This window comes from Oncorhynchus keta, chromosome 14 (assembly GCF_023373465.1).
Source record: "Oncorhynchus keta strain PuntledgeMale-10-30-2019 chromosome 14, Oket_V2, whole genome shotgun sequence".
Taxonomy (NCBI): domain Eukaryota; kingdom Metazoa; phylum Chordata; class Actinopteri; order Salmoniformes; family Salmonidae; genus Oncorhynchus; species Oncorhynchus keta.
Genome location: NC_068434.1, coordinates 20,390,316 through 20,513,954, shown reverse-complemented (window position 1 = coordinate 20,513,954; position 123,639 = coordinate 20,390,316). Strand labels below are relative to the sequence as shown.

The following is a 123,639-nucleotide window of genomic DNA, read 5'->3' as shown; positions in this document are numbered from 1 at the left end:
GGCTTCATCATATTCTTCATGCATATTTTCACATGTATGCCAGCTTTTACAGATGATGCAGCATCATCCATAACAAAACTGAGAAGACAAAATAGCCAGAGACAGCAGGAAATACTGTATTTTCTGCATAGGCCTAATCATATGCATTGGATATGCTTGGGCATTGGATATGCTTGGACATTTGTCCTACACGTGTGTCTAGTTGTTTAGACACAGAATTCTAGGCCTACCATTTTCAAATGTCTCGTGTATCCATCCTCACCATATCCTGCAGAGAAGTAGACATCCAGAGCCCTGGCCTAGAGCACATTTTGTTACAAAATACACAAAAGCCTTCCCTCACCAATAAGATGTGTTGCTAAGCAACCCCCTGAAACATATTAGCAGAGCTAATTGAGCAGATCCAGTAGATTTGGTGTCCTGGTCTTACAGCCTCTTTCCCTGGGGTAAATGACACTATCATATACTGAGAAATCAATATTCCTGTTTAAAGACATTGATCTGGACTCACTGGGAATTAAACACTGCAATAAAAATCATCCTATCCATGTTGTTTATTCTAGACTTGAATAAAGCCGTGGTGGTCAGGAGGAGTTAAAAAAGCTGTGGACAATAGTAGTGTGAATGGAATCTTGTGTGTTGGGGATATCATATCTAAACTCACATATCCCATATGCCTTCAGGTTGCAGAGTGGGGACACAACATTCTTTCATATAGATTATAATTAATTAAATATGCCACAGGGATATAGTCTTGGTGAATCAAAATTATGTCACTTGAGGTGTGTGTATAGGAACAACTTGCTAATATTGAGTTGGACCCCCCTCAGTACAACCTCAATTCATCGGGGCTTGGACTCTACAAGGTGTCGAAAGCATTCCACTGGAATGCTGGCCCATGTTGACTCCAATGCTTTCCACAGTTGTGTCAATTTGGTGGATGTCTTTTGGGTGGTAGATCATTCTTAATACACACAGAAAACTGTTAAGCATGAAAAACCAGTTCTTGACACAAATCAGTGCGCCTGGCACCTACTACCATACCCTGTTCAAAGGCACTTACATCTTTTGTCTTGCCCATTCACCCTCTGAATGGCTCACATACACAATCCATGTCTCAAATGTCTCAAGACTTAAAAATCCATCGTTACCTGTCTTCTTCCCTCCATCCATTTAACAAGTGACATCCATAAGGGATCATAGCTTTCAGCTGGATTCACCTGGTCAGTCTAAATCATGGAAAGAGCAGGTATTCTTAGTGTTTTGTGTACTCAGAGTATATTTAAGCAATAAGGCCTGAGGGGGTGTAGTATATGGCCAATATACCACGGCTAAGAGCTGTTTTTAGCACGACACCATGCGGAGTGCCTGGACACAGCCCTTAGCCATGTTATATTTCCCATATATCACAAAACCCTGAGGTGCCTTATTGCTATTATAAACTGTTTACCAACTTAATTACAGCAGTAAAAATAACTGTTTTGTCATACCTTTGGTATACGGTCTGACATACCACTGCTGTCAGCCAATCAGCATTCAGGGCTCGAACCACCCAGTTTATAATAAGGTATTTCAGACCATATACCATGGGTTTGACAAAACATTTATTTTTACTAATTACATTTGTAACCAGTTTATAATAGCAATAAGGCACCTTGGGGGTTTGCTTCGTACCTAAGAACAATTATTACTTAATTATACTGTGCGGTTTCCACATGTATTTTGTTTTAGACACTCAGTGGCATCTCCTTTTATTATTACTCCGTCTTGTGGTGAAATGTTGTACCGTGATTCTGGTAGACGTAGATGCAGGGGTTCCCAAACTTTTTCACTCAGGCTGCCCTTTCAGTTTTGGGCAACCTCCCCACCTTTCCCTGTGCGCACCACATATATTTCTATGGGCACAAGCACTGTTCATGACACAAACTGTTCACACCCCTCTTGTTGGCAGATTTTTGGTTGTTGTAAGTTTAAAGCTTATTTCCTGAAATTCTACACATTTTATCATGGGGCAGAGAAAATGTTGCCATTTTAAAGCTAATTTGCTTGCACTTCTATACATTTTGCCATGTTTAAAGTGTATTCATGTGATATTCGAGTGACTCAAACACAACAAAATCTATGGGCTAAAAAAATAAGCTAAAAAACATTAGCTGGCATGGGCTTGTTGATTTCTAACAAGTTAATATCTCTCTAAGGTATGCAATGACTGACATGACAAGAGGAAAACTGATGATGCACTACCCAATTTTGAAATTGTTGTCTGTGCATTCTACTATTACAACTTTCAATAGTTTTTTTTTTTTAGGGGGGGACCCCGCACCTCCCCGGCCGATCCCTCAGTTTGGAAACCACTGTTCTAGAGTACATGGATATTCCATTCCAGTCTTTACAATGAGCCCGTCCTCCTTTGGCTCCACCCACCAGCCTCCTCTGAACTGCACTTGATCAGGAATACAGTGTAGACATTGTTAATGTTGTAAATGACTATTGTAGTTGGAAACGGCATATTTTCTTATGGAATATCTACATAGGCGTACAGAGGCCCATTATCAGCAACCATCACTCACTCCTGTGTTCCAGTGGCATGTTGTGTTAGCTAACCCAAGTTTATAATTTAAAAGGCTAATCGATCATTAGAAAACCCTTTAGCAATTATGTTAGCACAGCTGAAAACTGTGGTCCTGATTAAAGAAGCAATAAAACTGTCCTTCTTTCGACGAGTTGAGCATCTGGAGCATCAGCATGTCACGACCGTGTGTAGAGAAGGACCAAGACGCAGCGGAGGTTGAGTTCCAAATCTTTATTTCTAAGTGAAACTTAAGCAAAACAATAAAGAAAGAAAGAAACGTGAAACTCAAAACAATATCCCACAAACAACAGGTGAGAAAAACAGCTACTTAAATATCCCCAATTAGAGACAATGATTACCAGCTGCCTCTAATCAAATCACCAACATTGAAAATAAACTTAGAACACCACATAGAAAAATATCATCTACATCACTCCCAGTCACGCCCCGAACTACTCCACCATAGAGAAACAATGGCTCCCTATAGTCAGGGCGTGACAGTACCCCCACCCCCCCCAAAGGTGCGGACTCCGGCCTCAAAACCTGAAACCAATTAGGGAGGGTAGGGGGGGTGATTAGTGTCGGTAGCAGCTCTGGTGCGGGACGAAGTACCCGCTCATCCACCAGCATCAGGGGAGGCTCTGGTGCGGGACGAAGTACCCGCTCATCCATCAGCATCAGGGGAGGCTCTGGTGCGGGACGAAGTACCCGCTCATCCACCAGCATCAGGGGAGGCTCTGGTGCGGGACGAAGAACCCGCTCATCCACCAGCATCAGGGGAGTCTCTGGTGCGGGACGAAGAACCCGCTCATCCACCAGCATCAGGGGAGGCTCTGGTGCGGGACGAAGAACCCGCTCAGCTTGCGGATCCAATATCTTTGGTGGTGGCTCTGGTGCGGCCCGAAGAACCCGCTCATCCAGCCATGTACCCAGGCTGAACACTGTGCCTGGACTGGATCTCAATGCCGAGGAAGGCTCCTGCCATGGAGCGGGACTGGACACCAGCCCTGGCCTGGACATCGGTGCAGAGGAAGACTCCTGCCATGGAGCGGGACGAGACGCCGTGTCTGGACTGGGCATTGGCGCAGAGGAGAGCTCCTGCCATGGACAGGGCGTGACACAACATTTGTGAGTTTGATTACAGGCGCAAAATGGCCAGAAACAAATTACTTTTTTTCTGAAACTCGTCAGTCTATTCTTGTTCTGAGAAATGAAGAGAAATTGCCAAGAAACTGAAGTTCTCATATGTCCTGTCTCTCTGTAGCGCTGTCTTAGGCGTCTCACAGTACGGACATTGCATTTTATTGCCCTGGCCACATCTGCAGTCCTCGTGCCTCCTTGCAGCATGCCTAAGGCACATTCCTGCAGATGAACAGGGACCCTGGGCATCTTTCTTTTGGTGTTTTTCAGTCAGTAGAAAGGCTCTTTAGTGTCCTAAGTTTTCATAACTGTGACCTTCATTGCCTACCGTCTGTAAGCTGTTAGTGTCTTAACAACCTTTCCACAGGTGCATGTTCATTAATTGTTTATGGTTCATGGAACAAGCATGGGAAACAGTGTTTAAACCCTATACAATGAAAATCTGTGAAGTTATTTGGATATTTACCGATTACCTTTGAAAGACAGGGTCCTGAAAAAGGGACGTTTCTTTTTTTGCTGAGTTTAGCACCCGCACAACACCAGTCTCAACGTCAACACTAAACAGGCGACTCCAGGATGCTGGCCTTCTAGGCAGAATTCTAAGAGCGTGATAAGCTGTCATCAAGGCAAAGGGTGGCTATTTGAAGAATCTCAAATACAAAATATATTTTGATATGTTTAACACTTTTTGGTTACTGCATGATTCCATGTGTTATTATTCGACAATGTAGAAAATAGTACAAATAAAGAAAAACCCTTAAACCCTCATTCAAGGGTTTTTCTTTATTTTTATAAAGAAATATATATATAATTCTATTTTTTTTACATTTATGTTTTGATTGGTGAAATCCTTAAACATTTTATGGACGTTTTTGAGAAATAAATTGCAGAGTTGGCATTGTCCAGTAGATGGTGACAGTGTCATTGGAAATAATTTCTTCAGTAACGAAAGTGAGAATTTTTCTAGACCAAAATAGATCATGAATGCATAAATTTCATCCTAGAGTCATTCTTAAGTCATTAACGTTACAATGATTTCCTACTGCATAATTTTAGATTGCACCAAACAGTAGTTTCTTCTGTTTGGTGGGCCCATAATTACACTGAGTATACAAAACATTAAGAACACCTGCTCTTTCCATGACATAGGCTGACCAGGTGAATCAAGGTGGAAGCTATGATCCCTAAATCCACTTCAATCCATGTAGATGAAAGGGAGGAAATAGGTTAAAGAATGATTTTTAAGTCTTGAGACAATTGAGACATGAATTGTGTTTGTGTGTCATTCAGATGGTGAATGGGCAAGCCAAAGATCGAAGATCTTATAGAGTACATTCTCCGATGAATTGAGGTTGTTCTGAGGGCAAGGGGGGTTCCTAAGGAACTCAGTGTGTATCATTTACTGACAGCATGGTAAGTGAAACTCTGTGTTTGTGCTTGTCTAAGGATGAGGACAGGTAGTACAGTAGATGTGATTGTTGTGGACTTGACTAAACCCTTGGTGGTGCAGCCCATTGGAGTGTAAACAGCATGAGTTCCCTCTGGCCCCTGGCTGCAGGTGGGGGGCCCTGGGGGGCCAACCTGTCAGCTAGATCAGGTGGTGAAAGGGCAGGCAGGTAATGTAGGATGACAGAGGAAGATGTGGACATTGCTTAGCTAGGCCATACACAGGCCTCCTTCTCTGTGGGCCTGGACCATTCTCTCTCATTGCCTTCCTGTCCTCTGAGGATGTTTGATTTCCCCACTAAAGCTTGGGCTTTCTACTCTCTGATGCCTGTCAAAATACCAAAGAGGAGACACATGCTTTACATCATGACATGTAGACATGTTCACATACTCGTTTTGAAGAGGGTCAAGGTGTGGTCACTTGAGTTTGAAATGAACACTGAGCTGGAATAAAGCCAGGGGAAAGCAATACTGTCTCAGATTTTGCAACCCTCTTCACTGGTAAGCCTGACACTATTTGCCAACTCTTCCTAGTTATCTTTATTAAATAACTAGGAAACTAAGAGTGTGAAATAGCCATACTTCTAGGTACTCTAATTTCACAATTCCAATAGACATTGAATGGCTCCTGTCAAAGTGGCTATGCTGGCGGTGAAATGTAATACCTCTTCTTACCCTATTATTATTATCATTATTATTATTATTATTATTATACATCTTCACAGCCTCAAAAGGACAGCGTTGTTCTTCCACTAAATTCTGGCTAATGAGATATTAATGAGAGTTATTATCATGTTGTAAACATCAATTACTTATTGTGTGATTGCTTTTTTCTACCGACAGCATACAATCTGTAGTGTGCCTTTAAAACTGGGATTGCCATCCTGGGTTGACTCACTCATTACTGTTGCTTTAGATCATGTAGTAGCCTTAATGCCATGCCAGAACTTCTGCCTGACTACACATTGTACCAGCTCCCATTCGCTTACTCATGGATGGGAGGCCAATCAATTATCACGCCATCACAGGGCTCACACCAGCACAATACACAAAGCACAACAGGGTTGTATTCGTTTAGGCACACAAGGGAAAATGTTTTAAATCTTTTAGCAATGTTTCAGTCTGTTTTCTTTTGTTTGGTACCTAATGCCCTTAAACCTCATAGGAATGCATCCAAATGATGCCTTCACCTGTCTGTAATCCCCTGTAAACCCAGGCTGACTACAGAACCAGTAGATGGCTGGAAATCTCTGCTCAGATTGATAACAACACATAGGGCATTCCTCTGAATCAGAAAGGATGAGTTCACAGAAGACAATTAAAAAGATCTGGGCTTCTGATGCATCGGAGAAAAACAATGTGGACACCAATGAGGATAGGAACAGAAAAGAACAAGAAGAAGAACAAGAAGAAGAACAAGAAGAACAAGAAGAAAAAGAAGTAATACATGTATAAGAGTACCAAGACCAACAAGACCAGCAACCACAAATGCAAAAAATAGTAAGAAAGAAACAACAATGGTGCATATCCATATCGCTCCAAATGTGGGAGTGGCGATGTCAGTGACAGCTCCCCTGAGATATGAGTGTAAGGCCGCCATCATGCACACGTCCATGTGTGATCAGAGTCGACAGTCTCTAATGGGCACCAGGGCATGTGCAGGGAGGCCCTGTCAGTCCGATGTTCTTTTGACCATGTGCCAACGCAGATTGACAGGCCTGTATGTGGAAGATGGCCTGTGCCATGTAGTGCAGGATCTGTGACTGTAGTGGTTTGACCCTCAGGGCCCCGCAGTCTTTGCCTGAATAGCCATGACGTTTCCCCTTGACTAGCTCCTTACCCTATCCCCAGTCTCCAGTCACAGCGTTGGTAGCGAGTTGACGTTTGAAATATAATGAGGTTTGAGCTACAGGAGCCGTTGACAAGGTCCTCATCATGAGATATGAATGATTATAAAAAAACAAGACAGCTTTTGACACATACAGTGCGGCAAAAAAGTATTTAGTCAGCCACCAATTGTGCAAGTTCTCCCACTTAAAAAGATGAGAGAGGCCTGTAATTTTCATCATAGGTACACTTCAACTATGACAGACAAAATGAGAAAAAAAATCCAGAAAATCCCATTGTAGGATTTTTCATGAATTTATTTCCAAATGATGGTGGAAAATAAGTATTTGGTCACCTACAAACAAGCAAGATTTCTGGCTCTCACAGACTTGTAACTTCTTCTTTAAGAGATTCCTCTGTCCTCCACCCGTTACCTGTATTAATGGCACCTGTTTGAACTTGTTATCAGTGTAAAAGACACCTGTCCACAACCTCAAACAGTCACACTCCAAACTCCACTATGGCCAAGACCAAAGAGCTGTCAAAGGACACCAGAAACAAAATTGTAGACCTGCACCAGGCTGGGAAGACTGAATCTGCAAAAGGTAAGCAGCTTGGTTTGAAGAAATCAACTGTGGGAGCAATTATTAGGAAATGGAAGATATACAAGACCACTGATAATCTCCCTCGATCTGGGGCTCCACGCAAGATCTCACCCCGTGGGGTCAAAATGATCACAAGAACGGTGAGCAAAAATCCCAGAACCACACAGGGGGACCTAGTGAATGACCTGCAGAGAGCTGGGCCCAAAGTAACAAAGCCTACCATCAGCAAGGGCATTGAAGATGAAACGTGGCTGGGTCTTTCAGCATGACAATGATCCCAAACACACCGCCCGGGCAACGAAGGAGTGGCGTCGTAAGAAGCATTTCAAGGTCCTGGAGTGGCCTAGCCAGTCTCCAGATCTCAACCCCATAGAACATCTTTGGAGGGAGTTGAAGGTCTGTGTTGCCCAGCAACAGCCCCAAACATCACTGCTCTAGAGGAGATCTGCATGGAGGAATGGGCCAAAATACCAGTAACAGTGTGTGAAAACCTCGTGAAGACTTACAGAAAACATTTGACCTCTGTCATTGCCAACAAAGGGTATATAACAAACTTTTGTTTTTGACCAAATACTTATTTTCCACCATAATTTGCAAATAAATTCATACAAAATCCTACAATGTGATTTTCTGGATTTTTTGTCTCTCATTTTGTCTGTCATAGTTGAAGTGTACCTATGATGAAAATTACAGGCCTCATCTTTTTAAGTGGGAGAACTTGCACAATTGGTGGCTGACTAAATACTTTTTTGCCCCACTGTACAGTAGGCTGCTGTAAATATTTGTGTTACCTTGGAATTATTATTGTATTTTCAGCTCTAAAAGGTGATTTACAAAATGTTCTAATTAAATAATTTTCTTTATAAATGGTATAAAACAATAGTGTAGCATCAGAAGCCTACATTAGAACTCTTCACGACAGGTCAGACCGCATTAAGTGTAAAGTTCATGATGTCTTTAAATGCTGCGGGTCCTATCTCGTTGTCATATCCATTTTCCAAACTAACCTCATTTGGTGCACGCTCGACTCAATGACCTGCAAGATTACAACAGTATATATATTTGGTTTAGGACTCTTTAGGACTTTTGAAATTGGCCTGTGCTAAAAGCGGTGGATTCCCTAACTAGGTTCAGTTAAGCTGTTGTCTCCTCACCAAAAGCATTTCCCTATACTCAAGAAGCAAAGACCCTTTTGAGACTTTGTCTACTTAAAGAGGTCAAAATGGTCAAGGTTTATTTCTCACACACATGCACGCACACACACACACACACACACACGCACACACACACACACACAACCTTCTTTAGCCATTTTTATTCATATTTTGTTAGGGGACATTGCATGGGCAAACACACTACCACCTGAACCATAACATCAAAACCTCTTCAAAGATGTTTTAGATTAGAACATTTGCTTACATTGAGTTTGAGTAGCCAGCTAGTTTCTCCTTCCCTCCATAGCCAGTTACCATTTAGACCCACAGCCAGTCAAATTCATTCTCAATTTAATCTTGGCAAGATACATCATGACACTTGTTGTGACCTAACAATGATATTGGTAACCTAAAACAAAACATCAATTCAACATAACTGCTTATCAAATAACCTAGTAGGCCTACTCTTGAATAGGCTGTAAGCCTTCCAATTCAACATTAAAACGGCAGGGTGTCTAAAATGTTACCTATTAAAAAGTCGGGAACCTAAAACTCGTCGACGTTGGAGAGGAGCTCATTTTGTTGATTAGTGTGCGCAGAGGGAGTTTTACTCCACTAGCCTAGTGATTGGCAATTTACTCCTCCCAGTCTGACCTATCATCGCCCACAATACGAGAATCTTCAGTGCCTCTGAAGCTTGTCAGTTTTTTTAAACTTACCTGCTCAGACGGCGGACTGAGTTTTGATAGTCCGCCAACCATGACCCGCCAAGACTCAGCGGCCCCAGCGGGAAGCTTGAGCGTCCAGGGCCCCTCAAACCCCGGTTACAACACCAACCCTGTGCCGGTACCTGTGATCACACAGACGGACACACGAGACAAATGGAGCAAGAAGATGGATTTTCTTTTATCAGTCATTGGCTTCGCGGTAGACTTGGGAAATGTGTGGAGATTTCCATACATTTGTTACCAAAACGGAGGCGGTAAGAGTTTTTCTAATTACTGATTTATTTGCTTTATATTTTAGTGGGCTAATCTATGCCCTGAGTTACATTTATGTGGTCTCCTCTTTCTTGATAGTAGATATGATAGTAGGCTGCCATTAATAAATATTATTCTTTACACAACCTGTTTGTAATAAAGATTTTGAAAATGATAGTTGCTCTTATGCGCGCACCAGGGTAGTCAGGCTATACCTTGTGCTGTCCATGGTGCTGAAATAAGCCTCACAGGCTGTATAGCCTGCAACCCACAATAATAAACTCACTGAAACACACTTAAATATATTTTTTAGTTCATCTTCAAATTAAAACATTGAACTACAGTACCATAGTTTTCACTGTTTATGATTGAAATATAGCCTAGAGTATTAGCTAGCAGAGTTCACCCGCCAAGATTAGTTTGAAAGAGACGAGTTTCGATGTCCCAAATGTTGTTGGACGCTGAATGAGGCTACAAAGCATAGGCCTACCTCTAATCTAATCACTATTATGGAAAACGGAAATTGGAAAATGTATATCCTATCGAGGTTATAGGCTATAAACGAATTAAAGTCTGTGATTAAATGTATTTTTTTGTGTTATTTTGTCTGTCATCTGTATTTACCGTTATATTTACACCACATTTGTAGAAGGCTATCGTTTGCAATTTAACTCGAGGGAGTATTTCTTGATGCACTGATTTTATCCACCATAGTGACAGAACTGCTTCTCTAAAAGTAGCGCATGTAGCCATTTGCATGTATAACTGTTCTGAATAAATATTTATTTAAAGTTATAACATGTGTAGGGATATACAGTTTATATATATATATTTAATATATATATATTTAAACTACCAATCATTTAACGGATGGTCAGTTTGAAAAGTAAAGATATTTCACATCTTTTAATAATGTAATTCCTTTCAATTAAAATAACTGTCACCAAAACGTAGACGCTATAACGTTACCCAAACATGTGCGCAATAAGATTTCCTTTCGAATAAAATAAAAGTCGATTAAGTGTATCTAAAGATAAATAATGCTTTATAACCTGTTTAATAAAAATGTATGAGCCTTTATAATGTCTTATAGCAAGGCTTATAAATAATATGTTAAGTATCTCTATGCATAACATCTTAACTGTGTCAAACTGGCTGTTATTTAGTCTAGATCATTACTAAATTATTATAATACATAATATAGGGCCTCATATACGACTTAAAAGTCTTACAATGCATTATAATTGCATCATAATGCATGACATGGATGTTTTTCTTACTCAGATATTAAACTATGAAGTAGTAGAAGTAACTATTTGTAAAGGGCCTGTCCTTCCTAATATGTCTCACATCTTAGCTTGCACACCAGACACTTTATGCGCTGTGGCAATAGCCCGAGGAGGAGGTTAGGCCTACATCTTCATCTACACAATGTGATCCTCTTAAAGTGATGAGTCAGACCTGTGATTTTGCCTCTCTACATCTGTGTACAGGGGCTTTCCTAATCCCCTACATTGTCATGGCAATTTTTGGAGGGGTGCCACTCTTTTACATGGAACTGGCACTGGGACAGTTCCACAGAACTGGTGCCATATCCATATGGAAACACATATGCCCCATCTTCAAAGGTAGGACTGGAATCATCTACCTTCATACACAACCCACCTCACAACTCACTGACCCCACACTAGTGCACATCTTTACATTACCTGCATACTACACATCTTCTTATCACGTTCACGTCGTGACCCTTACTGTTGACAATTCAACAGTGTATTTACAGCACAAGGTGACTGTGGAATAATTTGTACAGTGGGTCAATTGAAGTACAGTGCAATTAAATTTACACTAGGCCTACTACAAATTAATTGGTCATTTCAAAATGGCATAATAGGCATATTTACACTGAGGCACACACCTCTACTCTCTGATGACATTGATCCATCTGTCCATGGTTTCAGGCATTGGGTATGCGATCTGTGTCATCTCGCTCTACGTCTCATTCTACTACAACACCATCATCGCCTGGGCACTCTTCTACTTCTACTCGTCCTTCGCCAGCGTCCTGCCCTGGACCAACTGTGACAATGCCTGGAACACTGAAAACTGCACCAACTACTTCCTGAAAGACAACGTGACCTGGAATAACTACTCCAGGTCACCTGCTGAGGAATTTTACACGTAAGTGCATGTAAGTGGCAGACAGCACAGTGAAATACTGTTACCATCATCTCGTAAAACCACGTCAATGGGTTGACATCATTTTGATCATTTCATTGCATTAAAATATTTAGACATCTTTTACATTTCACAATAGTGCATTGTCATTTTCGTTTTTTAATCAAACACTTGCTTACAAGTGTTGAAACATGCTGTGATTATAGAAAACAGGAAATTAACTTAGCACACTGCAAGAAGAACTGGTGCTCTATTTAGCTAACCAATGATAGTTCAATGGCTCGCTTACACAGATGTAGCATCTTAATTTGAGCCAATTTGCTACAGCAGGAAAATAATCCTGCAGCAATAGGATGTGAATTATTATGTGGATTATAATTCATTGATATTTTTGTAGGGTTTGGTAAATTAAGTCTGAAATTTCAAAGTGGAAAGTGGAAAACCTCAAATACACTACAAATGTTACATTTCCTCCTGCAACAGGGTGATCAAATTAAGATCCTACATCTGTATTATATGGCCTTCAAAAAGGATCTATATCGAACCACAAAGCATTCTTAGTTTTAGCAGTGTATGTAGGCCGAGGCTTACAGACAAAGGAAGTACATGTAAACAACTCATATATTGTTCCACCTTAGGAGGAATGTTCTGGAAATCCACAAGTCCGATGGGCTGAGTAATGTGGGGGGCGTTCGCTGGCAGCTGATGCTCTGCCTCTTCCTCATCTTCACTATCGTTTACTTCAGTCTCTGGAAGGGAGTGAAGACATCAGGGAAGGTAACAAGTCCAAGCCACTCTTGCAGGAAAGGGGTGTCAGTGTGTGGGGGAAATTACCTGAGCATATTATAGCAAAATCGCGGTGGTTAGTACCAGGTCATTCGACCCAAAGGCAAACACACTGGCCACAGAGAGATTTTTCAGTTGGGGACGTTCCTAGACTAGGGTCATTACAATACCTTGTCCAGTGTGATTCACAAGACTATAATCTCAATTTCTCTTCCCTTCTCATTTCTCTCTCTCTCTGTCTGCTGCTTTTCCCGTCCCGTGCCAGGTAGTGTGGGTGACAGCCACCTTGCCCTATGTGGTGCTCTTCATCCTGTTGATCCGTGGTGCCACCCTACCAGGTGCATGGAAGGGAGTGGTCTTCTACCTCCAGCCCAAGTGGGAGAAACTCTTCGAGACCAGTGTGAGTTATGATAAGATTCCACATGATCACATCAATTCCATATGATCATCTGTTTGGAGCAGGAAACACTGTCAAATTGCTTGAAGAATTTTGCGTAATTGTCTGATAATTTTGGTACCAAATGGGAGTTGGTATAGTAGACTGAGCGGGCAAAAACTTGGCATGGGATGTTAGAATGATGTCATTATTTGGTTGTACAGACGCGGTAGTTTTTTTTGCACAGCACAGCACAGCATTCTGCACCCGCCTGTGTCAAAATCCATCAAAGAAAGGAAGTGCACAGCAGTGGTCAAACACAGTCAATCCTATACAAAATAATGTTATTTCCCTGGTGATGAAGAGGATGTGTGGCATTTGTTATTTCAATTCAATGCAGTAAAATGTTTTTCTCCAGGCGATTTTGACCCAGGCGAGTGCAGTATGCTGTGCTGTGATGCGCAGCACAAAAAATACTGCATCTGTAAACTTGCCTTTCTGGTGATGGGGATGGCAGCCTGAGTTCATTGCAACCAGTATATTGGGAACAGTCTATCATATGTCCTTTACTTTCTAGTGTCTGATGGTCCAGTGCTGTGTTGTTGGCTCAGTATGAGTGAGTGCTTTGGTTCAAGGGAATAATGATGAGATGAGATGCATAAATAAGCCACAGCATGCGATAATGAGATGCGTAATTGGTTTAGATGTTTTTTACATTAACAAAGCCCCCCACTCCATTCTCTCGCAATCACACATATACTTTCTCTTTTCGTCCTCCTCTCCCTCTCCAAATGCACGCTCCTCTTCAGATCACTCAGTACAGCTGTGAAATAGGATCTGTATGAGGCTATCATTCAGCACAACTGTCATTGGACACAACAGGTCACAGAAATCCATCGGAAAATACAGAAAATTACAATTTTGGAATTCAATTCAATGAACACCCTTTAATTTGTGCTTACGCTGCAGGCATAATGCATTATGATGTGCAATGCATTACAAGACTTGACATCAGCATGTATGACACCCTTTATAATAGCTTACTATTATCATGACTACAAAACAGCAAAATGTGCATAGACATAAAGGTGCATACATGCTAATAAAAAGTAATATATTATTATGTGCAGACTTTAATTTGAAGTGTTACATGGTATTTATTATGTATTCAGCAAGAAACACTGTGCTTGATTTGATTTGATATGATTTGATGCTTGGATGGAATCAGCTGTCCGAAATTGAACAATTTTAAAATGAGAACATACATTGCATAGCATTTAAATCTCTAGAATAGCAGAGGATTATCACAGATAGACAGGCAGGTAGACAGACCAGCCTGGTGTCAAAGACATAACCTTAACCCCTAACCCTAACCCTAAACCCTAGCCGAGCTAATGTTAGCCACCTAGCCACCTAGCCAAGCACGTGCACAGATAGAGCCATAGGGATGCTGGAGCACCTGCCCTCCTGTGAAAAAAGTGCCCTTTTGATTGGTGGCCTTGTAACTTTAAATGCAACAAATTGCCATCAAATTAGATAATTTCTCATAAACTCATAAATCCCCCCCCCCCCCCCCAAGCATCCCATTGGTGTCTTCATGAACAACCCCTTCGAGCATCCCATTGGTGACTTCATGAACACCCCCTTCGAGCACGACAGCCTCATGCTTGTGTGACACATTTGATCATCTGGATTTCCCCTGATTCTCTATGCAATTAAAATGGGGGGCAAAAGGGAAATAAAAGTGTTATCTACATTTACATCTACAACTACATATCTCACTCTACAATAAAGACCAGATTGGTGGAGGGCTGCACAGATGGTTGTCCTTCTGGAAGATTCTCTCAGCTCCACAGAGGAACTCTGTAGCCCTGTCAGAGTGACCTTTGGGTTCTTGGGCACCTCCCTGACCAAGGCCCTTCTCCCCCGTTTGCTCAGTTTGGTTGGGCGGTCAGCTCTAGGAAGAGTCTTGGTGGTTCCAAACTTCTTCCAATCCTGTCTTGAAGCACTACGGACAATTCCTTCAACCTCATGGCTTGGTTTTTGCTCTGACATGCACTGTCAACTGTAGGACTTTATATAGACAGGTGTGTGCCCTTCCAAATCATGTCCAATCAATAGAATTCACCACAGCAGGACTCCAATCAAGTTGTAGAAACATCTCAAGGATGATCAATGGAAACAGGATGCACCGAGCTCAATTTCGAGTCTCATAACAAAGAGTCTGAATACTTAAATGAATAAGGTATTTAAGTTTTTTTTTAATGATACATTTACAAACATTTCTAACAACTTGTTTTCACGTTGTCATTATGGGGTATTGTGTGTAGAATGATGGGATTTTTTTATTTAATCAGTTTTAGAATAAGGCAGTAACGTAACAAAATGTGGAAAAAGTGAAGGGGTCTGAATACTTTCCTAATGCACTGTTTATACACTACTGGTCAAACGTTTTTGAACTCCTACTCATTCAAGAGTTTTTCTTTATTTTTTACTATTTTCTACATTGTAGAATAATATTGAAGACATCAAAACTATGAAATAACACATATGGAATCATGTAGTAACCAGAAAAGTGATAATAAAATCAAAATATATTTTATATTTGAGATTTTTCAAATAGCCACACTTTGCCTTGATGACAGCTTTGCACACACTTGACATTCTCTCAAGCAGCTTCATGAGGTAGTCACCTGGAATGCATTTCAATTAATAGGTGTTCCTTCTTAAAAGTTAATTTGTGGAATTTCTTTCCTTCTGAATGCGTTTGAGCCAATCAGTTGTGTTGTGAAAAGGTAGGGGGGTAAACAGAAGATAGCCCTATTTGGTAAAATAACAAGTACATATTATGGCAAGAACAGCTCAAATAAGCAATGAGAAACGACAGTCCATCGTTACTTTAAGACATGAAGGTCAGTCAATAAGGAACATTTCAAGAACTTTTAAAGTTTCTTCAAGTGCAGTCGCAAAAACCATCAAGCGCTATGATGAAACTGGCTCTCATGAGGACCGCCACAGGAATGGAAGACCCAGAGTTACCTCTGCTGCAGAGGATGAGTTCATTAGAGTTACCAGCCTCAGAAATTTCAGCCCAAATAAAAGCTTCAGAGTTCAAGTAACAGACACATCTGAACATAAACTTTTCAGAGGAGACTGTGTGAATCAGGCCTTCATGGTCGAATTGCTGTAAAGGAACCACTACTAAAGGACACCAATCATACCAAGAGACTTACTTGGGAAAAGAAACACGACCAATGGACATTAGACTGGTGGAAATGTGTTGTTTGGTCTGAAGTCCAAATTGGAGTGTGAGTGAACGGATGATCTCCGCATGTGTGGTTCCCACCGTAAAGCATGCAGGAGGAGATGTTATGGCGTGTGGGTGCTTTGCTGGTGACATTGTCTGGGATTTATTTAGAACTCTATCCCATCTGGTTTGGGTTTAGTGGGACTATCATTTGTTTTTCAACAGGACAATGACCCAACACACCTCCAGGCTGTGTAAGGGCTATTTTACCAAGAAGAAGAGTGACGGAGTGCTGCATCAGATGACCTGGCCTCCACAATCCCCTGACCTCAACCAAATGGAGATGGTTTGGGATGAGTTGGACCGCAGAGTGAAGGAAAAGTAGGCAACAAGTGCTCAGCGTATGTGGGAACTCCTTCAAGACTGTTGGAAAATCATTCCAGGTTAATCTGGTTGAGAGAATGCGAAGAGCGTCCAAAGCTGTCATCAAGGCAAAAGGTGGCTATTTGAAGAATCGCAAATATAACACATATTTAGATTTGTTGAACACTTTTTTTGGTTACTACATGATTCCATATGTATTATTTCATAGTTTGGATTATTCTGCAATATAGAAAATAGTAAAAATAAAGAAAAACCCATGAATGAGTTTGACTGGTACTGTATAGATAGATATATGCTGAACATAAAAAGTAATGTCACATGTAAAGTTCTGGTCCCATGTTTCATGAGCTGAAATAAAAGATTCCAGAAGTGTTCCATATGCACAAAAATATAATTTATGTCAATTTTGTTTACATCCCTGTTCGTGAGCATGTCTCCTTTGCCAAGATAATCCATCCACCTCACTGGTGTGGCATATCAAGAAGCTGATTCAACAACATGGTCATTACACAGGTGCACCTTGTGCTGGGGACAATAAAAGGCCACTCTAAAATGTGCAGTTTTGTCACACAACACAATACCACAGATGTCTCAAGTTTTGAGGGAGCATGCAAATGGCATGCTGACTACAGGTATGTCTACCAGAGCTGTTGAATGATTGAATGTTAATTTCTCTACCATAAGCCATCTCCAACACCGTTTTAGAGAAATTGGCAGTACGTCAACCAGCCTCACAACCACATGTATAGCGTCATGTGGGCGAGCGGTTTGCTGATGTCAACATTGTGAACAGAGCGCCCCATGGTGGCGGTGGGTTTATGGTATGGGCAGGCGAACACAATTGCATTTTATCCATGGCAATTTTAATGCACAGAGATGCCGTGACAAGATCTTGAGGTCCATTGTCATACCATTCATCCACCGCCATTCATCTGATGTTTCAGCATGATAATGCACTGCCCCATGTCACAAGGATCTGTACACAATTCCTTGAAGCTGTTCTTACATGGCCTGCAAATTAACCAGACATGTCACCCATTGAGGATATCCCGCCAATATCCAGCAACTTTGCACAGCCATTGAACATTGAAGAGGATTGGGACAACATTCCACAGGCCACAATCAACAACCTGATCAACACTATGCGACGGAGATATGTCGCGCTGCATCGATTCTGGCCAATGCTAGCTTCAATGTTTCCCACACTTGTGTCAAGTTGGCTGAATGTCCTTTGGGTGGTGGACCATTCTTGATACACACAGGAAACTCTTGAGTGTGGAAAACCCAGCAGCTCTTGACACAAACCGGTGCGCCTGGCACCTGCTACCATACCCAATTCAAAGGCACCTAAGTATTTTGTCTTGCCCATTCACCCTCTGAATGGTACACATACACAATCCATGTCTCAATTGTCTCAAGGCTTAAAAAGCATTCTTTAACCTGTCTCCTCCCCTTCATATGCACTGATTGAAGTGGATTTAACAAGTGACATCAATAAGGGATCATAGCTTTCACCTGGATTCACCTGGTCGGTCTATGACATGGAAAGAGAAGGTGTCCTTAATGTTTTTACACTCAGTGTATTTGGGGGTGTGCCCTTTTTTCACTCTAAGCACCTACTCCAGCAAAGGTCTGTGCATGGGCCTGCACCGAGCTAATGTTAGCCACAACAAATTGGAATTAGTTATATATCATGCATATTGCAAATTCGGAACATATTGTATGAAATTTAGTACTTAACATATCATACGAAATGGATGATGGATGTCCACAAATGAATACATACCATATGAAAAGTAACATATCATACTAAATGGAGGGATACAAATGTTCATTTACTATGTTTAGTCGATCCCTGAGTCGAGGTTGGACAGACAGACAGGTAAGAGAGACAAACAGAAAGACAGACAGACAGGAACAGTTAGGCTTCAGTAGCTTAATATAGGACTTTATTCTGTTGAGTAATGCATGGAGACAATACAGGTCAAAGCACCAAGTCTGACATTATGAGAGTTCAGGTAAATTTCCTAAGTGCTTATTTAGTGAATATGGTGAGATAGAATTCCACAGGTTCGGTCATGTGAGTGTAATTCATCTCCATGTGTTTTGTAGGTGTGGGTAGATGCTGCGGCTCAGATCTTCTTCTCCCTGGGGCCAGGCTTTGGGGTACTCCTTGCCCTCTCCAGCTACAACCCCTTCACCAACAACTGTTATCGGTAAGAGCTGATACTAAAACTCCTTTGAATAATAGTAAATACACACTTCTGATTATCCATTTTTACAGAAGTAACTTTTTTTAAAGGTATGCAATTTGGCAGAAGTTTTATCCCAAATGATTTGGCTCAATTATGCCTAACTCTTTGTGATAACCTTCATGAAAAAGCATTAAATTAACTATTTATAAACTATTATTAAATAACTTTAATTATTTGGTTGGTAGCATTTAGAAACATATAGCCTAAGCCTTATTAACATTCATACGCATTTGAAATATATAAACCACTTATAAACATGTATAATGGATTATTCATTAAATGTATTATAAAGTGTTACTCAATCTTTTGGGTCACTTGCACACAACACACCTGGAGAAATGGGAGACTTTGATCAATTAAGCTACAGTATATCTGCCTGTATTCACATATGCCATTATGTAGACGCTTATATTCGAAGCGACTTACACTAAGGGTGGCCCCAGTGGGAATCAAACCCACAAACCTTCCATTGCTGAAACTGTGAACCGCATCAATCAATCAATCACTTCCAAACAATTAAAAAGTAAAACCCAGTATGACTTAGAGGAGGTAAGCTTGTCCAGGGTGGAAAGGAAGTTGCTCCTCGTCCTGAATGACCCACACACCAGTGAGGTAGGTAGAAGTGAGGCTGGATCTCCACAATAGCGTTTCCAATCTCTCTCACAAAAAGCCATCATGCATTGACATCCAGTGGCAGAAACATGTGTCTCGGGCAGGCTAACTATAGCTCTCACTTTCATACACATCAGCCCCATGTAGGAGGAGAGGGAGGAAGCACCGGCCAATCACAGGGATTTATTTACCATGTGTTGAATAGATAGGCTTAAACGGATGTCCCACAGCAACTCTTTAAGACAATGTAATTATAATGAGAAAGAGGGAGTGGTGAGTCCAGCGTCGTGGGAGATGAATGGGTGACGGGGCTCACCTGAAGGACAAATTGAATTGTAAGCTCCCTGTAAGACGGCTGGCGTGGACATGGTTAATGTGGTTAGTAGTGTAACAGTGGTACAGGTGAGGAAACAGTGGCACTGCTGCTTCTCGGAGACATTCATGAATCACACAGAATGTGAATGGACTTACTCTTACTGACAGGGTTATCCTAATGAAAAGAAAGTGAATGCCCACCCCATAGAAATGAAAAATGGCATTTAGAATACTGTGTATGTCAATGGTCCACTGTCTATGTTTGCTTGCTGGCTAGCGAGCTTGGAGAACATGTCTTACAAGGGTAATCCATTTTGGGGGGCAGTTGCCACATTTACAAAATCCCAATGTAACAACTGTTCACAACCAAACCAGAGTAAGGTATATGAATGACAATACTTGAGATGATCAGACAGGCACCATGTTTGCCTCTGTGTTGTGACGCTGTAGTGACGCCATAGTGACCAGCCTGGTGAACTGCCTGACCAGCTTCATGTCTGGGTTTGTGATCTTCACTATGCTGGGTTACATGGCAGAGAAGAGAAATGTGAATGTGGAGGATGTGGCCAGAGACAAAGGTAAGTGGCCAAAACTCTCTAACTCTCTAAAACCACTTAAAAAGTTTCTCCAATACCTGTTTTTGGTGTATTTATATGTTTTTGATACACTGCTGTAACTGACTGTACTTGTTCAATAAGAATGTATTTCTATATCTACAATAAGAATAGGACATTGTAGCTTTGAGATTGTTCTCAGCCTGGGATTTACCCCCCAGGTCCAAGCCTACTCTTCATCACATATCCAGAGGCCATAGCCAACATGACAGGATCAACGTTCTTCGCCATTATCTTCTTCGTGATGATGATCACTCTTGGGCTTGACAGCACGGTATGAAGACTTGCCTAATTTGATGTATCAGATTATCTCTAAATTAAGTGATCTTTAATTGTTGTATGTAATCACTCTCATTGACGTAGCCCACTCTAATTTCTGTCTAAGTTCGGAGGACTGGAGGCTATCATTACTGCTGTGATGGATGAATACCCTGAATACCTGGCACACAGACGGGAGCTGTTTGTACTGGGCTTGGTCGTTGTGTGCTTTTTGGGCTCCCTCAGCACTCTTACCAATGTAAATAAGAATTTAGCACTTTGAAGACAGACTACAACAGGTTAACAAAATATTTTTTTAGAGCACTTGAGGACTAGAATGTGGAAGCGGCTGATGCTAGAGTTGTCATTTCAAAATGGCACTGTAGACAGGCTAAATAATATAGAATATAAATGAATAGTAAATGAACAATCTGTTCTATTTTGAGTAACTTGATTAGAATGATACATTTGCCACACGAGTGACAAGCATTTGTTTCTCTCAGGGTGGGGCCTATGTGGTGAAACTGCTGGAGGAATTTGGGGTGGGTTCCTCCATCATTGCTGTTGGTTTTCTTGAGGCCATCGCTGTTTCCTGGTTCTATGGTAAGAATGGTGAACTAATGGTGATATTACAGTTTACGCTTCCTATACTCCTAGTAGTATCTTGCATTAGAAAGACATTTTAATTCATACTGCCTCATTTATACTGCAGGTATCCCAGCGTTTAAAAGCGCTGGGTCAGTAACCAAACGGTTGCTGGTTTGAATACCCGATCAGATGAAAAATCGGATGATGTGCCCTTGAGCAAGGCACTTAACCCTAATTACTACTGTAAATTGCTCTGGATAAGAGTGTCTGCTAAAATGACTAACATGTAATTCCATATTTTGTTGTGGTTGTAAAAGCTGAAGAAGTGCATTATGCATCCTGTTAACAATACATTTTTCAGATTGCACATGACAAAGTTATTTTTAGAATATTTTTTTTCAAGTTGTTGTCATAGTGTTGTTTAACCCTCTCTCTTCAATTTTCATTTGTTTCAGGTATCACAAGATTCAGCAATGACATTAAATCCATGTTAGGCTATTATCCTGGATTATTCTGGAAGGTGTGCTGGGTGGCTATTAGTCCTGCATTTCTAGCGGTAAGCACAACCGTAGGGCAACCAACCGATAAGATTTGAAATTATGGAATATATTGTACAATGAACTACTGGTTTCACATTCAAGCAAGCATTGTCCTCATACTGTAACAATTAAAACAGATTTAACATTGTTAGCCATCCATTAGTTCACAAATCTGACTCGATCTGATTGACCTACAGCGCCCCATCAGTTTTTTGTAAACCTCCCAAAGATCTCAAACGTCAAATCTTCCACATGGCCCTTTTGGGTAACTTGCCCTAACATGCCAATCGTCATGGCAGGTTAAATGGCATGGGTGGATGGTTAGTGTAGGATCAGATGTGCTAACATTTCATTTGGACTTTGCCAGAGACTGTATGGTTACACTGCTTAAACCCTACAGGTATAATGCTTTATAACTTGTAGTAGGCATGTATAAGTCTTTAAAGTGGCTTAAAATACCGTTTGTAAAATGCTATGTATCTAAAAACGATACTAATTTCAACTGACTCAAAATGGTTGTTATTTAATCAGGCTCATTATGAGTTGATTATAAGACATTATAAAAGGGTCATAAATGCACATGGCAAAAATTACAATGTATTATAACTGCACCATTATGGGTTATACCTGCAGAATTGAAGCATTTCAGCACAGAACCCTTCTCCACCTTCAATTATTCAATCTGAAGTAGGGGACACATATTTCCCTCCTGCATCAATGTCTTATCCAAATCTTGTTTTCTCCTGTTTATATTCTACAATATTTTCCCCGTAAATGTACATTTCATTCACCTGCATAACTTAATATCCCTGCCTTCACTTTGCATACATCTCCTTTAATCTCTCTTAGCCTTCCACTGCTGAAAGAGCTGACATTTACATCGAGCTAGCTTTCTTTATTATTCTCCCTTTTTTGTATGGGTTAAAGTGTTTCTGCCCTCATCTCCCTAGATTGTCTGTGATCATCTCACAAAATAAAGAGAAACATTGGTAGAGGCACAACGGGCATCTATTAGAGTGCATGCCATTGTCACATGTAAATTTGAATTGAGAAAAATATGAGTGTGGCGTGTGAGACTTTACTGTTTGTTTTTGTCGCTCTGCTTTCACAGTATATAATAGTGAGCTCCCTGCTCAAGCCAGCGCCCCTCCAACTCTTTGACTACAAGTACCCAGACTGGAGCATTACGGTGGGCTACATCATCGGTGCCTCGTCCTTCATGTGGATCCCCATCTATATGGTCTACAAGCTGGTGTGGACCCCCGGATCACTGAAACAGGTCAGGCCCTCTAATGCAGCGATTCTCAACTGGTGGGTCACAACTTGGGACTCCAGTCTGAACTTAAACGGCTTAAACCAGGTAGAACGTGTGTAGAAATGACTGGAGGCTGTTGAGGGGAGGACGGCTCATAATAAAGGCTGGAATGGAGTAAATGAAATGGCATCAAACAAATGGAAACCATGTGTTTGATGTATTTGATACCATTCCACTGATACCGCTCCAGTTAAGGTGCCACCAACCTCCTGTGGTAGACTTAAATTTTTAAACATCTCTGAAATGTTTTTCTTCAATCACAGTATTTTCAATATAGAGCTATTAGCAGCGCTATTTTGGTTTGTGTCTCAAACCAGTGAGTTTATTAACATTCTTCATCAAGAATATGGACAAAATGTTATTATTGACGTCGAAAGAAGTTGGAATGCTGTCTGTCCCCTTGTCATATAATTGCTACATTTACTACATTACAAGTAGTTTCCCAAATTGTATTTTGGCAATTATTTTTCGCAATTCCAATATTGGGTCGCGACTAAGACAACCTGGTTCAGTTTGGGTGCCAGGAGTAAACCAGCTGAGAAGTCCTGCTCCAATGTAATCTACAAAACTTGATATAGCCTGGTGTTGTACAGTTGAAGTTTACATACACCTTAGCCAAATACATTTAAACTCAGTTTTTCACAATTCCTGACAGTTAATCATAGTAAAAATTCCCTGTCTTAGGTCAGTTAGGATCACCACTTTATTTTAAGAATGTGAAATGTCAGAAGGATAGTAGAGAGAATGATTTATTTCAGCTTTTATTTCTTTCATCACATTCCCAGTGGGTCAGAAGTTTGCATACACTCAATTAGTATTTGGTAGCATTGTCTTTAAATGTTTTAACTTGGGTCAAACGTTTCGGGTAGCCTTCCACATGCTTCCCACAATAAGTTGGGTGAATTTTGGCCCATTCCTCCTGACAGAGCTGGTGTAACTGAGTCAGGTTTGTAGGCAACCTTGCTCGCACACGCTTTTTCAGTTCTGCCCACAAATTCTCTATAGGATTGAGGTCAGGGCTTTGTGATGGCCACTCCAATACCTTGACTTTGTTGTCCTTAAGCCATTTTGCCACAACTTTGGAAGTATGCTTGGGGTCATTGTCCCTTTGGAAGACCCATTTGCGACCAAGCTTTAACTTCCTGACTGATGTCTTGAGATGTTGCGTCAATATATCCACATAATTTTCCTACCTCATGATGCCATCTATTTTGTGAAGTGCACCAGTCCCTCCTGCAGCAACGTACCCTCACAACATGATGCTGCCACCCCTGTGATTCACGGTTGGGATGGTGTTCTTCAGCTTGCAAGCCTCCGTGTAATGGTTTTCTTCATCTGAACGAGAGGCGGACCAAAGCGCAGCGTGGTTGTTTTGATTCATGCTTTAATAAATCACTACACATGAACAAACTAACAAAAACAAGAAATGTGAAAACTCAAAACAGTCCTATCTGGTGCACACACAGAGACAGGAACAATCACCCACAAACACACAGTGAAACCCAGGCTACCTAAGTATGATTCTCAATCAGAGACAACTAATGACACCTGCCTCTGATTGAGAACCATACTAGGCCGAAACATAGAAATACCCAAAACATAGAAAAACAAACATAGACTGCCCACCCAACTCACGCCCTGACCATACTAACTAAATACAAAACACAGGAAATAAAGGTCAGAACGTGACACTCTGCCTTTTTCCTCCAAACTTAACAACGGTCATTATGGCCAAACAGTTCTATTTTTGTTTCATCAGACCAGAGGACATTTCTCCAAAAAGTACGAGCTTTGTCCCCATGTGCAGTTGCAAACCGTTGTATGGCGGTTTTGGAGCAGTGGCTTTTTCCTTGCTGAGCGGCCTTTCAGGTTATGTCGATATAGGACTTGTTTTACTGTGGATATAGATACTTTTGTACCTGTTTCCTCCAACATCTTCACAAGGTTCTTTGCTGTTGTTCTGGGATTGATTTGCACTTTTCGCACCAAAGTACGTTCATCTCAAGGAGACAGAACGCGTCTCCTTCCTGAGTGGTATGATGGCTGCGTGGTCCTGTGGTGTTTATAGTTGCATACTATTTTTTGTACAGATGAATGTGGTAACTTTAGGCATTTGGAAATTGCTCCCAAGATTTAACCAGATTTGTGGAGGTCTACAAATTTTTGTCTGAGTGCTTGGCTGATTTATTTAGATTTTCCTGTGATGTCAAGCAAAGAGGCACTGAGTTTGAAGATAGGCCTTAAAATACATCCACAGGTACACCTCCAATTGACTCAAATGATGTCAATTAGCCGATCAGAAGTTTCTAAAGCCATGACATCATTTTCTGGAATTGTCCAAGCTCTTTAAAGGCACAGTCAACTTAGTGTATGTCAACTTCTGACCCACTAGAATTGTGATACAGTGAATTATAAGTGAAATAATGTGTCTGTAAACAATTGTTGGAAAAATGACTTGTGTCCTGCACAAAGTAGATGTCCTAACCGACTTGCCAAAACGATTGTTTGTTAACAAGAAATTTGTGGAGTCGTTGAAAAAAGAGTTTTACTGACTCCAAAGTGTATGTAAACTTCCGACTTCAACTGTATGTACAGTCATGCACTGTGCTGGCTATTGACAAGACATAGATGAGTAGTGTGGTCTAAAAGAAGCATATATATTATATACTGTATACCGTATCAATATGTGATAAGTGGATGACACATGGTTTAACTATCTCTTGTTCCACATCCTTTGTGTCTACATGTTGTTGTTCCCAGCGCCTAGCTGTGTGTCTGAGACCTGAGAGGACCATTATGCCAGAGATCCACACAGACTCCCTCAACATGAGTACTGTTCCATAGAAGCAACCACGTTGCCAAGAACCCAGCCAGGCACATTATGTTGCTACCAACAGACTCCTGAATGAGAGCCAAATCAGCAGACACAGATCAATCTCATGGAGCATTCGACAAATCTTTTTTTCTGTAGCTCAATGAGTACAATAAACACAAATAGTCTGTTAGTACACCTGTAGATGCTCTACAGAATATCTACAGACTATCGGTAACATTTCAACTAACTATCTACTAATCCTAACCCTAACCTTAACCCTTATCCTAATCCTAGCTCTAACTCTAACCTTCACCCTTCCCCTAACCCTTATCCTAACCCTAACTCTAACCTTAGCAAGCAGTTGCTTATCAACAGATAGTTTGTTGATAGTATGACTATCCAAGTAAAGTGTAACAGGGGACTTTAATGTAAAGATAAAATGAAATATTAATTAATATTCAGTCTGAAAGCATCCTTAAAATACATTTTTATTTTGGACAGAAAATATATGGCTGATCCCAAGACAGGTTTCTACTGCTTGAGAGAACCACACAATCACAAAGAGCATCTTGCTAAGACTGTCATAATAAGATAAGGTTGTAAGACTGAAGGACACAATGCAGTCACTTCTCATCAATGACTTATTTTTGCTAGGTTATTATTAAGAGTTCAAAAACATGACCCAGTCACATTAAATTACCATTGTATTTTTTTTTTGTGGCGTACCTTTTAAGCAACCACAGTGAGAAGCAGTTCTGGAAAAAATCTCATCAACATCCCAAAACATAAAATGCAAGGGATATTTTTTAAGAGTATTAGTTCAATAAGATGAATAACCAATATGTATTAATATACATGTCAATAACTGTTTTTCATACAGATAATGTAATTTGTTATGTGTGATAAGTAAAACAAGTTATACTGTGTGGCTGACAAATGGTTGATGTCTTAAACGTTTTTTCAATGGATTTTTACTAACAATAGTTCCTCACCAACATGCAAGTTAAAAGGATTAGGCCTACCTCAAAGAATGCAGTTAGCAGATGAGACCAAATAAGCTGCTAAAAGTATTTCATTTTTGGTTATGCTTTATTTCATAGTCCTTTATTTACCTGGAATTTACTTGGAAATGTAGGTGAAATGATAATAACATAATTATTGTTATGCATTTGGTTTCTGGGCCTTTCCCAATTGTTTTGAACCAGTTGGTACCCATTTGACCAGTTTCTTAGTAAATACCAGTTGCAAAGGGACTACAAAATATTTTCTCCCAAGTGTTTGTTGTTGGGATAAACAACTTCGTGTTTTCTGCCTTAAATCTGCCTAAATGTTGTAGATAGGTCAAAGCTTTATATAATATGTATTGATATTTCGCCTCTCCAGACAAAAAACAAAAACTTGTATTGTCTCTCTATTTGATAAGACTGTACTCAAATCTGGTACTCAAATCAAAGCCTATCAGAGATTGTTACATGTTTCCATTTATTCTCGACCTTCGTTTCATTTATCTTCAGAGAATAATGTGTTGAGCTGTTTTAATTATGCTATATAATATTTGAAATGTTTTGTGATTTCGGTCTTTCTAAATAGAAAAGGAAGCATGGAGGTCCCTGTATTTGTAGGATGTGGCAGCAAATGTTATCGTATACATGTAATGAGAAGTAAAAAAAAATAAAAAAAATAAAAAAAATATATATAAACATATGTATTACATCCTTGTGTTTTGTACACTTTCTTCTTCTTTGTCTTCTTCTTCTTCTTACCATTACTATATATTGTATTGTTTTTATAACAACAAAACCATGATTTGATCGCTTGCTGCTGTTCATCTTGACAGAAACAGTAAACGTAAGTAAATGTTCAGAGCTGAACGTGTGCAGAGGCAGGGGTGTCCATTATAGATAGCTGTCCCTCTCATGTCTTTGTGGTTGCCGTCGCTGTACACCCTAATGAGCGATTCTAATTAAAAGCCTGATTTGCAATATCCAGAAATCATCAACATACAACGCAATAGAACAGCCTCAAATGGTTTTAATTAAAGGTTTTATTAAACAGAACAACTCCTCCCTGCCCCAGAAGACCTTGATTGCGTCAAGGTCCTCTGGTATGAGGAGAACAGAATATCAATGGGTTTGTTTACACAATTCCTCATTTGGGTATTTCTACATAGGGGAGCTGAGCGCCACACATCAAAGCCCCTTTGTGTGGGCCGTTGCAGTAGAGTTGTATCTCAAACAGACCTGCAGAAGAGACATGAAAGCACTGGCTCAATGGCTGCTCCTATATTACCATCTGCTTATTACTTCACTGTGTGAAGAAACGCTGCAGAGAAATTTAAGGACTACACTGTCACCAAAGGAACTACACAGCTTGCCACAATGTTAGACAAAAGGCAGACACCCTCAGTGTATAATGTATAACATGACGAAAAAGAAAGGGAATATTTTGTCTTGTCATTTTCAGATCAGGGATTTGATTTTGCTATTTGAAGTAGCAACCCTCAAATTGCAGGCCTGCCTTTCTAACCTCTAGGCTACCACTATGCAATCTGTCTTGTTTCATTTCAAGGGTGTCAATCAATATGAGGCGCAAATACAGAGTAGATGAACCATCTGGTGTTTAGGGAAGAAGAGAGATACAACGTTAATTAACCTGGGATCTAAATTCATGTTCCAAAGATAGAAGAATAACAACATTAAAAACAAAAACAGAGTTCGGTCAATTGATGGAACCTACTACATGTGCCCGTGATTGCTTAGAAATGGATCATTTGGTCCAGAGCCTGATTGCATGTCTTCTCATCGGTCAAACCTCCTAAGCAACAATGAACAACATAGAGAGGGAGGGAGAGAGAGCGAGCATAATGTATAATTGCCACAATCACCCATCCTTGCAAAATGAAACATCAACCCACCAACTCGTTGGCCTCTGAACAATACCTTCTCCCTCCTATCTTACCCCAAGCACAAAATCACCGCTGGAGAAGTCTAGTTCCACAGTGCTTCGTTTTCTGTTTCCCTACAGGTTCCTTGTTGCAGTGATGATTTATGGGGCCAGGAAGACACCAAATGTATTTCCATCCCCATTTGGTAGAGAGACACTTTCCAGAAACAATTATGCTTCTGGGGCTCATTACAAGAAAATAGTGTTTGTATTGGTACTGGTACATGTGCTTTACTCGTGGCAACAGATGATGTGATAAAGGCCAAATACATCAGTCATGCACAGTAATGATGTAAGTCTCTATAACCCCAAGCATCTTAACCTTTATAACTTTACCCCATTGCTCTTTGACATTTCAGGAATGTAGGGAAAGTTATGACTTATATATGCAATATAAGAACTGAATTGTTTTCTTTCCTTACCAGATGTTTATTAGGCTATAGAATTCCTAATATAAGAGAACCGAGAACAAAATACCGAAAGAGTAACACATCCTTTATATTCTATCCGATAACCCACCACTACATAATTCCCTATTCAGTTCCAGTTAAAATCACAATGAAGTTAAAAAATACATTATCCGCAAATCACACTGTAGGCCCATTTAAATAAGTAACCGAGTACAATCACTAGACTAGATGACATTGAGCGATAGACTGGATATGAAACTGAAATACTGCGGCGTAGAGACGTTTAATTTTTAGTACTACCTGGCAGCTTTAGGACCCAGTGTAGTCTAATGTGATATCACGAGGGTGCCGCGAAACTTCCGGGAACGCTTGCGAATCAAACTTGGCCACTGGGTCTCTGCAGACAGACTCAGCTCAATGGGCAGACCAGTCTGGAGTATGGGGTTTGAGAAGCTAATGAGAGAAGTGAACAATAATTCCTTGGTTGTTAATTTTCTCAAAATCTAAAGGCACAACCGAGATTCCAGACAATTTCTTAAGTAGCTGAACATGTTTTTACTGCAACCTCGTGAAAAACAACTTTATATCAAAGGATTGCCTTCGATTTTGTCGGTCTGCACATAAGCAGTTCTGCGCGAGACGATCGTTCGACCCGATGACGAGATTCTGCGCATGATCTTAGCTAGCCAACGTTACCATGACGTCACCTACAAGCGTGATCGGGGATGTTGTATTGGAGAAGCACTTTCTGTCTATCCTCATACTGTATCGTCTTTGCTATTATTATGCTGGGAAAGTGGAAGCTTATTTTCCCTCTCGCATAATCATGTTGTATCCTAGTCGACAAAGCCTAATTCTGTATTTTCTATCCTTTGGCGCGTTTGTGAACGGGAACGGACAACTAGGTGACTCTAAACTAAATGAAAGGCCGTATGTAGTCCTACAGAATCAAAATTTGGGTAAGGTTTTATGCGGGTTAATGTGTAGCCTATTGCAGGCCCGTGTTCCTAGACAACAGGGGCGCACCTGTTGGCAATAAAATAAGAATGTAGGCTTATCTTCTAAATAACGTGTGTAGACGTATGCAACCTTGATTTTGTTATTTTCATGTTAATTGAAGGCTATTAGTGCCATGTTTTTTCAGCAAAGTCCTCCTAACCTGTAGTTCTTTATTTGCGATGTGTTCTCGTGAGAGGGCGGAGCCGCGACGAATGGTCTAACATCTCTTTCATGTATGTGCTTGTAACATTGTATTTTTTTCTATTGCAGTTGTACTTATTAGCGTCTTATCTATCCTGCTGGTGGTGATGATTGTCATGGCAGTTTGTGTGTATAAACCATTGCATCGCCGGTGAAGCAGTATACAGCAACGTCATGCCTACTGTCCGACTGGATCCAAGGGAATCAACAATCAAGGGAATCAACAATCAAAAAACCATAGTCTACACATATCTGTCTGATAAACTGGAATGTTAGACAATAGGCACTGGGTCCCTCATTTTTATATAAACCTTATTCATCTTAGTTTTTTCCCCTCCAGTATAGACTACACTGGTTGAATTAATGTTGTTTCCACGTGAAATAGATGTTGATGTCTGTGCCCAGTGGGATGTTATTGTGTTTAAAAAAAAAAAAACTTTATTTAACTAGACAAGTCAATTAAGAACAAATTCTTATTTTCAATGACGCCTAGGAATAGAACGACAGATTTTCTTTACCTTGTCAGCTCGGGGATTCGAGCTTGCAACCTTTCGGTTACTAGTCCAACACTCTAACCACTAGGCTACCTGCCACCCTGTGTGTCTTGATTAGGCCATATAAAATGTTAATTGATATGATTATTTTATATTTTTTGTGAAGGTAACTTAATATTCCTGCTGCTTTCATTGTTTACTGGAATTTTAATGTATTGTTTATATTTGTCTTATATTATTTATATTTTTGCTTATTTACCCTGATATATTGGAGTATTATTAAAATGCCCCACCACAAGGTACTACTGAAGTTTAAAAAAAAACATGATAAAAAAAACTAACATGCATTGGGTTGACTGTGTGTGTTGAGTGACATGAATAATATACTACGTTGACATTTTAGTCATTAAGCAGACGCTCTTATCCAAAGCGACAGTGAATGCATACATGTTTTATTCTTACTACTCCCCTGTGGGAATCAAACCCACAACCCTGGCATTGCAAGTGCCATGCTCTACCAACTGAGCCATACGTAACCAAAGCTATGTGGACAACTGCTTGTCGAACATCTCATCCCAAAATCCTGGGCATTAATAATGAGTTGGTCCCCCTTTGCCGCTACAACAGCCTCCAATCTTTGGGAAGGCTTTCCACTAGATGTTGGAACATTGCCTCCATTCAGCCACAAGAGTATTAGTGAGGTTGGGCGATTAGACCTAGCTCCCTGTTGGCGTTACAATTCATCCCAAAGGTGTTCGATGGAGTTGAGGTAAGAGTTAGGGAGATGTCAGCCTATCCCCTCAATAGTCCTGCCTCCTGAATCCAAGTGTTTGACATGGGGAGGGGACCAGTAACTTTATTATCAATCTTTATCAGTGTAGAAGCAACAGTAATTCTTCATGCTTTGGTTATCATACCTTGATCTGGGGAGTAGATCCCTCCACAGCGTAAGGTACAAGCCCAAGTTGATTGGGGCATGATCTTAGATCCTACTCTGACAAGCATTATAAATATGGGCCCAGATCCAGCAGAGCACTCTGTTTCCATGACTATAGATTAAAGGGATAAGTTCAATCAGCCTCTTTTAAACTGTTGTTTAGTGAATGTAATGACAAATATAAGTCTGATGCTCATTGATGAGTGTTCCCATCAAGAGTGCTAATGCACAACACACACATTCGTGTGGTGATCAAATGCATGAAGAGGCTGTTTTGAGTGGCTTGCCCCCAAGCTGTTTGTCTGCCCTCTCTCAATCACATTTACACTCATTTCAGTGCACATTTCTCAAACCTTAAACCATTTGTTTGTACAGAATTTACTTTTTTTTAAAGTATGTAATTTAGCAGATGCTTTTATCCCAAATGCTTTGGCTCAATCTATAAACTAACTATAAACTATTATTAAATAACTTGAATTATTTGTTAACATTTAGATACTTATAGCTTAAGCATTATTAATATTCATAAGCATTTAAAATATATAAACATGTATAATGGATTATTCATGTATTATAAAGTGTTAATCATTTGGGTCATTTGCACACAACAAACCTGAAGAAATGGGAGACTGATAAATTAAGCTACACTATATATACACAAAAGTATGTGGACACCCCTTCAAATGAGTGGATTCGGCTATTTCAGCCACACCTGTTGCTGACAGGTATATAAAATCGAGCACACAGCCATACAATCTCCATTGACAAACATTGGCAGTAGAATGGCCATACTGAAGAGCTCAGTGACTTTCAATGTGGCACCACCATAGGATGCCACCTTTCCAACAAATCAGTTCGTCAAATTTCTGCCCTGCTATAGCTGCCCCGATCAACTGTAAGTAATGTTATTCTGAAGTGGAAAGGTCTAGGAGCAACAACGGCTCAGCCGCAAAGTGGTAGGCCACACAAACTCACACAACAGGAACGCAGAGTGCTGAAATGTGTAAAAATAGTTGGGACTCGGTTGCAACATTCACTGCCGAGTTCCAAACTGCCTCTGCAAGCAACGTCAGCACAAGAACTGTTCGTCGGGAGTTTCCTGAAATGGGTTTCCATGGCCGAGCAACCGCACACAAGCCTAACCTCACCATGCACAATGCCAAGCGTCAGCTGGAGTGGTGTAAAGCCTGACGCCATTGGAATCTGGAACAGTGGAAAAGCCTTCTGTGGAGTGATGAATCATGCTTCATCATCTGGCATTCCGTCGGACGTATCTGGGTTTGTCGGATGCCAGGAGAACCCTACCTGCCCGAATTTATTGTGCCAACTGTAAAGTTTGGTGGATGAGGAATAATGGTCTGGGGCTATTTTTCATGGTTCGGGCTAGACCCTTTAGTTCAAGTGAAAGGAAATCGTAACACTACAGCATACAATTACATTCTAGATGATTATGTGCTTCCAACTTTGTGGCAATAGTTTGGGGAAGGCCCTTTCCTGTTTCAGAATGATAATGCCCCTGTACACAAAGTGAGGTCCATACAGAAATGGTTTGTCGAGATCGATGTGGAAGAACTTGACTGGCCTGCACAAAGCCCTGACCTCAACCCCATCGAACATCTTTTGGATTAATTGGAACCCTAATTGCGAGCCAGGCCTAATCGCCCAACATCAGTGCCCGACATCACTAATGCTCGTGGCTGAATGGAAGTAAGTCCCCACAGCAATGTTCCAACATCTAGTGGAAAGCCTTCACAGAAGAGTGAAGGCTGTAATAGCAGCAAAGGCAGGACCAACTCCATAATAATGCTAATGATTTTGGAAGGAGATGTACGACGAGCAGGTGTCCACATAACATACTTTTAGTCATGTAGTGTATGTACTGCCAAAAATCATTATAAATCAAATTCATACAATATGTTACGATTTTTTTTGTGCTTAAGATCCTGGACGAGATCTTTAAGTGTTGCAGCAGACAATAGTGAGACCGGTTGCATAATGCTGAAAACACGTAAGACGTCCTGATGTAGCTGTTGGTTTCAAAGAGATTCTCAAATGGCACTCACTCACATGCCAGTCAAAATTAGAAGGGATCAATAACACATTACGTGACAGAAAAGGTGACAGCATTTTTCTATAAGCATCTAAAATGAAAATCTGCCCCAAACCATAAATCCCTCGCTTGAAATGTCAAATTGTACTAAAATCCACAATGAATAAGAATATTTGGAAAATACACCCAAAACGATTGGAAAATTTGTTTATCCCTTGTTGCTAATTTGTTTGTGTCTATAATTTTGGTTTTTCATGTGAAATCTGGAAAGATGACAGATGTTTGATTATGAAATCACTCTTAGTTCATGAAGAGGGCTAATATAATTTTCAATCCCATTTCAGAGTTGATTCCTTCTACACAATATAGTGCTCATGTACTGTACTGTGTATCCGCCATAATATTCTTATGGCATCCAATTTAATTACTGTAAACAGTTCAGACGCTCTAATTTGTCGGTGTGGATACATGGAGCAGATGTCAGGATTTGAATGAAGCCAGTTACTATATTTAGCCCAACAAAACATACCATTAATTCATAGATCTATAGGGTAATCCAACCATAAAGTATATACCAATGATTATTGATGAAACAATGCACAGGAAATTGCTGTGACATATTAATCCAGTGTTTAAAATCTGTGAAATGGAGTCATTGAATGGTTAATGATCAGAGCAGGCATTTGTCTGAAAAACAAATGAAGGATTGTGCTTTTGTGATCTGAACAATGAATAGGTTTGTGCCATCTGCTGTTAATCTTAGCAAAAAGCAGACTTACTTGTAACAGAATCAGCCGCAGTTCACCCGAATTGAAATAAAGTGCATTTATTGAAGAAATGTTTTTTAATCCAACATCACAGTTTTCAAATGTTTTCACAAATTCTTATTAACATGTTAAAAAATAAGCTTACCTGCTAGCAAATAAAGCAGTACAAAGACATTTCCCAATAAATCTAATCAAAGCGAACCCTGGTACATTAGAGACTGTCCTACGGTTTGGCAATTTGATCATTATTCGAGCTGTAGCCCCCAGAAAACAGAACAGACGAAGCGATGCATCAGAAACATGTCCAAAGTGCTGTTGGTTATCACTGTAATTAACTACATTGGTTAATTCCTTTTTTATCCACCAACACCACTGGAGCCCCTTGATCACAGCTTTAAAGATGAGACCTTTCAAATGTTCTCCGGTGTCTTTAGTAGGTCTGGCCTGAGTGGCATTATAACACTAACACTGACTCCCCCTCCCAAAACCAATCATATCTGTGGCCTAAGCCAAAATGGATCCCTAGACCCTACTATGCCCTATTGGGGAGATCTGCAATATGGTGAAAATGGCCCATCAGAGGAAAAGGTATCATTACCATATTACCATATCGCATACACCTGTCAAATCTTATCAGATCTGTACAAGAGCATAGGGCATAGGTAGGGTCTAGGGATCCATTTAGAATTGGACATGTGAGAGGGGAATGCTTAGCCTGGTTACCAGTCTCTGTTTAGCTAACATTCCACTCTTTGTACTCTATGTCATGTGCCAAAGACATTGACTGGTACCCAGACTAGGAAATGCTCCCTTCAGTACAAAATAATGATGCTAAACTGAGCTGGCATCCATGTTTGATCTCAGATCTCTTGCACGTCACTCAGCCCACAGGTCGGTCTGTAGTTACAAGATAAAAAAAAAGAGACAGCAGTCCTTAAAACCCTGTTGTGTTTGAGGTCTGATGGCCATATTCTTCTACATTTAAGGGACGAAAAATGTAATCGCCAATAGATAGCCTACAATGATCCATGTTTGGACCCTGGTTGCTTGCGAGCGCCTCTGAACCATGTGTATGCTACTTTATCATCCACCACAGGTAGGCACAGTGGCTTCTGCTATTGCTTTGTTGAGTTGTGGTGCTGATGCTTAACGGTGCTCAGGGACCATTGGTGATGGCCAACAAGACGGACCACCTCCAAAATAACAACCAATTTAATAACACCTGGTTTCTGGTGCAAGTCAAGAACCTCCGTCTTCTTGTGCATGTTTGAATTACCATGTTCATTTTCACACTGTGTCAATTACAACACGAATACAAAACATGAATTCCTGCAGCACAAGAAGAATCTTACTTTTGTCTTTTCCCATGAATGACAGGTTTTGACTGAAAGTTATACAGTGTCAGGCAAACAAGAAAAAGGGACGGCAGCACCACCAAGTCATACTGTTAGATGCCATCCTGTTCAAAGTAGAGCAAATCCTAATCGATGACCAGAAAACTGCATTCGATGTGTCTACAATAAACTAATATACTGCACTTTCACTATAGTTTCAACGAAAAGGAACTGTAGAACAATGGAACCCTGAGATATTCAATCTTTCAGTCTGGCTGTGAACCTCTGTCAAATGGCTGTGTGAACACTGGAGTTCCATTCCCAGAGTCATATTCATAATAGGGCAGGTAGACCCTACCGGTTTCAGTCAGCTTGCTTCTGTTTGGTGCCTCGTGGACATGACCCAGAGCTCTGAAAGAACAACCTTCCAGAGCTCTGAAAGCCACAACTAAAGCAGCTAACAGCCACAAGCGACTGGTGGCACCTTAATTGGGGAGGACGGTCTCATAGAAATGGCTGGAATGGAATCAATGGAACGGTATTAACCACATCAAACATGGTTTCCTTGTCTTTGATTCCATTCCCCCATTATTGTCATCTGTCCTACCCTCACCAGCCTCCTGTGCTACCTGCCACAGGTTTAATCGGCTCTTGGCAACACCCAACTAATTCAAATCACAGGTTGTAACCCTGACATTCCAGTGAAATGAAACAGTTCCCAAAATAATCTCAAAGAATACATGGATTCCTCTTCGGGAGAGGAGTGGCTGACTCTTAAAAGGACAGGAGGAATCAAGGATTTGACAGCGTGTACACTTTCGAGACAGAGCCTAAGTGTTATATAGAAATACGAATATAGCAACATATTTGTTGATGTTTTTAAACAAAAATAGGTATCAAAGTATTAAATACAGATGGTTATGTTAATGACAATGTTGTTACATGGAGGTTTTGCCGGTGTCATGGTGGATTGCATTGGAGAAGGGGGGGTGTGGGGGTTGGATTGGGAGGGAGTGTGATGGTGGCTGCTTCTTGATTTATAAATAGTTCATGCAGGTATGGCAAGGCATGGTCTTAATAACCATTTCCCCCCCTCATATTTTCCTCTTTTTACTTCTCTGTGAGCGAGAGCTGCAATATCCTCTCCAGCTCTCCCACTTCCTCTTTCCTCCTCCTCTCCTCCTCGGCTTGGGCCCGGGCCGACAGCTCCATGGCCATGCGGAGGTCCATGTCAGGGCTGGAGGTCGAGGTGCTTGAGCTGGCCAGACTCGATGTGGTGTCTCCCAAGTCCACCAGCGCCCCCTCTGTGATGCTTCTGGAACAACAGGTGTTGGTATCAGAAAGAGAAGAAAGGCTTGGAATGTTTCTTTCCTGGACGACAATTGTCCATTGTGAATAACTACCAACTTCCTTTTAAAAGCACCAATCCACATACTGCACACCCGACCATACCTAAGCAAAGCTGAGAAAATTGTGCTTTTAATGCTAAGTTGTTTGGACACTTGCTTGCAATACCAGGTCTGTGGGTTTTGTGCTAATTGAAAGTCACTTTGGGCAAAAGTGAATAGTGTAGCCAGTGATGTGCAGGAATACTTTGTGAATACCTGCCCTGAACTTAGTCACTGTTACTACCTGGCGACAACCCGGTACTCTACCCTGCACCTTAGAGACTGCTGCCCTATGTACAGAGTCATGGAACACTGGTCACTTTAATAATGTTTACATACTGTTTTACCCACTTTATATGTATATATTGTATTCTAGTGATGGCTCATCCTATATAACTACTGCTGTACAAACCTTTTCTATTCATATACTGTCCATACTTTCTCTCATATATATTATTATATATATCACACACATACACACGCACACACACACGCACACACCTCGTTCTGATATTTCTTAATTTCTTTTTCTTCATTTTGTGGATTTGTGTGTATTGTTTTATATTGTTAGGTATACGGCACTGTTGGAGCTAGAAACATAAGCATTTCGCTGCACCAGCAACAACTTTGGAAAAATATGTGTACACACCCAATACAATTTGATTTACCTGTCACTCTGGCTACTGAGAATAGGGTCCGTGAGGTCCCCATTAGCATCTTCCCAGGTCACTTCCTAGAGGACAAAATTAAGGGTGGAGTAGGTAAGGTAAAATGCTTGGCACGTCGCAGATAGAACTGGTATAAATGTAACGGACATAATTCCCTATAATATCAGTTCTACACAATCTGTTTTGTAATATTGTGGCCTCCTGAACAGACACAGATCCCAGGTAAAAAAAGATGAGAAGTGAGGCGGAGGAGTCCGTGAGAGCAAGAGGACCTGACGAGGAGTGTGTGTGGCGTGTGTGTGTGTGGCGTCTCAGACCTGTTCCGGGTCTCCACCACCGGACTCCAGCAAACTCTGGTGGATGGCGTACTGCAGTAGCTCCTCGTCGTGGTTGGATACGGGCATGTGGCGGCTGCTGCCCCCTCCTCCTCTGTGGCGGTAGTGTGCAGGCACCTTAAATACAGAGGGACACACCTGGAATAGAGGGGGAACTGGAGGGAACAGAAATAGAGAATGTTGTTATTATTGGTAAGCTGTCAATATCGACATTTCTAATGAAATTGATATGGATACATTTACATACACTTAGCAGACACTTTTATCCAGAGCGACTTGCAGAAGCAATTAGGGTTAAGTGCATTGCACAAGGACACATCAACAAAGTTTTCACCAAGTCGGCTTTGGGATTCGAACCAGCAAACTTTCGGTTACTGGCCCAACGCTCTTAACCGCTAGGCTACCAGCCGCCAAACATTCCTATTTGTTGTTCAGCTGTCAGAAGCAACTGAAGAAATTAATTTGAGAAATCTGTTCATAATAACCCATGGGAATGAATGCCGTGGTCACTTCACCCAGGTCAGCGGAATGAGTGTGCCTACCTGCAGCTTCACCGCCGTCCTCCTCCGAGGGTGTGGGCGTGGCAGCCGAGGGTGGCGTGTCCAGGGGTTCGCACGTACTGCATTTGTTGACACCACCAAATGAAATGCGAGCATTGAGCACGTGGAACAGGGGAATCTCTGTGTGAGAGGAAACAAAGACGTATAACCTTTATGCATCCCGTTATTTAAAAGCAAATGCCTCTATGGTGAGCCTTTCATAGTGGTACTTGGTGAGTATGTGTGTGTGCAGTTTTTCTCAATCAGGGGCCGTATTTATCAAGCGTGTCAGAGTATGAGTGCTGATTTAGGGTCAGTTTTGCTTTATAGTTCACATAGAATAAGATTACATGAAAAGGGGTACCTGATCCTAGATCAGCACTCCTCTGAGATGCTCAATTCAGTCTGCCCCAGATCTTTAGTGTTTGAATGAGCTAAGTCGCACAAGCATTTTGTGTAAACATTCTCATTTCTTCACTCTTCCACAGAGGATTAACTGTACCTATTTTTACAGGGAACCCCGGAGGGAACTTGAGGGTGACAAAATCCCGTAGCCGTGCGAAGTGGCTGCTGGTCCGGGCCATGAGATCGATGATAGGGGTGACCTGCTCCACCAGGGAGAGAGGGTGTTCCTCGCTCATCCACAATGTGCCCTTGAACCTGGACATATCAGGGTCATATTCATTAGTGCACACCGTAGCAATACTTTTTTCAACGGAAAACAAAAACATGTGTTTCTTATTGGACAAGTTCAGGTCGTCTCTCCCTGTTTCAGTCCATTTTTTTTGTTTTGGTGCCTAAGAATCCGTTTGCGCAAGGGGAGGTGAAGAATGACTAATCTTAAATCACATCATGAGTAGTTATTTGGGATGCAGGGTGATTTGTAGATCTGATGATTTGTATTTCAACTGAACTGCAATGTAGTCCCATCTCAATACAACCACTCTTATGCTAAAATCTAGACACCAACACCTTCATATGAACTGAGGGAAACCATTATAAAAACAATCAAGACTTCTGATGACATGAATATTAATGAAAAAGTCTTGCTTAGCAGCAACATTTTCTTACTTCTGGGTTCGGATGGTGAGTTCAATGGGCCGGCCAATGTCTCTGTCTTCAAGGTCAAACTCAGGGTCAAAGTACTCCTCTGGTGTGATAGCGGTGGGGTTGGTGGGTGTTGCGTACTCCAGAGTGAGGTCCTATCCACAATACGAACAGAGTTGAGTGTTTTTATTGAATCCATTACAAACCAAGTTGAGTGTTCTCATTGAAGCCAACATGAACCAAGACGAAACATTCTTATGGAAGTCAAAAAGGCAAGTAAAATTCTGTTTATGTAGCTAAGTAATAAAACAATTAGATGAGATAATCCTCCATAACCTTAAATCCTGGTCTACTGATCTCTTACCCCTTGAGCGCTGATCTGCTGCTCCACAGTCCCAAGAAGAGACTCCAGAACATTCCTCTCACCTAGAAGACAAAATAAAAGAAGAGACAATGCGTTGTGTCAGACACAGCGCTGGTCTCCAACAGTCTGCTCCTAAACTGAGCCAGGCCATTTAGGGTCTGTGTACTATCTCTGGGTTATTATAACTGTGACAGTGTAGCTGACTAAAGGGACTAAAGACACAGCTTATTAAACATTGAGATGAGGACCATCTCTCGTAGACCAGAAGTAGTGCATTATATAGGGATAGGGGGCCATTTCAGACACAATCTAACTGTTGTTATGTCTCTCTACCTCCACCTAGAGGAATTATAGAGTGTTTACTTTTTATTCTAGCTTTCTCCTCATCGGTGAGATGCTCTGTCCTTGTCCGGATCACCACATTTACATTGTTCACAGTGAAAACCTGCAATGAAAAGAAAAACAACTCATGCAATATACAGCATACTATTCTTCCCTTTACTGCTACAAGGAAATAACACTACTGAGCCTTTAAAAAAAGCTGTCAATCTACTATAGATATTGTCAAATTAAAGGGGCAATCAGCAGTTGCTACAGCAATTTTGGGATTTGTAAATTAATGATATGTACCCATTGATTCTTGAAGAATATAACTTTAAAATGACTAATGAGCATAGTTCAACTGTCGTACCCCATCAGAACCCAAAGTATAAGCTTGTTTTACACAAATGTTTATATGTATAAACTATAATTTTGATATCATGGATGGTCAGTCCAACACATCTATAGCTTGGTCTATGAATATGAGATCCGGTTACATTTCTCCAGCACCATCCCTCAGCTTTTTAGCAAAACAGGGGTGGGGAGTATGCTTTGTTATTGTTTCTACTGCTGATCAACAGCATCCTCCCGGACATCCTAGACCCACTCCAATTCGCATACCGCCCCAACAGATCCACAGATGATGCAATCCCAATCGCACTCCACACTGCCCTTTCTCACCTGGAAAAAAGGAACACCTATGTGAGAATGCTGTTCATTGACTACAGCTTAGCGTTCAACACCATAGTGCCCACGAAGCTCATCACTAAGCTAAGGACTCTGGGACTAAACACCTCCCTCTGCATCTGGATCCTGGACTTCCTGATGGGCTTCCCCCAGGTGGTAAGAGTAGGCAAAAACACATCTGCCACACTGATCCTTAACACTGGGGCCCCTCAGGGGTGTGTACTTAATCCCCTCCTGTATTCCCTGTTCACCCACGACTGTGTGGCCAAACACGACTCCAACACCATCATTAAGTTTGCTGATGACACAACAGTGGAAGGACTGATCACCGACAAAGATGAGATGGCCCTATATGGAGGAGGTCAGTGTGGTGCCAGTACAACAACCTCTCCTTCAATGTGAGCAAGACAAAGGAGCTGATCGTGTACTACAGGAAAAGGCAGGCCGAACAGGCCGCCATTAACATCGACAGGGCTGTAGTGGAGTGGGTCAAGAGTTTCAAGTTCCTTGATGTCCACATCACCAACGAGTTATCATGGTCCAAACATACCAAGACAATCATGAAGAGGGTACAACAAAACCTTCTCCCCCTCAGGAGACTGAAAAGATTTGTCATGGGTTCCCAGATCCTCAAAAGTTTCAACAGCTGCACCATTGAGAGCATCCTGTCTGGTTGCATCACCGCCTGGTATGGCAACTGCTCGGCATCTGACCGTAAAGCACTACAGAGGGTAGTGCGAACAGCCCAGTACATCACTGGGGCCAAGCTTCCTACCATCCAGGACCTATACAATAGGCGGTGTTAGAGGAAAGCCCATAAAATTGTCAGAGACTCCAGTCACCCAAGTTATAGACTGTTTTTTTCTGCTACCGCACGGCAAGTGGTACCAGAGCGCCAAGTCTAGGACAAAAAAGCTCCTCAACAGCTTCTATCCCCAAGCCATAAGACTGCTGAACAATTAATAAAAATCCCACTGGACAATTTACATTGACCCCCCTCCCTTTTGTACACTCCTGCTACTCGCTGTTCATTATCTATGCATAGTCCCTTCACACCCACCTACATGTACAAATTACCTAAACTAACCGGTACACCCGCACACTGACTCGATACCGGTGTCCCCTGTATATAGCCTTGTTATTGTTTTTCTTATTGTGTTACTTTTTATTATTACTTTTTATTTTAGTCTATTTGTTAAATCATTTAACTCTTCTTGAACTGCACTGTTGGTTAAGGGCTTGTAAGTAAGCATTTCACGTTAAAGTCTACACTTGTTGTATTCGGCGCATGTGACAAATAGTTTGATTTGATTTTATTGCAGCTTTAAAGAAAGAAACTTGTGTAAGGTCAGTAAACCTAGACAAGCAACAAAATAATTCAACATTAACAGGGCAAGAATGTTATAATAAATGCACGAACCTTAGCCTCGAAACCACTGACAACTTCTGTTTTGTCACTCCTCCAACCCCAAATCCCAGATTTATTTCTGTGGAAAACAATTTGGAGTCCTGTTACTATAAAACCCTGTACAAGTTTACTTGTCCTTCAACGAAGACTTACAGTTGAAGTCAAAAGTTTACATACACCTTAGCCAAATACACTTAAACTCAGTTTTTCACAATTCCTGACATTTAATCCTTAGGTCAGTTAGGATCACCACTTTATTTTAAAATGTCAGAATACTAGCAGAGAGATTAATTAATTTCAGCTTTTATTTCTTTCATCACATTCCCAGTGGGTCAGAAGTTTACATACACTCAATTAGTATTTGGTAGCAATGCCTTTAAATTGTTTAACTTGGGTCAGACGTTTCGGGTAGCCTTCCACAAGCTTCCCACAATAAGTTGGGTAAATTTTGTCCCATTCCTACTGACAGAGCTGGTGTAACTGAGTTAGGCTTGTAGGCCTCCTTGCACGCACACACTTTTTCATTTCCGCCCACACATCTTCTATGAGATTGAGGTCAGAGCTCAAAATGATGCTGCCACCCCCGTGCTTCACGGTTGGGATGGTGTTCTTCGGCTTGCAAGCCTCCCCCTTTTTCCTACAAACATAAGGATGGTCATTATGGCCAAACAGTTCTATTTTTGTTTCATCAGACCAGAGGACATTTCTCCAAAAAGTACGATCTTTGTCCCCATGTGCAGTTGCAAACCGTAGCCTGGCTTTTTAATGGCGGTTTTGGAGCAGTGGCTTCTTCCTTGCTGAACAGCCTTTCAGGTTATGTCGATATAGGACTCGTTTTTACTGTGGATATAGTATTTTGTACCGGTTTCCTCCAGCATCTTCACAAGGTCCTTTACTGTTGTTCTGCGCTTGATTTGCACTTTTCGCACCAAAGTACGTTCTTCTCTAGGAGACAGAATGCGTCTCCTTCCTGAGTGGTATGACGGCTGCGTGATCCCATGGTGTTTATACTTGTTCATCTGTACAAACAATAGTACACGTGGTACCTTTAGGCGTTTGGAAATTGCTCCCAAGGATGAACCAGACTTGTGGAGGTCTACAATTGACACCTCCAATTGACTCAAATTATGTCAATTTCCTATCAGAAGCTTCTAAAGCGATGACATCCTTTCTGTAATTTTCCAAGCTGTTTGGAGGCACGGCCAACTTAGTGTATGTCAACTTCTGACCCGCTGGAATTGTAATAAAGTGAATTATAAGTGAAATAATCTGTCTGTAAACAATTGTTGGAAAAATGACTTGTGTTATGCACAAAGTAGATGTCTTAACCGACTTGCCAGAACTATAGTTTGTTAAACCTCTCTTGGGTAGGGGGCAGTATTTTGACCTCCGGATGAAAAGCGTGCCCAAAGTAAACTGCCTGTTACACAGGCCCAGAAGCTAGGATATGCATATAATTAGTAGATTTGGATAGAAAACACTCTAAAACTGTTAAAATAAAACCAGAGGACAAAAAAATGTCAGCTTATCACTTTTTTCAATGGCTATTACTTTAATTATAAGGCCAAGTCCTCCCAGATTGCAGTTTCTAGGGCTTCCACTAGATGTCAACAGTCTTTAGAAAGAGTTTCAGGCTGGGTTTTGGAAAAATTACCCAGAAATTGTAGTTTTTCTAGGTGGCTTCCATTTTGGCTATATTGTTTCCAAGCGCGTGGAAGAAAGCGCGTTCTTTGGTATTTTTCTCCGGTGAAGACAATAACGATTCTCCGTCTTAAATTTGATAGTTTATTTGCGTATTAGGATACCTAAGGTTTGATTATCATCGTTGTTTGACTTGTTTGGAAAAGTTTATTAGTAATGTTTGGGATTCAGTTTGTATGCATTTTGATGGAGGGAAATTGGGTGGATTATTGACTGAAGCGTGCCAGCTAAACAGTTTTTATGGATATAAAGAAGGACATTATCGAACAAATGGACCATTTGTGATGTAATTGGGACCTTTTGGAGTGCCTTGAAAATAAAAGAGAGCCGCCAACTCTAGGAGCTCAGATGCAAAAATTTCATTACCAACGTTTTGACAGCCAAGCTGTCTTCATCAGGGTATAATCACAAACACTGCGGGATGACTTGTTTATATAGTGTCAAAAGACACAGCTGTCTGTAATCATGGCCAAGAGTGGCCTAATATCATTGGTTAATAATCAAATATTAAAATGTCATACAAAGAACAGCATACAAACAACAAATGGATAGCATACGATCATAGATTAATTTGACTACACAAGTTTACAAACAATTACAATGGCAAAGTCACAATAATCACAAGAATGGCTTCAGATCAAAGTCTACGTTGAGACCGAAGGGCGCAAGGGTCTTTAAATTAAAGATCCAGGCAGCCTCTCGTTTTAACTATAAATTATCAAGGTCACCCCCTCTCCTAGGGAGGGTGACATGTTCGATGCCAATATAACGCAGAGACGAAATCGAGTGGCCTGCCTCCAAGAAGTGGGCCGCAACTGGATAAGTAAAGTTTTTACACCTAATGGTGCTACGATGCTCTGAGATACGTACTTTTAATTCGCGCTTTGTTTTACCTACATCATTTTTTACCACAAGGACAAATAAGATAAATAACTGCCTTAGTGGAGCACGTAATAACACCTTTTATTGGGATCGATTTCCTTGTTTGTGGGTTTTTGAAGGATCTACATTTATAAGTGCCATTGCATTGAGCACAGCTATTACATTTGTAATTTCCTTCCAGTAGGGGCGCAAATAGACGTTGTTCAGGAATATCTTGGGGTGGTAAATCAGAGTTTACCAATTGGTCTCTGAGATTTCTGCCCGGCGAGAATACGACCAAGGGAAGGTTCGAAAACACATTACCGAGACTATCATAGGATTTTAGGATGTGCCAATGTTTGTGAACAATTCCCTTAATTTGTTCAGAGCACTTTGAATAGCGGGTAGTTAGAACGCAAGAATGCGTCTTTTTGCGAGACTGACCTTGAAAAAGGTCATGTCTCGTTTTGTTTTGAATTTTCTCAATGGCAATATTAATCTGATCATTCTTGTAGCCCCTCTCCTTGAACTTTTTTTGCGTCTCAGCCATATTTCTGTCGAAATCTGATTGTTTTTTGCAACTGCTTTTGATTCGACAGAATTGGCTGTAGGGCAAACTATTTTTCAAGGGAAGTGGATGACAACTATCAGCCCTCAACAAACTGTTACGATCAGCAGGCTTCCTGTAAAGATCAGTGTATAGAACATTATCTTCACACAAGATCAGAAGATCAAGAAAACTGATTTGACGTGTATCAGATTGCATAGTAAATCTCAGATGCTCAGAACAGGAGTTAAGAAAAGCATGGAACGCCTGGAGCTGTTTTGCCTCACCCCTCCATAGAACAAAAATATCATCAATATATCGTTTCCAAATAATGATGTGAGGCAAGAAAACATTTTTGAGATGATTGAAAATAGTCTGTTTCTCCATGTAACCCACATACAAATTAGCATAGTTAGGAGCCATGGGGGATCCCATAGCAGTACCTTTCGTCTGAATAAAGAAATCATTTAGAAACATGAAATAATTATGCGTGAGTACTATTTCAGCCAATGTTACAATGCAGGCACTGGAAGGCAGTTCATTAGGGTCACGTTGCAGAAGAAAATGTTCCATAGCTTCAATTACCGCCCTCGAGTGGAATATTAGTGTATAATGACTCAACATCAAAAGTAACTAACAAGGTATTCTCAGGGAGAGGATCAAGAGATTCAATGATAGAGATCATACTGCTGGTGTCCTTTACAAAGGAGGGTAGCTTTTCTGCGAGTGGTCTAATAAAAAAGTCAACAAAAGTAGATAGAGGGGCCGTGACTGCATCAATGCCCGCTACAATAGGGCGCCCTGGAGGTTGTTTAACATTCTTGTGTAATTTCGGCAATGTATAGAAAGTGGCAATTTTAGGGTGTTGAATGGCCAAAAAAGCATGTTCTTTTTTGGTTATCTGACCAGAACTTAAATACCCATCTTGGACAGTCAAGATAGTATTCTGAAATTGGGAAGTTGGGTCACTTCTGAGTTTCTTGTAAAAGGTGTTGTCAAGCAGCTGTCTATGACACTCATGTACATAAGCTATCCTATCCATGAGTACAACCGACCCACCCTTATCAGCGGGACAAATAAGGACTGACGTATCAGATTGTAAATCAAGTAAAGCTTGTTTTTAATTCTTAGGTAAATTATGGGAAGATTTGGATCCCTGTTTATTCTTAAGGAGAAGTCCAACATCATTTTCCACAAGTCTGCAATATGTCTCGATAGAGTGATTGCGATTGGCTGGAGGTATAAAATAACTCTTGCTTCTAAAAGGAGTCCGAGTATGTGCAGGAGAGCAACCTACTGGTTCAATAGATGTGTCAGGATTAGGGGAGCTAAAGTATTCCCTTAAACGGATGTTTCTAAAAAAACTTAAACATGTCTACCTTAACATCAAAATCGTTGCACTGGGTTGTAGGCACAAAAGATAACCCTTTATTAAGCAAAGAGACATGGGCAGGGCTCAATATCTTGCTTGATAAATTAAAGACACTCAGCCCCGTGGGTTCTGGGACCGTGTGAACGGTCTCCTCTGCCTCCGATAGTCGTTTCTTCTTACCCCGTCGGATGCGACATCTCGTAGATGCGCGTGCCTGCGGCCTCCTCCGCCCTTCCGTCTGTCCAGTCTCTCGTTGAATAAAAAACTACCACTGGAAGCCGATGAGGCGCTGGTTGCGGAGCGTTGATCAGACGGGGTGGATAGAAGTAAGCGGCATCCCTCCTGCGTCTGCCATGGAGAGGAGGAGCAGGACCTCTTTTGTCAGGGTTTCTCCAGAAGTAGACTTTACCATCGGCCTTGTCTTTTTTGTCTTGGTTGAATTTATTGATTTTAAGTTCCTTTATTTCTGTAGACAACTTGTCCTGGAGCGCTTGGTTAGTTTTCATCAGTTCATTGAATATTCCATCATCATTAACAGCTGTTTGTAGAGCTGTCAGTTTGTATTTAATCGTGTTATCCATTTCAATAAAATCCTTCTTCAACTGGTCAACAATTAATGTTATTAAATCAATAGAGCATTTGTTCAGGATGGCACACCAGCGCTCACAGTAATCATCTGTGTGCTGTCCCAATGATGGTTATCTTTGCCACCTGAGTCCCCGTGGAATAATGTCTTGACGCACATAATCATTAAGAGTGACTATATGTAGATGCGTTCTCGTCTGGCGCTTAGATAAATGTAACAGTTCTTTAGAGAGGTCAGAATTACCTCCCGGCATGTCAAAAAGGGACTCCGAAATAATGATCTCATCACGCTCCCTTTGGCTATATTCAAAGTAATCTTGTATGGGTCTATGACCAGTGTCAGGAAAAAAAATATAATTTGGCATCGTTTAAGGGCTTTTTTTGTCGGTAGGGTGCTGTTTACTGGGTAACAGAAAGATCTAGAAGAAAATGAAACGCACACCTATTAAGACGAGGTGCTGGCTAGCGGAGTAGAAAACTTGAAAATAAAAGAGAGCCGCACACTCTAGGAGCTCAGATGCAAACATTTCATTACCAACTTTTCGACAGCCAAGCTGTCTTCATCAGTGTATAATCACAAACACTGCGGGATGACTCGTTTATATACGTTGAGACCGAAGGGCGCAAGGGTCTTTAAATTAAAGATCCAGGCAGCCTCTCGTTTTAACTATAAATTATCATGGTGGCTGGATTAACAAGAAGTTAAGCTGTATTTGGATGTATAACACATATATTTTCAAGAACGTTAAATATTTGAATTTCTCACTCTGCAATTTCACTGGATGTTGGCCAGGTGGGACGCTACCGTTCCACCTCTACCCTAGAAAGGTTAACAAGAAATTTGTGGAATGGTTGAAAAACGGGTTTTAATGACTCCAACCTAAGTGTATGTAAACTTCCAACTTCAACTGTATATGACACAATAGAAAAACAAGATAAGTGTAGTACGGTTTGGATCTTACCTCTCAAAAGCAATGTGCCTGGTGTCCAGAAAAGTGTTGACGATGGGCGTGGTTAGCCGCTTGGCCACATCCTGTACGGCAGGTTGCATGGAGTTCAGTGTTACATCCTCTATTTCCCGGGAGATGTCAAAGCGGTCCGTGTCCACCACCTCTTCGTCATGGTTCACCTCCAACAACTCAGTCCAGGTATCTGCCAATGGGCACAAGCACACACTGTGAAACATACGCCAACAGAGTAAAATACGAGGTAAAAGATGAGACGGCCTGCTGAAATAGTGGTCAGTAGAACGCAGTTGTGGGAAAGCCTTACTCAGGGAAAAGGGGACTCACCATCTCCTCTGAAGATGTAGCTCCGACGACCTCTGATCCAAGTCATGTTCTCGAAGCCCAGCAGGGTGGCGTCAACTCGTAGGCTGGCTCCGCTCTTCCAGATCCGACACACATCACTGGGACAAACCCGGGATACGAGGGGGACTGGGAACAGATGGGAAAGCAACATAAACAACAAAGTCTCAAACATCCACACATGGCACATTCAAATGGGGGGGGGGGTTTATCAACTAGAACTTACTCCAACTTGTGAACTCCCATTTCATTTCCATGTAGAAATCTGGGGACTGGGGGATTGGAAAGAGGCATGAGTTCACAGCTTTACATGTTTTTATTTAAATGCATGAGTGAAAAACATTTCAGAGAGGGGAGCAAACAGAGAGAGAGAGAACACCTCACGGATCTTGCTCAGAAGCTCAGGTACTCCTCCCAGGGCTGTAGAGGCTTTGAGGTAGTCTCTCCTCTGGAGCACAAGCTGAACCATCTCTGGGTCACCAGTGCTGACCGCCTCCTGCAGCACTACACACAAACATGTTTATGATGAGAAGTTCATTTAAACATATACCACACTTCTGTGATGACAAATGTATTCAAAACAAATAATTGTTTTGGCCAAGTGAGTGTGGAAGAGGTGAAATAATTATTGTTGTCTATCAACAATGACAAGCCACCTGGGTCTATCAACTTAGATGAAAAATTACTGAGGATGATAGCGGACGATATTGCCACTCCTATTCGCCATCTCGTCAATTTAAGCCTATAGGAAAGTGTGTGCCCTCAGGCCTGGATGGAAGCAAGTTATTCCGCTACCCAAGAATAGCAAAGAACCCTTTACAGGTTCAAAATGCCGACCAATCGGACTATTACCAACCCTTAGTAAACTGTGTTTGACCAGATACAATGCTATTTCACAGTAAACTAATTAATAACAGAAGATTTTAGCACGCTTATGGGGAAGGGCATTCAACATGTACGACACTTACACAAATGACTGATTGGCTGAGAGAAATTGATAATAAAAAATATTGTGGGAGCTGTTTTGTTAGACATCAGTGCAGCTTTTGACATTATCAATCATAATCTGCTGCTGGAAAAACATAGGTGTTATGGCTTTACATTTCCTGCTATATTTTGGATCGAGAGTTACCTGTCTAACAGAACATAGAGGTTCTTTAATGGAAGCTTCTCTAACATAATCCAGGTAGAGTCAGGCATTCCCCAGGGAAGCCGTCTAGGCCCCTGACTTTTTTCAATCTTTACTAATGACCTGCCACTAGCACAGAGTAAAGTCTGTCTGTCCATGTATGCTGATGACACAACACTATATACGTCAGCTACCACAGCAAGTGAAATCACTTAAAAGAGCTTCAGTCAGTTTCAGGATGGATGGCAATAAATAAATAAATCCTACATTTTTCAAAAACTAAAAGCATTGTATTTCGGACAAATCATTCATTAATCCTCAACTAAATCTTGTCATGAATAATGTAGAAATTGAACAAGTTGAGGCAATTAAACTACTTGGAGTAACCCTGGATTGTAAACTGTCCTGGTCAAAACATGATGATACAACAGTAACTAAAATGGGGAGAGGTCTGTCCATAATAAAGCGCTGCTCTATCTTCTTAACAACGCTATCAACAAGGCAGGTCCTACAGGCCTGGACCTGGATTACGGTCTAATTGTGAGGTCAGATGCCACAAAGAGGGACTTAAGAAAATTACAATTGGCCCAGAACAGGCAGCACGGCGGACCCTTACATGTACACGGAGCGCTAACATAAATTATATGTATGTCAATCTCTCCTGGCTCAAAGTAGATGAGAGATTGACTTAATCACTACTTGTATTTGTGAGAAGTATTGACATATTGAATGCACTGAGCTGTCTGTTCAAACTACTAGCCCACAGCTCAGACACCCATGCATACACCACAAGACATGCCACCAGAGGTCTCTTCACAATCCTCAAGTCCAGAACAGACTATGGGAGGTGCACAGTACCACATAGAGCCATGACTACATGGAACTCTATTCCACATAAAGTAACTCATGCAAGCAGTAAAATCAGATTTAAAAAGCAGATAAAAAAAAATACGCCTTCTGGAACAGCGGAGACTGTGAAAGACACACACACACACGCACACGCACACGCACAATAGCATACGCACTATACACAGACGTGCACATGGACTTTGTGTTGTAGAGTAGTGGTAGTAGAGTCGTGGCCTGAGGGCCCACACTTAATGTGTTGTGAAATGTAATGTAATGTTTTAAATTTAGCTGGACCTCAGGAAGAGTAGCTGCTCCCTTGGCTAATGGGGACCCACAATAAATGCAAATACACCTCGATTGTACAATATTTGCACATTATTCTTTAAAAACATCTCTATAGGCTTCCTTCTTTTCACTCTGTCATTTAGGTTAGTATTATTGAGTAACTACAATGTTGTTGATACTCCTATCAGAGCCATTAAACTCTAACTGTTTTAAAGTCATTGGCCTCTGTGAAATCCCAGAGTGGTTTCATTCCTCTCTGGCAGCTGAGTTAGGAATCACGCCTGTATCTTTGTAGTGAATGGGTGTATTGATAAACCATCCAAAGTGTAATTAATAACTTCACCATGCTCAAAGGGATATTCAATGTCTGTTTTAATTTTTTTGTTTGTTTTACCCATCTACCAATAGGTATCCTTCTTTGCGAGGCACTAGAAAGCCCCCTTGCCTTTGTGGTTGAATCTGTGTTTGAAATTCACTACTCGACTGAGCAGGGGAAGGGATCTTAAAGGGACCAAATTCAGTCTCAATGACCAATTTCTAAGGGAGATAAACGAACGTCGTAAGAGACTGTATCCGGTACAAAGACAACAAAGGGAGGATGGTAGGCGTGCCTTTATTATTGTGGACAAACTCTTTATAGATGGACAGCTATTCCGGGGCAGCTCCATAACACTGTGGCTGTACTAAATTCTACAGGGACTTCAGGTTACGAAAAGAAGGTATGGGAAGTGTAAAAATATCTGAACATTATGAAGTGGATATGAACACACACACTCAATTACATGCTTGCTTACACATACAGACTTATACATACACACACACACACACCTAATCTCGCTCTCTTCTCTCACTCTCGCTTTCTCTCTCTTCTCTCCCTCCATTGTCGAGAGCTGTTTGATAATTTAACGTGTTTATTGTCTGTCTGTCTATCTTTTTTATGTATTTGTCTTCAAGTTTCTATATGTTTACAACAAGCAAGGGGAAGATATCAGAATAGGGGCATTGGGGAATAATAACATATTGTACGGAATATATTTGTACTGTAGTGAGGCTATCTCTAGAGTAATGCAAGGTCTCTTTCATGATCATGTGAAACGTCAATTGCTATGGAAATGCTGGGATGTTTTTTCAATTATGTTAAAGGTAATTATGATGTAACTATGATTGTAATACGATATGGATTACAATTATCATTATGAATATTAAGGCTATATGCACTACATGTTACACACAGACACTCAACCATGCAAATTGGCAGAGTTATTATTTATTTGGCCATCACACATTATGGTCTTACTCTTATACAGACATCGTATAAACTCTCACTATATCACATCCAATACCATACACGTCAACCTACTCCGATTGGCTACACACATAATATCTTGTCTCAATTTTCTAACATCTGTGGCATTGGCTCACAGTCAAACAGGCAAGGGAATAAAACAAAGAACCTAGAACCTATTTCTTGAATTCTAAATATCAGATATTTGAAAGCTCTAGTTTAACCTTCATAATACCTCTGATGGCAGTAACTTTACAAGCACTAATTATGGTCCATTTAGACTGAGAATAGTATCTAGTTATGGTAAGGGGTGAAATAAGTATAGCCAGTTATAATTGTAATGGTTTAGCAGATTATAAAAAAAGAAGATCAGTCTTTACATGGCTAAAAGAAAAGGAATATAACATATACTGTTTACAGGAAACTCACTCTACATCCTTAGATGAAGTAGCGTGGAAAAAGGAATGGGGTGGTGAAATAATGTTCTGTCATTGGACAAATTAACTCGAAGGGTGTGATGATATTCATGAACAAAAATGTTGATCTGAATGTGCAAATAGTCAGGAATGATTCGCAAGGAAGGTGGATCCTTTTGAATATGAAAGTGAACAAAAAAAGAGATTTATCTCATTAATCTATATGGTCCAAATCAGGATGATCCACACTTCTTTCAAAAACATTTATAACAATTTATTGAACTTATAGGCAACAAATGATCTACTCATTATGGTAGGAGACTATAACACAGTGTTAAGTACCTCAATGGACCGTAAAGGTCATCACTCTACAAACTATCATCACCGTGCCCTTAAACTTCTTAAGGCTAGGGGGCACTATTTCCCCATCCAGATGCCCGAAGTAAACTGCCTGCTACTCAGGCCCAGAAACTAGGATATGCATATTATATTAGATTTTGATAGAAAACACTTTGAAGTTTCTCAAACTGTTTGAATGATGTCTGTGAGTATAACATAACTTATTTTGCAAGCGAAAACCCGAGGACAAACCATCCAGGAATCTTTTTTTTCAATGGAAATCTAGAATTCTAAGGCAGTTGCTTGCAATTCCTATCGCTTCCACAAGATGTCAACAGTCTTTAGAAATTGGTTGATGTTTTTCCTTTGAGAAATGAAGAAGTAGGGCTGTCCAGAACGAGGGTCGGGTGAAGTGTACTGTTGCGGTTGAGGCGCACGACCTGAAAGCACGCTCCACTTTGTTTTCCTCTGGTATTGAACACAGTTTATTCCGTCTTAAATTTTATCGATTACTTACGTTTAAAAATACCTAAAGTTGGATTAGGAAAGTTGTTTGAAATGTTTGGATCAAGTTTACAGGTAACTAATTAGATAATGTGTAGTCATGTTGCGGGAGTTGGAACCGGTGTATTTTCTGAATCATACGCGCCAAATAAATAGACATTTTGGATATATAAAACGCCAGAATTTATCAAACAAAAGGACAAATCTTCTTGAAGATCTTCAAAGGTAAGGCATGCATTTTATGTTATTTCTGACTTTTGTGTTGTGCCTGGCGGGTTGAATTACGATATTCATGTGTATATGTTTGATGGGGTGCTATCCTCAGATAATAGCATGGTTTGATTTCACCGTAAAGCCTTTTTGAAATCTGACACTGTGGCTGGATTAAGGAAAACACAAATATTATGGACACATTAGAAATAGTGGATATTTGGAGACAAAAAAATCTGACCTATTGAGATATACATGGAGGAGACTTAATCAAGCTAGTCATCTTGACTACTTTCTTGTCTCTTTCGCTCATGCATCAAAGGTTTTAATAGGAGACAGAATGTGATCTGATCATCATCATCATCTAATTGGCATTCACATAACTCTTATAAATTTTCCACATGGACGGGGATATTGAAAATTTAATCAAAGTTTACTGGAGGACAACTTATTTTTAACTAAGACAAAATAATTTATAACTGAATTTTTCCAGTATAATATAGGTTCTGCAAATCCCCTTATTGTTTGGGATACCTTTAAATGTACCTTCAGGCGTCATTCAATTGAATATTCATCAATAATAAACAAGCAGTTTCTGGCTAAAGAGGGAGGGAAATTCATGAACTAATAGTACAGGTAGATAGCAATAAAAACAATATTACAGAGATACTGTCGTGGAAGGATCAGAATTTGTTGGTAACATTTGTAAGATGTTTAATATTCATCAAATGTGTGTAAGTTACTTCTCATCAGAATGGTATTTTTGATAATACTGTGGTGAGGTTGCAGTTATCTGTTCTATGTCAAAACTAAGTTGCATGGGCCACTGAGAGGGGAGAGGTCAAAGTGTCATCATGTGTAAACATATCTTTTACTCCCTACCTTTTTCTAGTGGGGGAAAGAAGGGTGGCAGTGTCTGGAATCATTCTATGCTCCCTCTAATGTTGCTTTTATCTTAACCTATAGCCTCACCCTCCTCTCCGTGAGTTTGTCCAGGAGGTTGTATTTTGAGTTGGTTGTATCTAAATGACAATTTGATATATGCCTGTTGATATGGAGGATTTGGTTTATGGTTCTGGGGTTTGGGAAAGGAGACAAAGCTGAACGATGAATTATGTCTATGCTGTCTGACTATGTGTGTCTTTGCTATTAAAAGGAACTCAGTTGCATTGTAAGGGGGCTCTCAGATAATTCACTGAGAGACACTGAATTTATCTGAGAGTCACAGGATTGTGATAGAGCTCATATAATTAAAGATGGACTTTTATAACTAACTCTGACGTGTGTGTGTGTGTGTGGTTTGCTCCCATGATTTGGTAAATAGAGGAAATTTCCACGACAATACAAAATAAGTTAGAGGAAAAACAAAAAGAACTTGAGGAACTTATTCAAGAACGATCTAATGTAATATATTACAAAAATAAAGCAAACTGGATGGAATGTGGAGATAAATGCAAAATTCTTCCTGAATCTCCAATACAGGAACGCAAAAAGAATTTGCAGAAACTCGTTACTGAAGACGGAGTCATCTATGATTCTCTGAATGATATTTTAAAAGAGGAAGCCAATTATTTTAGGCAGATGTTGTAACGGTTTTCTGTATGTGAAAGAGAGTCAGACCAAAATGCGGCGTGGCTATTGCGATCCATGTTTAATGAAACAAAGTAAACACGAATCAAATACAAAAACAATAAACGTAACACGAAAACCGAAACAGCCTAATACTGGTGCAAAGTAACACAGAGACAGTAACAAGGACAATCACCCACAAAACCCAACACCAAACAGGCTACCTAAATATGGTTCCCAATCAGAGACAATGACGAACACCTGCCTCTGATTGAGAACCATATCAGGCCAAACATAGAACTAGACATGTAACATAGAATGCCCACTCAGCTCACACTCTGACCAACCAAAACATAGAAACATACAAAGCAAACTATGGTCAGGGTGTGACAGATGTTCTCTTTCCATCTCATCCTTTCTCACTGAATGAAGATTATGGTAAGGAATTATTTCCAAATAATATAAAAGAATGGAAATTAACAAATATACCGAAAGATCTTTTCAAAGGCCAAATTAGAGAGGAAGAACTTTGAGGCTATTAAATCCTTTCAGTCTGGAAAAACCCCAGGGCTTGATATACTAGTATTTTTTGATATACTAAAAGCTCCATTGTTAGACTGTTTTAACTACTCCTATAGAAATGGTAGTCTGTCAGGTACTCAGCAGGAAGGCCTGATTCCGCTATTATTAAAACAAGACCCAGATGGAAAATATAAAGACCCAGTCTATCTAAAAAACTGGAGGCCCCTTACGCTTAAATGTTGTGATGCAAAAAATACTAGCAAAATGCATAGTACTCAGAATTAAAAGGGTCTTACCAGGTATTGTTCATCCTGATCAGACAGTTTTTTTTTACATGGACGATATATTAGAGATAATATACGACAACTACTACAAATAATAGAACATCATGAAATTCATCATTTGATAAAGTAAGACTGGATTTTAATTATAAATGCCTGAATTTTTTCAATTTCGGTAATTCTCTTATAAAATTGGTAAAGATAATGTATAGCAACCCCAGGTGTAAAATAATAATTAATGAGAGTTTTGAATGGTCAAGAGGAGTTAAACAAGGGTGTCCACTGTCACCATAACTATTCGTTATGGCCATCGAAATGTTAGCTATTAAAATCAGATTCAATAACAACATTAGAGGATTAGAAATTCAAGGCTTAAAAACAAAGGTGTCCATGTATGCCGATGACTCAAGTTTTATATTAAGTCCGCAAGCTAGATCCCTGCAATGTCTCATTGAAGATCTCAATAACTTTTCTGTACTCTCTGGACTAAAACCTAATTATGATAAGTGTACAATATTACGTATTGGATCCTTAAAAAATACAACTTTTACATGACCCTGCAGTTTACCTATAAAATGGGCTGATGGTGAAGTAGACATACTCGGTATTCATATCACAAAAGATATAAATAAGCTCTCCACAATGAATTTCAATAGAAAACGTGTAAAAATAGACAAGATCCGGCAACCATAGAGAGGTAAATACCTGTATATTTATGGAAAATTGCCATGATTAACTCCTTAGTCATATCTCCGTTTACTCACTTACTTATGGCGCTGCCTACTCCTGATGATTAGTTTCATTCAAATCATACGAGCAAAAAGTATTTTGCTTTATCTGGGACGTTAAACTAGACTAAATAAAACGTGCCCATCTATATAATGAATATGAATTGGGTGAGTTGAGATTATTAACTATAAAAGCACTAAACCTCTCTCTAAAAGCTTCACTCATTCAAAAGTTTTATTTGAACCCTAAATGGTTAAGTAGATAATGAAAAAAGGCTCATCCATTGTTTAAAAAATTCCCTTTTTGCCTTTGTGCAGATTGCCATGTATCATTTTCAATTAATTGAAAATGATACTTTTTTCAAAGTATCATTTTCAATTAATTGAAAATGATACTTTTTTCAAAGTATCTCTCTTTTTCAAACAAGCATTGCAGAGCTGGCTACAATTTCATTCCCCTGAAAAGATAGAACAAATAGTACACCAAATATTATGGCCTGTATTTATGGGAAAGATGTTTGAAAAGGGTATTTTGTTCTTAAATGACATTGTAAATTGGAATGGTAGAGTTATGTCCTTTATCAGAATTGTACGGAAAGGTCTGCTCAATCCAAGAGTACAACTAATTGACTACAGCATTGCCCCAAAAATGGAGGAGACGGGTGGCAGCGGGAGGAGGTAGTGAACTGGTCTGTCTGCCCAATATAAAGGATCAAAACTGGCGGAGGAATAAAAATATCATAAAAAGGAAAGTATACCAGTTTAATTTCAGGACCAGGATGTTGACAACTGTGCCATACAGATTGCAAAATAGTTGGGAAGAGATTCCATGGTACGAGTTCATTCAAGACTTTGTGATTTTCAGTTAAAGTTTATTATATAGAATTCTTGCCACCAACAAAATGTTTGGGGCATAAAATCATCGAAGCTCTGCAGATTTTGGTCCGAGGATACAGAATCAATAGACCATTTATTTTGGTATTGCCCACAGGTAGCCTGTTTCTGGTCTCAGGTTCAGGAATGGCTGAAAATGCATAGCATTGATCTAAAATTGACCCTAGAAATAGTACTGTTAAGAGATATGGAGAGACCGGGTCAGTCAATTACTCCAAGACCGGGTCAGTCGATCTTGGAGGGTTCGAGTTCACGTTTTTTGGCCTGGTGGTAGATCGGTCAACATGCCCTTGAGCAAGACATTGACCCTGGATGCTTCAGTGTGTCACTCTGAATGGGAGTCTGTTGGATGACTGGTATGATGTAGTTGTTGAATGGGAGTCTGTTGGATGACTGGTATGATGTAGTTGTTGGATGGGAGTCTGTTGGATGACTGGTATGATGTAGTTGTTGAATGGGAGTCTGTTGGATGACTGGTATGATGTAGTTGTTGAATGGGAGTCTGTTGGATGACTGGTATGATGTAGTTGTTGAATGGGAGTCTGTTGGATGACTGGTATGATGTAGTTGTTGAATGGGAGTCTGTTGGATGACTGGTATGATGTAGTTGTTGAATGGGAGTCTGTTGGATGACTGGTATGATGTAGTTGTTGAATGGGAGTCTGTTGGATGACTGGTATGATGTAGTTGTTGAGCGGCTTCACTGCAAGTATATTTATTGTATGTTTCAAATATTCAATTTAAAAATGTCTACAAATATAATTCCATTTAGACATTATGGGGTATTGTGTGTAGGTCAGTGACACAAATCTCAATTTAATCCATTTTAAATTTAGGCTGTAACACAACAAAATGTTGACAAAGTCAAGGTGTGTGAATACTTTCTGAAGGAAATGTAAATAGCATGCAGAATTCATAATATTAATAATACACAATTACATTTGGACAATTGTAGCTTGTGATGGAGAACAGCCTAACCTGTCCAATTATTGGTGTTCTCTTTGGTAACTTCTGCGCCATGTCTTAGAAGCACTCTCACTGACTCCAGGTGTCCCAGCGACACAGCCAAGTGGAGTGGTGTCCTTCCCCTGGGATCCACAGCCTCAATGTCATTCTGAAAGAAAGAAATAAACACTGCAATGCCTTCAAAAACAAATAGCCTAGCTACCTAAAGAGAATTGCACATCAGATCGACATCATACACACTGGAAGCCATAGAGATCCTTTAAAATGATTAGCGAGCTTTCTTATTCCTAATTCTATGCTGGAAGCTATAGATACAATGCCTGTTAAAGACTCAACTGGCAACAAAAACAAACAATTCCAATGGAGTAAAACCACCATATATATTTGGGTTATGATAGGGAACGACAGTTATAAGCTTGAGGCGTTTCTATTCTTCAAGAATCAGTGGGTACCTTGGGTGTATTCATTAGTCGGTAGCAAAATGTTTTGCAACGGAAATTGTTTACTCTAAACTAGGGATGGGCACACTTATTTGAATATCTGAATGGATATTAATATTTGATTACTTGTTCATTTTGAGAAAAGAAAGGCCTATAATATATATTTTTTAAAGGATTAGTCTAAAATTAAATTATCTATGTGATATTGCTACACAGCTTACATTCAACATTTTAATAAAACAGCCTTATGACCGTTTTATAAGTGAGCCTATGTCGGTAGGCTACAATGATCAACCAACAGATAGGCTGTTGTTTCATATGAATGGAGTTCAGTGGAGGCTGGTGGGAGGAGCAATTGAAGGATGGGCTCATTGTAATAGCTGGAATGGGATAGGCGGAACTGATTCAAACATGTGATTTCCATATGTTTGATACCACTACATTCCTGTCATCCTACAGCTCTTCCCACCAGCCTCCACTGATTGAGTTGTTGTGGACAAGGACTGGGGAGTGCAGCAAAATAGTCTCAATTAGCTTTATTATTTTAGCTAGCTGGCTACTGTAGTTAACTAGCTTCTTTACAAATGATTTGATGCAGTCAAGACGGGCACTACCTGATGGTATGATAGATAATCTAATCTATGGCAGCAACAAGTTTGTCTAAGTAGCGAGTCAGTTTGGCTACTTTCTCTCGCGCTGTGCCACACACATACTGTCACACACAGGCCCCTGCTCCTCTCTCGCCCCTCCCCCACCAGCGCACCGACTCCATCTCTCGAGTTGTGTGAGCAAGTCTCCATTGAAGTTAACCCAAAGTATTTCAACTATCCGGTTATCCGAAAAAATCTCATATTATTTGAATACTGAAATCATTTAAAAATGCCCATCCCTACTCCAAATGGAAAATATTTTGCAATGAAATCGAGAGTTTCTATTGGTAGGGACATCAAACATTCAAGTTGCTGCACAGACACTACGGAGGCTTTAGTCTAGAGTGTCCGGTTTAAACATTTAGAAGAATTACTCATCAAGATGACATAAGATCGAGTGCTTAAAGGTAGACTCTGTGTTATGACATAAATGCAGAAAGTAAACAGCATAGTGGGTCAATTTCCGCAACAACTAAGAGCATTGAAACACAAGGCTCAACTTCTCTGTCGTTTTTGGGCCCTGCCTACCTTGCTGTGAATAGCGTGATGTGATGCCTTGCACATGCGCAGATACCATGTGACTGTGAGAGCTAAGTCTTGCATTTCACGCATCTCGATATTTGTGGTTCTCTTGCTAACATCATTTCGCCGAGTCTACCATTAAAGCTGCAATATGTAACTTTTTTGGGCGACCCACCAAATTCACGTAGAAAAATTTGTTATAGATCTGTCACTCATTGAAAGCAAGTCTAGGAAGGGGTATATATATTCTATGTGCACTATTTCTATACTTCCCAAAAATAATACAAATGGAAAATTAACTATGGGTTCTAACTCTCAAATGGCATGGACAATTCGGGGCGGACTCTTTATGGACCCCTTTCCTGTATACAACACACTGAAGTCACGCACAGACTCTTGGCTGCAGTAAGAAAGCCATCGCCATCTGCGCCCATTCAACATAACCTAGATTTACGATTTTATTACTTCTAAACAAAAATAACTACACTACCGTTCAAAAGTTTGGGGCCACTTAGAAATGTCCTTGTTTTTAAAAGAAAATAACCTTTTTTGTCCATTAAAATAACACCAAATTGATCAGAAATACAGTGTAGACATTGTTAATGTTGTAAATTGCTATTGTAGCCGGAAACGGCTGATTTGTTTATGGAATATCTACATAGGAGTACAGAGTTCTTTTGCAATTATGTTAGCACAGCTGAAACTGTTGTGCTGTTAAATAAGCAATAAAACGGGCCTTCTTTAGACTAGTTGAGTATCTGGAGCATCAGCATTTGTGGGTTCGATTAGAGGCTAAAAATGGCCAGAAACAAAGGACTTTCTTCTGAAACTCGTCAGTCTGTTCTTGTTCTGAGAAATGAAGGCTATTCCATGTGAGAAATTGCCAAGAAATGTCATTTTATTGGACATTTTTTTTTGCCTTTCTTTCAAAAACAAAGGACATTTCTAAGTGACCCCAAGCTGAAGTGTTTAAAAAAAAAGTATAATGCAGTTGATTTGCGATGAGACATTATATTACATTATATCAAGCCTTAAAATCCTATTTTAATCCAAAATGTGTGAAATGCACTCAAAAGCAACATGCAAATAGAGTCTTTTTTTGCTGCAATTCTATAAGAACTCCCCAGTGCTCTGCCACCAACTTGCGAGCATCGCCCCTGTGCGGCAATGTTTGCAAACACAGAAAGCGGTCTATAAAAGTCGCTGGCCACACACCAATACACAGATTTGACAGTCCAACTGTCACTTAAAGGAAAACTTCACCATTTTTTAAACTTCAAAATCATAAAATAGTTATTTTACTCTGGACGGTTCTGACCTAGAATATGTGGACAACTACAAATACCTAGGTGTCTGGCTAGACTGTAAACTCTCTTTCCAGACTCATATCAAACATCTCCAATCCAAAATCAAATCAGCTTTCTATTTCGCAACAAAGCCTCCTTCACTCACGCTGCCAAACTTACCCTAGTAAAACTGACTACCCTACCGATCCTCGACTTCAGCGATGTCATCTACAAAATAGCTTCCAATACTCTACTCAGAAAACTGGATGCAGTCTATCACAATGTCATCCATTTAGTTACCAAAGCCCCTTATACCACCCACCACTGCAACATGTATGCTCGAGTCGGCTGGCCCTCGCTACATATTCGTCGCCAGACTCACTGGTTCCATGTCATCTATAAGTCTATGCTAGGTAAAGCTCCGCCTTACCTCAGCTCACTGGTCACGATAACAACACCCACCCGTAGCACGCGCTCCAGCAGGTATATCTCACTGGTCGTCCCCAAAGCCAGCACCTCCTTTGGCCGCCTTTCCTTACAGTTCTCTGCTGTGAGTGACTGGAACGAATTGCAAAAATCGCTGAAGCTGGACACTTTCATTTCCCTCACTAACTTTAAATATCAGCTATCTGAGCAGCTAACCGATCACTGCAGCTGTACACAGTCCATCTGTATGCACAACACCGAACGCACTGCAACTGCCTCTGCAATGCAATGCTGTAAGGCAAACGCAATGTTTCATTGGAAATGAATGTAATTCTGGTGTACCAAAACGCAATGACGCTGTCGGCGTAACTTTTTAAAAAATAGCCCAAATTTCAAATGGGTTATATTCCGATTTTTGGTCACTGACCTACACACAACACCCCATAATGTCAAAGTGGAATTATGTTAATTTTTTTATTAATACAAATGAATTAAAAATAAAAATCTGAAATGTCTTCAGTCAATAAGTATGCAACCCTTTTGTTATGGCAAACCTAAATAAGTTCTGGAGTAAAATTGTGCTTAACAAGTCACATTTTACATTGCATGGACTCACTCTGTGTGCAATAATAGTGTTTAACATGATTTTTGAATGACTACCTCAACTCTGTACCCCACACACACACACAATTACCTGTAAGGTCTCTCAGTCGAGCAGTGAATTTCAAACACAGATTCAACCACAATGACTAGGGAGGTTTGCCAATGGCTCGCAAAGAAGGGCACATATTGGTAGATGGGTTAAAATTTAAAAAAGCAGACACTGAATATCCCTTTGAGCATGGTGAAGTTATTAAATAGACTTTGGATGGCGGATCAATAAAACCCAGCCACTAAAAAGTTACAGGCATACTTCCTAACTCAGTTGCCAGGGAGAAAGGACACGCTCAGGGATTTCACCATGAGACCAATGGGGACTTTAAAACAGTTACAGTATCAGTCAAAAGTTTGGACATGCCTACTCACTTAAGGGTTTTTCCTTTATTTGTACTATTTTCTACATTGTAGAATAATAGTGAAGACATCAAAACTATGAAATAACACATATGGAAACATGTAGTAACCAAAAAAAAGTGTTATCCAAATCAAATATTTTAAATTTGAGATTCTTCAAAGTAGCCACCCTTTGCCTTGATGAAAGCTTTGCACATTATTGGCATTCTCTCAACCAGCTTCATGAGGTAGTCACCTGGAATGCATTTCAATTAACAGGTGTGCCTTGTTAAAAGTTCATTTGTGGAATTTCTTTCCTTTTTAATGAGGTCGAGCCAATCAGTTATGTTGTGACTAGATAGGGGTGGTACACAGAATATAGCCATATTTGGTAAACTACCAAGTCCATATTATGGCAAGAACAGCTCAAATAAGCAAAGAGAAACAACATTACTTTAAGTAGTCCATCATTACTTTAAGACATGAAGGTCAGTCAATCCGGAACATTCCAAGAACTTTTAAAGTTTCTTCAAGTGCAGTCGCAAAAACCATCAAGCTCTATGATGAAACTGGCTCTCATGAGGACCACCACAGGAAAGACCCTGAGTTACCTCTGCTGCAGAGGATAAATTCATTAGAGTTACCAACCTCAGAAATTGCAGCTCAAATGAATGATTCACAGAGTTCAAGCAACAGACAGATCTCAACATCAACTGTTCAGAAGAGACTGTGTGAATCAGGCCTTCATGGTTGAATTGCTGAAAAGAAACCACTACTAAAGGACACCAATAAGAAGAGAATTGCTTGGGCCAAGAAACACGAGCAATGGACATGAGTCCAAATTTGAGATTTTTGGTTCCAACCAAAGTGTCTTAGTGAGACGCAGAGAAGGTGAACAGATGATATCTGCATGTGTGGTTCCCACCGTGAAGCATGGAGGAGGAGGTGTGATGGTGTTGGGGTGCTTTGCTGGTGACACTGTCAGTGCTTTATTTAGAATTCAAGGCACACTTAACAAGCATGGCTACCACAGCATTCTGCAGCGATAAGCTATCCCATCTCGTTTGCGTTTAGTGGAACTATCATTTGTTTTTCAACAGGTCAATGACCCAACACACCTCCAGGCTGTGTAAGGGCTATTTGACGAAGAAGGAGAGTGATGGAGTGCTGCATCAGATGACCTGGCCTCCACAATCGCCCGACCTCAACCCAATTGAGATGGTTAGGGATGAGTTGGACCGCAGAGTGAAGGAAAAGCAGCCAACAATTGCTCAGCATATGTGGGAACTCCTTCAACACTGTTGAAAAATCATTTCAGGTGAAGCTGGTTGAGAGAATGCCAATATTGTGTTAAGCTGTCATCAAGGAAGGGTGGCTACTTTGAAAAATATAAAATATATTTAGATTTGTTTAACACTTATTTGGTTACTACATGATTCCATAGGTGTTATTTCATAGTGTTGATGTCTTCCCTATTATTCTACAATGTAGAAAATATTTAAAAAATTAAGAAAAACCTTTGAATTAGAAGGTGTGTCCAAACTGTTGACTGGTACTGTACATAAGTTAATGGCTGTGATAGGAGAAAACTGAGGATGGATCAACAACATTGTAGTTACTCCACAATACTAACCTTAATTGACAGAGCGAAAAGAAGGAAGCCTGTACAGAATATTTCAAAAATATTTATCCTGTTTGGAGCAAGGCAAGTTAATAATGCTAAAAAATCTTGCAAAGCAATTAACTTTTTGTCCCGAATACAAAGTGTTATGTTTGGGTCATATCTAATACAACACAACACATTACTGAGTACCACTCTCCATATTTTCAAGCATAGTGCATCATGTTATGGTTATGCTTGTAATAGTCAAGGACTGGTGAGTTTTTCCAGGATAAAATTGTTTCAGTCTGCTTTCCACCAGACACTGGGCAAGTCCTTTCAGCAGGACAATTGCCTAAAACACAAGGCCAAATCTACACTGGAGTTGCTTACCAAGAAGACAGTGAATGTTCCTAAGTGGCCGAGTTACAGTTTTGACTTAAATCTGCATGAAGATCTATGGCAAGACTTGAAAGAGAATATCTTGCAATGATCAAAAACCAACTTGACAGAACTGGAATAATTTTTTGAAGAATAATGGGCAAATATTGTACAATCCAGGTGTGCAAAGCTTTTGGAGACTTACCCCAAAAGACTCAACGCTGTAATCGCTGCCAAAGATGATTTTAACATGCATTGACTCAGGATGTGAATACTTATGAAGATGAGTTATTTTTGCAATTCATTTTCAATACATTTGCAAAAATGTCTAAAAACAAGTTTTCACTTTGACATTATGGGGTATTGTGTATTATATAATAGGTGCATTTTTTTGTTTGTTGATTTAATCCATTTTGAATTCAGGTTGTAACAACAAAATGTGTAATAAGTCAAGGGATATGAATACTTTCTGAAGGCACTGTATGTGTAGATAGTACATTTTATGTTTAGGTTTTCAATATACAAAAAGGTTTTCAATATATAAAACAAACTGTTTCTGCATATTAGTCATTAATTTGGGCACTTTAAAACAGTTGACATTGGGCTATTTATCCAAATGTCTTGTCAACAGGAAGCAGAGACGGCATACATTTGTTATTACATTTCAGGAATATAAATTGAACTTTCAACATTAATTTCCAATTGTATTGTACTTAAATCAGGTCAAAACTACTGAATGAGTCTAAAAACATGCTGTTAGTTATTTATTTTGATGAACAGTGAACAATTTCAAAGATTTGACTGAATTAAGATTAATTTATTTGGCAACAGCTCTGGTGGATATGGCTGCGGTCAGCATGCCAATTACACACTCCCTCAAAACTTGAGACATATGTGGCAGGCATTGTGTTGTGTGACAAAACTGCACATTTTAGTGTGACCTTTTATTGTCCCCAGAACAAGATGTGTAATGATCATGCTGTTTAATCAGCTTCTTGATATGCCACAGCTGTCCGGTGGATGGAATATTTTGGCAATGCTCACTAAGAGGGATATCAACAAATTAAGAGAAAGACTTTTGTGCATATGGAACAGCTAATGAAACATGGGACCAACACTTCACATATTGCTTTCAAATTTTTGTTCAGTGTAGACCCGAGATCACAAAAATGGGTTTGCCCTGCCTACTATTGGACAAGTTCTGGGGTGTAATCATTACCCCAAGCAACAAAAACAAGTGTTTATATTGGACACATTCAGGTAGGTCCCGCCCTCTTTGCTAAACCTGTCCAATAGAAACGTTTTGTAAGTTTTTGGTGTTATGATTACACCGGGAGAGGAAGAGGAAAAGAAAGGACCAACTTGACAGAGTCTGTCTCCTTCCAGCAGGTAGCTTTAAAAAAAAATTTTTTTTGCCAAACAAGCAATAAGTTTTGTATGGATGTCAATGAGAGTGTGTCGAATTTGGTCAACAAAAAAATGATGGTTTAATTGCTATGTGATGTTTATTTGATCTAATAGAAGTTTCATAATGATTATGTTTTTACGACTGTACCGATATAGCGAGTGGCGCATCGGTCTAAGCCAGTGGGCCACTCCATGGCGCACAATTGGCCCAGCGTCGTCCAGGTTAGGGGAGGGTTTGGCCGGGCTAGGCCATCATTGTAAATAACAATTTGTTCTTAACTGACATGCCTAGTTAAATAAAGGTTCAATAAAAAGTGGGACACATGACATCCCGGCAAATTTGAGAAAAAACACTAGCGGAGTTGTCTCGAGATGGCTATGCATATTTATAGCATCAGGTATCAGCATAGCTTTTCATTCATTTATTATTTTTATTTGTTATTAACAAAAGAGGAATAGTCACATGCAAACAAGCATACATAACCTATTTACATTGCCAGGAATCCTAAACAAACAAATAATTTTCATTAAAAATACAACAGGTTTGAATTGCCTTTTTGTTTTTCATTTTAGTTGACTAGTGCCATATTGTTTAATCAAATCAAATTTTATTTGTCACATACACATGGTTAGCAGATGTTAATGCGAGTGTAGCGAAATGCTTGTGCTTCTAGTTCCGACAATGCAGTAATAACCAACAAGTAATCTAACTAACAATTCCTAAACTACTGTCTTATACACAGTGTAAGGGGATAAAGAATATGTACATAAGGATATATGAATGAGTGATGGTACAGAGCAGCATAGGCAAGATACAGTAGATGGTGTCGAGTACAGTATATACATATAAGATGAGTATGTAAACAAAGTGGCATAGTTAAAGTGGCTAGTGATACCTGTATTACATAAGGATGCAGTCGATGATATAGAGTACAGTATATACGTATGCATATGAGATGAATAATGTAGGGTAAGTAACATTATATAAGGTAGCATTGTTTAAAGTGGCTAGTGATATATTTACATCATTCCCATCAATTCCCATTATTAAAGTGGCTGGAGTTGAGTCAGTGTCAGTGTGTTGGCAGCGGCCACTCAATGTTAGTGGTGGCTGTTTAACAGTCTGATGGCCTTGAGATAGAAGCTGTTTTTCAGTCTCTCGGTCCCAGCTTTGATGCACCTGTACTGACCTCGCCTTCTGGATGATAGCGGGGTGAACAGGCAGTGGCTCGGGTGGTTGATGTCCTTGATGATCTTTATGGCCTTCCTGTAACATCGGGTGGTGTAGGTGTCCTGGAGGGCAGGTAGTTTGTCCCCGGTGATGCGTTGTGCAGACTTCACTACCCTCTGGAGAGCCTTACGGTTGAGGGCGGAGCAGTTGCCGTACCAGGCGGTGATACAGCCCGCCAGGATGCTCTCGATTGTGCATCTGTAGAAGTTTGTGAGTGCTTTTGGTGACAAGCCGAATTTCTTCAGCCTCCTGAGGTTGAAGAGGCGCTGCTGCGCCTTCTTCACGATGCTGTCTGTGTGAGTGGACCAATTCAGTTTGTCTGTGATGTGTATGCCAAGGAACTTAAAACTTGCTACCCTCTCCACTACTGTTCCATCGATGTGGATAGGGGGTGTTCCCTCTGCTGTTTCCTGAAGTCCACAATCATCTCCTTAGTTTTGTTGACGTTGAGTGGGAGGTTATTTTCCTGACACCACACTCCGAGGGCCCTCACCTCCTCCCTGTAGGCAGTCTCGTCGTTGTTGGTAATCAAGCCTACCACTGTTGTGTCGTCCGCAAACTTGATGATTGAGTTGGAGGCGTGCGTGGCCACGCAGTCGTGGGTGAACAGGGAGTACAGGAGAGGGCTCAGAACGCACCCTTGTGGGGCCCCAGTGTTGAGGATCAGAGGGGAGGAGATGTTGTTACCTACCCTCACCACCTGGGGGCGGCCCGTCAGGAAGTCCAGTACCCAGTTGCACAGGGCGGGGTCGAGACCCAGGGTCTCGAGCTTGATGACGAGCTTGGAGGGTACGATGGTGTTGAATGCCGAGCTGTAGTCAATGAACAGCATTCTCACATAGGTATTCCTCTTGTCCAGGTGGGTTAGGGCAGTGTGCAGTGTGGTTGAGATTGCATCGTCTGTGGACCTATTTGGGCGGTAAGCAAATTGGAGTGGGTCTAGGGTGTCAGGTAGGGTGGAGGTGATATGGTCCTTGACTAGTCTCTCAAAGCACTTCATGATGACGGAAGTGAGTGCTACGGGCGGTAGTCGTTTAGCTCAGTTACCTTAGCTTTCTTGGGAACAGGAACAATGGTGGCCCTCTTGAAGCATGTGGGAACAGCAGACTGGTATAGGGATTGATTGAATATGTCCGTAAACACACCGGCCAGCTGGTCTGCGCATGCTCTGAGGGCGCGGCTGGGGATGCCGTCTGGGCCTGCAGCCTTGCGAGGGTTAACACGTTTAAATGTCTTACTCACCTCGGCTGCAGTGAAGGAGAGACCGCATGTTTTCGTTGCAGGCTGTGTCAGTGGCACTGTATTGTCCTCAAAGCGGGCAAAAAAGTTATTTAGTCTGCCTGGGAGCAAGACATCCTGGTCCGTGACTGGGCTGGATTTCTTCCTGTAGTCCGTGATTGACTGTAGACCCTGCCACATGCCTCTTGTGTCTGAGCCGTTGAATTGAGATTCTACTTTGTCTCTGTACTGACGCTTAGCTTGTTTGATAGCCTTGCGGAGGCAATAGCTGCACTGTTTGTATTCGGTCATGTTACCAGACACCTTGCCCTGATTAAAAGCAGTGGTTCGCGCTTTCAGTTTCACGCGAATGCTGCCATCAATCCACGGTTTCTAGTTAGGGAATGTTTTAATCGTTGCTATGGGAACGACATCTTCAACGCACGTTCTAATGAACTCGCACACACCGAATCAGCGTATTCGTCAATGTTGTTATCTGACGCAATACGAAACATATCCCAGTCCACGTGATGGAAGCAGTCTTGGAGTGCGGAGTCAGCTTGGTCAGACCAGCATTGGACAGACCTCAGCGTGGGAGCCTCTAGTTTTAGTTTCTGTCTGTAGGCAGGGATCAGCAAAATGGAGTCGTGGTCAGCTTTTCCGAAAGGGGGGCGGGGCAGGGCCTTATATGCGTCGCGGAAGTTAGAGTAACAATGATCCAAGGTTTTTCCACCCCTGGTTGCGCAATCGATATGCTGATAAAATTTAGGGAGTCTTGTTTTCAGATTAGCCTTGTTAAAATCCCCAGCTACAATGAATGCAGCCTCCGGATAAATGGTTTCCAGTTTGCAAAGAGTTAAATAAAGTTTGTTCAGAGCCATCGATGTGTCTGCTTGGGGGGATATATACGGCTGTGATTATAATCGAAGAGAATTCTCTTGGTAGATAATGCGGTCTACATTTGATTGTGAGGAATTCTAAATCAGTTGAACAGAAGGATTTGAGTTCCTGTATGTTTCTTTCATCACACCATGTCTCGTTAGCCATAAGGCATACACCCCCGCCCCTCTTCTTACCAGAAAGGTGTTTGTTTCTGTCGGCGCGATGCGTGGAGAAACCCGTTGGCTGCACCGCTTCGGATAGCGTCTCTCCAGTGAGCCATGTTTCCGTGAAGCACAGAACGTTACAGTCTCTGATGTCCCTCTGGAATGCTACCCTTGCTCGGATTTCATCAACCTTGTTGTCTAGAGACTGGACATTGGCAAGAAGAATGCTAGGGAGTGGTGCACGGTGTGCCCGTCTCCGGAGTCTGACCAGAAGACCGCCTCGTTTCCCTCTTTTTCGGAGTCGTTTTTTTGGGTCGCTGCATGCGATCCATCCCGTTGTCCTGTTTGTAAGGCAGAACACAGGATCCGCGTCGCGAAAAACATATTCTTGGTCGTACTGATGGTGAGTTGACGCTGATCTTATATTCAGTAGTTCTTCTCGACTGTATGTAATGAAACCTAAGATGACCTGGGGTACTAATGTAAGAAATAACACGTAAAAAAAACAAAAAACTGCATAGTTTCCTAGGAACACGAAGCGAGGCGGCCATCTCTGTCGGAAAACAGTTAAGTTTTGAATTAGACAATTTGCATTTGTATATGAAACGGACCTAATATTATTAGCAGTTGAATGAATCATATTACATATTTATCAATGTCAGAATTTTTTAAATAAATTATATCAAAACCATTAAATTGAATAACTGGTCCTGTTTTCTTTGTAAGAAAGTTCTATATGTCAATCCCAAAAAGTATACTATAAATACAGGCAAAAAACAAATGAAAAATGGTCTCCTTCTCCATTCCACAGAAATCACAATTATAGTCAACATTCAGCTTGAATCTTTCCAAAAAATGTTTCACAGGATACATTCTATGTAATATTTTAAATGAAACGTATTTTACCTTGTTACTGATACAATATTGCTTAGCAATTTTCCATGCTTTCCCCCATTGTATATCATCACCATCGACATTCAACCAAAAAATATTGCTGAGGGAATTGTAGTATCACAAAAAATATTCCTAATCTGTTTATTACTACATTTACCTTTGAGGATGTTAATATTGCAAATGAATATATTTGAATGTAAATCTGTTACTTACATCAAACACAGAGGAATAAAAAATAAAATAAAATACAACACCCCTTGGAATTGCATTAAAAACAAATGCATATTATTTTGGGGTTATTGGAATTCGAAACTTATCAAGAAATTCCCCATATGAGAGTAGATATCCATCCTCATTCAGTAACTGACCAACCAAAATAATTGTATTCTCAAACCAGTTTAGAAAAAAAGACTTGTTTTTAAATCGCATATCTTTGTTGTTCCATAGAAAGTATCTGTGAGGGGAATAATTTTGTTTATATGCTAACATCCAAGCTAAAATTGTCTCCTTATGGAATTTGGCCAATTTTACTGGGATTTTATCAACATCAAAATTACACCGAAGCAGAAATTAATTCCAAATACTGTTCTGGTTCTCAATATACTTCAGATTCCAATTGATTTTAAAAGTATTATTTAGAGTATTGAAATATAAAACCTCAAGACCTCCTTGTTCTTGGGTAATACTGAGAATATCTTTCCGTAGATAATGAGGCTTGTTCCTCCAAATAAAATTATAAAACAATCTTCTCAGTCCTTTACAATTTTAGGGGGTAAGTCAAGTGATAACAAGTCATAAACCGTTAACCTTTCGCTTTGGACAATAAAACCCGACCATATAATGACATATCTCTCATTAACCAGAGGTTCAATTTCTTTTTTGTTTTCTCAATAATGGGGTTAAAGTTTAATTCACTCCTTTGTTTTTCATCCTTGCATACAACAATTACAAGATAAGTCACCTTATCTTAAATTGGGATACCATATACTTCCTGTAAAACACAGTCCTTGAGTGGAAATAAGACTGATTTATTGATATTAATTTTCAAACCTGAAACTATGGAAAAGTCTTCAATACAGGAAACTGCTTTAGAAACCTCATTCCTGTCTCTCAAAAATATGGTGGTATCAGCCAGTTGACATAGTTTAAATTCCTTGCCAAGTGCTGAAACACCTTGAAAATTCCATTTATTGATATGAAGAGCCATAATTTGAGTAACCAATAAAAAAATTGACTAATTGGGCAGCCCTGCCTAATGCCACGGGATGTCCTGTGAGCTAATTTCACAGAGCTAGTACAAGCACTATATAAAGTTGGGAGTGCTTTAAAAAACCGCAAAAAAGTTATTGCTTTGAACATAAACTCATGCTCTACAGTGTCAAAGGCTTTATAAAAATCAACAAACATAAGAAAACTATCAAGGATGAGGTCATTATAGTCAATCATATCTAAGATCAACCTGATGTAATGACGAATGTGTCGACCATGCATAAAACCAGATTGTTCTTCATCAAATATATGATATAAGCCTTGTTTCATCCTCTTAGCAAATACAAATCATTTTTCATCATTATTGAAAAGCTATGGGCCTCCAGTTGTCTATATAAAGACTATCCTTATTAGCGTCGGGAACCAAAGATATTACACCTTGCTTTAATAAGGAAGCCGGTAACTCCCTGTAGCATAGCATCTCTCTCCATTCAATACAGGCAGTTGACGTCAACAACTCCATCGAATATTCAAAAATAGATTACAATAATGAGATGTATCCACCAATAAAAATAAAGGAGAGACAGACAGCCCACCGTGCCGCTTTGTGGACAACTACTCCGATTGTTAGTGCGGAGAGACATGTATCTTGTCAGTATTTCCATAATCTTTGGATCCTAAATTAAACGGTTTCCGGTAACGGTCTGCGACTAATGAACACACCCCTGGTGTCGTATCGAACAGTTAAGCCCATGCAAAGTGGAACGTATTTGCTGGAAGGCTGACTAGTTAGTTATGTTAAAATACACGTGTATCATCTCGATCATTGTTGCAACATGGCATTCTGTGAACGGATATAATTGGAATTAGACCACTCAAATTGTATGGTTATGCATGTCAAGCATCTAACGCCGGTAACTAGCAATAAGTTAGCCAAGTAGCTAACGGTGGTTTCAGCCATTTTGAAGCAGATAGAGATGCAGCTAGAAAAAGGTGAGTAGTTGTAGCTAGATCAGTGTCCATATGTTGACATACCTTTGTTGACTCGTTTTCCAAATTCCTGTAATCATTTTCCCAGACCAATGAATGTAGTGGAAACTTCATCCTGAAATCGTCGTTGACCGCGGATAACATCTTCCCCCACTTCGAACTTCTAAATGTAGCTAGCGTATATTTACAGCCATGGACAACCTAAGCTAAACGTTCAAGTTGAAGAAATATGAATCAATTCACCTCCATATTCCGTCAGGATTCATGTCAAATTTTGCTAGCCAACTTCTACAAAATAAAACTTTCGAAAAACAAGGAAGTGTCAAGTTGAGACTATTGTGATAGGGGTGTTTGAAATAAACTTTGTTCTACAAACCAATTTTGGCAGAGGATAAATATAGGATAAACTATTTTTCAGAGTAAATATAAGTGCATGTATATATTTATGGAAAAAAACAAAGTTATGTTAAATATTTACTAATAATATAGTCCCGTTCTTGAAAAATGGATTGTTCCAAGCAAGGACGTGACCATTTACGCTATGGCCAGGGCAAGCAGGTCTTTACTCATTTGTGCCAAATACTTTTTCGTAAATATAATTTGATTTATTATGGTAAATATATAAATATGCTTTAATATTGTAAGTGGTGCATGTTGCGTAATTAAACTGCAAATCAATTACACAATTCCCCCAATCTCGTTTACCATAGACGTCACATCCCTTTCACACAACAACAACAACTCGTTAGCCTTCTTATTATAGCTCAGTGTAGCTAGCGCACATATTTGGCAGACGGCTGGCTAGTTTGCTCAACTTGTTTAATTAAAGTGATGTCAGTAGCTAGCTACCTAGCTAGTCGTTTGGCTGACCATTTTACATTATGTACAGGTAGTTCACCCCGTAGCTACACCATCCACTAGCGGTTTGCGTTCTGTCAGCCACCGAATTAGACATAATTTTTACGTAGTGTATTGCTGCTGTCCACGTTGGATACATTTCGTAATTCCAGAGTGACTTTGACGAGCTGGCTCGGCTAACGCAAAGAGCATCTCGCCTCTACCTCTCTGGCTGTTAGACTAGTGGCAAGAGAGTTTCCATCGTGACAATCGCAGCTGCTTGTTGTGTGCAAGCTGCTAACATAATTAATTTAGCGGTACGGTAGCGTTGTTGGAGCAAGAAATTAAATAGAGGAACCAGATTTTCTTTGTACTTCCTATTTGCTCCTTGCCAAACTGATCTGTATATTTTTTTTCATGAGTAAATAAACAGACTCACCGATTTAATTTACATTTTTATCTCTGCAAGGATGTCTAAACGATTAAGGAATAGTGAGCTATGCGCGGATTGCAGTGTGCCAGGTAAGTCACTTAACGTTACTGATCAAATGTGAGTAGCTAGCTGTGGTTAGCCAAACCATACATAATCCAGGCAGAATACATGTCAAGTATTAATTTGGCTAATAGATTTAGCTATAACTAGTTACATAGACTGATGTGTTGGTTTATGTAGCTAGCACGTATATGAGCTCAAATTAAGCGTGATATTAGGTTAGATAAACTAGGTACCCAGGACAGTTGAGTTGTTGGCCGCTGTGGCCTTCAGTTTTGTTACAAGCAGTGTCTTCCCCTATGTAGCCAACGCTGTCAACTACAGTGTTACATGTAGTTACTGCTGGTTCATTGGATGTACAATAATGCACAGAGAGAGCCATCTCCTGAGTCCGTGCATGAGTCATGCAAGTCTTTGCATGATGTCATCATGGTGTGGTTATTCCAATGCAATGTTTTATTTTATTTTACAGGCATAATCATTTCAAAGAGGACTTCCTATCAGTGTTGCTGTAATGACAATGTATTTGATGTGATTATCAGTTGAAGTTTTAAGTGTCACACAGACCATTGTCTCTTTAGTCTGTGTAAATTTGAATATACACCTCTTTTTTGATAATCTGCCAAGGTACAGTTGAAGTTGGAAGTTTACATACACTTAGGTTGGAGTCATTAAAACTCGTTTTAGAACCACTCTACAAATGTCTTTGTTAACAAACTATAGTTTTGGCAAGTTTGTTAGGACATCTACCTTGAGCATGACACAAATAATTTTTCCAACTAATGTTTACAGGCATATTATTTCACTTATAATTCACCTTGTCACAATTCCAGTGGGTCAGAAGTTTACATACACTAAGTTGACTGTGCCTTTAAACACCTTGGAAAATTCCAGAAAGGATTCATGGCTTTAGAAGCTTCTGATAGGCTAATTGACATAATTTGAGTCATTTAGAGGTGTACCTGTGGATGTATTTCAAGGCCTACCTTCAAACTCCTTGCCTCTTTGCTTGACATCATGAGAAAATCAAAAGAAATCAGCCAAGACATCAGAAGAAAAAAAAACGTAGACCTCCACACGTTTGGTTCATCCATGGGAGCAATTTCCAAACGCCTGAAGGTGCCACGTTCATCTGTACAAACAATAGTACGCAGGTATAAACACCATGGGGCCACGCAGTCGTCATACCGCTCAGGATGGCGACGCGTTCTGTCTCCTAGAGATGAACATAGTTTGGTGGGAAAAGTGCAAATCAATCCCAAAATGACAGCAAAGGACCTTGTGAAGATGTTGGAGGAAACAGGTACAAAAGTATCTACATCCACATTAAAACGAGTCCTATGTCGACATAACCTGAAAGGCCGCTCAGCACAGAAGAAGCCACTGTTCCAAAACTGCCATAAAAAAGACAAGACTACGGTTTGCAACTGCACATGAGGAAAAATATTGTCATTTTTTGGGAAATGTCCTCTGGTGTGATGAAACAAAAATAGAACTGTTTGGCCATAATGACCATCTTTATGTCTGGAGGAAAAAGGGGGAGGCTTGCAAGCCGAAGAACACCATCCCGACCGTGAAGCACAGGGGTGGCAGCATCATGTTGTGGGGGTGCTTTGCTGCAGGAGGGACTGGTGCACTTCACAAAATAGATGGCATCATGACGTAGGAAAATTATGTAGATTTATTGAAGCTACATCTCAGAACATCAGTCAGGAAGTTAATGCTTCGTTGCAAATGGGTCTTCCAAATGGACAATGACCCCAAGCATACTTCCAAAGTTGTGGCAAAATTGCTTAAGGACCTCAATTCTTTAGAATATGTGTGGGCTGAACTGAAAAAGCATGTGCGAGCAAGGAGGCCTACAAGCCTGAATCAGTTACACCAGCTCCGTCAGGAGGAATGGGCCAAAATTCACCCAACTTACTGTGGGAAGCTTGTGGAAGGCTTCCTGAAACCTTTGACCCAAGGTAAACCATTTAAAGACAATGTAAACTTCTGACCTACTGGGAATATGATGAAATAGGTAGCCTAGTGGTTCGAGCGTTGGACTAGTAACCGAAAGGTTGCAAGTTCAAATCCCCGAGCTGACAAGGTACACATCTGTCGTTCTGCCCCTGAATAGGCAGTTAACCCACTGTTCCTAGGCCATCATTGATAATAAGAATTTGTTCTTAAAAAAAGAAAAAGCTGAAATAAATAATTCTCTCTACTATTATTCTGATATTTCAGTCTTACAATAAAGTGGTGATCCTAACTGACCTAAGACAGGGAATTTTTACTTGGCTTAAATGTCAGGAATTGTAATGAACTGAGTTTAAATGTATTTGGCTAAGGTGTATGCAAACTTCCGACTTCAACTGTAAGTGTATGTATGACATGGCATGCATACACACACAACAAGTGTCTCTTCTATCAAATATCAGAATATACTGTTACAATGTGGTGTAGTTGTGTTCACCATGGCCTTTTTTGCACACCAGGGGTTTATTCATTATGTGGATTCCGTTGCAAAATGTTTTGTGTTTTGCAAAATCTGTGCTTCTGTTTTTATTGCCTTTCCGGAATGAGTTTTGACAACTTAAAGGTAGACCCCACAAAAGGATGTTGTCACAAGCAGCACTACAGTTATTGAGCTGAGTGAGATGCAAGACTTCACTCACACATGTGCTGTTACAGCGTGGTAGCCACAGGACCAACACAGGGGAGAAGTTGAACCTCAACTCTGTTGCGGAAGTTGACACTATGCTGTTTATTTTCTGCATTTACGTCATATCGCTGAGTACCTTTTTAAGTTGTCAAAACTGATGATGAGTAGAAGATCAGACCAGGTGCGCGCTTCTTCCACATCTGAACTGGTTGGGTCCTATAGTTACAATCTCTGCTGTTCATTTTGGGGGAAATGAACCAACTGTCAACCTGAGATTACAAGGTTGTATAACAACCTGCTGTGTTTGTGAGTCCCATAGGGCGGTGCACAATTGGCCCAGCATCGTCAGGGTTTGGCTGATGGATGCCGCCATTGTAAATATTAATTTGTTCTTAACTGGCTTGCCTAGGTAAATAAAGGTCACATTTTTATTTAAAAAATTAAGATTGATGGTGCTGTCACTTCACTCAGAGGCACTCTTTATCAGTGGTTAGTAAACAAAACAATCCATTACAAATACCATACATTGTTATCTTCTAGAATAATTACAATATCCGAACAATTTAGGGTGCTTTCACACTTGGTCCCTTTCAGATAATTTTTGTGAACTCAGTGCAGTTCTATAAATTTTCTGTGCAGTGTGTGAGCACTCTAAAGGAACTCAGATCCCTCAAGAGGCCACAAAGCAAACTGAACTGAGACCATCTTGAGAGGTGGTCTGAGTTTAGTTCGCTTGAATTTAGTGGTCCGGTTTCCTTTTTTTTAGGGCAATGTGAACACACCGCTCCCCAAATGCAACACTGTTTCTCCTGCCATTTCCCCTCACATTGGTTCCTCAAACGAGAGAAGATGCGCAGGTTCGTGGAAAAAAATGTGTGCCATTTTTGGATGCACAGAAATAAAAAAATATTTGTAGTGTTTTCAGTTCAGATGAAATGTTTTCAATATTTGTTCTATCGGCTAAGAGAGCTTCATAAATTGTTTATTGGATTGTGGGGTTTGAATAGTGTGAGGACGACAACGTATTTGGTGAGAATCATAACATTGGGTAAAAAATCAATTCTAGCTGAATTCTATTTTAGGGGCAGTAGTCTACATTGGGTGTACAATTTTCAATTACAGCATTATTTGATCTGTAGTTATTGTTCTGATAGGCCTATTTTATTTTGTTACTATCAAAATGTAAATATTATTGGTATCTTCTGATTACAATTATTATGTCATATTTTAACTAAATGCAATCTATTAACTTCCAAAATGTAAATAGGTGTCTAGATGTCCAATAACACGTTCTGATGGAATGGCTTGTCCTGCAGTTTGTGAAAACACAGAGTGCATTGAGTGAATGTTGTAAAATGATCTTGGTTCCTTTCTGAATGTAGCAATGTGAAGGCAAAGAGGACTGAGACCACGAAATGGGTGAAGTGAACTGGCAGAAGAGTTGAGTCCTCATTCAATGGCATGGGCAGTGTGAATACAACGATAACTTAGTTATTTATTTATTTTTACTCCAGAGTTCTCTTTTAAAGAGGACTGAGATCTGTTATTTTGGAGGTCTATATGTGAAAACACCCTTAGAGCTCATCTGAAATGGGTAGAAAACATGTACCATGCTGTTTCTCTGTGAGAGTCTAATGGCTTCAGTGCTGCGTCGTGAGGGGCCGTTTTGGATAATGTTTAGTCCGTTTCGTACTGGAATTATGTTGTCCAATTAGCATAGGAAGAAAAACAGGATGTTGACTGAATTGACTAGTTGCTGAGGATGCAGTGAGAATTGTGGCTATTGTATTTGATTTTCTATAAAATGTTCCATGTCTTTATTGTGCCTCTTCCTCCACTGCTGATTTAAGTTATTCTATCAGTACATAGTACACATTAGACTCTCTCACAGAGAAATGTAAATCTGTTTAGGCTTAAAGCATGTGCACTTTTTCCTGAAATGTTTCTCAAATAAATAGTGGTAGATGGGGCTTTCTATTGTCATTTTGTCAGTTGTTGTGGTGCCAAGTTAAAAGAAGAATGCTGCTTGGTTAGAATAATATTGAAAAGCCTACTTAGTAAATAGGCCTTGCCTAATTTATTGTGACAATAAGTAGGCCTAGCTGTATGTAATCTCGTCCTCCAGCCGGCTCTCTCTAGCAATTAAACTTGGGAACGATGGTTAAGCTGTAGGGCAATTCTACAGTAACAGAATTATGCTGAGACCGTGTACCTACACTATTCTTCAAGGAAATCTGTTTTTGTAAAATGTTCAGTTGAAATTGTTCAAAGTTGTACGGTTTGTTTAACTTTGCAATCATTGATTTTAGTTTGACACACATTTTAAAGTGACAAATTGGAGTCTAAGTATCATTCTCTTATCGTGGAATTGCCCTGTAGTAGCCTAGAGCCATTCTGAAGTAGGCTAGCCCATACCCAATGTATCTTACCACTCATTGTACTTCATTATATCCATTTCAGCATTTTCCTATATCCCTTTCCCTGTCAGTCCTACTAAAAATGTCAATGTCCCTCCCTCCTGACACCAGTTGGTCTGGACTGCCCCTCTGTGGGGCTGTTACCAGTTGTTGTTGGGGTCTGAATATTTTTAGCGGGTACAGACGTGCGTTTTAATTTAGCAGCACTTTACACTTGTTGACGAAAGGGTGGGCTTCTCAGCACCCAGAGCTCACTAGGCAGGAAGAGGAAGAGGCTCAGAACGGTACACCAGGTGCAGGTCTGCAGCCCCAACACACATTTCAGCTGTCGCCAGAGAGACGTGACAACCCCACTGCCACTCATCATTTCAGAGTGGCAGTCACCCAGTCGACCAGTTTTGCAATTTGCTTCTCTGATGAGTTGCAATTTTGTTTGTTAGTTAACCTATATGTTGGTAAGTTTGTCAGTGAAATGTAGTCATTTTAGATGTTATGACACTCCCGTCCAATAGTGAGTAATTGTAAGTTGGTCAGTAACATGAGCTAGCAGCATGCATCTCAATGAAATGCCACATAGTGTTTAAGCTAACACACTGTCGACACCGATACTGTATTTAGACATTCATTGCAGTACTCGCCAGAATTCTTGACTGAAGGTTCTGCATATATCTATTTTGAAGTGAAAGAGCAAGTTACCCAGGGGGCGTGAACATCTACTCAAGTCTCAACCAACTCAAACATTATAAACGGGGGTTTAGAAGAAAACACAGCCTAGCCTACTTAGTTCTGACTCCAGGGCTCAGTTGTTAAAAACAGAGCATTCTCTGACTGGAAATAATGATCAGCAGATCACTTGATCACTTCTCTCCTTGTGCTTATCGGGTCACATGGTGAGGAGAATGCAGGTCAGGGGCATTAAGGCAGTCCTCATGGTACATCTGTTGCCCCCTGCCTTAAGAGCTGGCCTGTTGGTTTCAATTGACAAAGTGGGTCCAGATTAGCCTATGTTTGGAGTCATTTGCATCACACCTTGAAATTAAACTAGGGAAGAGACTGCTGCTGAAAATGCTGAAAATACAGAAATCTAACATCCTTTAATACTGCCGTTGTTGTGTTTTGATGAGACTGAAAGTGAGTGATGTCTTGCTCCATGGTTTGTATACAGTCTGTCTCAGTAGGCCTGTCCCTTCCTCTCTCTGGGTGTTTGCTTTTGTGGCTGTTTAGACGGACGTTAGCTAGTGAAAGAGGACATGTGTGGTTCAACTTCCACTTTGCGCTCTGCATAACTTCACTACCTAAACGGACAGTTTAGGCTGTAGGAGCTATTTGCTATTTCTTATGACTTGCATTGTAATTATGTGACAGCTTTGAAAAAAGAATGTCAATAGAAGTTAGTGCTATCAGAAAAATGTGCCCTGAAGTTGACTCCATGTTAGCCTCAATAGGGTTTCCTTTATCTAGCCTAGTGGTTAGAGCGTTGGACTAGTAGCCGGAAGGTTGCGAGTTCAAACCCCCGAGCTGACAAGGTACAAATCTGTCGTTCTGCCCCTGAACAGGCAGTTAACCCACTGTTCCCAGGCCGTCATTGAAAATAAGAATATGTTCTTAACTGACTTGCCTGATAAAGGTAAAATAAATTTTAAAAAATCTACAGGGAGGATCGGTTCAGGCATATAGATTCCAAGGGTGTATCTGGGCCGGCTGTCTTGTCAGTGTAGCCCAACTGGGATGCCACCAGAATGGAGAGGCTGGGGCCAGAGTGAGTTTGCAGCTGAGTGAGAAGTGAAGTGGCCTGGCTGCCAAAAGCAGCATGCCAGAGATTTGAATAATGAATGTGAGGAGCAATGGAAAAGCCCAGTCATGAGGAAGGTGCCAGTAACCAAGGAAAGCCGTGTAAGTGTTGGCTTGATTGATTTCAAACAGTGACTGCTGATGTAGCCTCTAGATGATATGAAAAGTGGCAGTTGTAATAAGTGATCATTAAGCTGTAGGCTAGGATGAGAATCAGACAAGCACTGTGTCAGTGCATTTTCACCCACAGGTCCTTCTCAGTGTATTCAACTACATGGTATTACAAATGAATGAACAAAAGCCAAATGAGGCTTTGCAATTGAGTTGGTGAAATATTCAGGTGTGTGTGTATAGTGGGGAGAACAAGTATTTGATATACTGCCTATTTTGCAGGTTTTCCTACTTCCAAAGCATCTAGAGGTTTGTCATTTTTATCATAGGTACACTTCAACTGTGAGAGACGGAATCAAAAACAAAAATCCAGAAAATCACATTGTATGATTTTTAAGTAATTCATTAGCATTTTATTGCATGACATAAGTATTTGATACATCAGAAAAGCAGAACTTAATATTTGGTACAGAAACCTTTGTTTGCAATTACAGAGATCATACGTTTCCTGTAGTTCTTGACCAGGTTTGCACACACAGCAGCAGGGATTTTGGCCCACTCCTCCATACAGACCTTCTCCAGATCCTTCAGGTTTTGGGGCTGTCACTGGGCAATACAGACTTTCAGCTCCCTCCAAAGATGTTCTATTGGGTTCAGGTCTGGAGACTGGCTAGGCCACTCCAGGACCTTGAGATGCTTCTTATGGAGCCACTCCTTAGTTGCCCTGGCTGTGTGTTTCGGGTCGTTGTCATGCTGGAAGACCCAGCCACGACCCATCCTCAATGCTCTTACTGAGGGAAGGAGGTTGTTGGCCAAGATCTGGCGATACATGGCCTCATCCATCCTCCCCTCAATATGGTGCAGTCATCCTGTCCCCTTTGCAGAAAAGCATCCCCAAAAAATGATGTTTCCAACTCCATGCTTCACGGTTGGGATGGTGTTCTTGGGGTTGTACTCATCCTTCTTCCTCCAAACACGGCAAGTGGAGTTTAGACCAGAAAGCTCTATTTGTCTCATCAGACCACATGACCTTTTCCCATTCCTCCTCTGGATCATCCAGATGGATTGGCAAACTTCAGACGGGCCTGGACATGCGCTGGTTTGAGCAGGGGGACCTTGCGTGCGCTGCAGGATTTTAATCCTTGACGGCGTAGTGTGTTACTAATGGTTTTCTTTGAGACTGTGGTCCCAGCTCTCTTCAGGTCATTGATCAGGTCCTGTCGTGTAGTTCTGGGCTGATCCCTCACCTTCCTCATGATCATTGATGCCCCACGAGGTGAGATCTTGCATGGAGCCCCAGACCGAGGGTGATTGACCGTCGTCTTGAACTTCAGCAATTTTCTAATAATTGCGCCAACAGTTGTTGCCTTCTCACCAAGCTGCTTGCCTATTGTCCTGTAGCCCATCCCAGCCTTGTGCAGGTCTACAATTTTATCCCTGATGTCCTTACACAGCCCTCTGGTCTTGGCCATTGTGGAGAGGTTAGAGTCTGTTTGATTGAGTGTGTGGACGGGTGTCTTTTATACAGGTAATGAGTTCAAACAGGTGCAATTAATACAGATAATGAGTGGAGAACAGGAGGGCTTCTTAAAGAAAAACTAACAGGTCTGTGAGAGCCAGAATTTTTACTGGTTGGTAGGTGATCAAATACTTATGTCATCCAATAAAATACAAATGAATTACTTAAAATCATACAATGTGATTTTCTGGGTTTTTGCTTTAGATTCCGTCTCTAACAGTTGAAGTGTACCTATGATAAAAATGACAGACTTCTACATGCTTTGTAAGTAGGAAACACTGCCGATTTTGCAGGTTATCAAATACTTGTTCCTCCCACTGTATGTATGTATGTATTTACCGTAGGTATGTATTTGTTTCCTTTATGCTTAGAGCCTCGTTGGGCTTCTGTGAACAGGGGCGTGTTGATCTGCGACGAGTGCTGTAGTGTTCATCGGAGTCTGGGCAGACACAGCTCCCAAGTGCGTCACCTGACTCACACACCATGGGCTCCTACACAGTTACAGGTAAGATCCCCAACACACACACACCCCTTTACTGTGGTCAAAGCTATCCCCTTTTCTGCTTTTGTGATAGAACAGGCTGTTGGTATGTTTTGTTTAATTGATCATATCTTTGTCTTTTAATCAGATGGTTCAGATGTTATACAACAACAGTGCAAATTCGATATGGGAACACTCTCTACTGGACCCAGCATCTGTGATGAGTGGGAAACGCAAGGCCAACCCTCAGGACAAAGTACAGTGAGTCATGAGTGTTTGATGGCTGCTTAGTGAGCCAGGAGTGTACACTTATTCACAAGTGAAGGAGGGACATTTAGCCCAGTTGCCCTAGTACCCATTTCACACTACTGAGCTGATACGAACCATGCTAAACTGCATTGACCTGGTTACACATTCCCCAAAGTGCTGGTTTGGGTCAGCACGATAGCATGACAAGGGTATTGGGAACTTAAGAGTGAGTGTTGCTTGAAATTGAAGTGCTGGATATCCTCCCACGGCTCTTTACTCCATTTCTCTGCTGTTTACCCCCTCTTCTTTTTGTCATTCCCGTAGCCCAAATAAGACAGAGTTCATAAAGGCCAAATACCAAATGCTGGCTTTTGTCCACCGGATGCCTTGTCGAGATGACGACAGCTTCACTGCCAAGGACTTAAGCAAGGTGAGATCTCGGCCACTCTGTGCTAATGAAGGTTTATTTGGCTTGAATGAGCAATATTTTACTAATAGATGTTGATTTTATTTTCTCTCAGCAACTTCACTCCAGTGTCCGAACTGGTAACCTGGAGACATGTCTGAGGTTACTCTCTCTGGGAGCCCAGGCCAACTTCTTTCACCCAGTAAGACTCTCTGATCACTCATCTCATTTCTCCCCTATCCAAAACATATCCTTAACAGCATGTTAATACTACATTTTTACTACCCGTGTTACTGTTTTGCTCACAGGTACAAGAGCAACTTAATAGAACACTGCTTGTGGAAAAAAAACATTCCAAAAAGGAATTATTTTCATAGGTTTAACCTTTTGTGGCGTAGTGTTTGCCACAAGCAGTGTGAACAGACCCTTACCCTTTCTCACACCCTTTCTCACACCCTTTCTCACACCCTATCTATGTATTGAAGTCTTTCTTTCTTCCTAGTTTTAATTGTTCACGTATGGGTGGTGTCTTACCTTTCCTTCAGGAAAAAGGGAATACGCCGCTGCATGTGGCTGCCAAGGCAGGCCAGCTGTTTCAGGCCGAGCTGCTGACAGTCTACGGGGCCGACCCCGGCGCCCCCGACACCAGCGCCAAGACTCCCATTGACTATGCAAGGTACTGCAGCATCCAGCCTTTTAAAGGGATAGTTCACCATTCAGAATATTAAACTTATTTTATCCAAGTCATAAATAAAAAAGTGTGGCTTTGCTACAAGGCTGGCTGTTATGGGTAAGAAGAGGCATAACTGGTTTCTCTCGTGTGTTTCTCAGGCAAGCTGGCTACCATGACCTGGCTGATAGGCTGGTGGAGATTCAGTATGAACTTACCGACAGACTGGCTTTCTATCTCTGTGGAAGAAAGCCTGGTAAGTGACGAGAGTCCTTCGTCTTCTCAAGCTAGGCTGCAAGCCTTGTGTGTCCATTTTTCCAAACCTCTGTCAGCTGCAGTTTTTTGCCTGCTAAATCAACACACACTCAATGTTTGTAGCCTAGTTTCGGGGGTTACTCAACATCACATACGGTAACTCCCATGAGTTCAAATCACAACAATCCATATTATGTCCGTGCTTACTTTCAGATCATAAAAATGGACAACACTTCATCGTCCCACAGATGGCCGACAGGTAAGGAAGCATTGTGTAGGTCAATGCATAATATACTATTCTGGTCCCAGACTGTTTGTGCTGTATAGCCAACCCCTATGTTTGTTGTCATGCCAAATGACAACCAGAGGATTTGTCAAAAAAGCTGAAACACATCTGGGACCAGACTAATGAAATATATCACTTTATGGGGATCATTCTTAGATAAAAAAATATATATATAATTAAGAAACCATGAGCTGTTTCTTTGACCGTGCAATCCAACTCTTGGGCCTGCCAGGACATGTTCTGTGGCTTTTTGTAACAAGCATGACAGGAAATCGGCCAAAGCAGTTGTTTCATAGTTAAAACAACAAAATCATTGTTATAATAATGCATATCTGAGAAAAATCTGACATTTCTGGTCTTATTATAGCATAGTTCTGGTATTTGAACTCAAATGAAGCATGTTCTCTTTTTGTATTGCTCTCTTTTGATGGATAAGGAACATGTAAGTATTTGATCATAACGAGGTTTGACCATTTTCCCTCCCATTCTAAATCAGAGGCTAAGCAGATGTATTTTTTTCCATCTATAGCAGTTTAGATTTATCAGAACTGGCAAAGGCAGCCAAGAAGAAACTCCAGTCTGTAAGTGTTCTAGTCATTCAGGTTTGGATTGTAATATCATACAGTACATAATGCATAGAGACGCATATAATGTAACCAAAGCATATCATAGAACTAGTTCTGGTTTGATTTCTCACAAATCACAAATTTAATTTCAGCTCAGTAATCATTTGTTTGAGGAGCTGGCAATGGACGTGTATGACGAGGTGGACAGACGGGAGACGGATGCAGGTAAGACACACTGAGGGACCGACAGTGATGTGGAGTAACATCAGTGCATGTTTCTTAGCATTTAGTCCACCATGTCCAGTTAAACATCTTGATGGTGTTCATTAGGCAACAAACTGAAGAAAACCGACTGAAACTGGGAGGGGGGACTACCTTGACTTATCCAATAAGAAATAGGCAGTTTTTGTTTCCTGTTGCAAAAAGTTTTCTGTTTACGTTTCCTAATAAACATGGCCCTGATGCAACACCCCTATGTTCTGCACAGTATGGCTGGCGACACAGAACCACAGCACGCTGGTGACAGACACCACCGTGGTGCCTTTCCTTCCTGTGAACCCAGAGTACTCATCAACACGAAACCAGGCAAGCCTGCTGCATACTGTGGATATAGATACTTTTGTTTCAACTGTATATTCTCCCCTCTGTTTTTCTCCCTCCCTTTAAATATGACCGGTTCTCTCAGTTTCAAATGAAAGTTTATTGTTCGCGTTGACCGTTTAGCAGACGTTATAGTGGGTGCAGCAAAATGCTTATATTACCAGGTCCTAACAATGCAGTAAGATGTCAAACAAGTAAGTAAATTAAATAAATAAATCAGGAAATGTCATCAGATGCAATAGGAAAGGATACATTATGTATAATATTTCTTTCTCCAGGGACGGCAAAAACTTGCGAGATTCAATGCACATGAATTTGCAACACTTGTCATCGACATATTAAGTGACGCGAAGCGTCGACAGCTGGGAAACTCTACGATGAGTCCCAAAGGTAGAGTACTGGACAATAATGGATCTACTACCTCTCTCTCACACACGCATGCAGTCAAAATGGTGTTCTTTCAACGAAATGAGAAAGGTGCCCCATTTTATTTATTTTCTCATTTGCTGCTTTGTGGTTACAGAAAACGTTGAACTTATCCTAAAAAGCGTGAGCATCCGGCGCGGCAGTGAGGGTCTGGACAATGACCAGCCGGACTACGACAGTGTGGCCTCTGACGAGGACACTGATCAGGAGCCACCCTCGGGCAAGGACCGGACCAAGGTAACTAACGCGATGGTGTAGCACGCAAACCAAGTAAAGGATTTCAAGTACAGGACTGTATGTAATACTGAAATTGAGCACCTGCAGTCTGGCTTTTCAATCGCTGACTTTTTCCTCTACAGAGTCTGGACTCGGACCTGTCAGACGGACCTGTCACGGTGCAGGAGTTCCTGGAGGTGAAGCACGCCCTCTCTGCCTCGGAGGCCAAGATCAAGCAGCTGATGAAGGTCAACAGCAACTTAAGTGGCGAACTGCGACTGATGCAGAAAAAGGTACCACCCACTGCAGAGATCCACCAATCAGATCACTAACACCACCGGTCCGTCCGCCTCTTGGCCGATGAGATGGAGGGCTGGACTCGGGGCGGCACTGTGGTTGGTCAGCCGAGCTCTGGTCCCTCCCCCATGCAGTAACCTCCCCACCCTTCTTATGAGGGTCCTAACCAGTAACCACCAGACTGCTGGGGAGGTTCTCCTGCAAGGCAAGACTCTCCCTCTTGCTCCACCGTTTGGGACAGCATGTTTCAGTCCATGTTCAGACAATGGCTTCTATATCTTGACATATTATTCTTTTTTAAATTTTTTAACTTGTGTTAAAGAGATTCATTCTTGCGCCACTGCATTGTGGAAAACCATATCCCTCCTCCCCTGAATACAGTGTATGATACAGTAAAACCCATGTTATTTCAAATGGTATGACTAACAGGCATGCTCAAGTAATCAGCATGACATCACTCGCACTGTGAGTTTCCATCCCCTCGTCCTTCCCACAGTGACTAACATAGTAAGCATAGCATCGGTCATTTTTAATAAGGGTTTTTGTTTTTACACAGAAAAAAAAAAGTTTGCTCATCAGAATTGTCCACTTGAAGGTGTGAGATCACACCGGTCTTACTTTTACACGGGTGCAACATTTACCTTGTCAAAAGAAAAGGTCCCATTGTTCCTCTGTTGTGGTAAATATTATTTACAGCCCAGGAGTACAGTCACTTCCAGAGTTCAGCTCCATAGTGGGTGTTAACAGAATGTTTTGTTCTAACCTGGAGTCTTCCCTACCTCTATGACCCCAATAATGTATCATACTAAATCCCACAATCCGGAGTTTGTTTCAGCTCAACAGCAGTCCCACCACTTGATTTGGAATAGACCAAACTATAATTTCCTCCAATCAACAGCCGCCTGTCGACCTAAAAAGCGTAGATGGTGTGACAAACGGCCTTTAAAAGGACCGATTTGAGAAACCATAGAAATATGGGGAATGCCTTTACAAGGTAGTGAGCTGTTTTGAATAGCTGTTTTTGTAGCCACAGCATCCATACCGGCTCCGGATTGTGGCTTTGAACCACTTTGCCCTGGGTCGTGAATACTATTGTTCTATGGGACAAACCGTACAAGCCAAACTGGTATTCCTCAGTGGTGGACGTGTACAGTATGTGATTTAGCTATGTGGGCTGGCATTGTTTTAACTGATTGGATACTCTGTCTTAGCTGTCAGAGAACTTCCCCCTTGCCCTCTATGAATGAAATGGCACACTTCACCCTGCATTAGATTTCAACCAGACCATAGAGTTGGATAGAGCGCGCACTTGCAAAAGCCTGTTTAGGAATGTGCAGCGTCATTGAGGTCTTACACTGTTTTAAACTAGGCAACTGGGTGGGACTTCCTATGGGTTCAATTGGATCACAGAATTCCATCCAGGACAGTAGGAGGGATCAGCCAATTAATTTTACTCCTGAGAAAACATTCCAGCACGGTAGGTGGTAGTAAATCACCAAACTTGGGTTTATGCCCGTTCAGACTATATAAACTCCAACACGGTAGGTGGTAGTAAATCACCAAACTTGGGTTTATGCCCGTTCAGACTATATAAACTCCAACACGGTAGGTGGTAGTAAATCACCAAACTTGGGTTTATGCCCGTTCAGACTATATAAACTCCAACACGGTAGGTGGTAGTAAATCACCAAACTTGGGTTTATGCCCGTTCAGACTATATAAACTCCAACACGGTAGGTGGTAGTAAATCACCAAACTTGGGTTTATGCCCGTTCAGACTATATAAACTCCAACACGGTAGGTGGTAGTAAATCACCAAACTTGGGTTTATGCCCGTTCAGACTATATAAACTCCAGCACGGTAGGTGGTAGTAAATCACCAAACTTGGGTTTATGCCCGTTCAGACTATATAAACTCCAACACGGTAGGTGGTAGTAAATCACCAAACTTGGGTTTATGCCCGTTCAGACTATATAAACTCCAGCACGGTAGGTGGCGGTATGCATCTCTTCATTTTGTTTATGAACCACTAGTAAACGCATAGAAGTAGAAGAATAAGAAATGTACTACTTTAAAATTGAGAGCCAACTGTAGACGGGTTGGTTGTTTAGCAACAATACCCATGCGTGTGCAACTATGGGGCAAAACAGATGGGGTTGGCTTAGACTGTTGACAACATGTAAACTATATTTAGTCTCCAAATGTTTATTGAAAACATAAATACATTTGCACAATGAGCACTTGTTGTCTCGCAAATACATTGTTACAGTTGTTGGTTAGCTAGCTAGCAACTTCTATCCATATTCACATAGCCATGATATCAGTCAAAACACCTAAAAGCAAGACATGGTATCACTAACCAGATACAAGCTGAAATGAGACACCTACGTTTCCCCACAAGTCAAATTCTTGTCATTGTTGCTAGCTATCGTACCATTCAGAATCAACCAGTCAGTGATGTTCCTCGTGCTGTCACGAGCAATAATGGAAAAGTGGGGGTGTGCCCTCTTTCCAACTCTATGAACCAGATAATGCAATTGCACAAGATGGAGAACACTGATGGGGTCATCTCTTTGACTATCAAGATCTAACAGGGTCTTTGTATTTTCTGGATGCCTCTCTGCCACTGTCTGGGCATCCCTGGCACACAATGTTTGTCCCTGGTACTCATATCTTATCTATCAATTATCTCAGACAGAGACGGGAGCTATCTGAACTGTCTGGCTTGCCTGGTGCCCTTTCTGCTTTCTCTTACCTCTTGCTGTGATTTGAGTGGAGTTTTTCGAATGCCTAGCATGGGTAACACCAGGGGGGGACATGATTAACAAGAAGATTAACTATGTTAATTAGCATGTTATACTGACATAAGTAGTAGCATAACATTGGACTTAGCTTAGTACAGATTGATGCTGATGGTTCCCAACACCGGAAATCAACCATTTAGAAGTAGAGAAATGGGGGCAATCTTAACTTTCACTTAGTCTCCCATTGACATCAATTCATGACAAGTGAAATTCAACTTAAGTGAAAGTTAGGATTTGCCCCGTGGAGAATAAAGCATGCGTTAAAGCTAGAAAAGTTAAACACCTTGCTTGCTGATAAGAAAAGCGCCCTTTTAGTGTATTTGCTGACCCGTCTCTTCCAGCTGCATTCTCTGCAAAGCGAGAACACGTCTCTCAGGCGACAGGGCCCAACCACCCATATCTATCAGGTCCCCATCAGCAGTGGGTCAGAGTACACTGACCCTCCTTCCTCCAGCCCCTCGGCCATGAAGCGCCGGCAGTCAGCGCGGGCCAGCCGGCCCATGTCCATGTCTATTTATGAGACTGGCTCGGGCCTGAAGCCCTACCTCCCCAAGGGGGAGACCCCCTACCCAGAGGAGGGTATCCCCACCCTGCAACCCTACCTCCCACCTCATGTAAGTAAATATCCCGCAGCCAGCCTCCTTTGCCATTCACTCTCCCATCGCCATCTTCTTGTAGTCTCCTCAACCATTTTTCTGATTCTCTTTTTCTGCAGCCTTTAAAAAAAAATGTTTTCTCTTCCGTTTTCATGTCTGCTTTTAATTTATTTTTCTGTTTTTCTTTGGTGTACTGTAGTGTTTGCTGGTAGCTGTTATTTGGCATCTTGAACCTGATAGTGATAATCAGCCAATACAATGTCAAGCACACAGGTCACAGGCAGCTAGTCTCAACTCTGTGTCTGCTCTGAATGCCTGCAGTCTCATAGGATTCTTCTCTGGGCTGTTGGTTTCCACAGTGTTTGCTGGGCCGTGTTCCAAGACCTTTTAGAATGCATCCATCTTCTCCCTTCCATAAAGGGATAGTTCACCAAAATTACATATTGGTTTTCTTACCCTATAAGCAGTCTATGGACAATGTATGGCAGCAATCCATGCTTTGGTTTAGTTTCCCTGGCACTGTTTCCAAATGCTAATGTGTTAGCATTTGTGGCACAAATCCTATTCAAGTCATGGTACCGATATTAACATATCTGTATCATCCGAAATAATCTAAAATTGATTGTGAGGCTCATAGATTTGAACATGGTGCAAAAAAAAATGCTGATATTGGTACCATAACAAATCAAAACAAAGCATGGATTGCTGTCATACCTTGTCCATAGACCGCTTACAGGGTAAGGAAACCAATGTATCATTTTGTAATTTGGGTGAACTATCCCTTTAAGATAATCACAGATCTATAGGTGCGTAGATATGTGAAAACATTTCCACTCAATTGCTTTCAGAAATCTTAGTGTGTTAGATCTGTGATGGGTGCATTTTAAGGTATTTGAACAGGGCCCTTGAAGTACTCTCTGTTCAAACATTGTCTCAGATAATATGAAAGATGTCAGAATCACACTTGTTATTTTAATTTCAATCTGAAATATTTGGAAGGTTTGTATGTCAATTCAAATAAGCATTAAACATTAACATTAACAGAGTTTTTTTGTTTGTTTTTATGTCTCCATGACAAACTAACACAGAATTTCCCAAACTAGGCTCGCGACCTCATGTGGTGATTTGGAAATGGGGTCGTGAGAGAAACTCACGTTTGGTTGACAGAACCGGGTTTACGTCAGTAACCTCCAGTAGTCGCTAGATGTGGTTGTAATAAACAGAGCGTTTTTTGTTTTCTGCCTACAAATATGGCTCTACCGTTTGAACTGTTTAAGCTACAAAATATTATGATCCTGTCACTGAAAGATAAAACTCATGTCTTCTGTTTCCCTCTACAATGCCCACAATCTTTATTAAAATAACTGCATAAGACCAAGCACTAAAACAGAAGGGGGGAGAAGAAAGTCATCAATGATGGTGTTCTTTTCTACACAGAAGACTATAAAAAATCATTACCTAATGATCTTCTGAACTACCTTTCTGATGCATTTCAGTCTCTTCAAACCTTCAGCTTGAGATACTGTCAAAAATAGTGTCAGACTGATTTGCAATAGATTGTCATACCCCCAATAATAAAAAAAAATTCACATTGGCCGTTGGTTACATCACTTTATTTATATTGAAATGGGGTCGGCGGGCAAAAATAAGTTTGAACCCTTGAACTAACATTCATTTATGGTTCTAAATCCTGGTGTGTATAAATTCATTTTTAAACAAAAGGAATTTGGTGTTTTTGTAATTGGAACTAAACTGTTCTGGTATTTCGAGAGGCATTCCGGGATTGGTACATCTCCACTCACTGGATGATTTTTAGGTACACCCATCTAGTACCAGGTCAAAACCCCTTTGCCTCCAGAACAGACTGAATTCTTTGGGGCATTCTACAAGGTGTCTGGAACGTTCCACAGGGATGTTGGTCCATGCTGACGTGATGGCATCATGCAGTTGCTGCAGATTCGACAACGGTACATTCATGCCGTGAACAGCCTGTTCCATCTCATCCTAAAGATGCTCTATTGGGTAGAGGTCTGAGGACTGTGCAGACAGTGCGGACTAAACCGAACTCACTGTTATGTTCCAGGCAATGTTTTTCCACTCCTCAATTGTCTGGTGTTGGTGATCGCTTGCCCGCCGGAGCCGCTTTTTCTGGTTTCTAGCTGATAGGTGTGGAACCCGGTGTGGTCGTCTGATACAATAGCCCATCCGTGACAAGGATTGGCGAGTTGTGCATTTTAAGATGCTGTTCTGCACACGACTGTTGTACTGCGCGGTTATTTGTCAGTTTGTGGCCCGCCTGGTTCTTGCCATTCTCCTTTCGATCTCATCAACGAGCTGTTTTCGCCCACAGGACTGCCGCTGACTGGATGTTTTTTATTTGTTGCACCATTCTCTGTAAACCCTAGACACTGTCGTGCATAACAAGCTCAGGAGGACGGCTGTTTATGAGAAACTGGTTCCGGCGCGTCTGGCACCGACGATCATATCACGCTCGGTCGCTTAGGTCACTCGTTTTTGTCATTCTAACAGTCAATCGAATAGTAATTGAAAGCGTTGATGCCGGTCTGCCTGCTTTATATACACTGCTCAAAAAAAATAAAGGGAACACTAAAATAACACATCCAAGATCTGAATGAATGAAATATTCTTATTAAATACTTTTTTCTTTGCATAGTTGAATGTGCTGACAACAATCACACAAATTATCAATGGAAATCAAATGTATCAACCCATGGAGGTCTGGATTTGGAGTCACACTCAAAATTAAAATGGAAAACCACACTACAGGCTAATCCAACTTTGATGTAATGTCCTTAAAAACAAGTCAAAATGAGGCTCAGTAGTGTGTGTGGCCTCCACGTGCCTGTAGGACTTCCCTACAATACCTGGGCATGCTCCTGATGAGGTGGCAGATGGTCTCCTGAGGGATCTCCTCCCAGACCTGGACTAAAGCACCCACCAACTCCTGGACAGTCTGTGTTGCAACGTGGCGTTGGTGGAATCAGCGAGACATTATGTCCAGATGTGCTCAATTGGATTCAGGTATGGGGAACGGGCAGCCAGTCCATAGCATTGATGCCTTCCTCTTGCAGGAACTGCTGACACACTCCAGCCACATGAGGTCTAGCATTGTCTTGCAATAGGAGGAACTCAGGGCCAACCGCACCAGCATATGGTCTCACAAGGGGTCTGAGGATCTCATCTCGGTACCTAATGGCAGTCAGGCTACCTCTGGCCCCCCAAAGAAATGCCACCCCACACCATGACTGACCCACCATCAAACCAGTCATGCTGGAGGATGTTCAGCGTCTTCAGACTCTGTCACGTCTGTCACATGTGCTCAGTGTGAACCTGCTTTCATCTGTGAAGAGCACAGGGCGCCAGTGGAGAATTTGCCAATCTAGGTGTTCTCTGGCAAATGCCAAACGTCCTGCACGGTGTTGGGCTGTAAGCACTGTGGACGTCGGGCCCTCATACCACCCTCATGGAGTCTGTTTCTGACCGTTTGAGCAGACACATGCACATTTGTGGCCTGCTGGAGGTCATTTTGCAGGGCTCTGGCAGTGCTCCTCCTTGCACAAACGGGGAGGTAGCGGTCCTTCTGCTGGGTTGTTGCCCTCTTACGGCCTCCTCCACGTCTCCTGTTGTACTGGCCTGTCTCCTGGTAGCGCCTCCATGCTCTGGACACTACGCTGACAGACACAGCAAACCTTCTTGCCACAGCTCGCATTGATGTGCCATCCTGAATGAGCTGCACTACCTGGGCCACTTGTGTGGGTTGTAGACTCCGTCTCATGCTACCACTAGTGTGAAAGCACCGCCAGCATTCAAAAGTGACCAAAACATCAGCCAGGAAGCTTAGGAACTGAGAAGTGGTCTGTGGTCACCACCTGCAGAACCACTCCTTTATTGGGGGTGTCTTGCTAATTGCCTATAATTTCCAACTGTTGTCTATTCCATTTACACAACAGCATGTGAAATGTATTGTCAATCAGTGTTGCTTCCTAAGTGGACAGTTTGATTTCACAGAAGTGTGATTGACTTAGAGTTACATTGTGGTGTTGAAGTGTTCCCTTTATTTTTTTGAGCAGTGTAGCAAGCCACAGCCACGTGACTCACTGTCTGTAGGAGCAAATGTTTGTGTCCTACTCTATCAGAACCCAAAATATAAGTTTGCTTTCCTCCATTGTTTGTGAACAATGTAATTATAAATCTACCCCTCAAAGCCAGTTCCACTGCTTTTTTTCCATTCATCCCTTGTAATCAGGGACTGGTTTAGACCTGGGACACCTGGTGGGTGCAATTTGAATGTTTAGGTAGAACAGAAAACCAGCAGTACTCCAGACTTCGTAGGATAAGATTTGAATACCCCTGCTGTAGCCTGTAGCTGCAGAACATGGTTAAAACTATACCTTTTACCTCATGGATGGTCTTTCCTTCTATCTATTGATTTTATAATGGTTGCATTTATCTAGCCCCACCACTCAGGTGTTTACAAAAACAAGTGGTGGAGTGACTGCCTTGTTATTTTTCGGATCCCGGAATTTCCCTTTCAATATTGCTATGAAACAATCTTGTACTATGCAGTATCAAAGGTAGAATATGTTCATTGTCTAGATGTTTAAAATGTTCTAGGTATGGGATGAGGTCCAGTATTCCCAGATCCAACATGGCAATGATTGTAATGCAGTTATTCAAGTCATTTCTTGTCATGCAGTCTCGTTTATCATCACATTTTATGGTTTTCTTCATTCTTATTTTGGTTTCTTAAAGATTGTTTTTATTAAAAATGTATTTTAGTACTCCCAAACACTGTTACTTGCCTGAAGTCTTTGTTCATGGGAGCACTAACAATTCATATTTTAATTTTATTTTAATTTTTACATATAATTTGAACCCCTTTTTAGATGGGAAGGGGTGCTTTTGTGACCTCTTCATCCCTCCCCTCCTTCCCATCCACCCTGTCCTGGTCACGGGACGAAAGTGCTCAAAGGGTTAAGTACCTCCTCACTTGGTCCATGCCTCTTGACACAGCAAATCCATTGGGAGCCCTTGTCCTCCCTCCCTCCTTTTGTCTTTAATATGCTGCTTCCTCCCTACCTGTCCTGTTGCATGAGCCAAGCCACCACTCATACATATCTCTAGCACCACCACCCATATATGTCTCCAGGGACGTCACCAGGACCTGGCTTTCAGGGTCCTGGTGACGACTACGATGCCCGCCACCGCAGAAGTCAGAGCATTCTTACTTCTTGTGCTTCACAGAGCTTGTGTGAAGTATCTCTACCACCACCACCACCACCACACTACATGACCAAAAGTATGTGGACACTTGCTTATCGAACATCTCATTCCAAAATCATGGGCATTAATATGGAGTTGGTCCCCCATTTGCTGCTATACAGCCTCCACTCTTCTGTGAAGGCTTTCCACTAGATGTTGGAACATTGCTGTGGGGACTTGCTTCCATTCAGGCACGAGCATTAGTGAGGTCGGGAACTGATGTTGGGCGATTAGGTCTTTCTTGCAGTCAGCGTTCCAATTCATCCCAAAGGTGGTCGATGGGGTAGAGGTCAGGGTTCTATGCAGGCCAGTCAAGTTCTTCCACACCGATCTCAACAAACCATTTCTATATGAACCTCGCTTTGTGCACGTTGGAACAGGAAAGGGCCTTCTCCAAACTGTTGCAACAAATTTGGAAGCACAGAATCGTCTAGAATGTCATTGTATGCTGTAGCTTTAAGATTTCCCTAAACTGGAACTAAGGGGCCTAGCCTGAACCATGAAAAATGTCCCCAGACCATTATTCCATTATTCCTCCTCCACTTTACAGTTGGTACTATGCATTAGGCAAGTAGCGTTCTCCTGGCATCCGCTAAACCCAGATTAGTCCGTCGGACTGCCAGATGGTGAAGTGTGATTCATGACTGAACGCATTTCCACTGCTCCAGAGTCCAATGGCGTCAGGCTTTACACCATTCCAGCCAACGCTTGGCGTTGTGCATGGTGATCTTAGGCTTGTGTGCGGCTGCTCGGCCATGAAAACCCATTTTGTGAAGCTCCCGACAAACAGCTGACGTTGCTTCAAGAGGCAGTTTGGAACTCTGTAGTGAGTGTTGCAACTGAAGACAGAAGGTTTTTACGCGCTTCAGGACTCTGCGTTCCCATTCTGTTAGCTTGTGTGGCCTACCACTTTCCGTCTGAGCCGTTGTTGCTTCTTGACATTTCCACTTCACAATAACAGCCCATACAGTTGACCAGGACAGCTCTCGCAGGGCAGAAATTTGACAAACTGATTTGTTGGAAATGTAGCATCCTATGACTGTAGCACGTTGAAGTCACTGAGCTCTTCAGTAAGGCCATTGTACTGCCAATTTTTTGTCTATGGAGATAATGTGGCTGTGTGCTCGATTTTTAATGTACCTGTCAGCAACCAGTGTGGTTGAAATATCAGAAATCACTAATTTGAAGGGGTGTCCACATACTTTTGTGTGTGTGTATATATCTATGTATATATCTATATATATATCTCCACCACAACCACCCATACATCTCCACATCATGCCTGTTACAATCAGCTAGAGGGTTTTCAATGTAGCAGCACTATGCGCCAAGATCACACACCCATCTCAATGCAAAGGTTTGCCTACCCTCCGTGAGACCAGTTGCCAGTTGAAGTCAGCCTATTGAGAATTTTCCCATTTCCCATTTCCCCAAATTCCTCATTCCTAATGCAAATTCCTTCCACATTCCAAGCTAATATTTTGCAATACTTTTAAACTTGATGACCTCTTTTCTCCCTCTAACCAGCACATGGCCGTTGCCCAGTAAACGTCATCCAGCATGCCCTCCCTCGCCTCTAGTAACATCTAAACTCACCGGTTATCCAGGAGTCTGTTCCGCACCAAGAGGTGGGACCTGTTCAGAAGCAAACAGCCCTTAGCCCTTAGCCCCTACCCCCTAGACACTTGTGGAGATCTGGTGAAGGTTTAAGCAATATGTTAACAATTCTATCTAACCTATCAGTGGGCAAGGGGAAGCTCTCAGATCTCCACAAGTACATAAGGGCTAGGGGTTATTTCTGGACAGGGCCTTTGACTGACCAATGTGCAAAACGTCAAACCCAGTGGTAAAGAAATTGACAAAACACTTGTACAAGCTAACCCCACGTTCAGCAGTTTGCTGTATTGTGTTTGTGTGGGCTATGGCATCTTGCCCTGCAGACAGGAAGAGGATGTTTTGAGCGGGTCTGTTGGGCTAGGCTGGAAAGGGTATGTAACTATTGTATGTGGCCTGTGTCCCCCTTTGGGTGTTTGTCTCTGCTCTTTTCTTTGAAACTCACTGCTTCTACAGTTTCTCTTCTCTGCTGAAAGAGCGAGGACAGTGCAGGGTCAGTACTGTGCGCCCAAGCTTCCAATCTGATACTAGAGTAAAGCTATTATCCACCAGTCTTGTGACGCAGCACACAATGCTTATAGGCTGGAAGGAGCACGTAGTATAGAGTATTGAGAACAGTTGACTTTAAATGGTCAGATACATTTGTCAACCAGTACCTCCATCAGCATTGGCTCAGTCGATGACGCAGTGCTCCCCCCCCCCCCCTAGACTTGTGCAGCTTTTAAGCTTTTGACCCAAATTAATCAGAACCTTGATTCCATGATGTCATGAAAGTTATGACTCTGAATAAAAGTCTTGGATCGGAGCTCTGGAAAAGAATGGATCATGGTTCTGATGTAATTCATTGGAGGTTGTTTGTCTGATAGATATCCAGTCATTCTCTGACTTCATCTGTCTTGGAGTGTGCATTTTAAAAAGGGTGCAGCCAGCACGGCAGTGTTTGAAGCTTTTCCTGGACTACATTTGGCCCTTCATTCCCTGCCATGGTTTAGGCTATTACTTTGTTAGTTTTAATATTGTCTACGGGTCTCCGTCTTTTACTAGCAGGAGTTCAAAGGTTTTCATTGACATTGGACAAGCCTAGCATCCCAATTTGGCATGGTACCAATCAATCAACCAACCATTCCATTTGTCCAGTGTGGTTTCTATTACAGTAGCCTATCGACATTGAATTTGCAAATGTTACCAATTTGGATAGGTTTCATATTGAGGGCAAAAAAACTAAAACAGTTTTGAACCCCGGATAACCTCTTTTTACTAACCCTGGCAATGAAATTCAAAAGGCTTCTCTGTTTTGCTTTCGATGTTGACTTGTTTTATGCATTGTCGTCTTTGTGTTTCTTTCCCATGGTTTTAGTTCATTCAATTTGTCACTGCCATACATACTATACTGTAAGTTGTTAGTGAAACTGTTTCAGAAAATTTCTGTCAAAGTTTCGATTTACGTTTAGGCCTAGGTATGATGTAATGGTTTGCTATACCACTAGAAACTATTTTGTATGATGCATTGGCATTTCTTGCTTGCATTTTCATTGGTATTTGTCTGTGACAATTTGTTTTACTCTCCTTTCTCTCCCTCTCATGTTAGGCCTCCAAGATGGAGAAACAGAGCAGCATGTCAGACGGTGACTATGACAACACAACCAATGACTCTGAGTTGGAGGACTCAGGGTAGGAACACTCACACTGTGCACGGACAGCGAATTCACTGATACAAGCCACACAAAGCAAAGGCACACTGTCAGATTTGAAATCGTCCCTTCAAAGTTGCCACTGCTTCCAGTGTTACACATCAGGTGGTGAAAGTTAGGTCTGGATGTAAGGGTGCAGAGATTGTAGTAACATCCTTAATTTCCCTGTCTCTCCCCCCCTGGCAGTGTGGGCAGGAGGGGGAGGCTTAGGAGCAGTGGCTGGCTTGGGGAGGGCAGCTCCATCCCTGAACTGGATGATCTTGAAGCCGAGCCAGACTCTGCGCTCCCCAGCACCGAGGATGTCATTCGCAAGACGGAGCAGATCACCAAGAACATCCAGGATCTGCTCCGCGCTGCACAGGAGAACAAGCACGACAGGTGAGGAAGAAGTGGCAGGTCATGAGCTCAACACCGAAAAAACAAATTAAATATAACTCCTATGTTGTAACTATCTCTATTGAGATAAAACTAGGCTTTTTCTGTCTAACAGAATTCATCACAGCTTCACCAATTCTCTATTGTGTATTCATCAAAGTACCTCCACTTCCTAGATTATTGAGTCCCCCCACTGTCACTGATTTGTTTACTGGAGCTCTGCATTTTGTGTGTACTTCTCAGTTCAGTGTTTTCATTATTCCCTCTATGATTTCACCTCTGTCTTTTTCTGTGTTCTCCCACCCCGTGTCCTCTCTCGCGTGTCATTATTTCGAGGGTGTTGTGGTCCTCTGGTCTCTCCCCCTCTATTCCTGTAAGCAGACCTTGTGAGGGTGTCCGCCGGCTCAGGCACAGTCTAGGCTGTTTCAGCAGCCTGGTGCCCTGGGCCGAGAAGGCCCCCTCTCCCCTGCAGCCCCTCAACCTGCGCTCCCTCGATCCTGCCGCCTGGTACTTTACTGGCCCCTGCCCCTGCTTCTCAGGCACAGTGTCTCATCTCCCTCTCCCTCACACCTTCTCTTACACACCTTCCCTCGCTCTTACACACCTTCTCTGTCTTGCCTACCCCTGCTCGGTTGCCCAATTCTGATGACTGATTCCCTCCTTTTGCTATGTGTGGCCTGCTAGGCGTTAGTGTGTAAGGCTGATCCTAAAGAACTCACTCACCTACTCTCTTCATTTCTTCCATTGCAAACATCAGTACAAACACCACTACCTAAAAAGTAAACTTTTGATATTCAAGGTACCAATGATTTGTTTAGTTGGTATTCTGTTGAATATTTAGTAGTCATCTAAATTAGATAAGAGTGCTAATCAACTTTATACGATTATTTCTATATGTGTTTATGTTAGGGAATGGTGTAATATCCAAATGAGCAATTATATTTTTTATTTTCTTGTTTTGTCATAGCTGATAGTTCATCACACATAATCAGCTCTAATCCCTCATTCCTGTCTATTACCCATGATTTATAGCCTGGGTACCAATCTGTTTCTGCTCTCTTGCCAACTCCTCAGTGCAGAAACTGATTGGCACTCAGGCTACGGTAATTATGGCAGCTGCGGTTTGACCGTGTCAGAATGCAATATTTGGAATAGCATAATAGATTAGCCAAGCACGAAGAATGGACTGCAGTTTGCTTTTCAGCATGTAGCTCTGAGTGTTTAATTGTGTTTTGCCTCTTCACCTAGACTAAAAACTCAGATCTGTCTTGTTTTGAAAATGGTTGTTTTGGGATTGCAAAACATTTTAATATAAGTTTTTCTTTTTTTCTCCATTAAATAATGATGACATTAAAAGTCTGTCTTATTAACCTCTCTCCTCCTGATGCTTTCCTCTTAAAGCTTTATACCCTGCTCCGAAAGAATACATGTGGCTGTGACGGAAATGGCTGCCCTCTTTCCCAAGGTAAGCTCACTGAACGGTCCATGGTACCATCACGCACACGCAAAGGCCTTTCAACCCTTTTTTCCCCTCACCTTGTATTTTATGTTTATCAATTTGAATTGCATCCTCTAAGAAATGTGGTATAGAAATAAAGTTTGATTGTGTGTTGTAACCTCATCTCACCTTTCAGAGACCACGTTCGGAGACAGTGCGAGGTCCCCTGCGCCTGTTGACGTCCAGCGCCTTCCGGCTCCAGGGAGAGTGTCAGAAGGCAGTGCCCTCAGAGGGAGGTCCAGGGCCTGACATGCAGCTGGTCACCCAGCAGGTTATCCAGTGTGCCTATGACATCGCCAAGGCGGCCAAACAGCTTGTCACCATTACCACCAAGGAGAACAGCAACTGACCATTATAACCACTGCCGCCCGTCGCAGGCCTTTTAGATATCTGAAGGCCCCGAAATGTCTCCACGTATTGTTCATCCTTTAACTTTGTTGTAAAAAATCTATATATATAAAAAAAAAAACATTTATTTCTGTTTTTAATGTGTATGTGATATTTGCATGTCATTTTTTATTTAAAGACAAATGTACGCAATTATAAAGAGTGTTGAAGTTAAAACATTGGGACAAAAAGACAACTTCACTTGAGCTATGGGAAAGTGTCCAGAGCTCTACTAACTGCAAGGGAGAGGCTGTACTAGTAGATTTATTTCTATGGACTTGATTTGTCGTGAGCTACTTCAGGAATCTACAGTACAGCCAGATACTGACAAGATGATTGTGGAGATCCTTCGTCGCTAATGTGCAGTTTCTAAACCGCACTTCTTGATATTTTTTTTTTTTGTGGTTCTAGATATGTCTTCCTCGCCCACAAAGACTCCCAACTATCGCATATACCCTCCTTAAGGCTTGTCATCCACTTTGATGCTCCTTATATCTGAACCAGGAGTCTCAAACCGGCGGTCCCCAGTCCAGCTTGCGGCCTGGAAGTGAATTTAAGAAGCCCATTATACAAAAATAAAGGGAACACTAAAATAACACCCTAGATCTGAATGAATGAAATATTCTTATTACATACTTTTTTATTTACACAGTTGAATGTGTTGACAACAAAATCACACAAAAACTCAATGGAAATCAAATTTATCAACCCATGGAGGTCTGGATTTGGAGTCACACTCAAAATTAAAGTGGAAAACCACACTACAGGCTGATCCAACTTTGATGTAATGTCCTTAAAACAAGTCAAAATGAAGCTCAGTAGTGTGTGTGGCCTCCACGTGCCTGTATGAACTCCCTACAACGCCTGGGCATGCTCCTGATGAGGTGGCGGATGGTCTCCTGAGGGATCTCCTCCCAGACCTGGACTAAAGCACCCGCCAACTCCTGGACAGTCTGTGGTGCAACGTGGCATTGGTGGATGGAGCAAGACATGATGTCCCAGATGTGCTCAATTGGATTCAGGTCTGGGGAACGGGCGGGCCAGTCCATAGCATCAATGCCTTCCTCTTGCAGGAACTGCTGACACACTCCAGCCACATGAGGTCTAGCATTGTCTTGCATTAGGAGGAACCCAGGGCCAACCGCACCAGCATATGGTCTCACAAGGGGTCTGAGAATCTCATCTCGGTACCCAATGGCAGTCAGGCTACCTCTGGCGAGCACATGGAGGGCTGTGCAGCCCCCCAAAGAAATGCCACCCCACACCATGACTGACCCACCGCCAAACCGGTCATGCTGGAGGATGTTGCAGGCAGCAGAACGTTCTCCACGGCGTCTCCAGACTGTCACGTCTGTCACGTGCTCAGTGTGAACCTGCTTTCATCTGTGAAGAGCACAGGGCGCCAGTGGCGAATTTGACAATCTTGGTGTTCTCTGGCAAATGCCAAACGTCCTGCACGGTGTTGGGCTGTAAGCACAACCCCCACCTGTGGACGTCGGGCCCTCATACCACCCTCATGGAGTCTGGTTCTGACCGTTTGTGCAGACATGCACATTTGTGGCCTGCTGGAGGTCATTTTGCAGGGCTCTGGCAGGGCTCCTCCTGCTTCTCCTTGCACAAATGCAGAGGTAGCGGTCCTGCTGCTGGGTTGTTGCCCTCCTACGGCCTCCTCCACGTCTCCTGATGTACTGGCCTGTCTCCTGGTAGCGCCGCCATGCTCTGGACACTACGCTGACAGACACAGCAAACCTTCTTGCCATAGCTCGCATTGATGTGCCATCCTGGATGAGCTGCACTACCTGAGCCACTTGTGTGGGTTGTAGACTCCATCTCATGCTACCACTAGAGTGAAAGCACCACCAGCATTCAAGATGGACCAAAACATCAGCCAGGAAGCATAGGAACTTAGAAGTGGTCTGTGGTCACCACCTGCAAAACCACTCCTTTATTGGGGGCGTCTTGTTAATTGCCTATAATTTCCACCTGGCCCATGGGTGGTTTAATCCCCCCCCCCCCCTATAATGAGTAGTTGTGTCCAAAACTATGACTGGTACTGTATATAAACTCAGCAAAAAAAGAAACATCTCTTTTTCAGGACCCTGTCTTTCAAAGATAATTTGTAAAAATCCAAATAACTTCACAGATCTTCAAGGGTTTAAACTCTGTTTCCCATGCTTGTTCAATGAACCATAAACAATTAATGAACATGCACCTGTGGAATGGTCGTTAAGACATTAACAGCTTACAGACGGTAGGCAATTAAGGTCACAGTTATGAAAACTTAAGACACTAAAGAGGCCTTTCTACTGACTCTGAAAAACACCAAAAAAAGAGCCCAGGGTCCCTGCTCATCTGCGTGAACGTGTCTTAGGCATGCTGCAAGGAGGCATGAGGACTGCAGATGTGGCCAGGGCAATAAATTGCAATATCCTTACTGTGAGACGCCTAAGACAGCGCTACAGGGAGACAGGACGGACAGCTGTTCGTCCTCGCAGTGGCAGACCACGTAACACCTGCACAGGAGCAATACATCCGAACAACACACCTGCAGGACAGGTACAGGATGGCAACAACAACTGCCCGAGTTACACTAGGAACGCACAATCCCTCCATCAGTGCTCAGACTGTCCACAATAGGCTGAGAGAGACTGGACTGAGGGCTTGTAGGCCTCTAGTAAGGCAGGTCCTCACCAGACATCACCGGGAACATCGTCGCCTATGGGCACAAGCCCACCGTCGCTGGACCAGACAGGACTGGCAAGAAGTGCTCTTCTCTGATGTGTCGCGGTTTTGTCTCACCAGGGATGATGGTCAGATTTGCGTTTATCGTTGAAGCGCTACACCGAGGCCTGTACTCTGGAGTGGGGTCGAGGTGGAGGGTCACAGCATCACCGGACTGAGCTTGTTGTCATCTCAATGCTGTGTGTTACAAGGAAGACATCCTCCGTCATGTGTTACCCTTCCTGCAGGCTCATCCTGACATGACCCTCCAGCATGACAATGCCACCAGCCATACTGCGCGTGATTTCCTGCAAGACAGGAATGTCAGTGTTCTGCCATGGCTAGCAAAGAGCCCGGATCTCAATCCCATTGAGCACGTCTGTGACCTTTTGGATCGGAGGGTGAGGGCGAGGGCCATTCCACCCAGAAATGTTAACTTGCAGGTGCCTTGGTGGGCGAGTGGGGTAACATCTCACAGCAAGAACGGGCAAATCTGGTGCAGTACTTAATGCAGCTGGTGGCCACACCGGATACTGACCGTTACTTTGATTTTGAACCCCCCCCCCCCTTTGTTCAGGGACACATTATTCAATTTCTGTGCAGTTTGTCTCAGTTGTTGAATCTTGTTATGTTCATACAAATATTTACCAATGTTAGGTTTGCTGAAAATATACACAGTTGACAGTGAGAGGACGTTTATTTTTTTGCTGATTTTTTAGATATTTATTTTGCTCTGGGGGAAAAAAGTGTGTGTGTATACAGTATACACACACTACCAGTCAAAAGTTTGGACAACTAATTACAGGGTTTTCCTTTATTTTTACTATTTTAAACATTGTAGAATAATAGTGAAGATATCAACAATGAAATAACACATGGGATCATGTAACCAAAAAAAGTGTTAAACAAATCAAAATATTTTATATTTGAGATTCTTCAAAGTAGCCACCCTTTGCCTTGTTTACAGCTTTGTGCACACTTGGCATTCTCTCAACCAGCTTCATGAGGTTACCTGGAATGCATTTCAATTAACAGGTGTGCTTTAAGTTAATTTGTGCAATTTATTTCCTCAATGCGTTTGAGCCAATCAGTTGTATTGTGACAAGGTAGGGGTGGTATACAGAAGATAACCCTATTTGGTAAAAGACCAAGTCCATATTATGGCAAGAACAGCTCAAATAAGCAAAGAGAAACGACAGTCCATTATTACTTTAAGACATGGTCAGTCAATCAGGAAAATTTCAAGGAGTTTGAAAGTTTATTTAAGGGCAGTCTGATTTATTTAGAATTCAAGGCACACTTAACCAGCATGGCTACCACAGCATTCTGCAGCGATACGCCATCCCATCTGGTTTACCCTTAGTGGGACTATAATTTGTTTTTCAACAGGTCAATAACCCAACACACCTCCAGGCTGTGTAAGGGCTATTTGACCAAGAAGGAGAGTGATTGAATGCTGAATCAGATGACCTGGCCTCCACAATCCCCTGACCTCACTCAACCCAATTGAGATGGTTTGGGATGAGTTTGATCGCAGAGTGAAGGAAAATCAACCAACATGTCCTCAGCATATGTGGGAACTCCTTCAAGACTTTTGGAAAAGCATTCCAAGTGAAGCTAGTTGAGAGAATGCCAAGAGTGTGCAAGAGCTGTCATCAAGGCAAAAGGGTGGCTACTTAAAATATATTGCTTTGTTGAACACTTTTGGTTACTAAATTATTCCATGTGTATTATTTCATAGTTGATGTCTTCACTATTATTCTACAATGTAGAAAATAGTAAAATGAAAAACCCTTGAATGAGAACGTGTGTCAACTTTTGACTGGTACTGTGTATATATATATTTTTCCAGTGATTTTAATATAATAACTTAAAAACAATCTGTTTGGGCTTCTTGCAGTCAATTTGCAGTCTACAAATGATTAGTATTTATGTTCCGGCCCCCTGAACATTTACTCAACAAAAAAATTTGTCCCGCAGCTGAATCTAGTTGATGATCCCTGCTGTAACCTAACTATGGAATTCTAATGTATAATTTAATATGATTCCAGCAAGTGTAGGAAGGAATGTTGGGAGATTTGGAACTGACTTGAACCATCTCATCTGTGCACATTTGCGTATCCCTGCAATGCCAATGTGCCTCCCCTGTGTTATTGCTTCCATTTTTAAATGCATCTACAGCTATCTATGCCTATTTCATATCAACACTTATTCAGGGGGGGCAAATGATGCTCTTCACCAGCAATATGTTGTTTGTATTGAATTCTAGTGATGTCTTTTTTGAACCATCTAAGATGGTAGACAGGGTGCTGTATTTGCTTGTGTACTAGAACAGTGTTAGTGCTGTGACCATAGCTAGATTTGCAGCTTATGAATCATTTTCCCTCTTCCGTGTGTTTTTGTGCTCCATTTCGTAATGCTACTAAGTTTTTATTAAATGCGCAACTAATTGGATAGGATTGTAGATATCCCCTGTAGATATCTCCTCTACAATTCTGCCAGCCGGTGGTCGTCATTATTAGCAGATGGTTCAGAGCTGTGTTATACTGTACTTGAAATGTGATCAAGGAAATGTCCCTCTGTGCTTCTCTTGTTCTGAATGGACTTTCAATAGGTGTCAGTCCTGCAGTTATCATAGATGCAGTGTTTGTGTTTTTTTTATAAAAGTAATTTATAATTAACCATCTCATGTTGTATTTGTGATAATGTAGTTATTCTGTCTATTAATGACCAAGTAATTGTTTGTTATATTCTTGTGTGATGTGCTTCATCCATGAGAGCAGAAAAATGTGCAAAGAAAGGAACAGTGATTTATTTTAATGAAAAAATGTACAAGGAAAATGTACAATTAAATCAAAAAGATTATATAAACATAAAACCCAAGATTGTAACCCTTACACACCATTTTTGTAAAACTCTACAACCACTTTCTGCAACTGACGAGCATGGTGTTGGAATACTTGATAAGTTCTAAACGCATTAAGATTAACTTTTTGTACAAATGTGTATAAAAACATATGATTGTGCTGTGTCTTTTTTGGCCTTACAGGATCGTCATGTCCAGGCTGATCGGGGTCTGCTACGAATCTATGAGAGGAAGAATGTATGAATATGGGACAAAACTAATCAAGTGCTTTAGCAATTAAGAGCAAACATGGTAAGATATCAATCCAAATCAACTGCAATAGGCTTATACACTGAACAAAAATATAAATGCAACATGTAAAGTGTTGGTCCCATGTTTCATGAGCTGAAATAAGATGCTAGAAATTTTCCATATGCACAAAAGCGACTCAATTTGTGCACAGATTTCTCAGACAAGATAATCCATCCATCTGATAGGTGTGGCATATCAAGAAGCTGATTAAACAGCATGATATTTACACAAAATAGTGGTTGTCACACAACACAATGCCACAGATGTCTCAAGTTGAGGGAGTGTGCAATTGTCATGCTGACTGCAGGAATGTCCACCGGATCTGTTACAGAAGATTTAATGATAATTTCTCTACTGTAAGCCGCCTCCCAACGTCAATTGCAAGAATTTGGCAGTACTTCCAACCGGCCTCAACTGCAGACCACGTGTATGGCGTTGTGTGAACAGAATGCCCCATGGTGGTGGTGGGGTTATGATATGGGCAGGCATAAGCTACGGACAACGAACACAATTGCATTCATCCGCTGCCATCACTTCATGTTTCAGCATGATAATACACGGCCCCATGTCGCAAGGATCTGTACACAATTCCTAGAAGCTGAAAATGTCCCAGTTCTTCCATGGCCTGCATACTCACTAGACATGTCACAAATTGAGCTGTTTGAGATGCTCTGGATCAACGTGTACGACAGTGTCATGACTTGCCCTTTTGGGTGAGGATCATAGCTGACAGAAATATGAAACTATTTGTGAGAAGATGTAATGTGATGTTAGCCTTCTAAATGAGAATTGTTTTTCATAGGAAGTCTTAACCACTCAGTCACCACACCGACGTGAGCATAGACATTACCCCCGAGTGCTTAAATAGGACTCGTGACAAAATGTATATTAGGCCAGCGAGACCGACAGTGTGAGCTGAAAGGTACGGAATGGCTAGAAACTCAAACTTTTAACAGAGAAGAAGAAAATCTCTACAAGACCATAGAGCATGGAGCTGTGCCTACATGTTGAAATGGTAAGACAATAGAGACCCCTGAACAAGGCAGGTAACCCACTGTTCCTAGGCCATCATTGTAAATAAGAATTTGTTTTTAACTGACTTGCCTAGTTAAATAAAAAATATATTTAAAAAAAGAGACCAAGCAGGTGGAAGGTGTGAACCGGACGTCACGAATGGTTAGACTCTATAGACCAGCTACCAGCGGAATATGTTACAAATGGTTAAGAAATCTACAAAACTAAAGACTAGATTCACAGTCTGCTGCTGTATAACGTAATTGCTGGACTATTAAGCACACCTGAATATAAACCGCACCCACTGAAGTATTTAAAAAATATGTATTTTGTACATAAATACGCCGCACATGTCTATAAGCCGCAGGTGCCTACCGGTACATTGAAACAAATTAACTTGGTCACTATCTTCCTTCTCCTGTGCACTGAAACCACTGAAGTTCTCCTTCAGGTGTCGGAGATGAATAGCCTCAGAATTGCTTCATCCGATGTTGGATCGTTTTCATTGTCGCTCTTGTCACTTTCATCCGTAGGCAAATGCCCCGCTGAGCTCATGCTGCCCCTTCAACACGCAGCAGTCCAGCCTTTCGAAACCCGTTGATGATAGTGGATTTTTTGACAATGCTCCACGCTGTCAGGACCCACTGGCAGACTTGACCATAAGTTGCTCTTCGCATGCAGCCCGTTTTAGTGAAGTATTTCTCTCCACTTGTCATTCAAGACTCCCACTGAACAAGGAGCGCCGCCTTAAATGCACGATTTACACTGATGTCGAGTGGCTGCAAATACTTTGGGCCATCTGCTTTTCTTCCCTCTGAAAGCCTTTGTTGTCTTTTTGCACTGAGTCAGTTCCTCACGCTGCTGTTTCCAACGTCTCATTAAGGCCAAGCTCCCGTGCAGCAGCTCTCTTTCCTTTTCCAACAGCCAGATCGATCGCCTTCAACTTGAAAGCTGCATCATATGCATTTCTCTGTGTCTTTGCCATGATGAGGGTGACAAAATTACTACCGTAATCAGAATGATGGGAAGTTTGAGCGCGCTCGATTTTACGTCACATTATGTGACGGTGCTCAGTTTTTTGGCGGCGGGAAAAATCTATAAATTAGCCGCGTCATTGTATAAACCGCGAGGTTCAAAGCGTGGGAATAAAGTAGCGGCTTATAGTCCGGAAATTACGGTATGTAAAATAGTCTAGGAAACTCGACCGAAGACGAAACAAAGAACAATTTCCTCTCACCACTCTATTCTAAGGAACAGAGCTGCTGAACAAGCTACGACTACAAAGGAGGGGGGATCTCTGGTGGACAACCAGACTCTCTGTCAACTGACTCTTCAGAAAATGGACCGGCAATTTCAACACAGGGACAACAAAGGCATACAATCGTAAATATGTACATTGCAATTCTTTTCGAATGAGCAGCCAGCCGTTCATGTGCATAGTATTTCCATGAGCATAGTTATCAGCTGTATGTACAATAGTGAAGTCCTTTGTCTTTTCTCCCACTTTCTTACATTCCCCTCCCTTTTCATTTTGTGTAAAAAGCCATCATAACGGTTTAGTCCACTAGGGACCTTTCATTGCATTGTGTTAGTAACCAATAACTATACCGTGTGTGTGTTTATGTAATTCTGTGTGATTATTTAGTTAGTAAATAAATAATTACGCCAATTTGTGTATCGCTGATTCATCATGGAGACTAGGTAAAACAATTGTCATAACATTAATGATAGCCAAGACACGACAACAGGGTGTTGCAGTTCCCGCCAATATCCAGCAACTTCGCAAAGGCATTGAAGAGAAGTGGGAAAACATTCTACAGGCCCCAATCAACTCCATGCAAAGATGTGTTGCGCTGCATGAGGCAAATGGTGGTCACACCAAATAGACTGGTTTTCTGATCCACGCCCCTATAATTTTAAGGTACTGTATCTGTGACCAACATATTCATATCTGTATTCCCAGTCATGTGAAATCCATAGATTCAGCCCTAATTCATTGATTTACATTGACTGATTTCCTTATGAACTGTAACTCAGTCAAATCTTTGAAATTGTTGCATGTTGCGTTTCTATTTTTGTTCAGTATATTTTCCAAATTAATTGTTATCTGTATAGCTGCCAGGTAAAAATGTTGATATTGTGTGCCCAAATGAACAGGACCGTGGTTCACTACCTTGTCCTGGTAGCCCTGCTGGGCCATTCTATGAGTCTCCAGCCTCAGCTCCTCCTCCTGCAGCCTCAGGGCCTCCCTCTCCACCTCCTCCATCTGCTCCCTCCGTCGCTGCTCTTCCCACTGCTCCCGACGCCGCTGCTCCACCTGCAGGGGAGAGAGAACAATGAGCCACATTCGACAGCTCCATCCGCTAACCCATGTCAACAACTGACCCAGGTCAACACATCCTTTTAGAATTGGAGTTTGAAGGCCCCCGCCAACCTGTGCATTGATCTCCTGCATCCGAGCTGTCCTGTGACCCTCGTCCTCCTCCCTCTCTTGGCGTCTGGTCTGCCGCTCCAGCTCTAGCTCTTCAATCAGCTCCTCGCGCCTCCTCAGAGACTCCTCCTGAGCCTGACGGTTCTCCTGCATCTTGACATCCAGCTGCTGCTGTCTGCCTGCCAGAACCTTCCAGGGAGAAAAGGAGACGCTTGGATTCTCTAGTCTTCTGTAGATACAAAGACGCAAGCTTGGCACTCCTTGGTGTGTTGCTCATGTCCTACCCTCCCTTCCCCTCAGGCCCACTCACCTCCTGCATAAGCCTCTCCCTGGCTCTCCTCTCCTTCTCCCACTCCGCCTCCCGCTTCTCCCAAACACGCTGGGCCTCCTCCCTGACAAGACCAATAATTTAACTTATACAATACAAACGCAGATCTCCACCCCATAGTCAGACCTAGACTGGCAGGGGGAGTCATGATAGTATTGGTTCTACTGACCGGTACAGGACATCAAACTCTGCCTCCCTCTCCCTCTCCAGCTGGAGCTGCTCTTCAATGACGTGCTTCATCCAGGCGGCATCCGCCACTGCCCTCTCCCGCCGAACGCTTTCCAGACGATGGTCCTCCTGCTCCCCCTCCAGCAGGGCTGCCAGAATCTTGCGGTCCGCCTCCTGGTGAACGACACAGGCATTGCAAGCAGTGGTCACCAGTGAAGGGTGTGTCAATTCACATACAGCTGAGCAATTAAAAAAACAAGCGGACAAACCAGCTCCTCCTGCACCTGCTGGGCTCTCCTCTTCAGTTGGGCGCGGTACTGGCGGGTCAAGAATCGCCTGAGTAAGGAAACAGTTTGATCAAACCACAAACCAACAACTACTGGACATGAGGCAGTTTTTCAGTCCAGATGGTTTATTTATAGTTTTCATCCTTGACTGAACTCTTCCAATGGGAGAGTCACTTACCCCATTTCAGATTTCTTGTGGCACTCTTCCACCTTCCTTCTCTCCTCCTCCAGCTTCTCCACCTCCCAGCGCTGGGACAGCAGGGCCTCCTGCTCCTTCTTCAGACACCTGGCCTGAGAAACAGAGATAGCATAGGGGCTCAGTCACACTACCAGCATTTACAGTGCAATTCCAAATTAGGCTTATGCGGGACTACCAGGTCTTACCAACAGGCTGCCAATACCAGAAATAATTCGTCCTCACCAGTATCAAACAAACGACTGCCCGCCACCCCCATGAATCTGAAATGTTGCTTACCCCATGGACTGTATCCACGTGTTGTTTTTGTTGTATTTTGCTTGTGATTTATATTGTTGTATGTATTTACGCAGTATATGTGGTGATGCTGTTGAGTTTGAGATGAGATGCAAGACAATTTTTCTGAAATGGACAAATTATTATTAATAGTCATCTGACTGGTCTCCATAGTCTTGCTTTACTCAATGCACTACACCATGTACGGTGCTTCTTCTTATGGTTTAACAGTACCATTTTCCTCCTTTGCAGAACTAAAGTGTCCAGAGACTGAACGACAGCTGCTTGCTTACCTCTTCCTCCCGGAGCTTGAGCTCTTCCATCTGTTTGCGGAGCTCCTTGGCTCTCTCCCTGTCCTCTCCTCTTCTTCTCTCCTCTGCCTGCTTCATCCTCTGCAGCGCCTCCCGTCTACTCGTCTCGTATTCGTTCTCAAAGCGCCTCTTCTCCTCCTGGGCTGCATCCTCGTGCTGCAGGTTTCAATGTAGGGATTACTTCCGATTACCACTTCATTGTCTTTCGATGATAATCAGTTTAAGATATGTCTACACTATTTGTCTTATTTTGAATAAGCATTGTGGATATCCACACATTTAAGGAATGTCTTATTTTTCACCCTGAGTAAAGAGTAGTCTAATTGGAGTTTATTTTCATAAAAGAATACTGTACTCACAGATGAAAGAATGCTCTTTAAATACTAATGGCCATCTTGAAATTAAATACTCAAACCTGAGTTAAAGCGCACTAACTGAAGTGAACTAAACCCTGCGACAAAAAGGTAATACTGGCTGTAGCATTGAGCGCATACCTGTTTTTTCACCAAGGTCTGTGTCTGCCATTGGCTCACCACATGATCTTTATGTAAAGTTGACTCGACCTGTAGACACAAACAGTTCAATCAGGATTCGATACACAGAAGAGATGGAACAATTGCATCACAAGCCCTTTGGTTTCCAGATCAAGTGTACTTGACAACAGTTGTACTATACAGCACTTAGTCACCAGTGTTGTGTTCATTACGCACCAAATGGACTGAAACGGGAAGGACTTGTCCAATAAGAAACACATGTTGTTGTGACGAACTGTCAAGGGCTAGTCATGGCATCCTAAACCTTCAATTCGTCGGCCACTAACCTTCTGCAACTCAGGGTTGTTTTTCTTCCAGTGCTCCCTCAACAGCTCTTCTGCTAGCTGTGTGGTGGAATAGTAAAACAACAAAAATCACATGTCAATGGTCATGCACTCTGCCAGCTCAGTGCTCGTGTATCTTATTTGTTTTTGAGGAATAAACCAGATGAGGTTGGTGCCTCTATACCTTCTTCCTTCGTTCCTCTCGGCCTGAGCGGAGGTCTTCGGTCTTGTCCATCAGTTGCCTAGTCAGTGTGCTCCTGTCAGGGACAACATCCCGTAACTCAGCCTCAAGCTGGTCCCGCTCCTTCTGGAGCAGGGTCCTGAGACGCTCCCTGCGCTTCTCCAGACTCACCACCTTCTCCTCTTTCAGTCTCTCTTTGTGGTATGCTGACATACTGATGGATGGGAGAGAAAGGAGATAAGCCATTAACTAGTGATAATGGTTTTCAAGTATCATCCATTAGATCTACTGATGGTGTTCTTATCATTGTTGAACTATTGCCACTACAAGAAAAGTTGGATCAATACTAGATACGACTGGAGAATCAGGAAATGTTTTAAGCATGAAATTAGTTATAGCCTAATTCCCATCATAGTATCTCAGTCAATTATCAGTTTCTGAAGTACAAACAATACAGCGGAAGGACAATACAGCCCTTGAGAATTAGGCCTACCTCTCCTGGTATGATTGACGAGAACTCCAGTGTGCCTGCTTACTGCTTACAACATTCTGCTGTCTGTAGTACTTCGAGTTCATCTCCCATTGCTGCCGCCAACATGCCTCCTGTTCCCGCTGCCGGCAGTGCCGCACCATCTGTCTTTCCAGAGAACGAACTCGACTAGGCCAGTGTGCAGAGAGGGTTGGTAGAGCCATATAGATCTAGATGGGAAAACTCTATTCAGTTACCTATTTAGAAACGGATCCAACTACTTCTGTTAGACAAAAGCAATGGACAAAGCCGTTACTTGCTAGCTACAGTAGATAGCATAGCTAGCTAGATTCAAAATATGACGCCATCAGTAAAGTCCTAACAAAAGTTAGCTAGCGTAAAGTGATAATCGACATTTGTCTTTACAAAAGTACTTTTTGCATCAAATTGCTTACCAGTCAACGTTCCCTCTCCAAAATATAATTTCAAAGTTATGTTAGTTTGCGGCTGGAGAAAATCCTTAGATTTCTCTCTTCCCGTTTCGCTTAGTAACCAAATCCCTTCCTAGTTACACTACGGACACTCACAAGGGTCAAACAGCTCGATGAGTAGGGCATTGTAATGATGAATGCATTTTTTTTCTCACATTTATTTAACCAGGTAGGTCAGTTGAGAACAAGTTCTCATTTACAACTGCGACCTGACCAAGATAAAGCAAAGCAGTGCAACAAAAATAACAACACAGTTACACAAAAACCTACAGTCAATAACACAATAGCGGGGAAAAAAATGAAAAATCAATGTACAGTGTGCAAATGTAGAAGAGTAGGGAGTTAGGCAATAAATAGGCCATAGAGGCGAAATAATTACAATTTAGCATTAACACTGGAGTGATAGATGAGCAGATGATGATGTGCAAGTAGAGATACTGGGGTGAAAAAGAGCAAGAGGGTAAGTAATAATATGGGGATGAGGTAGTTGGGTGTGCTATTTACAGATTGGCTGTGTACCAGGTACAGTGATCGGTAAGCTGCTCTGACAGCTGATGCTTAAAGTTAGAGACTCCAGCTTCAGTGATTTTTGCAATTCGTTCCAGTCATTGGCAGCAGAGAACTGGAAGGAAAGGCTGCCAAAGGACGGGGTTGGCTATTGGGATGACCAGTGAAATATACCTGCTGGAGCGCATGCCAGACTTCGGGTGTTGCTATGGTGACCAGTGAGCTGAGATAAGGCGGGGCTTTTCCAGGTCACCTATAAGCAAAGACTTATAGGTGACCTGGAGCTAGTGAGTTTAGCGATGGATATGTAGTGAGGGCCAGCCAACGAGAGCATACAGGTCACAGTGGTGGGTAGTATATGGGGTTTTGGTGACAAAACGGATGGCACTGTGACAGACTACATCCAATTTGCTGAGTAGACTGTTGTGGAATAATTTATAAATGACATCGCCGAAGTCAAGGATCGGTAGGATAGTCAGTTTTACGAGGGTATGTTTGGCAGCATGAGTGAAGGATGCTTTGTTGCGAAATAGGAAGCCCATTCTAGATTTAATTTTGGATTAGAGATGCTTAATGTGAGTCTGGAAGGAGAGTTTACAGTCTAACCAGACACCTAGATATTTGTAGTTGTCCACATATTCTAGGTCAGAACCGTCCAGAGTAGTGATGCGGGAGGGTGCGGGCAGCAATTGGTTGAAGAGCATGCACTTAGTTTTACTAGCATTTAAAAGCAGTTTGAGACCACGGAAGGAGTGTTGTATGGTGTTTAAGCTTGTTTGGAGGTTTGTTAGCACAGTGACCAAAGAAGGGACAGATGTATACAGAATGGTGTTGTCTGCGTAGAGGTGGATCAAAGAATCACCAGCAGCAAGAGCGACATCATTGATATATACAGAGAAAAGAGTCGGCCCGAGAATTGAACCCTGTGGCACCCCCCATAGAGACTGCCAGAGGTCCGGACAACAAGCCCTCTGATTTGACACACTGAATTCTATCTGAGAAGTAGTTGGTGAACCAGGTGAGGCAGTCATTTGAGAAGTTAAGACTATTGAGTCTGCCGATAAGAATGTGGTGAGATTCGGTGGGATCCCAGATTTTGCCGCTCTTTCAGAACATCAACTTTCTGGATGTCAAGAATGCCAAGAATACAAGCAGCACTACAACCCAGGTCCATGTTTTTAATTCCACCTTTTTTGCTTTAGACCAGCTGGGTGTATTGTATTTTGCCAACCACTGACACTATTTAACCTGTTTTGAGCCCCACATTTTTTACAATATGTTTTTTAATACGTGTCACATCAGTTTGCAAACAACGTAACATTTTGTATATACATCGTTGAGGTAATAAAGCTGCGTACAAACATGGTATCTTTGTTTTCTTGAGGAAGGGAGCTCCAAAATGCAGGTGTTTCGGCCTAGCTCAGTGCTTTCTGTGGTGGTGGTGCAAGCCAGCAGAAGTTATGGAGCTTTGCGCCATGATTGGCTCAGTTCTGTCACTCATGGGGACACTACGTCACCACCAAGTCTAAGGGTAGACTTAGAACATTCTAGCCCCTTGGATGCTGCCATAGAGTTACATCAGAAGTGCCCATCCAAGAAGGCTGAAGGTCATAAGCCACACATAAAATGATGTCAAATCACGTTATATCTACAGTAGCTTTGTTTGGACATCATACTTTCAATATCTTAACTAGCAGTCATCATCATGAATCAAGTCAACAATCTACTGGCAAATCCTTTTTTAATCTCTTCATATGAAGAGAAATAATGAAGAAAAAATATAGATCAAATGTATCGGTGCTCATCGGCCATTGGACATAAACATTACACAACAAGTTGGAAATCGCAAATTCAACTAACAGTGGTTTGGAAGGAATCAGTGGCTAACTGTGAGTTCAAGACAATTGGGAACTCTGGAAAAATGAGCTATGACTGGGGAAAAAAAGTTTTGAACTTTCATCCAACTCTGAATTGTAAATGGGGAACTCTGGCCTCTTTCTGGAGCTACGACCTGAAGATCACCGACGTCATCATGATTCAACTTTTTTTTCTCAGAGTTTCCAGTTGTTTTGAATGCACCATAAATCCAGAAAATGCCAGACTTCGATGGCAAAGTTTGATGACAAAATTTGCCCACAAAGGACAGCAGCGCCACCTCCTTGTTCAAATCAAATGTATTTATATACCCCTTCGTACATCAGCTGATATCTCAAAGTGCTGTACAGAAACCCAGCCTAAAACCCCAAACAGCAAGCAATGCAGGTGTAGAAGCACAGTGGCTAGGAAAAACTCTCTAGAAAGGCCAAAACCTAGAGAGGAACCAGGCTATGTGGGGTGGCCAGTCCTCTTCTGGCTGTGCTGGGTGGAGATTATAACAGAACATGGCCAAGATGTTCAAATGTTCATAAATGACCAGCATGGTCGAATAATAATAAGGCAGAACAGTTGAAACTGGAGCAGCAGCACGGCCAGGTGGACTGGGGACAGCAAGGAGTCATCATGTCAGGTAGTCCTGGGGCATGGTCCTAGGGCTCAGGTCCTCCGAGAGAGAGAAAGAAGGAGAGGATTAGAGAATGCACACTTAGATTCACACAGGACACCGAATAGGACAGGAGAAGTACTCTAGATATAACAAACTGACCCTAGCCCCCCGACACATAAACTACTGCATACCGCCCAAACAGATCCACAGATGTTGCCATTTCGCTTGCACTCCACACTGCCCTTTGCCACCTGGACAATAGGAACACCTATGTGAGAATGATATTCATTGACTACAGCTCAGCATTCAACACCATAGTCCCCTCATAGCTCATCACTTAGCTAAGGACCCTGGGACTAAACACCTCCTTCTGCAACTGGATCCTGGTCTTCCTAATGGGCCGCCCCCAGTTGGTAAGGGTAGGTAACAACACAGACGCCACGCTTATCCTCAACACGGGGGCCCCTCAGGGTTGCGTGCTCAGTCCTCTCCTGTACTCCCTGTTCAATTATGACTGCACGGCCAGGCATGACTCCAACACCATCATTAAGTTTGCAGATGACACAACAATGGTAGGCCTGATCAACGACGAGACAGCCTATAGGGAGGAGGTCAGACACCTGGCCGAGTGGTGCCAGGACAACAACCTCTCCCTCCACGTGACCAAGACAAAGGTTTGTTAACTACAGGAAAAGGAGGACCGAGCACGCCCCCATTCTCATCAACTGGGCTGTAGTGGAGCAGATTGAGAGCTTCAAGTTCCTTGGTGTCCATATTACCAACAAACTAACATGGTCCAAGCACACCAAGAAAGTAATGAAGAGGGCATTTGGCATGGGTCCTCAGATCCTCAAAAGGTTCTACAGCTGCACCATCGAGAGCATCCTTACTGGTTGCATCACTGCCTGGTATGGCAACTGCTCGGCCTCCGACTGCAAGGCACTACAGAGGGTAGTGAGTACAGCCCAGTACATCACTGTGGCCAAACGTCCTGCCATCCAATATCTCTATACCAGGTGGTGTCAAAGGAAGGCCCTAAAAATTGTCAGACTCCAGCCATCCTAGCCATGGACTGTTCTCTCTGCTAACGCATGGCAAGCGGTACCGGAGCGCCAAAATCTAGGTCCAAGAGGCTTCTTAACAGCCTCTACCCCCAAGCCATAAGACTCCTGAACATCTAGTCAAATTGCTACACAGATTATTTCCATTGCCCTCCCCCTCTTTTACACTGCTGCTACTCTCTGTTATTATCTATGCAAAGTCACTTTAATAACTCTACCTACATGCACATATTACCTCAACTACTTCGACTAACGGGTTTCCCCACACATTGACTCTGTACCGGTACCCCCTGTATATAGCCTTGCTATTGTTATTTTACTGCTGCTCTTTAATTATTTGTAACTTTTATTTCTTATAATTTTAAGGTATTTAAATAATATATATATACAGTGGGGCAAAAAAGTATTTAGTCAGCCACCAATTGTGCAAGTTCTCCCACTTAAAAAGATGAGAGAGGCCTGTAATGTTCATCATAGGTACACTTCAACTATGACAGAAAATGAGAAAAAAAATCCAGAAAATCACATTGTAGGATTTTTAATGTATTTATTTGCAAATTTTGGTGGAAAATAGGTTTTGGTCAATAACAAAAATTTCTCAATACTTTGTTATATACCCTTTGTTGGCAATGACAGAGGTCAAACTTTTTCTGTAAGTCTTCACAAGGTTTTCACACACTGTTGCTGGTATTTTGGCCCATTCCTCCATGCAGATCTCCTCTAGAGCAGTGATGTTTTGGGGCTGTTGCTGGGCAACACAAACTTTCAACTCCCTCCAAAGATGTTCTAAGAGGTTGAGATCTGGAGACTGGTAAGGCCACTCCAGGACCTTGAAATGCTTCTTACGAAGCCACTCCTTCGTTGCCCGGGCGGTGTGTTTGGGATCATTGTCATGCTGAAAGACCCAGCCACGTTTCATCTTCAATGTCCTTGCTGATGGTAGGCTTTGTAACTTTGGTCCCAGCTCTCTGCAGGTCATTCACTAGGTCCCCCCATGTGGTTCTGGGTTTTTTGCTCACCGTTCTTGTGATCATTTTGACCCCACGGGGTGAGATCTTGCGTGGAGCCCCAGATCGAGGGAGATTATCAGTGGTCTTGTATGTCTTCCATTTCCTAATAATTGCTCCCACAGTTGATTTCTTCAAACCAAGCTGCTTACCTATTGCAGATTCAGTCTTCCCAGCCTGGTGCAGGTCTACAATTTTGTTTCTGGTGTCCTTTGACAGCTCTTTGGTCTTGGCCATAGTGGAGTTTGGAGTGTGACTGTTTGAGGTTGTGGACAGGTGTCTTTTATACTGATAACAAGTTCAAACAAGTGCCATTAATACAGGCAACGAGTGGAGGACAGAGGAGCCTCTTAAAGAAGAAGTTACAGGTCTGAGAGCCAGAAATCTTGCTTGTTTGTAAGTGACCAAATAATTATTTTCCACCATATTTTTCAAATAAATTCATTAAAAATCCTACAATGTGATTTTCTGGATTTTTTTTCTTCTCCTTTTGTCTGGCATAGTTGAAGTGTACCTATGATGAAAATTACAGGCCTCTCTCATCTTTTTAAGTGGGAGAACTTGCACAATTGGTGGCTGACTAAATACTTTTTTGCCCCACTGTATATATATATATATATATATATATATTTTTTTTTTTTAACTGCATTGTTTGTTAGGGCTTGTAAGTAAGCATTTCACTCTAAGGTTTACACCTGTTGTATTCGGCACATGTGACAAATATAATTTGATTTGTTTCCATTCCATTGACTCCATTCCAGCCATTATTATGAGCAGTCTTCCTCTCAGCAGCTCCCACTGGGATACCGGGGTATTTAGACAAACTGATTGTATAATTTTCAATACCGTAAAAAATCGATAAAAAAAAAAAAGAAATAGCGCCCCTTGTGTGCAATTCTTGTGTGCAACGATGATATGAAAATATGGATACCGCCCAACCTTAGAATAAACCCTCTGACTTCGCTACGTTGATGTCAGAAGAGGGATGACCCTCGGTTGCAGCCATCGAGAACAAGTTAAAAGGGTTCTGCGGGAGAAACGTACAAGGGTAGTCTTCGACAGCAAATCCCCAACACAGGTGCACGATCAAAGGACCTAAAGGTAGAGTGAAATGTGGGACGGGACAATCTTTCAAAAGACAAGGGCAGGCAGTGTATACACTTATGAGCACCACAGGTATGGTGTTGGACTGACAGTAGCGGAGACTTGGGTTCAAGTCACGGCTGGGGCAACTCATCCGAACATGCCACACACAGTACATTTACGGCAGTATGCAAATATTTTCTTTGCCCACTGTCACCTGGTTGTGATTCCTCATTGCATAAAGAAGGGCATCGGGAGAAGGCCTGGGCCTAAAGTGGAGACACATAATTCTCTGATAAATTATTTATACATGGCTAAATCTTTAATAGTAACCAGATCATTGTAGGCCTTTGTCATCTGTATCTGCTAAATCAATTAATAGCCCTACCGTGTCTGTTGAATTCAACGTTGCCCACCGTTCTGTCATACTGAACACACCCCTGGTCAGCTGCTGTGCTTCCAGGCAGTTTTCAGACCATTGGTGGGAGATGCTCAAGAGCTCACACCGGTGACAGTTCCGGGTTTTTACAAATCACTGTCGGAGTGTTTGTGTAGCCGACCATGGCTGTTGTTATGGAGCATCCATTTTTAACAGCTTCCAGCCGATAAACAAGTGGAAACTAGATCCTTCTGTAGCTCAGTTGGTAGAGCATGGCGCTTGTAACGCCAGGGTAGTGGGTTCGATTCCCGGGACCACCCATACGTAGAATGTATGCACACATGACTGTAAGTCGCTTTGGATAAAAGCGTCTGCTAAATGGCATATATTATATATTATATTATTATTATTATAGATCTTTCTTGGAGTCAGTGTCATATCTTCTGCCATTCTTTGGTAAGTAGTTTGCAAACTCAGATTTTAGTTTGCAATATTCTAGCCATTGATCATGACTCCGTTCCATTATATTACACATAAGTAATTTGATGAATGCGTCTTCTGTAGGGCGAGTTTTGTTATTAATAGCCACGCGGCAGTTGGTGAACACACATTAATCGAACATTAACACACATCACTTGCGGTACTGTTTTGGAAACATAAGGACCGTATCTTTAATATCGACGGTAAATAATACACAATAAAAAGGTTGAATAGATACACAGCTTTATACGGTTAGGGTTACCACACCGCCATATATTAATGTTACGGTGCTTATTTACCGAAGACTGAGTGGAATACCTGGGCTAATTACTATCTGAGTATCTGAACACCTGTGTGTAAACGGAAGACAGACGCCACGAAGGTGTTGTCACTGAAACATGCTGGTGGCTGTGTGTGCATTTGTGAAATTATTTTGATTTCATTTGAAAGTAGAGGGATTTATGTCTTCTAGAGCCATACGTTTATATGGAGTATTTAGCTATTTGAGCTTCCAGAGCCAATTCGCCCTTTAAACAGAACATGTAAGGTCCTTGGACTAAGGAGTAACGTTTGGCTCCTTTAGGCCAATATTGGGCTAGCCAAAGCCTATGCATATAGACCACCACCCACATTCCTCTCTACTTTGTTACAACAATGTATTGCATTTATTTCTACAAAAGTATCACACCATTCGCTACAGCCCATCATGGATGAAGACAGAATAGTTAGATTGTGGTTGGCCATCAATTTGTCAGTAGGTTACGTGCTTTTCTCAAGGTTAGTGTTATGAAAATTTGATTAACCTGACAATACTAGGAGTCCGGAGAGGCATTCCTGTATCCAGAGAAGGGACTTTCATTACCTTCATTAATCAGTAGTCTGATTTGCCTGAGGGATCTGTCAAAACAGCTCTGTAAATCCCAAGCAAATAACTGCCTGAAGGGACAATCTAATTTATTTAAATGCATCCTCCGAAACACCACCCTGCCAAGCCGCACTGCTTCTTGACACACTGCTCGCTTAACCCGGAAGCCAGCCACACCAATGTGTCAGCGCAACTGGTGCCAGGCCCGCCACAACGAGTCGCGATGGCACAAGGAAATCCAGGCCGACCTAACCTGGATGACGCTGGGCCAATTGTGCGCCGCATCGGCTGGCTGTGACACAGCCTTGGATCGAACCCGGGGCTGTAATGATGCCTCAAGCACTGCGATGCAGTGCCTTAGACCGCTGTGCCACTTGGGAGGACTAACAAGGGACAATCTTTTTGGGATCTTATTTCTCTTTATCAAGCAGTCAACAAATGTTTTGCTTGCATAATTTAATTCACTGGCCTTGATTTGAAGTTGTGGAAATTGATATTTCTGATTAGCATGGTGTTGTTTCCCTTGGCAATTCACTGACTGTGGTGCATTGGGGCATCTTTTTGTGGCTTCATTCTGTGTTAATATACCAAAGTTATTGTATTGAGTTAGCCATGTGAAACCCCTGTGAACCCTGGTGTTGATATTACTCTCTTTCCATTTCATTCTCATTGTTTAAACTGACCGTAACATTTCCTGGCCAACTTTTTTTCCTTTTGACCTCAACTCAAGAAACAGGATATGTATGGTTAATTTGTTTTCTATGTGTTTTATTATGGTGTACTGGATTTAGTGTTATTTTAATCTTATACTTAGTCACAAATCAATTATGTATAACTGCTACATTGAGTTGTGACTAGCCCATATCATGTT

The 123,639-nt window shown here is 41.6% G+C and overlaps 4 protein-coding genes across 20 annotated transcripts; 2 read left to right on the top strand and 2 right to left on the bottom strand.

Annotated features, from left to right (window-relative positions):
* The first annotated feature begins 9,415 nt into the window (after positions 1-9,415).
* On the top strand, positions 9,416-27,696 carry LOC118394206 (sodium-dependent serotonin transporter-like). Its single transcript, XM_035787434.2, has 13 exons — positions 9,416-9,726; positions 11,218-11,352; positions 11,686-11,905; positions 12,541-12,679; positions 12,954-13,088; positions 18,808-18,911; positions 20,328-20,455; positions 20,653-20,765; positions 20,877-21,008; positions 21,253-21,352; positions 21,793-21,893; positions 22,988-23,155; positions 25,952-27,696. The coding sequence occupies exons 1-13, from the start codon at positions 9,504-9,506 to the stop codon at positions 26,033-26,035; spliced, it is 1,782 nt and encodes a 593-aa protein (XP_035643327.1). The 5' UTR covers positions 9,416-9,503; the 3' UTR covers positions 26,036-27,696.
* A 7,154-nt stretch (positions 27,697-34,850) lies between these two features.
* Positions 34,851-73,948, bottom strand: LOC118392944 (ankyrin repeat domain-containing protein 13A-like). Of its 2 annotated transcripts, none has more exons than XM_035784993.2 (15): positions 73,587-73,948; positions 59,261-59,396; positions 49,651-49,775; positions 49,498-49,543; positions 49,257-49,400; positions 48,927-49,116; positions 42,911-42,977; positions 40,846-40,927; positions 40,483-40,544; positions 40,143-40,273; positions 39,574-39,731; positions 39,075-39,212; positions 38,515-38,687; positions 38,198-38,262; positions 34,851-37,453 (listed from the first exon to the last, which is right to left on the bottom strand). In XM_035784993.2, exons 1-15 carry the CDS (start codon positions 73,683-73,685, stop codon positions 37,252-37,254), a joined length of 1,818 nt encoding a protein of 605 aa, XP_035640886.1. In that variant the 5' UTR covers positions 73,686-73,948; the 3' UTR covers positions 34,851-37,251. The 2 variants fall into 2 exon arrangements, with proteins under 2 accessions (XP_035640886.1, XP_035640884.1); XM_035784991.2 differs by having other exon boundaries at positions 34,851-37,456; positions 73,587-73,942.
* Positions 73,249-102,162, top strand: git2a (G protein-coupled receptor kinase interacting ArfGAP 2a). 16 transcript variants are annotated; one of them, XM_052461252.1, is made up of 22 exons: positions 74,171-74,695; positions 74,848-74,900; positions 83,728-83,861; positions 83,986-84,098; positions 84,411-84,516; positions 84,608-84,694; positions 85,038-85,168; positions 85,324-85,418; positions 85,631-85,676; positions 86,233-86,284; positions 86,422-86,494; positions 86,757-86,854; positions 87,148-87,259; positions 87,393-87,532; positions 87,655-87,804; positions 90,955-91,227; positions 96,117-96,203; positions 99,695-99,777; positions 99,984-100,175; positions 100,554-100,679; positions 101,574-101,637; positions 101,807-102,162. In XM_052461252.1, exons 2-22 carry the CDS (start codon positions 74,849-74,851, stop codon positions 102,017-102,019), a joined length of 2,427 nt encoding a protein of 808 aa, XP_052317212.1. In that variant the 5' UTR covers positions 74,171-74,695; position 74,848; the 3' UTR covers positions 102,020-102,162. The 16 variants fall into 16 exon arrangements, 13 of the variants coding, with proteins under 13 accessions (XP_052317213.1, XP_052317212.1, XP_052317211.1 ...); XM_052461253.1 differs by lacking the exons at positions 74,171-74,695; positions 74,848-74,900 and adding an exon at positions 73,249-73,544; XM_052461251.1 differs by having other exon boundaries at positions 74,173-74,900.
* A 5,418-nt stretch (positions 102,163-107,580) lies between these two features.
* tchp (trichoplein, keratin filament binding) lies at positions 107,581-115,022 on the bottom strand. Its single transcript, XM_035784982.2, has 13 exons — positions 114,869-115,022; positions 114,438-114,643; positions 113,948-114,158; positions 113,767-113,823; positions 113,441-113,509; positions 112,929-113,102; positions 112,342-112,454; positions 112,146-112,212; positions 111,878-112,050; positions 111,691-111,772; positions 111,384-111,569; positions 111,123-111,266; positions 107,581-107,865 (listed from the first exon to the last, which is right to left on the bottom strand). The coding sequence occupies exons 2-13, from the start codon at positions 114,635-114,637 to the stop codon at positions 107,833-107,835; spliced, it is 1,509 nt and encodes a 502-aa protein (XP_035640875.1). The 5' UTR covers positions 114,638-114,643; positions 114,869-115,022; the 3' UTR covers positions 107,581-107,832.
* Positions 115,023-123,639: the final 8,617 nt, after the last annotated feature.

Coding starts and splice junctions, on each gene's coding strand:
- tchp (XM_035784982.2), bottom strand. CDS start 114,637: ATGGCTCTACCAACCCTCTCTGCACACTGGCCTAGTCGAGTTCGTTCT. Junction 112,051..112,145: donor AGCAGGTGCAGGAGGAGCTG/GTTTGTCCGCTT, acceptor GTCGTTCACCAG/GAGGCGGACCGCAAGATTCT. Junction 111,570..111,690: donor GGGAGAGGCTTATGCAGGAG/GTGAGTGGGCCT, acceptor TCTCCCTGGAAG/GTTCTGGCAGGCAGACAGCA.
- LOC118394206 (XM_035787434.2), top strand. CDS start 9,504: ATGACCCGCCAAGACTCAGCGGCCCCAGCGGGAAGCTTGAGCGTCCAG. Junction 11,353..11,685: donor CATATGCCCCATCTTCAAAG/GTAGGACTGGAA, acceptor CCATGGTTTCAG/GCATTGGGTATGCGATCTGT. Junction 21,353..21,792: donor CGCTGTTTCCTGGTTCTATG/GTAAGAATGGTG, acceptor CATTTGTTTCAG/GTATCACAAGATTCAGCAAT.
- LOC118392944 (XM_035784991.2), bottom strand. CDS start 73,685: ATGTTATCCGCGGTCAACGACGATTTCAGGATGAAGTTTCCACTACAT. Junction 59,397..73,586: donor TGGAAAACGAGTCAACAAAG/GTATGTCAACAT, acceptor TCTTTCTTTCAG/AATGACATTGAGGCTGTGGA. Junction 40,928..42,910: donor TCAGTGGTTTCGAGGCTAAG/GTTCGTGCATTT, acceptor TTTTCATTGCAG/GTTTTCACTGTGAACAATGT.
- git2a (XM_052461252.1), top strand. CDS start 74,849: ATGTCTAAACGATTAAGGAATAGTGAGCTATGCGCGGATTGCAGTGTG. Junction 84,517..84,607: donor CTGCCAAGGACTTAAGCAAG/GTGAGATCTCGG, acceptor ATTTTCTCTCAG/CAACTTCACTCCAGTGTCCG. Junction 86,495..86,756: donor CAGACGGGAGACGGATGCAG/GTAAGACACACT, acceptor TGTTCTGCACAG/TATGGCTGGCGACACAGAAC.